Here is a 144,179-nt window from a genome sequence, read left to right as displayed (position 1 = left end):
GGCATGCAAGCTGACATAAGGACAGGACAACTGTGGCAGTATAAGAATGGCTACAACACATCAGTTCGGGGGTGGGGTGAGGGAAGATGAGGGTGGGGTGAATTGAGAGAGTAGCACTGAAACATACATTACCATCTATAACATAGATAGCTAATGGGAAGTTGCTGTATAACACAGGGAGCTCAACCTTATGCTCTGTGACAACCCAGAGAGGGCGGATGGGACTGGTGAGAGGGAGAATCGAGAGGGAGAAGATGTATGTATACTTATGGCTGATTCCCATTGTTGTGCAGCAGAAACCAACACAATATCGTACAGCAATTATTCTCCAATTAAAATTAAAAAAGGAGTGGCCACAGATCCTTTGACCCTCTTCCCATAGACACCAACTCTCAGCATCCCTTCTCCTTAAGTTTGGGTGGGCTATCTCTGCTTTGAGTCATAGGGTTTGGCAGAAGTGACTGCCAATTTCCAGACACAGTCCCTTAGAGCCTGGCAGCTTCCACCTCCCATCTCTTAGAGTATTTGATCTGGGGACAAGGTACTCTGACTACCTTGGGGCTACTGTGTTGTGACATAGCCCAGGCAGATGTATGGAGAGGAGCCAAGGTTCCCAGTCTCGACAGCCAGCCCCAACTTGCCAGCCATGTGAGTGAGCCACGTTGGAAGTTGATTTTCTTTCCTCACCTGTTACTGAGTGGAGCAGAGAAGAGCAAACCAGCCACCTCCAAATTCCTGATTCTCCAAATTAGGGACAAAATAAAATGCTTCTTTTGAGCTACTAAGTTTTGGGATAGTTTTGTTATGTGGCAATAGATAGCCAGAACTGTAGTAAAAACAGAAACTGAAGGAAAGATTTTTTTTTAAACAAAATTTTATTTTTAACATTTTATTGGAATATACTTGATTTACAATGTAGTGTTAGTTCCAGTGTACAGCAAAGTGAATCAGTTATACACACACATATGTCCACTCTCTTTTAGATTCTATTCCTATGTTGGTCATTACAGAGTGTTGAGTAGACTTCCCTGTGTTGTACAATGGGTTCTTATCAGTTATCTATTTTAAACATTTGGCCACCTGATTCAAAGAGCCGACTCATTGGGAAAGATCCTGATGCTGGGAGAGATTGAAGGCAAAAGGAAAAGGGGGTGGCAGAGGATGAGATGTTTAGATAGTTATTCTGTGGCCATTCTGTGAGATAGTTATAACAGAGAAAAGAGTCCTGACCATGAGATCCATGACCTGGACTTTTGGGGTCTTTAAAGTCATTGAAGATAAGTGGCAACTGAAGGAGAAGGAAAATAAAGAACGGAGTGATTATTGTTGGCTTTAGAGATGGTAGAGAGGCCTCTGTTACCCATTTCTGGGGTTTTATCTTCTTTATTTATTAGCTATTCTTTTTCTCTAGTTGTGGCAAACGGGGTCTACTCTCGTGTTGTGGGCCACGGGTGCTAGGGTGCTCAGGCCTCAGTAGTTGCAGCATGTGGCTTCAGTATTTACTGTTCCTGGGCTTCAGTGCACAGGCTCAAGAGTTGTGGTGCACAGGCTTAGTTGCTCCAAGGCACATGGAATCTTCGCAGAACAGGGATCGAACCCCTGTCTCCTGTATTGGCAGGAGGATTTTTTACTGCTGAGCCACCAGGAAAGCCTCATTTCTGGGGTTTTATTGCTGGGATCTTGTACTTTTGGAAAGAGGGCCCATATCAACGAACCATAGTTCAGTTAAACTAAACACAGTCTGATTGGCAGGCATAACTGTAAGGGTATTGACAATACCACCATTTTCTGAAACCCTGGCATGCAACTCTGGCATTATCTATGCAACCCCATGGCTTATGGCAGCTTGGTTGATTGACCCTGACTGCAGTAGGAACCTTGAGGCATCATGTTGCAAGAACAGGCTAAGTGTTGACTTGCCCTCCCTCCTCCCTCCACTGCCATCTTGCAGAACTTTCTGTTAAACAGAGCAGAGTTCATGGGTAGGAGCCAGGGATCTATTCAGTGACGCCAAAGTGCTGGGACCAGCAGATGAGAAACATGTTTGGAGAAGATAGGCTGTTACAGGCATTGCCTTTGCAAAGCCACTGGGCTGACAGCAGGCCAGGGCTTGTTCCTTGCCTGCTTCCTCCCCAGCAGCCCTCCTGGCATCAAGAAGAAGCTGAGCATCTCAGGAAGTACACTGGTTATCACAGACCAGCCTGCAGCACCAGGGTACTTTTTGCTATGATAGTTGCAAAGTGTTTCCTGTACAAAACACTGTGACATGGTCCCTGTCACTTAAAACTTGTAAGTGCTCTTTTTGGAGATGCTGGACTGAACAGGCAGAGAGACGCTGGTTTTGTCTGGGGATCTAGTTCCTGATATAGGTCACATGCATTTTTCTGGGTACTTTTCTTTTTCTTTTTTTAAAAATTATTTATGGCTGTGCTGGGTCTTCATTGTTGTGTGTGGGCTTTCCCTAGTTGCGGCGAGCGGGGGCTATTCTCTAGTTCTGTGAACAGACTTCTCATTGCAGTAGCTTCTCTGATTACAAAGCATGGGCTTTGCAATGAGGTTGGGCTCAGTATTTGTGTCCCACAGGCTTAGTTGCTTCATGGCATGTGAGATCTTCCTGGACAAGGGATCTAACCAGTGTTCCCTGCATTGCAAGGCAGATTCTTAACCACCCGATCAGCAGAGAAGCCCTATATTTCTTTTATTTATTTGTTTTTAGCCACGCTGAGTAGCATGTGGGATCTTAGTTCTCCGACCAGGGCTCGAACCCACACCCCTCTGCATTGGAAGCGTGCAGTCTTAATCACTGGTCCACCAGGGAAGTCCCTGGGTCAACATTTTTTTTAGGGGCTGACAGGGTTTTTGAATTGTGCACTTGGGCAGAAATGAGAAAGCGGAAGTCGCTCACACGTGTCCGACTCTTTTGTGACCCCATTCACTGTAGCCTGCCAGGCTCCTTGGTCTGTGGAATTCTCCAGATAAGAATACTAGAGTGGGTATCCATTCCCTTCTCCTAGGGATCTTCCTGATCCAGCAATTGAACCCAAGTGTCCTGCATTGCAGGCAGATTCTTTTCCATCTGAGCCACCAGGGGAGCCCTTGGGAATAAATGATAAGGATGTTATAAAGAAAAATGATGCTATGAATCTAAGATGTAAGGGACAAATTTATCTGATAACTGAAGTATTTCTTTCCAAATTTCAGGCTCCATACTGCTTCTCTCCTGGCTCATCCAGGATGCCTGGTGCAGTGGACACATAGCAACTCTTCCCTCTTCCCCTTCCCAGCTAGCCCAGATTTCCAATAGGAACTTAAGTGATCCCAGTTCTAAGCTGATTAAGAGAAACCAATTCTACCCTTCTCTGGGGTAGCTCAGATGGTAAAGAATCTGCTTGCAAAGTAGGAGATTTGGGTTCTATCCCTGGGTCAGGAAGGTTCCCTGGAGAAGAGAATGGCTATCCACTCCAGTATGATTGCCTGCAAAATCCCATGGGCAGAGAAACCTGGTGGGCTACAGTTCATAAGGTCACAAAGAGTCGGACACAACTGAGAGACTAACACACACCCTTCTCCCAGATGGACCTGTGAACAAGTATGGTCTAATCAAAGTGAACGTCAGGACTTTTGCCGGGAATTCTAGGGCAAAGAGTTTTCTGCTATGTGATTATCAGCACAGTGCAATGGGAACCAGGCAGGCCTGGGTATCCATCTGGGAGTTCTAAGCCTTTAACCAAGGATGCCACTAACAGCGCAGAGCCCAGGGAAGAAGCAGGTCCTTGAAATGTCATTGAGCTGCTGGAGGAAGCCTCCCTATGGACTTTCTGTCACCGGGACCTAGAAATTTCTTCTACTGTTTGAGTCACTTTTCCTGTTTCTTGCCACAGAAACCATCCTCAGTGGTACCCTTGGGATACCTGTCACTCGAGTCTTTGATATGAGCTTTTGTCTCTGATGTAGAGGGAGACAGAATTCTAGAATCCCTGGGCTGTTGGCTGCAGGAAGGAGGCAGCCCTGACCTATTTATCCCAACAATAGTCCTGGCAGAGGTGGACCAGTCCTTCCCAGAGGTGTTTGTGCTCATGCTCAGTCCCTCAGGCACGTCCAGCTCTTTGAGACTTCATGAACTGTAGCCCACCAGGCTCCTCTGTCCATGGGATTTCCCAGGCAAGAATACTGGAATGGGTTGCTACTTTCTTCTCCAGGGGATCTTCCCAACCCAAGGATCGAATCCACATCTCCTGCATTGCAGGTAGATTCTTTACAGACTGATCCACCTGGGAAGCCCTTTCAGAGGTGAGGGGAATCTAAATTCCTGGTCCCGAAGGAATTTACCAGCATCTCTGTGAATGCGGTCCATCCAGTGGGTCGAAAGGGCTAATTTCTCAAAGGGCTATATTCAACTCCTCTGGAAAAAGAAGCCTGAAAGTGAAAATGGTAGTTGCTCTTTGCGACCCCATGGACTATAGCCTGCCAGGCTCCAGGCAAGAATAATGGAGTGGGTTGCCATTCCCTTCTCCAGGACATCTTTCCGATCCAGGGATTGAACCCAGGTCTCCTGCACTGTAGGCAGATTCTTTTCCATCTGAGCCACCAGGGGAAGCCCTTAAAAAGAAGCCTAGATACTCTGTGCTGTACTTAGTCACTCAGTCATGCCTGACTCTTTGTGACCCCATTGACTGTAGCCTGCCAGGCTCCTTTGTCCACGGGGATTCTCCAGGCGAGAATACTGGAGTGGGTTGCTATGCCCTCCTCCAAGGGATCATCCTAACCCAGGGATGAAACCCATGTCTCCCATATTGCAGGCGGATTCTTTACCATTTGAGCCCCAGGGAAGCCCAGATACTCTGTAAATAATCATAATTGTCCTGTTCCCCCACTTTCTTCCCCCAGCCCCACCTAGGAATACAGCAGATCAAAGGGCTGCCTTCTCGTCCTGATTTTATCTTCTGTAGCTCCTTCCCTTTGGGTCTCAACAGATGATCCCAGGGTTGTGACTTCCAGATCCTATTAGGCGCCTTTCCTCTTATCAGTCTCAGACAGACCCATGCCTGCCTGTTCCACCCAGTGTGGGCCTCTTTGACATGACGGAGGAGGCGGGGTGCCTCCCATGCCCCGGATTCCACTTGGGTCTCTTTTGTTCCTTTCCATTCAATCACTCAATAAGATAAAGTATCCTAGGTGAAGAATAGAAAAGAAACTGAAAAAACAAGAGTGTAAACTGATTAAAGGTTCATTCAAAACTACAATAATGAAAACAGTTTGGGACTCTTTTTTATATAGTCTAAGTATAGACATCAAATAATTGGAACTGAATAGAAAGTTCTGAAATGTCACCAAGTGTATATGATATATAAGAATGTATTTTGTGGTCGAGATATAATTTCAAATCATTTCAGAGGAAGGATAAATCAGTGGTTGTCAATTTGGGGTGATTTTGTTTCCCATGGGATCCTGGGCAATGTCTAGAGGCATTTTTGGTTGTCACAATTAGTGTAATGCTACTAGAATTTGATAGTGATCAGAAATGTTGCTAAACATCCTGCGATGTACAAACAAAGAATTCAGTTCAGTTCAGTTCAGTTCAGTCGCTCAGTCGTGTCCGACTCTTTGCGACCCCATGAATTACAGCACGCCAGGCCTCCCTGTCCATCACCAACTCCCGGAGTTCACTCAAACTCATGTCCATCGAGTTGGTGATGCCATCCAGCCATCTCATTCTCTGTCGTCCCCGTCTCCTCCCACCCCCAATCCCTCCCAGCATCAGAGTCTTTTCCAGTGAGTCAACTCGTCGCATGAGGTGGCCAAAGTATTGCAGTTTCAGCTTCAGAATCAGTCCTTCCAATGAACACCCAGGATTGATCTCCTTTAGAATGGACTGGTTGGATCTCCTTGCAGTCCAAGGGACTCTCAAGAGTCTTCTCCAGCACCACAGTTCAAAAGCATCAATTCTTCGGCGATCAGCTTTCTTCACAGTCCAACTCTCACATCCATACATGACCACGGGAAAAACCATAGCCTTGACTAGATGGACCTTTGTTGGCAAAGTAATGTCTCTGTTTTTTAATATGCTATCTAGGTTGGTCATAACTTTCCTTCCAAGGAGCAAGCGTCTTTTAATTTCATGGCTGCAATCAGCATCCTCAGTGATTTTGGAGCCCCCAAAAATAAAGTCTGACACTGTTTCCACTGTTTTTCCATCTATTTCCCATGAAGTGATGGGACCAGATGCCATGATCTTTGTTTTCTGAATGTTGAGCTTTAAGCCAACTTTTTCACTCTCCTCTTTCACTTTCGTTGAGAGGCTTTTTAGTTCCTCTTCACTTTCTGCCATAAGGGTAGTGTCATCTGCATATCTGAGGTTATTGATATTTCTCCCAGCAATCTTGATTCCAGCTTGTGCTTCTTCCAGCCCAGCGTTCCTCATGGTGTACTCTGCATATAAGTTAAATAAGCAGGGTGACGAGATACAACCTTGACGTACTCCTTTTCCTATTTGGAACCAGTCTGTTGTTCCATGTCCAGTTCTAACTGTTGCCTCCTGACCTGCATACAGGTTTCTCAAGAGGTAGGTCAGGTGGTCTGGTATTCCCATCTCTTTCAGAATGTTCCACAGTTTATTGTGGTCCACACAGTCAAAGGCTTTGGCATAGTCAATGAAGCAGAAATAGATGTTTTTCTGGAACTCTCTTGCTTTCTCCATGATCCAGCGGATGTTGGCAATTTGATCTCTGGTGCCGCTGCCTTTTCTAAAACCTGCTTGAACATCTGGAAGTTCACGGTTCACATATTGCTGAAGCCTGGCTTGGAGAATTTTGAGCATGACTTTACTAACGTGTGAGATGAGTGCAATTATGCGATAGTTTGAGCATTCTTTGGCATTGCCTTTCTTTGGGATTGGAATGAAGACTGACCTTTTCCAGTCCCGTGGCCACTGCTGAGTTTTCCAAATTTGCTGGCATATTGAGTGTAGCACTTTCACAGCATCATCTTTCAGGATTTGAAATAGCTCAATTGGAATTCCATCACCTCCACTAGCTTTGTTCGTAGTGATGCTCTCTAAGGCCCACTTGACTTCACATTCCAAGAGATCTGGCTCCAGGTGAGTGATCACGCCATCGTGATTATCTTGGTCATGAAGATCAAAGAATTACAGGACCCCAAATATCAGAAGTGCCACTGGTGAGAAACCTTGGGATAAATGAGATATTTGGAAGAATCATTCAAGAGGAAAAAGAAAAATGAAATTAGATTCTGAATCATAACAAAATTAATTTCAAGTTAGGTAAAATATAAATTTTTACAAGTAAAATCTTTAACAAAATTTATAAGAAAACACAGAAAAAATTTTATCCTTATTGTGTAAAGACTTTTTTAAACCACACAAACAAACAAATCTGAAACAATAAAGGAAATACTGGTAGACTTAACCCTATAATCACAAAAAACACTATGAGACCATAAAGCCACTATAAAAAATACCAACTAAAGTTGCAACAAATGTGACAAAAATTAACACTTTTTCCCACACTTTTTTCTTCTTTTTTAGATTCTTTTCCATTATGTGTTTTAAAATTTAATTTTTATTCATATTAGAATATAGTTGATTTACAATATTGTGTTAGTTTCAGTTGTATAGCAAAGTGATTCAGTTACACATAAACATACATCCATTCTTTTTTGAATTCTTTTTCCATACAGGTTATTACAGAATATTGAGTAGAGTTCCCTGTGCTATACAGTAGGTCCTTGTTGATTATTCCCACACTTTTTATCAGCACTGGAAGAAATTAAACATCATTTTACAATGATTTTTCCCTCAACTTTATTGAGGTATGACTGAGAAAATAAATTGGACATATTTAAGGCTTACAGTGTGGTGTTTTGATATATGTATACCTTGTACGGGCTTCCCAGGTGGCTCAGTAGTAAAGAATTTGCTTGCCAATGCAAGAAATATAAGAGATACACTGGTTCAATCCCTGGGTCAGGAAGATTCCCTGGAGAAGGAAATGGCAACCTGCTCCAGTATTCTGTACTGGAAAATTCCCTGAACAGAGGAGCCTGGTGAGCTACTGTCTATGGGGTCACAAAGAGTTGGACATGACTTAGCGACTGAGCACACACACATACCTTGTGTAATGATTACTGCAGTCAAGCTAATTAACATATCCAACACCTTTGTGTGTGGAGGAGGTGGTGAGGGGAGAACCCTTAAGATCTACTCTCAGGAACTCCCTGGTAGTCCAGTGGTTAGGACTCTACGTTTTTACTGCCCAAGTTCACTTCCTATTTGGGAAATTAATATCCCACAAACTGTGGAGCATGGTCAAAACACACACAAAAAATTCTACTCTCAGCACATTTTAAGTATGTGATCTATTATTAATTATAGTTGTCTTGCTTTATATTAGCTCTCTAGAATTTATTCACCTTATAATTGAAAGTCTGTACCTTATGACCAACATCTTCCCATTTCCTTCACTCCCAAGTCCCTGGAAAACGTCATTTCTTGTTTTCCTAAGTTTGACTTTTCAAGATTTTACTTATAACTGATAGCATGCGATATTTGTCTTTCTATGTCTGGTTTATTTCACCTTGCATAACACCATCCAAATTCATCCATATGATCGCAAATTACAAGATTTCCTATTTTTTACAATTAACTTTTATTGGAGCATACTTGACTTAAAATGTTATGTTAGTTTCAAGTGTACAACAAAGTGAATCAGTTATACATATTCATATATCCACTCTTTTCTAGATTCTTTTCCCATATAGGTCAGTGAGTAAAGTTCCCTGTGCTATTCAGTAGGTCCTTATTAGTTCTCTGTTTTCTATATAGCAGTTCAGTTCAGTTCAGTCGCTCAGTCGTGTCCGATTCTTTGTGACCTCATGAACCGCAGCACACCAGGCCTCCCTGTCCATCACCAACTCCCAGAGTTTACACAAACTCATGTCCATTGAGTTGGTGATGCCATCCAACCATCTCATCCTCTGTCATCCCCTTCTCCTCCAGCCTCCAATCTTTCCTAACATTGGGGTCTTTTCAAATGAATCAGCTCTTCGCATCAGGTGGCCAAAGTATTGGAGTTTCAGCTTCAACGTCAGTCCTTCCAATGAATACCCAGGATTGATCTCCTTTAGGATGGACTGGTTGGATCTCCGTGCAGTCCAAGGGACTCTCAAGAGTCTTCTTCAACACTGCAATTCAAAAGAATCAGTTCTTTGGTGCTCAGCTTTCTTTATAGTTCAACTCTCACATCCATACATGACTATGGGAAAAACCATAGCCTTGACTAGACGGACCTTTGTTGACAAAGTAATGTCTCTGCTTTTTAATACGCTGTCTAGGTTGGTCATAACTTTCCTTCCAAGCAGTAAATGTCTTTTAATATCATGACTGCAGTCACTATCTTCAGTGATTTTTGGAGGCCCCAAAAATCAAGTCAGCCACTGTTTCCCCATCTATTTGCCATGAAATGATGGGACTGGATGCCATGATCTTAGTCTTCTGAGTGTTGAGTCTTAAGCCAACTTTTTCACTCTCCTCTTTCACTTTCATCAAGAGGCTCTCTAGTTCTTCTTCACTTTCTGCCATAGGGTGGTGTCATCTGCATATCTGAGGTTACTGATATTTCTCCCAGCAATCTTGATTCCAGCTTGTGCTTCTTCCAGCCCAGCATTTCTCATGATGTACTCTGCATATAAGTTAAATAAGCAGGGTGACAATATACAGCCTTGACGTACTCCTTTCCCTATTTGGAACCAGTCTGTTGTTCCATGTCCAGTTCTAACTGTTGCTTCCTGACCTGCATACAGGTTTCTCAAGAGGCAGGTCAGGTGTTCTGGTATTCCCATCTCTTTCAGAATTTTCCAGTTTATTGTGATCCACACAGTTGAAGGCTTTGGCATACTCAATAAAGCAGAAATAGATGTTTTTCTTGAACTCTCTTGCTTTTTTGATGATCCAGCAGATGTTGGCAATTTGATCTCTGGTGCCTCTGCCTTTTCTAAAGCCAGCTTGAACATCTGGAAATTCACAGTTCACGTATTGCTGAAGCCTGGCTTGGAGAATTTTAAGCATCACTTTACTAGCGTGTGAGATGAGTGCAAATGTGCAGTAGTTTGAGCATTCTTTGGCACTGCCTTTCTTTGGGATTGGAATGAAAACTGACCTTTTCCAGTCCTGTGGCCACTGCTGAGTTTTCCAAATTTGCTGGCATATTGAGTGCAGCACTTTCACAACATGATGTTTTAGGATTTGAAATAGCATAACTGAAATTCCATCACCTCCACTAGCTTTGTTCATAGTGATGCTCTCTATGGCCCACTTGACTTCACATTCCAGACTGTCTGGCTCTAGGTAAGTGATCACACCATCGTGATTAACTGGGTCATGAATATCTTTTTTGTACAGTTCTTCTGTGTATTCTTGCCACCTCTTCTTGATATCTTCTGCTTCTGTTAGGTCCATACCATTTCTGACCTTTATCAAGCCCATCTTTGCATGAAATGTTCCCTTGGTGTCTCTAATTTTCTTGAAGAGATTTCTAGTATTTCCCATTCTGTTGTTTTCCTCTATTTCTTTGTACTGATCACTGAGGAAGGCTTTCTTATCTCTCCTTGCTATTCTTTGGAACTCTGCATTCAGATGCTTATATCTTTCCTTTTCTCCTTTGCTTTTGGCCTCTCTTCTTTCCACAGCTATTTGTAAGGCCTCCTCAAATAGCCATTTTGCTTTTTTGCATTTCTTTTTTTGGGGGATGGTCTTGATCCCTGTCTCCTGTACAATGTCACGAACCTCCGTCCACATTTCATCAGGCACTCTATCAGATCTAGTCCCTTAAATCTCTTTCTCACTTCCAGTGTATAATCATAAAGGATTTGACTTAGGTCATACCTGAATGGTCTAGTGGTTTTCCCTACTTTCTTCCATTTAAGTCTGAATTTGGCAATAAGGAGTTCATGATCTGAGCCACAGTCAGTTCCTGGTCTTGTTTTTGCTAACTGTATACAGCTTCTCCATCTTTGGCTGCAAAGAATATAATCAATCTTGGTGTTGGCCATCTGGTGATGTCCATGTGTAGAGTCTTCTCTTATGTTGTTGAAATAGGGTGTTTCTTATGACCAGTGCGTTCTCTTAGCAAAACTCTATTAGCCTTTGACCTGCCTCATTCTGTACTCCAAGGCCAAATTTGCCTGTTACTCCAGGTGTTTCTTGACTTCCTACTTTTGCATTCCAGTCCCCTATAATGAAAAGCACATCTTTTTTGGGTGTTAGTTCTAAAAGGTCTTGTAGGTCTTCATAGAACCGTTCTTGTAGGTCCTCATAGAACCATTCAACTTCAGCTTCTTCAGTGTTACTGGTCAGGGCATAGACTTGGATTACCGTGATATTAAATGGTTTACCTTGGAAATGATCAGAGACCATTCTGTTGTTTTTGAGATTGCATCCAAGTACTGCATTTCGGACTATTTTGTTGACTATGATGGCTACTCCATTTCTTCTAAGGTATTCCTGCCCACAGTAGTAGATGTAATGGTCATCTGAGTTAGATTCACCCATTCAGTCCATCTTAGTTCGCTGATTCCTAAAATGTCAATGTTCACTCTTGCCATCTCCTGTTAGACCACTTCCAATTTGCTTTGATTCATGGACCTAACATTCCAGGTTCCTATGCAATATTGCTCTTTACAGCATCGGACCTTGCTTCTATCACCAGTCACGTCCACAAATGGGTGTTGTTTTTGCTTTGACTCCATCCCTTCATTCTTTCTGGAGTTATTTCTCCACTGATCTCTAGTAGCATACTGGGCACCTACTGACCTGGGGAGTTCATCTTTCAGTGTCCTATCTTTTTGCCTTTTCATACTGTTCATGGAGTTCTCAAGGCAGGAATACTGAAGTGGTTTGCTATTCCCTTCTCCAGTGGACCACATTCTGTCAGACCTCTCCACCATGACCTTTCGTCTTGGGTGGCCCCACATGGCATGGCTTAGTTCCATTGAGTTAGACAAGGCTGTGGTCAGTGTGATCAGATTGGCTAGTTGTCTGTGATTGTGGTTTCAGTCTGTCTGCCCTCTGATGCCCTCTCTCAGTGTCTACCGTCTTACTTGGGTTTCTCTTACCTTGGATTTGGGGTATCTCTTCACTGCTGCTCCAGCAAAGTGCAGCTGCTGCTCCTTACCTTGGTCATGGGGTATCTCCTCTTGGCCAGCTGCTCCTGACCTTGGACATGGGGTGTCTCCTCTAGGCCGCCACTCCTGACCTTGGACACTGGGTATCTCCTCTCAGCCACTGCTTCTGACCTATGTCGTGGGGTATCTCCTCTTGGCCGCCTCTCCTGATCTTGGATGTGGGGTAGTTCTCCATGCAGCCGCCGCTTGTGTATTGCCAATTCCAATCTCCCAATTTATCCCTCCCCCTACTTTTCCCCTTGGTACTTGGTAAGTTTGTTTTCTACATCTTGACTCTATTTCTGTTTTGTGAATAAGTTCATTTGCACCATTTTTCCAGATTCCACATATAAACTATATCATATGACATTTATTTTTCTCTACCTGACTTCCTTGACTCAGTATAACAAGGATTTCCTTCAAGGCTGAAAAACACTTTATCATATATGTATATTTACCCATTTTATTAATGTTGATAAAATATGTCACAATTTCTTTATCTGTTCATTCATGGACAGACACTTTTGTTGTTTCCAATATCCTGGCTATTGTGAATAATATTGTAATAAACATGGGAGTGCATATATTGCTTTAAGATACTGATTTAATTTCCTCTGGATATATACTAAGAAGTAGGATTACTGGATCATATGGCAGTTTAATTTTTAAATTTTTGAGGAACTTCCCTACTGTTTTCCATGGTGGCTCTACCAATTTACCTTCCCACCAAAAGTGTAGAAATGTTCTTGTTTCTTTAAAACCTCATCAACACTTATTATCTCTTGTCTTTTTGATAATAGCCATTTTAACAGATGTGAGATATCTCACTGTGGTTTTGATTTGCATTTCCCTGATGGTTAGGGACATTGAACAAGTTTTCATATACTTGTTGGTCATTCATAAGTCTTTAGAGAAACATCTATTCAGTTCCTTTGCCCATTAAAAAAGTTAATTTTATTTATTTTTGGTTGAGCTGGGTTTTCATTGCTTTGCTCAGGCTTTCTCTAGTTGTGGCGAGTGAGGGCTCCTTCTAGGTTTGGTGCACGGGCTTTAGTAGTTGCAGCACCCAAGCTCAGTAGTTGCGGCTCGTGGGCCCTAGAGTGTGGGACCAGTACTTGTGGCACACAGGTTTTGTTGCTCTGTGGCATGTGGAATCTTCTCAGACCAGGGATTGAACCCAACTCCCCTCATTGGTGGGCAGATTCCTATCCACTGCATCACCCTGGAAGTCTCCTTTGCCCATTTTAAAATTGTATTTAAAAATCCAATTTAATTGGATAAATTACTGTTTCCAGTTGAGTTGTATGATTTCTTTATACATTTTGGATATTAACCCCTTATCTGATACATGGTTTGCAAAGTTTTTCTCCCATTCTAGAGGTTGCCTTTTCATTTTGTTGTTTGCTTCCTTGCTGTGCAGAAACTTTTTAGTTTAATGTTATCTCTCTTGTTTATTTTTGTTTTTGTTGTAGGTGCTTTTGGTGTCATCAAATAAATCATTGCCAAGATGTGTGTGGGGGGACTCATTCCATATATTTTGTTCTAGAATGTTCATTGTAGCATTTTAAAAAGTCTTTATTGAATTTGTTACAATATTTCTTCTGTTGTTTATATTCTAGCTTGTTGGCCTGGAGGATGTGGGATCTTAGCTCCCCCACCAGGGAGCTAACCCAAAGCTCCTGCACTAGAAGGAGAAATCTCAACCACTGGATCACCAGGCAAGTCCCTGTAGTATTGTTATAATGGAGAAAAAGTTGAGGGAGCCTCAGTGCCCAATAATCAGGAATCTTTTCATTCAATGGAATACCATGTTGCCATTAAAGATAGTGTAATAATAGTGTAAAAGGATATTTCACTTGGAAAAATGTTTACTCTTTTATTCAGAGAGAAAATATTTAAAATGTTGTATTAGGGGACTTCCCTGGTGGTCCAGTGGCTAAGATTCTGCACTCCCAATGCACAGAGTGAGGTTCCATCCTTGGTCAGGGAACTAGATCCCACATCACAGCAACTAAGAGTTTGCTTGCCACAGCTATGAACTGGTGCAGCCAAATAAATATGTAAATATTAAAAAAAGTTGTAGTAGTATCACGTTTTTGTAAAAGAAAAAGTACATATATGTTTGTGCTCAGTCACTCAATCATGTCCAGTGCTTTGTGACTCCAGCCCACCAGACTCCTCTGTCCATGGGATTTCCCAGGCAAGAATACTGGAGTGAGTTGCCATTTCCTTCTCCAGGGGATCTTCCTGACCCAGGGGTCATACCTGTGTCTCTGGCATCTGCTGCATTGGCAAGTGGGTTCTTTACCACTAGTACCACCTGGGAAGCTGCTACATATATGTTTACATGAGTAGAGAAAAAGATATTTAAATAAAGACACTAAACAGTTGATGGGATCATTTGTGGTTGGGGGAATTGGGTGATGGGATTTTTTCTGTGTGTTTTCAAAAAATTGTAAAAATATCTGAATAATAAATGTTATTTCAAAACTTTCAAGCAACATGGTTGTAAAACACTGACCAGGGATGGACTGAGTGTGCTCCTAGGTGTCTGCAAGCTTGGCCTCTGGGATTAGGCAGCCCCTTCCCCTCCTTCTCTGTGGCCTCCATTTTCTCACCTCCTAAGTGTGGGTGGATGAGCTTAGAGTCTCAGATGTCTACGGTTTGCAGTTGCTGTTGCTGGCTGACAAGCCCTGTGAGGATTTGTGCCAAAGCGTTCACTCATTCTCGTTATCCATTAATAGCATGTGGGACACACATGTCTCTGACAGATAACTTTTTCAAATGACTTACATGTATGTCTATTCCCTCATTGGGCCTTTGCTCCAAAGTAAACATAAGGTAAAGGCTTCTGGTGTGTATGTGCTCAGTCGTGTCTGGTACTTTGTGACCCCGTGGACTGTAGCCCCCTGCCAAGGCTCCTCTATCCTTGGAATTTCCCAGGTAAGAATACTGGAGCAGGTTGCCATTTCCTTCTCCAGGGGATCTTCTCAACCCAGGGATTGAACCCTTGTCTCCTGTGTTGGCAGGCGGATTCTTTACCACTAGCGTCACTTGGGTGGCTCAGTGGTAAAGAATCTGCCTGCTAATGCAGGAGACAAGGGTTCAATCCCTGGGTTGGGAAGATCCCCTGGAGAAGGAAATGGCAACCCATTCCAATATTCTTGCCTGGAAAATTTCATAGACAGAGAAACCTGGCAGGCTACAGTCCGTGGGGTTGCACAAAAGTTAGACACGACTGAGTGACTAGACCACCACTACCACCAAACGTAAAGTAAAGAGGGGACAGGGCCCATTTTATGTTGGTGTTTTATTTTTTTTAAACATCTATTACATTTTATTTTTTTAATTTATTTTCATTTTATTTTGGGCCATGCTGTTTGGCATGTGGGATCTTAGTTCCCCAACCAGGAACTGAACCCACACCCCCTGCATTGGAAGCTGGAGTCTTAACCACTGACCACCAGAGAAGTCCCAGGGCCCATTTTAGAGCCCAGCAAGTTGAAGTCCAGGCAGACAAACATTACCTGTGTGTGGTGTTTGTTTTGTCCAGGGCCACTTGAATTGGCCTCTGCTAACCCCAGGGTCTTTGTCCGTACAGGGTACCCAGAGCTCCTGTTTGCTGCTGCTGCTAAGTCACTTCAGTCGTGTCCGACTCTGTGTGACCCCATAGACGGAAGCCCACCAGGCTCCCCCGTCCCTGGGATTCTCCAGGCAAGAACACTGGAGTGGGTTGCCATTTCCTTCTCCAATGTGTGAAAGTGAAAAGTGAAAGTGAAGTTGCTCAGTCGTGTCCAACCCTTAGCGACCCCACGGACTACAGCTTACCAGGCTCCTCCATCCATGGGATTTTCTAGGCAATAGTACTGGAGTGGCTTGCCATTGCCTTCTCCGGAGCTCCTGTTTATTTATGTATTATTTTTTTCAAGTGAAGTTGTTAACAGTTTTTCTTTTTTTGATTGATGTATCGTTGATTTACAACGTTGTGTTAATTACTGCTGTATGGCAAAGTGACTCAGTTATACATATATATACATTCTTTTTTATGTTCTTTTCCATTATGATTTATTACAGGATATTGAATATAGTTCCCTGTGCTCTGCAGTAGGACTTTGTCATTCATCCATTCTATATATACTACTTTGCATCTGCTAAATGCAAATTCCCAACCCATCTGTCTCCCACTTCCCCTCCTCCCCCTTGGCAACCACAAGTCTGTTCCCAGAGCTCCTTTATATTATTAGGTCACTGAAGAAAACCAGGCATGGACTGACACGGAGAAAGAATCTATGGGTGACAGAAACAAAAGCAGTTTCTGGGACAGAAAAGCCCCCCAAACTCCTGGGGAGAAGATTATCTTGCTGGTTGATCATCAGGGGTTATCTAATAATTTGCTCCAAGTCTCAGACTCTTTATCTGCTTTGGGTGGGTTGGGGAGGTTTGGATTCCATGGCCTTTTCAGCTGAAAAATTTCAAGACTGTTAGGTTTGATGGGGATTTTTCAAGTCCACAGTCTTTGAGGTGAGAAGACAGGGAGAAGAAGGGAAGAGAAGAAATAGGATGATGACTTTGTCAATCCAGACAGCTGTCTGCTGTGCCTTCTTGGTTTTCTAAACTAGCCCTCTCCAATAGAAGTATTATAATGCACACTCTATGTAATTGCAATCTTTCGTTTCTTTTTAAAAGTGTTGTCTGGAAACCCAGGCTTCAGAAGGGGTACCAGTATTTTTATTTATTATTATTATTTTGCAAATATTTATTTGGCTGTGCTGGGTCTTAGTTGCAGCATGCGGGATCTGGAATCTTCTGCTGTGGCAAGCGGGATCTAGTTCCCTGACCAGAGACTGAACCTGGGCACCCTGTGTTGGGAGAGCAGAGTCTTAGCTACTGGACCACCAGGGAAGTCCCAATTTTAATTTTTCTAGTAGCCACATTTTGAGAAGTAAAAAGAAATAGGTGAAATTAATTTTAATCATATAATTGATTTAGCCCAATATATCAAAAATATGGGGGCTTCCCAGGTGGCGGGCACAGTGGTAAAGAACCCACCCCACCTGCCTATGTAGGAGGTGAAGGAGACAAGGGTTCTATCCCTAGGTTAGGAAGATGCCTTGGAGTGAGAAATGGCCACTGACTCCAGTATTCTTGCCTGAGAAATCCCATGGACAGAGGAGCATGGTGGCCTACAGTCCATGGAGTCATGAGGAGTCAGACACGACTGAGAGGCTGAGCACACACATCAAAAATATTGTGTGATGAATATAAAAATCATTGAGAGATCTTATGTTTATTTTTTTATACGAAGTCTTTACTATCTGGTGTGCATTTTACACTTAGGAAGCATGTCTATTTGGACTAGCTACACTTCAAATTCTCAATAGCCACACGTGGCTAAGGGCTACCATATTGGACAGTGCAGCTTTAATCCCTATGAGGTAGGTAAGGCTTATTTCTCTCCTTATATAGATGGGAAAAGAGAGGCTTAGAGGATCTACAGTGCACATAGCAAAGCAGAGAAAGGGCCCCATGCCTTCTCTCTGCCCCTCAGCTGATTCTCCAATTCTACCCCACCCTCCTCCTCAACCTGAGGCACAGTCCATCCTCCTTGGAGCTCAAAGGCAAGTGGGGAGAGAGAACCAATTCACTTCTAGTGCAATGACGTGCCAGATAGTGCAGTGGGGTTCAGAGCAGGGAGAGGGCTGTGAGGCCTGGAGGAGGCAGGTCAAGTTATCTTTCACCAACCGAATGGCCTGGGTTGGGAGTCGTGGCTGGGTAGGTCTCCTTGATAAGCTGCCCAGACAAATAGATTCCCGGAGACCCATCTCAAGGACACATGGGCCAGTCTTCCATGACCTGTGACTTTCTTATCTGTACACAGAATTTCAAGTTTCATTGAGGCTTGGCCCTGCCAGAGAGGCTTAAAATGCCCAGTAGCAAGAAGAGAAGGCATCCATAAAAACAGCAATGATAATATGAACACTAATAGTGATGTGTGAAACCACCCAGGGAAAAGTGGTTCTGCCCTTGGCAGTGCAGTATTTCCCCCAGCATCCCTGGGAGGCACACGGTTCCCATATTGGAGGCCTTCCCCTCACTGTTCCCAGGTCCAGTGCTGACATTCAGGGAGACCACCCCCGTGCCAGGTTCCTACCGATCTGCTGGGGGAGGGGGGAGTCTCAGAATGTCGAGTGTAGCCAACCAAGAGACCGCTCCATGTGATCCATGAATTTAGGTGATTTTTTTCTACTGAAGACCCTATAATGAAAGCAACTACTTACCCAACACGAACTGTTTGCCTTACGGACAAAAGTGTAAGGGGACAGAGTAGAGTGTGGGTTACACAGGGAGGGACTGTGTGGCTGAGCCAAGGAGGGACAGGATTGAGAACAGATGTCCATCTACAGAAGAATGGATAAAGAAGATGTGGTATATATATACAAAGGCATAGTACTCAACCATAAAAAGGAATGAAACAGCATCATTTGTGGAGATGTGGATCATATAGGGTGAAGTATGTAAGAAAGAAAAAACAAATATCGTATATTAACACATATGTGTGGAAATTAGAAACATGGTAGAGATGATCTTATTTGCAAAGCAGAAATAGAAACACAGATGTAGAGAACAAATTTATGGATACCAAGGGGGAAAGGAGTGGGCTAGAGGAATCAGGAGATTGGGATTGACATATATACACTATTAACACTATGATAAAATAGATAACTAATGAGAACCTACTGTACTGTATAGCACCGGGAACTCTACTTAATGCACTGCAGTGATCTGAATGGGAAGGAAATCCAAAAGGTAGGAAATATATATAGATGTATGGCTGATTTATTTTTCTGTATAGTTGAAACTAACACATTGTAAAGCAACTATGCTTCAATAAAAATTAATTAGAAGAAATAAAACAATTTTAAAAAGATTCTTTCCCATATAGGCGATTAGAGTATCGAGCATACAGTTAAGTCCTTATTCAGTTCAGTTCCGTTCAGTCACTCAGTCGTGTCCGACTCTTTGCGACCCCATGAATCACAGCACGCCAGGCTTCCCTGTCCATCACCAACTCCCGGAGTTCACTCAAACTCATGACATTAGTTATCTATTTAATATATAGTAGTGTGGATATGTCAATCCCAATCTCGCAATTTGTCCACAGCCTCTACCCAATCCTCTGGTAACCATAAGTTTGTTTCCTACATCTGTGAGTTTACTTTTGTTTGGTAAAAATATGGAAAGCTTCACGAATTTGCATATCATCCTTGTGCAGGGTCCATGCTAATCTTCTCTGAATGGTTCCAATTTTAGTGTATGTACTGCTGAAGCGATCAATCTTTTTCGTTTAGAAGAGTCCCTTTAACATTTCTCTTAAAGATGGTTTGATGGTTTTACAGGCTCTAGCTGTCTGTAAAATTTTTGATCGCTTCATTGAATCTGAATCAAAGCCTTGCAGATAAAGTATTCTTGGTTGTAGTTTTTTCCCTTTCATCACATTAAATATATTATGCCATTCCCTTCTGGCCTGCAGACTTTCTGCTGAAAAGTCAGCTGACAGACTTTTTCCTTGTATGTCACTTGTTGCTTTTTCCTTCCTGCTTTAATATTCTCTTTATCTGTGTGTGTTGTTCAGTTGCTAAGTCGTGTCCGACTCTTTGCAACCCCATGGACTGCAGCACGCCAGGCTTCTCAGTCATTCACCATCTCCCGGAGTTTGCTCAAACTCATGTCCATCGAGCTGGTGATGCCATCCAACCATCTCATCCTCTGTCATCCTCTTCTCCTCCTGCTCTCAATCTTTCCTAGCATCAGAGGAAAGTGAGTTGGCTCTTCACATCAGGTGGGCAAAGTATTGGAGCTTCTGCTTCAGTGTCAGTCCATCCAATGAATATTCAGGGCTGATTTCCTCTAGGACTGACTGGTTCTTTACCTTTGTTGTTTGCCATTTTAATTATAATATGTCTTGGTGTTTTCCTCTTTGAGTTGATCCTATTTGGGAGTCTCTGTACTTCCTAGACCTGGATGTCTGTTTCCTTTCCCAGGTTAGGGAAGCTTTCAGCTATTATGTCCTCTAATATGTTCTCTGGCCCTTTGTCTCTCTTTTCTCCTCCTGGGACCCCCATAATGTAAATGTTAGTTGTTTGATTTTGTCTCAGAGGTCTCTTAAACTGTCCCCATTTTTTATATTATTTTTTTCTTTTTCTGTTCAGTTTGGTTGATTTCCACTACTCTGATTCTAGTTTGCTCATTTGTTCCTTTGTATCATTGAATCTACTGTTGATTCCTTCTAGTGTATTTTTCATTTCTGTTATTTATTTTTAAAAATAAATTAGTCATTTTTTGGCTGAGCTGGGTCTTTGCTGCTTTCGTGTGGGTTTTCTCTAGTTGCGGTGAGCAGGGGGCTACTTTTAATGCGGTTCGTGGACTTCTCACTGTGGATGCTTCTCTTGTTGCAGAGCACACGCTCTCGGCGGTAGGCTTCAGTAATTGCAGCACAGGGTCTTAGGTGCTCTGGGGTATGTGGAATATTCCCAGACCAGGGATCAAACCTGTGTCCCCTGCATTGGCAGGCAGATTTTTTTTTTTTTTTTTAATCACTGGACCATTAGGGAAGTCCGTCATTATCTTCTTGAGTCTGCTTTCCCCTTGATGTTGCTCGTCTATTTTCCCATAGAGGGATAACCAAATCTTGAAACTGAAATGGAGGCTGTGGCCAACTCACACACCTGGTGCTTTGCTGATGAAGATGTCCTGGGCTTGGGGTTGGCCAAGGCCCTGGGTGGGGCAGTTGGCCCTGCTCAGAGTGATGATCTATCTCATTCTCCTTTCCTGCAGGGAGAGTGGCGAGAAGAGAGTTACTCCAACTGCTCACTTTTGCCTGGCATCCGTTGGCACCAGGCCAAGGATGTGGATGGATAGATAGAGGCCTGGTTTGCTCTTCTCTGACACTTGGAAACTTGGCTTCCGATTAGTCATGGCCTGTATCCAAACAGGCAACAGCAGGTTCATCCTCTTCCGCTGTTCACTCATAAATACCATCCAACACACATACTAGAGTAAATATGACCCAGTGTATAAGACCCTCGCTCAAAACCCCCTACTCTGTTTTTTAAAAAATCAACTTTAGGGACTTACCTGTTGGTCCGTTGGTTAAAACTCTGAGCTCCCAATGCTGGGGGCCCAGGTTCAATCCCTGATTAAGGAACTAGATCCCACATACCACAACTAAAAATGATCCCATATGCCGCAACTAAGACCCAACACAGCCAAATAAATAAATATTTTTTAAAAATCAACTTTATTGAACCCAAACCCAAATCCTAAGCCTAACTTTGCATACAATAAACTGCACCCATTTTAAGTATACAGTAGGATGAGTTTTGGCAAATGTATACACCAGTGTGAATATCAGCATACTCAAGTAAGAGAATATTTCCATCACTCCCCGCCCCCCCCCTGCACCATCACCAAATTTCCTCTTGCCCATATGCCCACTTCTGTTTTGTGTCACCATAGTTTTGCCTTTTCTGGAATTTCATTTAAACTTCATCAAGCAGTGTGCACCCTTTTGTGTCTGACTTTTGCAGTAAGATAATGTCTGTGAGATTCTTGTACATTGCTGGGTGTATCAGTAATACTTTAATTTTTGTTGCTGAGTACTATTTCATTGTATGGGTATATCACAATTTTTAATTTCCTTCCTTTTGGCTTTGGTTTATTCAATGTCCCCTGCAGGTGACCCTCTGGGCCACTTCTGTGTATGAACTAAGTTTTTTTTTAATTAAAAAAATTTATGTATTCGACTGCACGGGGTCTCAGTTGCAGCATTCGGGGTCTTTAGTTGTGGCATTCGAACTCTTAATTGTGGCATGTGGAATCTAGTTCCCTGACCAGGGATGGAACCTGGCCCCCTTTATTGGGAACGCTGAGTCTTAGCCACTGGACCATCAGGGAACTCCCTGTATGTACTACACTTTTATCTCCCACCTCTTCCTGCTAACCTGGGCCCTTTCTCTCCATCCCTGTCCCCTCCTTTGCCTTAGGTTTGCTGCAGAGCAGAGCAACACTTGAGAGGCTTAAGACTGTGTTAAAATAACCATTTCCCACACAAGTAATATAAAGTAACATAAAGAGATGCCAAATTAAAAAGCTAAAAAAAAAAATGTGCAGTTTTTACAGCCTACCACATCAAGACTCTAGCAGACTACCCAGCCCTCACCACCTGCTTCTTCAGAAGGCTATGCTTTTTGCCAGACCTCATATTTTGCTTTATCTTTTCCCTTATGCAGACACTGCAATATATTGGAGGATATATCACATTTCTTTCTTAAGTAATTATTTTAAATGTTAAAAACATTAAAAATAATATATGAATATGGTTTTAAAAGATTCAAATAATACAGAAGAATGTCAAGTGACAAGAAAAAGTCTTCCTCCCTACATCATTCTCATTTCTCAGGGCAGCCAATGGGAACAGGTCGGTGAGAATCTCTGGCAACATTTACAGTGTCTGATGTGCGTGTTATATGTAACCCAAATAAAACTGGGCCTCCAATTTGCAGCAACATGGATGGACCTAGGGAGTGTCATACTGAGTGAAGTAAGTCAGAGAAGGAGAAATATCGTATGACATCACTTACATGTGGAATCTAAAAAGGAATGATACAAATGAGAGAGACTCACAGACTTAGCAAATGAACTCATGGTTGCCAGTGGGAAGGGATAGTTAAGGACTTTGGGAAGGTCATATACACACTGCTATATTTAAAATGGATAACGAACAAAAACCTATTGTATAGCAAATGGAACTCTGCTCAGTGTTATGAGCCAGCCTGGATGGGAGGTGAGTTTGGGAGAGAATGGATGCATGTATATGTATGGCTGAGTTCCTTCCCTGTTCACCTGAAACTATCACAACATTGTTAATCGGCTATACCTCAATACAAACTGTTTTTGGTGTTAAAAAATAAAAATTAAAAAAATTGGGCCTCCATGTTCTCGCCTTAAAACAGTGATATGTCCATAAGAAACACAAATCTGGCTTCACTTAGAAAAAATGTATTTATTTGGCTGTGCTGGGTCTTAGCTGTGGCATGCAGGATCTTTGAACTTCATTGTGGCATTCAGAGTCTTTAGCTGTGGCATGTGAACTTTCAGATGTGGCATGTGGGACCTAGAACCCCTACCAGGGATTGAACCCAGGCACCTAGCATTAAGAGGGGGGAGTCTTAGCCATTGGGTCACCAGAGAAGTCCTTGGTTTCACTTTTCAAAATTGTCTAGGTCTTTGCTAGGCTTTACTGAAGCTCTCTTGAGAGCACTACAGAGAGAGGCTCACAGCATCCACACAAGCATCTCAGTCAAGATTCTTAACTAGAAGCAACAGAAATTATTGTTTTCTATTTTACTAGACAATACTGGGGGCTCAGGTCATCTCTGGATAGCTCACAGCTGGGAGGCTCTGCAGGTTAGACCAATCCCCAGGTCATGTCCCAGAATTGCTCTGGTTATAATACCATGACAACGGACAAGGACTATGGCTGGCAATGTTGGCTATGGCTGACAACATCACCAATGCCCACTCTGGACTCTGTTGCAACTGCCACCCTGCAGAGTGAACGTCCTGCCACCCCAGCTGCCTAATGTTCCTAAGTTCTGATTCAAACTCTGGATGAGTCTGTCTGTCTGGTGGAGCCACGGGTTCATACCCTACCTACAAGATAAATTGGGAGAGTGAGCTTCTGGCCTCTCCTGCTTTTCTTATATAGAGGATTTTGCCTTCTATTTTTAAAAAATTTTATTTCTTTATTTATTTGACCTCACTGCAAAGTTTGTGGGATTTTATTTCCCTGACCAAGGGACTGAACACAGGCCCTCAGCAGAGAGCGCAGAGTTCTAACCACTGGACTGCCAGGGAATTCCTGGAATTCTGCCTTTTAAAGAGGGGGCTCTTGAGACTTCTCTGGTGGTCCAGTGGTTAAGACTCTGCACTCCCAATGAAGGGGGGCCTGGGTTTGACCCCTGGTCAGGGAACTAGATACCACATGCCGTAACTAGGACCCAGTGCAGCCAAATAAATAAATAAACAAATAAGCTTCCGTCTCATAGACAGAAGTTTAGATGCTGAATGGACCAAAGAAATGAACTTTGCCTTCTACAATAACACCCCGTGAAGGTGAAAGTGTTAGCCGCTCAGTCATGTCCCCATGGACTGTAGCCCACCAGGCTCCTCTGTCCATGGGATTCTCCAGGCAAGAATACTGGAGTGGGTAGCCATTCATTCCCTTCTCTAAGGGATCTTCCCGACTTGGGGATCAAACCCAGGTCTCTTGTACTGCAGGCAGATTCTTTACTGTCTGAACCACCAGGGAAGCCCCTCAGTACCACCCTGAGAAACTCCTTAAGAACAGGGTGCAGCATTATTGCAGGTAATCCAGACTATCTCCTTGACTCTCCAGCTTGTTCATCCCTCTTCTACTGCCTTTGTGGGGCTCTCTTCTTCTTTACAGTATACTGGGGAAGCTCCGAATGCTTATACTTTTATAGTTTTGTTCCTGCCACATACACATATGAGAGGAAACAATGTAGTGTACATTTTTTACACAAAGCAGTGTCATACTCTGTACAACATTTGCCACCTTGCTTCTAATAGCGTAACTTTAGATCATTCTGTTTCAATACAAATAGAGAACTACTTGTTGCTTTTTGGTGGCCAAATATTCAATGTGCTGTGCTTGGTTGCTCAGTCATGTCCAACTCTGCGACCTCATGGATTGTAGACCGCCAGGCTCCTCTGTCCATGGAATTCTCCAAGCAAAATACTGAAGTGGGTTGCCGTGCCCTTCTCCAGAAAATAGTCAACAAACCATGAGTAATTTCATATATTGTCTCCTCATGGACATTTAGTTGTTGTCAGTCTTTCAGAATTCAAATGATGTTGCAGCCTATGCTTGTCTATCACTCCCCTAGGTAAGGAGGGACATGGCTTGGTCCAGTTGGGCAAGAATTCTGGTGGCCTTTCACACCCTGGGGTGTGAAGTGATAGTGGGCTGGGTGGGTCTCCCAAGGGCTGCTTTCAGTGAGGGCGCCATATGCTTTGTGGGTGGATATGTGAGTGAGACTTGGCAGGAACTCTAGTGAGAAATGTCACAACCTAAACAGTAACTATATGCACAGAGCTTTCTCTGGTGGCTTAGTGGTAAAGAATCTGTCTGCCAATGTAGGAGACATGGGTTCCATCCCTCGGTCGGGAAGATCTCCTGGAGTAGGAAATGGCAACCCACTCTAGTATTCCTGTCTGGAAAATCTCATAAACAGAGGAGCCTGGAGGGCTACAGTCCATGGGGGTCACAAAGAGTCAGACTCAACTAAATAAACAACAGCAACAGAGCTTTGCATTTCTTATTCCATTGAAGCTACAAGACTTGATGAAACGGCCAAATTAGAGGAAGTGGTTAGGACTCATTTGGCAATTTGGCACAATACCGTTTGGGCATTTGGATAACGACCAAGCAATTCAAATTCTTAATAATTCTTAATTTTAGGGATAGATTTGGAGGCTGGTCCTTCCACTGTCAGACTGACATGAAGATTTTTGGTTGACCTCTCAGCATTCACTTCTTATTCTAGATGTGGCAGCCCCATCTCCTTCTAGGGAAATACACATCCAAGGTCAGGTGGCTTCAAGGAAAGCAATCATCACTAGCCAAAGTGTGAGGCCACATGACTCCATCTGGGCCAATGAGAGCTTCTCTCCTGGACTTTGCCTCCTGCATGAGGTGACAGTAGAACCAGAGAAATGTGGCTGGTGTTGACTCATGCTAGAAGGCACCCTGAGAGATGTCAGCTCAGTTCTGGCTTCCTGGGTCCCTTACTCTAACCTTTCTACTTTTGGCTTCTTCTGCTTCATTCTACCTTCTCATCAATGCCCTTTTCTGCTGAGGTTTCCAGGTTGGCTCTGTTGCTAGAGACCAGCAAGCCTGAATTTGATCGCTGGCCTCTGCAGGAAGGCTGCAACAGTGACCTCAGGAGCCCTTCCCCCTACTCCCCATGGTCTGTATCCACCCAGTTTCTCCTGCTTTGGTCCAGCCTGGTCCACACTCTACCTCTGTTGCCGGCTCCATCCCTCCATCATTCCAGCTTCTTCCTTCCTGCTGTGGACCTGCTTGACCCGTCCCATGCCTCCCTCACTCCTGCACCCAACATAGGGGCTATGGTCAGAGCCAGCCTTGACCATTTCCCCCCTTAACCTCTTGTGTCCAAGTCCACTTTTGCTCTCCTTCCAAAGCTTCAGTCTCTTGGCGCTCCCCCAGATATCAGACGCTGGGGCCATCTAACCCCCAGAGATAGGGCTCAGTTTTTCCCCGACGCTGTGGCTTTTCCCCTGGCCACCCTGGGGACAGATAGCAGGGTCCTCTGGTCTTGTTGCATGGGACAGAGGGCAGAGCTGAGAAGAAGGAAGGTGGAGAGAGAGTGAGTCATGGGGGGAGGCCTGTGAAAAGGAAATGAATGCATACATTTTGGTGAGCACCAGGATTCTGTGATTCAAGGGTCCCAGAAAGCTCTCCTTACTTTAGTACAGTTTTAGCAGCCTGAGTTAGTACAGAATCTTCATGCAAATGAAAACAGTAAAATTGAGAACCCGTTAAACTCTAGACACTGTTATTTGCATTGATTTATCAGTAAGATCAAAGCTGAAACTCCAATACTCTGGCCACCTCATGCGACGAGTTGACTCACTGGAAAAGACTCTGATGCTGAGAAAGGTTGGGGGCAGGAGGAGAAGGGGACAACAGAGAATGAGATGGCTGGATGGCATCACCGACTCGATGGACATGAGTTTGAGTGAACTCCGGGAGTTGGTGATGGACAGGGAGGCCTGGTCGCAAAGAGTCGGTCACGACTGAGTGACTGAACTGAACTGAACTGATCAGTAAGACCTAACAAAGAGCCAGCACAAAGAGGGATGAGACACAGATGTTTTATTTACTTTTTGTTTTATTTATTTTGGTTGTGCTGGGTAATGGTTGCTGTGTGCCGGCTTCTCACTGCAGTGGCTTCTCTTGTTGCAGAGATCAGGTTCTAGGGTGTGCAGACTTCAGTATCTGCAGCAAGTAGGCTCGGGCTTTGTATTCCCTTATAGGGATACGCCACATCTGGGAGGACTGGTTAAAGCCTGGCCTGGACAGGAAGAAGTGGGGGTGATTTAAAGGCACAGGAGGCAGAAGTGTTTGGGGAGATGGGGTGATGAGAGGGGAAGGTGAGTTGGGAGAGGGGAGGAAAGGGTGGAAGCCGGTTGCTGACAAGCTGTTCTCCGGGCTTGGACAATCTCCAGCTCCGTCTGCAGAATGGGTCCAGGCAGGCGAATGGAGCAAGGGCTGTGCAGGGTACCTTGGAAGAGAAGCCGGGTGAAGAGGCCAGAAGGGCAGCCCCTCACCCACCTCTCATCCCCAAAGGGTCCCGCCTTCCAGCCCAACCAGCGTCTCCCGGGAAACAGACAGCGAGCCCTGGGCAGACACTCTGGGTTTTCCTTCCTCCCTGTCTATCCTTCTGCATTACAGGGAGAGTAAAGACCGAGCCAACCTGCAGAGCATGAAGGCCAATCTGGCTGTAAAGTGTGTGCTGAGTCGCTAAGTCGTGTGGGACTCTTTGCCCACCAGGCTCCTCTGTCCATTGGATTTCCCAGGCGAGAATACTGGAGTGGGTTGCCATTTCCTTCTCCAGGGGATCTTCCTGACCCAGGGATTGAACTCGCAGCTCCTGCGTTGCAGGCGGATTCTTTACTGCTGAGCCACTGGGGAAGCCCAGGGACTTAAATAGATTCATCTGTTGATACACCTATCTAGGTATTTACACATCTTCATAGCAGCGTCATTCTAAGAGCCAAAAGGTGGAAACACCCAAATATCCATGAACAGATGAATGGATAAACAAAATGTGGCATATCCCTGTGTCGGAATGCTATTCATTCATACAAATGGGTGAAATTCCAGCATCTAATAAAAATGGATAGATATAACAAAACAAAAATGGATTCAGAGATACCAGATTTAGATAGAGAACAAACAAGCAGTTACTGGTGGGGAGTGGCAAAATAGGGGTAGGGAATTAAGAGGTACAAACTATCAAGTATGACATAAATAAGATACAAGGATGTTATGTATAGCACAGGGAATATAGCCAACATTTTATAATAACTTTAAATGGAGAATAATCTAGGAAAATATTGACTCATGATATTGTACTCCTGAAACTAGTATAATGCTGCAGATCCACTTTAGGGGAAAAAAGTGTTAACGGTATAAAGTCCTCAGGCTTGGTCATATAAATAAAGTTTTACAGTATAAAAAAAGCGATAAAATTCTGACACATGCTACAATGAGGATGAACCTTGAACAAATTATGAGAGAAATAAGCCAGACATAAAAGGACAAATATTGTATGTTTCCATTTACATGCAGTACACAGAATAGGCACATTTATAAAGACAGAAGATGGGAGTGTGGTTTCCAGGGGCTGAGGGCTGGAAGAGGTGAGGAGTTATTGTTTAATGGGTACAGGGTTTCATTTTGGGAAGATGAAGCATTCTGATAATAATGATAATCGCATAACACCGTGAATGTGTTTAATGCCACTGAACTGTACATTTAAAAGTGGAAATTTTGTATTATGTGTATTTTCCCATAATGAAAACAAAGTAATATGTGGAATATTGTTCAGCTGCTAAGTCATGTGCAACTCTTTGTGACCCCATGGATGGCAGCATGGTAGGCTTCCCTGTGCTTCACTATCTCCCAGAGTTTGCTCAAACTCATGTCCATCGAGTCGGTGATGCCATCCAACCATCTCATCCTCTGTCGTCCCCTTCTCCTCCTGCCTTCAATCTTTCCCAGAATCAGGGTCTTTTCCAATGAGTTAGCCCTTTGCATCAGGTGGCCGAAGTGTTGGGCTTCAGCTTCAGTGTCAGTCCTTTCAATGAATATTCAGAGTTGATTTCCTTTAGGACTGACTGGTTTGATCTTGCTGTCCAAGGGACTCTCGAGTCTAACACAATCTGTCCAGAAGACTAATGTTTTCTAATCAGTCTTCCCCATCTCTTCTCCTTGTCCCCATTCTTGGTATCACTCCTAACCCTAACTCATCATCGACAGATGCCACTGGATCCTTCCAGACATATTTTATAGACATGCTTGTCCTTAATCGTATTTCAACTTTAAACAAATAGAATTATGGTGTTTACTATGCTGCAACTTTTTTCACTTGCTAATATCACAACCATCTTTTTGATATTTTAGAAAATTATTTATTTACTCTTGGCTACATTGGGTCTCAGTTGCGATGCACAGGCTCTCTATTTGAGGCACAAGTGCTCAGTAGTTGTGGCCCATGGGCTTAGTTGTCCCACAGCACGAGGGATCTTAGTTCCCTGACCATGGATCAAACCCATGTCCCCTGTGTTGGAGGGTGGATTCTTAACCACTGGACCACGATGGAAGTCTCCCATCTTTTTATTTCTGTATAGACTTCATTCTGTAGAGGGTTGAATTCTGAGACACCTCATCATTTAACTAGTTTTCTGTTGGTGAACATTTATTTTGCCCTATAAACTATGCTGCATAAAAATCTTTTATGGCACATTAATCATCTTTTATGTACCTGTGGGAATATATCTGTTGAGTAAATTCCCAGAAAAGGGAATTCTAGGTCAAAGGACATGTGTGTTAAAAGTGTTTGTAGATATCACAAAACTATTGTGCAAAAAGCATTCACCTATTTACATTCCTACCTGTAGATTCACTGCTCCTCCCTTTGGCCCTTCCTCATTTCCTTCCCTGCCTTTCCCCTCTCTCCCACTCCCTCTTTCCTTTCTTCCAGCTAATGAACAGGCAAGCAAAAGCTTTACCTTTTCCACTGTAGCATGGCAAGAATAAAAATAAAATATATATTACAATTTCTCATAGCTTGTTGGTCTAGCTGGTTTTCCGGCATCCAACTCTTGGCTATATTCATCTTTTTGCTTTAATTCACATCATGTTACTACTGTAGGACTTAAGATATCTTGAAATGTTTGGGGCTTGTGCATTCCTTTTGTCTTGCTGAGGTAAGGTGTTGTTTTTTTTTTTATTGGAGTATAATTGTTTACAATGTTGTGTTAGTTTCTGCTGTACAGTAAAGTGAATCAGCTTTATGTATACATGACTGAGTGAGTGAAAGTCAGTCATGTCCAACTCTTTGTGACCCCATGGACTATACAATTCTTGGAATTCTCTAGGCCAGATTCCTGGAGTGGGTAGCCTTTCCCTTCTCCAGTGGATCTTCCCGACCCAGGGATTGAACCCAGGTCTCCCGCATTACGGACAAATTCTTTACTATACAAACCACCAGGGAAGCCCCTCTTTTTTGGATTTCCTTCCCATTTAGGTGACCAGAGAGCACTGAGTAGAGTTTCCTGTGGTCTACAGTAGATTCTCATAAATGTAAAGTTTAAAATACATCTTTCATTCTAAACAATGACTGTTTTGCTCAGGATGTAATTTATTTTTATTTTTGGCTGCGTTGGGTCTTCGTTGCTGTGCCCAGGCTTTCTCTAGTTGCAGCGAGTGGGAGCTACTCTCTTGTTGCAGTGCCGGGGCTCTAGGCACTCAGGCTCAGTAGCGCGGTTCTCTAGAGTGAGAGCGCTACAATGCTGGCTCAGTAGTTGTGGCCCATGGGATTACTTGCTCTGAGGCATGTGAGATCTTCCCAGATCAGGGATCAAACCCATGTCCCCTGCACTGGCAGGAGGATTCTTAACCATTGGACCACCAGGGAAGTTCACTCGGGGTATAATTTGTTTTTACTTATAATCACACCTTCTTTGTATGAAAATTGCCCTTTAAAACTATTTAAAATGGTTTTAAATTTAATTTTATGAATAAGTGATACATTTACATGGCTCATAATCCAAAAATATAAGTTGGTGTTAGAAGTCTGTCTTTGTTCCTTATTTTGCATCTGCTATTTCTACCATCTTTCCTATCCTCTGAAACCTTGTGTTTAGTTTCTTATATATCCTTCCAGTGTTTCTTTATGAAAATACAAGCAAATAAATATGGATTCTTATCCCTCTCTTTTTACACAGATTATAGTTTATTATTTCGGCAACATTTTTTCCTTGCTAGTTATTGGCATACCTTGGAGATCTTGCTTTATTAGTAAATGGAGAGTTTTCTCATTCGTTTTCATGGTTGTGTATACGTATATATGATGTTCTATTATGGAGGCACCTTATTTATTTAACTAGTCCTCTATTGATGAGTTTATCCGATTTAGACTGAGTGACTGAACTGAACTGATACACAGTGTGGCAGTGTGGTCCATGCCCTTGTCCAGGTGGTCATTTGGATGCCTACAGGTCAATCTTGAGTGTCAGAGTGGAACTGCTGGGTCAAAGGATTTCTCTTAAGTTTGGAGATGCTGCCATATTGCCTTCCCAGAGGGGTTGTACCAATTTACACCATTGTGAAGGATGTGTGAAGTTTCCTCTTTCCCCACAACCCCACCAACTGCGTGTATTATAAACTTGTTGGAGTTTTGCCAATCCAATAGGTGAAAATTGGTGTCTGTAGCTTTAATTTGCACTTCTCTTGTGAGTGAGTTTGATGATCTTTTAAATTTGATTTAAAAAATTTATTATTATTATTTACTGAAGTATAGTTGATTTGAATATTACATTGACAATCTTTTTTTTTTTACATTTGAAAGTCATTTGTATTTCTGTTCTTTGAATTATTTGCTCTTTTTTTAAAAAATTTATTTATTTTTTATTGGAGGCAAATTATTTTGCAATATTATATTGGTTGGTTTTGCCATACATTGACATGAATTCGCCCCGGGTGTACATGAGTTCCCCCTCCTGAACCCCCCTCCCACCTCCCTCCTCCCTTTATCCTCCCTTTGGGTCATCCCCGCATGCCAGCCCCGAGCATCCTATAACATGCATCGACCCTGAACTGGTGATTCGTTTCACATATGACAACATACATGTTTCAATGCCATTCTCCCACCCTCTTTGGGGTTATTGATAGTCTTCTAGAAGCTCCTTCTGTATTAGGGAGGTTTGACCTTTGTGTTATGAATTGCAAGCCTCCTTCCCTACAGTTTGCCATGTGTCTTTGGCTTCCTGCATGGTGTATTTCATTGTGGCTTTTTTTTAATTGTCATCGATTTAATTTAAAATTTTTTTAGAAATAATTTTAAACTTCAAGTTACAAAGATAATATGGAGACATTCTTATGCCTGTTTCCCAGCTTCTTCCAATACTGACTTCTTTCATAATCATTATATAATTACTGAACCCAGAAAATTTATATTGACCAACTACTGTTAACAAATCTATGGAGTTTATTCAGGCTTCCCTAGTTTCTCACCTAATGTTCTTGTTCTGTGGCTTTGTAGTGTATTTCTTTTTAGCACTGAATAATATTCCATTGTCTGGACAAAGGAAGAGACTGTTGATCTGTTCACATACTGAAGGACCTCTTGGTTGCTTCCAAATATTGGCAATTATAAAAAAAGCTGTAATACACATCCATGTGCAGGTTTCTGTGTGGACACAAATGTTCGGTTCATTTGGGCAAATACTAGGAAGCATGATTACTGGATTGCATGCTAAGTATGTTTAGTTTTACACAAAACTGACAAACTGTCTTCTGAAGTGGCTGTACCGTGTGGCATTCCCATCAGCAATGAATGAGAGTCCCCTCTGGTCCACAACCTTGCCAGGATTTGGTGGTATTAGTGTTTTGGATTTTGGTCATTCTATTTGGTGTGTAGTCCTATCTCTTTGTTTTATTTATTTATTATAATTTTTGGCTGCATCACATGGCTTGTGGGGTCTTAGTTCCCCAACCAGGGGTCAGACTTGGGCCCCCATCAGTGGAAGCTCAGAGTCCTAATCACTGGACTGCCATGGAAGTCCCTTTTCTTGTTGTTTTAATTTGCAATTCTTAATGACGTATGGGAATTGCAAATTAAAACAGCAACAACAAAAAAGGGACAGTTAGAACGGGACATGGACAGTTAGAACTGGACTTGGAACAATGGACTGGTTCAAAACTGGGAAAGGAGTACTTCAAGGCTGTGTATTATCACCCTGATTATTTAACTTCTATGCAGAGTACATCACTCTAAATGCCAGGCTGGAGGAAGCACAAGGTGGAATCAAGATTGATGGGAGAAATATCAATGACCTCAGATATACAGATGATAGCACCCTTATGGCGGAAAGCAAAGAGGAACTAAAGAAACGCTTGATGAAGGTGAAAGAGGAGAACGAAAAAGCTGGCTTAAAATGAAACACTGAAAAAAAAGGAAGATCATGGCATCTGATCCCATCACTTCATGGCAAATAGATGGGGAAACAAAGGAAACAGTGACAGACTTTATTTTCTTGGGCTCTGAAATCATTGTAGATGGTGACTGCAGCCATGGAATTAAAAGATGATTGATCCTTGGAAGAAAAGCTATGACAAACCTAGACAACATATTAAAAACTAGAGACATCACTTTGCCAAGAAAGGTCCATCCAGTCATGTGGACCGGACGTGACAGCTGGACTGTAAAGAAGGCTGAGCACCGAAGAATTGATGCTTTTGAACTGTGGTGTTGAAGAAGACTCTTGAGAGTCCCTTGGACTGCAAGGAGATCAAAGCAGTCAAGGAAATCAATCCTGAATATTCACTGGAGGGACTGATGCTGAGACTGAAGCTCCGATACTTTGGCTACATGATGTGAAGAGCTGACTCACTGGAAAAGACCCCGATGCTGGGAAAGATTGAGGGCAGGAGGAGGAGACAACTGGGGATGAGATGGTTGGATGGCATCACCGACTCGATGGACATGGGTTTGAGCAAGCTCCGGGAGACAGTGAAGGACAGAGAAGCCTGGTGTGCTGCGGTTCATGGGGTCGCAAAGAGTTGGATATGACTTTGCAACTGAACAACAACAACAAGAAGCTTGGTTTGGACTCCAAATTCCATGCCTTCTAGAAAGCCGGAGTACTCCCCAGGATCTCCATTTTTTCTCTGGAAATTGTATTCTCATATTATCTCTGATTTAAGCTACTGTTCCTATGGATGCTGCCCTGTTCCATGCTCCCAGATGGTAAATCTCAGCCCTTTAGGTATCTACAGAGGGACTAGCTTGCACCAAGCATGTGCGGTAGAGGGGGCTTTACAGGATTTTGAGCAGACATGGGGAAGGGGGGAGGACAGAGCATGGGTTAGGGCAGCCGGTGGCACACAGGCAGCTCCGTCGTTAGAGTGTCCTGACTTGGGAGCACCACTAGCTTCCTTCACACACTTTATTGCCTTCCTTATATCTCATTTTCTCCCCATCTCTCCAGCTCCCTCCTGGGAGCAAGACGCCTGACTCCTGCAAGAGAGTTATCCCCATCCTTCAACCTCACCTTGCTCCAAGGGACTTAACAGGCTGTCTATAACAGAGCATGACCTGCACAACTAGATTCGGGGGTCTGTTGCTATTTGCTTTTCTGGATTTTCCAGTGCTTTCTGGGAACTCTGCTTTCTAAAACTAAGGTATGGGAATTAGGGCATTTCCTGGTGTAGGAGAAATGAAGGAAGAACAGATGGGGAGTCCGTGTGACATGGGTGGGAGCAGATTGAGAAAGGACAATTTTAAGATTCTAATTAAAAAAAATCTGGAGGGACTTCCGTGGTGGTTCAGTGGTTAAGACTCTGTGCTGCCAATGCAGGGGGTATGATTCGATTCCTGGTAGGGGAACTAAGGTCCCCCACGCCATGCAACATAGCCAAAAGATTTTTTTTAAAGTTTGGAGAAGGGGAGGCAATATAAACATAAGGGAAAAAAATCAAATTGTAAATAAAAATATACAGTGAAGAGTCTCCCCTCTCCACCCTTAGTCCCTTAGTTCACTTTCTTAAAATAACCACTGCTACTGGCTTCTTAGTGACTTTTGGGAAATGTTTTATGCCTATATAAGCATAAATTGTATGTATTAAGTGTAAGTATGCTCCCTCTTCGGAGAAGGCAATGGCAAGCCACTCCAGTACTCTTGCCTAGAAAATCCCATGGATGGAGGAGCCTGGTAGGCTGCAGTCCGTGGGGTTGCTAGGGGTCAGACATGACTGAGTGACTTTGCTTTCACTTTTCCCTTTCACACATTGGAGAAGGAAATGGCAACCCACTCCAGTGTTCTTGCCTGGAGAATCCCAGGGACGGGGGAGCCTGGTGGGCTTCCGTCTATGGGGTCACACAGAGTCAGACACGACTGAAGTGACTTAGCAGCAGCAGCAGCAGCAGCATGCTCCCTCTTTAAAAAAGAAATAGTAGCCTGTTATACATAAGGCTTTTCTTTTAACTTTTGAAAATATAACAGTATATCTTTACTATTTTTAATGGAGCTGCTTATAAATATATTACATAAATACACACACATACAAGCACATATATATTTTCTTGTATTTGAAACCTAGGTGACCCCCTTAATGCACCACCGGTGATGCTTTCTAGGGCATGGGAGTTTCCACAGGGAGAGGGATTCTGGTTGTCAAACATTTCTTTTTTATTTTTGGCCGCATTGCCTGGCTTTCGGGGATCTTAGTTTTCTGACTGGGGGTTGAACCTGGGTCCCTGTCCTGGAAACATGGAGTCTTAATCACTGAACCACTGGGGAAATTCCCTGGCAAACATTCTGGAGGTCACATCCCAGGATGTGACGACAAGCTGGGAGCATTGTTTCTGAGAACTCAAAGCTGTGGTTGGCTATATAATTTTTATTTTTAAATTTTCTTGGCTGTGCCACACTGCACGATTTATGCTTTGGTCCATTGGCCATGAGGCATGTGGGTGCCTAGATCCCCGACTAGGGATTGAACCTGTGCCCCTTGCATTGGAAGTTCGAAGTCTTAACCACTGGACTGCCAGGGAAGTCCCTGGTCAGTTGTATTCTTGCTCCCAGTTATTTCTTGTCTCCTCTGTAGAGGGTTCTGCACACTTGGATGTGACCTGTGGTGTGTCTGCATGGGAGGAATATATTGGTACTTCTTCCTCTCACTGGCGCTGGATTGATTACATCACCTTCCTGGGCTATGGAACTGAGAGTGATGTTCACCATGTCTATGTCAAAGCCTTAAAAGCCAGGTGGGCTTCTGTTCTGCCTCTTTGTCCGTGACCATGAGAATGGAGTCAGGGGTGGTTCCTTCAGCCTGGGTCCTGGAACAAGATGGCATATGGAAGACAGCCACAGTTGAGCCACATTTGATAAGTAATTCGGGCGAGAGAGAAAGCTTCCTCATTGTAAGTCCCTAAAATTCTAGGATTGTTTGTTACAACAGCCTCACCTAGTGAAAGCTGACTTACGCCAGGGTTGTGCTTTGTTACAAAGTCCAGGTGATTGAGGAAATGATACCTGCTGACATTGGCCTCTGGGTTGGATCTGAGTCTACCACCAGTTAATAAAGGAGTTCTGGTCGTTATTACAAGAATCAAGACATGCCACAGGCACAATGATGGCTCTAACTTTGCTCATAGCAGTGCCAATGGCATCAAATGTTCAGAAAGCCCTTTGGTCATGTATAATGAGAGTCCTAAATAAATTTTACTTCTGGAAATCTAGCCCAAGAAAAAAGTTTGAGGTATACCCAGAGGTCCACTGTAAAGTTATTTGAAAAACTGAAAACAATGTAAATACCTCATCACAAGGGAAGAGTGTATACATTGTTCTAGATGATGGACACTCAGTTCAGTTCAGTTCAGTCGCTCAGTCGTGTCCGACTCTCCGCGACCCCATGAATCACAGCACGCCAGGCCTCCCTGTCCATCACCAACTCCCGGAGTACACTCAAACTCATGTCCACAGAATCGGTGATGCCATCCAGCCATCTCATTCTCCGTCGTCCCCTTCTCCTCCCGCCCCCAACCTTTCCCAGCATCAGAGTCTTTTCCAGTGAGTCAACTCGTCTCATGAGGTGGCCAAAGTATTGGAGTTTCAGCTTTAGCATCAGTCCCTCCAATGAACATCCAGGATTGATCTCCTTTAGAATGGACTGGTTGGATCTCCTTGCAGTATAAGGGACTCTCAAGAGTCTTCTCCAACACCACAGTTCAAAAGCATCGATTCTTCGGCGATCAGCTTTCTTCACAGTCCAACTCTCACATCCATACATGACCACGGGAAAAACCATTGCCTTGACTAGACGGACCTTGGTCGGCAAAGTAATGTCTCTGCTTTTCAATATACTATCAAGGTTGGTCATAACTTTCCTTCCAAGGAGCAAGCGTCACTATGCAGTCATTAAAGATAAAGTAGCTGTGGACTTCCCTGGTAGTCCAGTGGTTGGGACTTTGCCTTCCAATGCAGGGGGTGTGGGTTCAACCCCTGGTCAGGGAGCTAGGGTCCCACATACCTCAGGATCAAGGGACCACAGCATAAATCGGAAGCAGTCTCATAACAAAATCAATCAACACTTTAAAAATGGTCCACACACAAAAAAATCTAAAACTAAATCAAGTAGCTGAATATTTAATGAGACAGAGGAGATGTTTGTATTTTAGTACTGAGTGAAAGAAGCAAGATAGGAAACTATCGCTATGACAATTCTAACAAATTTAGAATCACACTGTTTATTTTTGTCTTTTTTTTTTCACTTACATTATGTGAATACATATTCCCCTCAAAAGTCAAACATGTAAATATTTCCATACCCATGAGGAAATAAGGAAAACAGTGGCTACCTCTGGGTAGCATTTTCTTGTCTGTTTTTTTCTGTATTTTCCAAACGTGCTCTGATGAATATGTGTTAGTTTTATAATCAGAAGTAAGTAACTGCTGTTTAAAAATAAGGATTATTCCAGTCACTTCTAGGGCTGTGCCTTTGCGCTGTGGCTGCCCAGGGGCCTTAATTGGGGCTCCTCATCTAAGAATAAGCCTGTGTGTTTAATTAGGTCACTCTCCTGCCGACCTAGAATCTTTGCACAGGGCTTAGCTTGTGCTGCCTGAACTCCTGGGATGCACCCTGCCTGAGCTTGGAGCCTCACAGCCAGGAGCTGGGCTGCTGCTTGCCTTTAGCTTAGTCTGAATTTGAGAAATGGATGATGCCTCTCTAACGTATCTGTCTTAAAAATTAACTGGGATCTAGTTGTTTTATTGAAGAGAAAATTAAGACTCATGAAGTAAGTGTCCTACCCATTTTTGAAAGAAAGTGAAAGTATGAAAGTGAAGTTGCTCAGTCGTGTCCGACTCTTTGCGACCCCATGAACTATACAGTCCATGGAATTCTTCAGGCCAGAATACTGGAGTGGGTAGCCTTTCCCTTCTCCAGGGGATCTTCCCAACCCAGGGATCAAACCCAGTTCTCCCACATTGCACGCGAATTCTTTACCGGCTGAGCCACAAGGGAAGCCTAACAGTTGACACATGGCTAGAGTCCAAGCCAATTCGTCCCTGGCTGGGCTCGAACCACGAACCTTTTGATTAACAGCTGAACGCGCTAACCGATTGCGCCACAGAGACTATCCATTTTTGGATGGATATAATCTTGGCTTCCCAGGTGGTTCAGTGGTAAAGAACCACTACCAAGCAGGAGATGCAGGTTTGATCCCTGGGTCAGGAAGATCCCCTGGAACAGGGCATGGCAACCCACTCCAGTATTCTTGCCTGGAGAATCCCATGGACAGAGGAGCCTGGTGGGCTACAGTCCATGAGGTCGCAAAGAGTTGGACACGACTGAAGTGACTTACTGCACCAGTATTCTTGCCTGGGAAATCCCGAGGAGCCTGGTGGGCTACAGTCCATGGGGTCAAAGAGAGTTGGACACAACTTAGTGACTGAAACAACAGTCTTGGCTGAGGATAACTGCTGTGCCTGGCAGCTATTGTTCATGGTCCCCTATGGCCTTCCAGGTCTGTCCTGGGTCACATACGTGGAGGCCCCGAGAGACTGGTGAGCAGATAGGGTACATTGAATGTGCCTAAGGGCCGGAAGTCCCTTAGAGAGGAGCTCAGTTCAGAGGAAAAGGAGCCCAGTGTGACCAGGCTGGTCCTAGAGGACCTCAGCTGTCAGTGGGCCAGACAGGGCTACTCCGCTCATATGGTGTCACTAAAGCCTTTATCCAGGTTTGGTCCTTGTGAGAGTGTGCCACGTGGTGTGTGGTGTGTGTGTACAGTGTGTGTGTGTGTATGTGTGTGGGTGTCCACAGTGTTGCCCAACAGCAGCTACAGTGGAGTTGGGGGCCAGACCTGGGCCAGACAGGGAGAAAGCAGCTGGAACTGGTAGTTTCATTGAATAAACCATTAATAATACAATGCCTTGACATACTCCTTTTTCTATTTGGAACCAGTCTGTTGTTCCATGCCCAGTTCTAACTATTGCTTCCTGACCTGCATACAGGTTTCTCAAGAGGCGGGTCAGGTGGTCTGGTATTCCCATCTCTTTCAGAATTTTCCACAATTTATTGTGATCCACACAAGCTGAAACTCTAATACTATGGCCACCTCATGTGATGAGTTGACTCACTGGAAAAGACTGTGATGCTGGGAAGGATTGGGGGCGGGAGGAGAAGGGGATGACAGAGAATGAAATGGCTGGATGGCATCACTGACTCGATGGACATGAGTTTAAGTGAACTCCGGGAGTTGGTGATGGACAGGGAGGCCTGGCGTGCTGTAATTCATGGGGTCGCAAAGAGTTGGACACGACTGAGCGACTGAACTGAACTGAACTGAATACAATGCCACCCACTTTGCAAATTAGTTTTTGTAGCTGTTTCACATCATGTCACTGTTTTACATTATGTCACTGTTTTGTTTTTTGTAAATTTTTGTCTGTACCACAGGGCATGTGAAATCTTGGGATCTTAGTTCCCCAACTGAGGATCAACCCCATGCCCCCTGCATTTAAAGCTCGGAGTCTCCCATGGACCACCAGGGAAGTCTCTACAATCATGTCACTATTGAGGGGCTCAGTTGTCCAGGGGGCACGTAATTCCCTCCCTTCTCAGACTCCATCAGCCTCCCTGGGATCTGCTTCAGCCCCAGATTGCAGGGCCTGGCCCTCTCCTATACTGCTTCTCATCTGAAACCTTCAAGTCCATCATCCTTAACATTTTTTCCTTGAGGTGTAATGTACAGACAGTAAAATACATGAGTTCTTTCTCTTTTTAAAATTTTTATTTATTTATTCCTGGTTGCTCTGGGTCTTCATTGCTGCACTCCGGCTTTCTTTAGTTTCTGCAATTGGGGCCCACTCTCAAGTTGCAGTGCAGGGCTTCCCTTTACACTGGCCTCTCCTGTTGCAGAGCACAGGCTCTAGGTGCACAGGCTCCAGTAGTTGTGGAGCATGGGCCTAGCTGCCCCAGGGCATATGGAATCCTCCTGGCCCAGGGATCGATCAGAACTGTGTCCCCTGCATTGGCAGGCAGATTTTTATCCAGTGCACCACCAGAGGAGTCCCAATACATGAGTTCTTATGCTTGATATTGTGTCTGTGAAATTCCCAAGTTATTGTGGGCAACACAGTTTATTCTCCTTCTAACCCCATTGGATGGATAAGTCACTGTTTATCTTTTCTGGTCTTGATGGGCATTCGTGTTGTTTCCAGTTTGGGGATTATTGTGAATAAAGATGCCACGAACATTCTTATACACGTCTTTCAGTGGATGCCATTGGAAATTTTTTTATTGGAGTATAATTGCTTTACCATGTTGTATTAGTTTCTACTATACAATGAAGTGAATCAGCTATTGCTGCTGCTCAGCCATTCATTTGTGTCTGACTCTTTGCGACCCCATGGACAACAGCATGCCAGGCTTCCCTGTCTCTCAGCTACATGTTTACATGTATCCACTTCCTCATGGACCTCCCTCCCACCCCCATCCCACCCCTCTAGGTCATCACAGAGCAGAGCTGAGCACTCTGTGCTATACAGCAACTTCCCACTGGCCATCTAGTTTACACATGGTAATGTCTATATGAGCTTCCCTGGTGGCTCAGATGGCAAAGAATCTGCCTGCAATGCAGGAGACCTGGGTTCAATCCCTTTGTTGGGAAGATCCACTGGAGGAGGGCATGACAACCCACTCCAGTATTCTTGCCTGGAGAATCCAATTGCCAGAGGAGCCTGGTGGGCTGCAGTCCATGGGGTTGCAAAGAGTCGAACACGACTGAGCGACTGAGCGTGCACGCAGCGTCGATGTGCAGATACTCATCTCCCAGTTCATCCCGTCTTCCCCTTGCCCATGTCCACGGATTTGTTCTCTACGTCTGTGTCACTACTCCTGCCCTGCAAACAAGTGCCTCTGTATCATTCTTCTAGATTCTGCACATTATGCGTTAATACATGATATTTGTTTCTCTTTTTCTGACTGACTTCACTCTGTATGACAGACTCTAGGTCCATCCACATCTCCACAAATGACCCACTTTCGTTCCTTTTAATGGCTGAGTGATATTCCATTGTACATATGTACCACATCTTCTTTATCCGTTCATCTGTCAACGGACACCTCGGTTGCTTCCATGTCCTGGCTGTTGTAAACAGTGCTGCAGTGTCTTTTAACTCACTTCCTGTCCTTCATCTTTGTCACTCATCGAGACCCCAGGGCCTGCAGCCCCACCATCAGTCTAATTCTGTAACCCAGTCTCATTGCTTTTTTGGCCAAAGTTCCTACAAAACGAGGTCTTCACCTGTGGCTCCCTCTTCCCTGAACTCTGCCCCCACTCAACTGCTACCACCTCTTGCCACTGACATCCCACAGAGTCCAAGTCTCCTGTCCTGTGACCTTGGGCCTTTTCTGACCCTGGTTTTTCTGTAGCGCTGTCACTGCTCATGGTTCCCTCTTTCCTCCTGGGGTTGCTGGGACAGCCCTTCTTCCTACTTCTTCCCTGCAAATCTGGCAGCTCCCTCTCAACTTCTTTTGCTGGGTCCTCTCCTGCCTCGGGCCCCACATGGTTGTTGTCAGGCCTCTGTGCTCAGCTTTCTTCTGCTCCTGCCTCTCCGAGGGGCCCTCCTGCCACTGGGTCTTCAGCTACCACAGTTGCTCAAGCAACATCCCTCAGCCTCAATCCCACATCCCCAGACCCAAAGGATTTCGAACTCATTTGGTGGCAGCCTTGACTGACCCGACCTGAGGTTGTTTATTGCCTTTGTGGACCTACTTCGTGTGGATGAATATTCATGGCTCGGCAGCAGGAAAGCTAATGTATTAGATTATGGGCTGTTGCCCCAGACCCCAGCAAGTGTGTGATCATGCATATATACAGTAAATCATGTGTTACCTCCTTAGACTCAGAACATACTGACTTCTGAGCTATATCAGGCCCCAAGGGTGTCAGGTCAGTGCTGGTGGAGCCCGAATGCTCTCTCTAGTTTGTGGATGAAGGCTTAGTCCTAACAAGCCCCTGCCCTTTCTGCTGATATTTCTGGTTTGGTGGTCATATACTCCCTGGCTTCTCAGTATCTCAGCCTCATTTCCCTCCAGGATCCCCTTTGGTTAATCAATCTCCAGGTCCTGATGAGCCCAGTGACTCCCTGGCCAGCCCCCCCTTATCCCCTCCCCACGAATCCAGGTGCTCACAGCTCCTGCCTGGGCCATGGGGGTCAGCTTGGCAGCTCCCCTCATTCTAGCCCGCCCAGCCTCCCCTGCTCTGACACCAGAGCAGCTTTGACACCTCATCCTGCTCAAAACGCTGCCAGGGCTCCCCACCACCTGCGGGGTCCAGGTCAAGCTCTCTTATTAGGGCACAGGAGCCTTCCTAATCTGGTCTTGCCCCTCCCCACCCCCTGTGGGCCCCGGGAACAGTTGTGGGTTCATGACCCTTCTTTCCCCCTTTTGCAGCTGCAGGTGCTCGGCCAGGAATTTTCCATGTGATCTCCAAGGAAGCTCCTGCTCACTTTTCAAGAGGCTGGTGAGCATCACCTTCTGGAGGTGCCCTTATCCCGACAGACGTGCTTTCCTGTCCCTCTGGATGGCTGTGTCTGGACATTATGGGCAGCACCCTGCTGCACTCAGGACATGGTTCAAGGTATTGGCTTGTGTGGGAGGTTGTGGGGGTGAATGTGGAGGGGTTGGGGGGATGGGGGTGGGGATGAGAGTGGAGGGAGTGGGGTGGATGGTACAGTCAGCACCAATGGGCTCATCCATTAATGCCCCAAGGGCAGGGTGCTCACAATATGCATAAAGGAAAAAAGAGAGGTTTTACTCAAAAAACAGAGAATCTTAATGTATGTATCATTTTCTGTTCTTTCTTCAGTTAGCATAAACATTTCTTGAAATTTCTATGTCATTTTATGCAGTAGAAATTTTATTATCGAAACAAAGATACCAAAGATAAGAAATTAAATATGGTCCTGCATTTTACCCAGACCCTCCCCTGGGTGATTCATATGCCTGTTAAGCCACTCTTCATTTGAATTGTTTTCTTCATCCTTTGTGTATGCGATTTGTTAATGGTTGACAAGCCTGTGCAAATGCAATTTGGGGTTCTGATTTTCTTTTCCCCATATGGGAAAAACATTTTCACATTTTCTGAGTTAATCTTCTTGACTACAGTTAGCAAGGTTTGTGTAATAATTTATAAATAACAGAGTCTCTCTTCTCTAGATGGACATTGAAGGGGCCTCTGATTTTTCATGAATTCTCTCTCTCTTTTTTTAAAATTGAGGTAGAGTTGCTTTATAATGTTATTTAGTTCCAGGTGTACAGCAAAGTAATTCTTTTTCAGTTTCTTTTCCCTGATAGGTTATTGCAAAATATTGAGTATAGTTCCCTGGGTTATACAGTAGGTCCTTATTGCTTATCTATTTTCTGTTTTATACATAGTAATGTGTGTATGGAGTTTCTCTGGTGATTTAGGTGGTAAAGAATCTGCCTGCAATGTGGGAGACCCCGGTTTGACCCCTGGGTTGGGGAGATCCCCTGGAGAAAGGCATGGTAACCCACTCCTGTGGGTTGCCTGGAAATTTTCCTTACCTGGAAAATTCCAGACAGAGAAGCCTGGTGGGCTACAGTCCATGGGGTCTCAAAGAGTTGGACATGACTGAGCAACTCACACACACACACCCACACACACACAGAGTGTGCATATGTTAATCTCAAACTCTTAATTTATCTGTCCCCCATCCGTGAATCCTCTTCTTGCATTTAGCTTTTTCTGTTTTCTGTATACTTTTAGGATGGATTCTCAGAACAGGATGGTTCCAAGGAAATGGACATTTTCATGACTATATCTGCAAAACCAAGTGGTTTTCTAAAGCAAGTCTCATTTCCCTGGGGGACTGGTTGATGACACAAAACACTGCGTGTGGGAGGGGTGGTCATTCTAGGAATGTGGCCCATGAGACAAGCCGACCTCCCATCCACTCAAGTCCTGCCTGATTCTATATGAGATGTGGGGCCTGGACAGGCTTCAGAAGGATTTACCAGATGATAAAATAATAAAACATTGGGATGTGACCCTTCGCTCCTACCCTCTGCTCATTTCTACCTTGGGCTGAACTCCTGACAGTTGCTGGGCATTTCTGTTCTTACCCCTGAAGTGCATCTGGCTAATGGATCAAGTGTAAGAGGGACCAATAGCCCCAGAAGGGAGGTGACTGTTTTCCTCCTTTGCCCCCACAAACTGCGATGAAGTGGTGACTGATTCCCAAGGGCAGGCTGAAGAGAACGCACAAGGAAAGGAAGTGAATCTCCCCCCACCCCCGCCTCCAAATCTTCCTACCAACCCACTGCTGGTGGGCTTCTCTGGTGGTCCAGTAACTAAGACTCCATCCGCACTCCCAATGTAGGGGGCCAGGGTTCGATCCCTGGTCCGGAGACTAGATCCCACATGCTGCAACTGAGAGTTTTAATGTCACAACTAAAGATCCTGAGTGCTGCAGTGGAGATCAAAGATTCCGTGTGCTGCAATTAAGACCTGGTGCAGCAGAATAAATAAATATAAAAAAAAAAAAAAAGACGGTGCTCATGTTGTCTGTGGTGGTGGCTGACCTTTTACAAGAAGGGGCAGAGAAAGGACAGGTGAAGCCTCCAAGGAGTGAGTGAGGTTCTAGAGCAAGTCCTTCACCCAGCCCAGCCTTCGTTTGTCTCTTTAGAAAAAGAGGATAATAATAATGGTAATAATATCTACATCACAGGGCTGAGGTGAGAAGCAAATGGGAAAATGAATTTGGGACACAGTCAGTTCTATACAGACACTGGATATTTCCAGAGGCATGAGACTCCCAAGGCCTGGGGTAGGGTGATCTCAACTTCCTCTTGCACTCATTACGTCTATTGTTGGCTGGATGTGTTGAATGACTTTTAAAAGCCGAGGTCCTGAAATTTTGTTATATGTTAGAGTCACCTTGGTGGCTCAAAAGGTAAAGAACCTGCCTACAATGCAGGAGACCTGAGTTCAATTCCTGGGTCGGGAAGATCTCCTGGAGAAGGAAATGGCCACCTACTCCATTATTCTTGCCTGGATGATCCCATGCACAGAGGAATCTGGAGGGCTACAGTCCTGGTGGGCTACTCTTTGGGGTTGCAAAGAGTCAGACATGACTGAGCAACTAACACACACAGAGTCACCCAGGTAGCAAAAATGCCCCATGGCTGAATCTTACCCTCGACCAGTTCCATGAGACTCTCAGAGAGGGAGGGGTCCCCCCACTAGGCTGTTACTCAGCACTGGCTTTGGCCATCCTTGGCTTCAATGTGCCCACCCGCCCTTGCCTGACTGCTTCCCATTCACCAGAGACTTCATTTTATTTATTTTTCTTTTGGCTGCTCTGGGTCTTGTTGCAGCACATGGGCTTCTCTGGTTGTGGCACGCAGGCTTAGTTGCCCTGCAGCAAGTGGGATCTTCGTTCTTTGATCAGGGATTGAACCCGTATCCCCTGCATTGGTAGGCAGATTCTCAACCACTGGACCACCAGGTAAGTCACATGTCAGAGGTTTTAAAACTCCCTTAGTCATTCCAACTTGCCAGCTAAGGCTCCACTCTTGTCACTGAAATATAGTGAGATGGGCATCATGCAACTATCTGAGCACTTGTGAGCAATGCAGACTCCTGGGACCTACCCCAGACCTACTGAGTCGGAAGTTGCATTTTATTTATTTATTTTAAAAATTTATTTATTTTGCTGCTGCTGCTAAGTCACTTCAGTCGTGTCCGACTCTGTGTGACCCCACAGACGGAAGCTTAATTGGAGGCTAATTACCTTATCATATTGTAGTGATTTTGCCATTGACATGAAGCAGTCATGGGTGTACGTGTGTTCCCCATCCTGAACCCCTGCTCCCCCCAGAAGTTGCATTTTCACTAGACTCCTGGGTGACTCACATGCATGTTGAAGTCTGAGAAGCACTGAACCAACTGGCTTCTGACTCCCGGCTGACCCTTCTCACGTGTCCTCCTCCACCCTGAGCCGCGGCGATCCACCCCTGGGTACACGGGACCAGCTCATTCTTCTCTTACACTCCTTCGCTCTCATCACCTCCCAGAGAAAGTCTCCACCTGTTAGTGTGGCCTGAAAAGCTGGCCACAGTGAGCCCCAGCTGACACCCCAACTCTGCACCTCAACCAAGCATGTCTGTGACTCCCACATGCTTACCAGGCTGCCGATCAGTACCCTTGGAGGCAGCACTTGTGTGGCTAACTCTTCCTCCAGCAAGCCTTCCCTGACCTCCCCTGGGTTCTCTGGACATGTTTAGTCACTAAGTTGTGTCCAATTCTTTTGTGACCCCATGGACTACAATCAGCTAGGCTCCTCTGTCCATGGAATTTCCCAGGAAAGAATATTGGAGTGGGTAGCTATTTCCATTTCCAGGGGATCTTCCTGACCCAGGGATCGAAACCAAGTCTCTGACATTGCAGTCAGATTCTTTACCACTGAGCCAGTATGTTTCTCATTTCACTGTTTTCTATTAATGAGTGATGTCTGTCTTCTTCCTTGGACTGTCAGCTACTTAAGGGCAGGTAACACTCTTCATAGTTTTTCTGAAATTTTTATTTCATTTCTGGCTGCACCGAGTCTTCATTGCTGTGCACGGGCTTTCTCTGGTTGCTGAGAGCAGGTCTAATCTCTCGTTGTGGTATGAGGGCTTCTCATTGCAGTGTCTTCTCTTGTTGCGATTCTCAGGCTCTAGGCCACAAGGGCTGCAGTAGTTACCTCGCTCAGGCTTAGTTGCTCTGTGGCATTTGGGATCTTCCTGGACCAGGCATTGAACTTGTGTTCCCTGCATTGGCAGGTGGATTCTTAAGCATTGGACCACCAAGGAAGCCCTCTTGATAGTTTTAAATCCAGCTTCTAGCAGAAGCTTAGCATGAAGTAGACACTTAATGAATGCACGGTGTCTGACTAGATCGATTCATGTGCAAGAAAATATGGCACGTAATACTGAAATGCACCATATCTCTGACTCTCTTGCAGCTTCCCTTTGCCCCGACCCTCTGTGCAAGCAAGCACTCATCCTGCCTAGCCCCCTTCTGTCTCTCCAGATCACAGCAAGAAGAGGTGTGGGTCTCTGTCAGGGGCAGAGCCTGCCCCTGCCTGTGGCTCTCAAGCCCCATGACCCAGCCTCAGGCATGTCTGGCAGGTCTCAGATGCCCTTCCAACATGCCCCAGGATGACACCACCCTTATGACCTAAAGCGAAGAGGAATTAAAGAGCCTCATCATGAAGGTGAAAGAGGAGAGTGAAAAAGCTGGCTTAAAACTCAACACTCAGAAAACTGAGATCAGGGCATCCCGTCCCATCACTTCATGGCGAATAGATGGGGAAACAAAGGAAACAGTGACAGACTATTTTCTTGCAGATGGTGTTTTGCAGACATGAAATTAAAAGATGCTTTCTTAGAAGAAAAGCTATGACAAACCTAAACAGCATATTAAAAAGCAGAGACATTACTTTGCCAACAAAGGTCCATCTAGTCAAAGCTATGGTTTTTCCAGTAGTCATGTATGAATGTAAGAGCTGGACCATAAAGAAGGCTGAGCACTGAGGAATCAATGCTTTTGAGCTGTGGTGTTGGAAAGACTCTTGAGAGTCCCTTGGACTGCAAGGAGATCAAAGCAGTCAATCCTAAAGGAAATCAACCCTGAATATTCATTGGAAGGACTGATGCTAAAGCTGAAACTCCAATACTTTGGCACCCTGATGCAAAGGACTGACTCACTGGGAAAGACCCTGATGCTGGGAAATATTGAAGGAAGGACGAGGGAATGACAGAGAATGAGTTGGTTGGATGGCATCACCGACTCGATGGACATGAGTCTGAGCAAGCCCCGGGAGTTGGTAATGGACAGGGAAGCCAGGGGTGCTGCAGTCTATGGGGTCATAAAGAGTTGGACGTGACTGAGCAACTGAACAACAAACCTGCCCCAGACCTGTCTTGGGGCCCTCCTGTAGCACCTCACCCTCTGCCCATCAGGATCACCAAGCCACATGGTTTATATTGAGTCCTGCCCCAAGGCCACAGGTGCGAGGCCTTGTGCCATGGCCACAGAAGCGGAACCCAGAACCAAGGTCACCTCTGAAGCTAAATGAACCCCTTTGTAACTCTTGCCAAAAGCCCCGACCATCACTAACAAGCTTTATGATGAAAATTAGGCAAAGCTGCCCACTCCAGTGATCACCCTGCATGCTAAGTTGCTTCATTCATGTCTGACTCTTTGCGACCTCATGGACTATAGCCCGCCTGGCTCTTCTGTCCCTCAGTCAAGAATACTGGAGTGGGTTATCCTAATCAATCACGTAATGTCAACCTTCTGCCAGGAATTTTCTTCTCTTGAGGCTATAAAAATTGGCAATTAACCCACAAAAACTGTACTCTTCCTGGTCTGTCAGGAAGTCGGCCTGCTGCACTCACAGTGCCCTGTTATCTCTGCTCTTTGTTCTTTTTAAACTCCTTCCCTTCCGAAATGCTCTTTGTCTGGAAACTCTTTTCCAACCTGGCTCAGAGTTTAGGGACAGGAGGGCACTATCTCCCAGGCTCTGGCTTCTTCTACCTCCTGCCAGCCTCAGATCTTGTGGGAACCCTGGGTCTGCAAGATTGCGTTAGGGGTAAATGAGGCCTCACCTCACTCCCTCAGGGGCCAGTTTTACCTAAAAGAGGGGCCCCAAACTGCTGTATGATGTCCTGAGGGGGAATGTTGATCCCTGGCCTCCCTACCCTCATCCTGTGCTCTTGTAGGAAGGTCAGGATGGCTGAGTGGCCAGTCAGTACGCACGCACACACTCACGCCCACTTTCACATCTGCACTCACACCCACACCACAAACTCCCAGCCACTTCCTTTATTTTGATGGTGAGAGAGACAGGATCTTACAAGTTTCTTAACCTCTTACCCCAAATCTCTCCCTCCATGGTCCCCCACCCATTTTGGGGACTGGCCTTTGCCCTGGGTGGGGCAGGTTTGGGGCAGAATTGTATGTGGGCCATGACTCAGCCCCAGGCCTTCTTGCAAGTGGAGTCATGTCCCTCCTTGTTCACCCTGGCGACGTGTCCTTTGGCTGTTGTGGCCATATCAGAGGGAAGGAGCCCCCTTGGGCCAGGCAAGGCTCCCATGGCCAATGGCCTGTAGGCAGTGCCCAGCCTCTACTGTCCTCGTGGGTCAATTTCCTTCCAGCCCCTCAGCACTGGGGACACTGTGGGCTACATGAAATCTCTTTCTCCTCTAAACTAATACAAATCCTACATTTCCAGAAGATCTCATTCAGGAAGCCCATCTGTTTAAAAAAAAAACCTTCCTGGGATTTCCCTGGTGGTCCAGTGGTTAAGATTACATGCTTCCAATGTAGGGGGAGCGGGTTCGATCCTTTCTCAGTGAACTAAGATCCCACGTGCTGCATAGTGCTGCCAAGAAAAACAAACAAACAAAAAGTCTTCCTGATGGCTCTTTCCTTTTGGCACGCCCACTGAAAATCCTGCTGTTGCCATGAGCTTCTGCCCTGCCTGGTGTTACTGGTATCGTGAAAACAAGTTGAACCCAGAGTCTCACTTCTGCTGAAATGTCCCCGATGCCAAGATCCTTATCTTTGACCTGGGTAGAAGAAGGCACGGAGAAGGCAATGGCAAGCCACTCCAGTACTCTTGCCTGGAAAATCCCATGGATGGAGGAGCCTGGTAGGCTGCAGTCCGTGGGGTCGCTAAGGGTCGGACACGACTGAGCGACTTCACTTTCACTTTTCACTTTCCACTTTCACACATTGGAGAAGGAAATGGCAACCCACTCCAGTGTTCTTGCCTGGAGAATCCCAGGGACGGGGGAGCCTGGTGGGCTTCCGTCTATGGGGTCACACAGAGTCGGACACGACTGAAGTGACTTAGCAGCAGCAGCAGCAGAAGAAGAAGAAGGCAAAAGTGGATGAGTTCCCACTCTGTGGGCACACAGTGTCTGATGAGGATAGGCAGCTGTCCTCTGAAGCCTGAGAGTCTGCCTGTATGTGTGCCAACACCTGCATGGTGAAAAGCTGTGGCAAAGATAGCTTTCACATCCAAGTGTGGCTCCACCCCTTCACATCACCTGCATCAACAAGATGTTGTTCTGTGCTGGAGCTCTTAGGCTCTGATAGGCTCCAGACAGGTATGCACGGTGCCTTTGGAAAGCCCCAGGACCCAGTGACCAGGGTCCACACTGGCCAAATTATAATGTCCATCTGCATCAAGCTGCAGAGCAAGGAGCATGTGATTGAGGCCCTGGTGTGTGCTAAGTTGCTCAGATGTGCCCGAATCTTTGTGACCCCGTGGACTGTAGCCTGCCAGGAAACTCTGTCCATGGGATTCTCTAGGCAAGAATACTGCAGTGGTTTGCCCTGTTCTCCACCAAGGGATCTTCCCCAGCCAGGGATCAAACCCATGTCTCCTGTGGCTTCTGCTTTGCAGGCAGATTCTTTGCCGCTGAGCTACCAGGGAAGCCGAGACCCTATTCGTGGCCAGATTCAAGTTCCCTGGCCACCAGAAGATCCATGTCTCCAAGAAGTGGGGGTTTACTGAGTTTATAAAAAAAAATCTATTTATTTATTTGCCTGCATTGGGCGGGTCTTAGTTGTGGCATACGAGATCTTTAGCTGCAGCATGTGAACTGTTAGTTGTGTTTAGTGGGATCTCAGTTCCCTGACCAGGGATTGAACCCAGGTCTCCTGCCTTGGGAGTGCCGAATCTTGGCCGCTGGACCATCGGAAAAGTCCCGGGACTTACTAAGTTTAATGTAGATGAATTTGAAAACATGGTGACAGAAAAGTGGCTCTCCCCAGATGACTGTGTGATCAAATACATCCCTAATCGTTGCCCCTGGGCAAATGGGGGGCCTTGTGCTCAGGAGAGCCTTGGCACTGTCCCCTCCTTATCACACTCACCAATAAATCCTACTTTCCTGTTAAAACAGAAAAAAAGGCCTTCCTGATGTATTGCTCCACTTCCCATCTCGATCCCTCCACATACCAGTCACCCCTGTGTGAAGAAGCCCGGTCTATGGGAAGTTTCTGGTGATTTTGAGAGGGTTTCTCCAAACTCAGGGGAACAAAACGTCCCTCAAACTCTGCACTGCGGTGGACCAACTGTGTGATCTGGAATAATGCCTCTGGTTGAAGGTGGAGGTGAAGTGTGAGTGGTGACTGGCCTACTCCACGCTCTGGGCACCCCAGATCTGGCCACCTTTCTGAGTGTCAGGTGGCCACGGGGAACAAGGCCATCATGTGCTGGGCCTGGACACCTTCCAACAGGCACAGCCTGGGTGTAAGAGTCAACAGGATTGCAGGCTGAATGGTCCTGTTTTACGCTGCCTCTGGGTGGATGGGAGGGGCCCAGCTGGGAGCTCAAAAGAAAGTGGGAGCAGAAGTGACCATTCTAGGTGGCAATGTGGGGGCCTTGGGCCTCTTTAATTAAAATATATATTTTTAAAATTTGGAAATAATTCCAAAAGTTTATGAAAAGTTGTAAAAATAAAACATAGTTCAAAGAACATCTTTATTTTTTTTTTTTTGCCGAGATTTACCTATTGTTGGGAATTCCCTGGCAGTCCAGTGGTGGTGGTGGTGTTTTTTATTCACTTCAACCATGTCTAACTTTTTGTGACCCCATGGACTGTAGCCTGCCAGGCTCCTCTGTCTGTGGAATTTTCCAGGCAAGGTTACTGGAGTGGGTAGCCATTTCCTTCTCCAGGGGATCTTACCGACCCAGGGATTGAATCTGAGTCTCCTGCATTTCCTGTATTGCAGGATTCTTTACTGCTAAGCCAGCAGGGAAGTCCCCAGTGGTTAGGACTCCACATTTTTCACTGTTGAGTCCCCAGGTTTAATACCTGGTGCAGGAACTAAAATTCCACAAGCTGTGTGCCTCCCCCACCACCGAAAATAAAAAAGATTTACCTATTGCTAACATTTTACTCCATTTGTTTTATTGTTTTATCATCTGTACCTGCCAGTATGTACACACACAGATGGACAGACACACACACACACGTATGTGTGTACATGCATAATTTTTTCCCTACAATCCGAAGGTAAATTACACAGGTCACGACCTTCACCCTGAATACTTCAATATTTTCCAAGAATATTTTTCTTGTGGTGTCAGCTTTACAAATTGACCTTGAGCCAGTGCTTTAAGCTGCCGTCGATCGTCTAGTCTTATACGTTGACCTTATTATGTCCTTGGGTTAAATCCCCGTCCCGGATTGAATATCTGAGAGTAGATACTGCAGTTAGTTGGCATGTCTCTTTAGCCTCCTCCTCTGAAACATTCCCTCTGCCTTTGTCTTCCATGCTGTTGAAAAGTCCAGGGTCTTTGTGAGGGCTCTAGGCAGAGGTGGGTGAAAATGAGCTAACATACCTCCTGCAGCCTCCGTACTCTTGCCTCGCCATCTAATTGTTGTTCATTTGGAATTACCAATGATGGGACTATTTCACTGAAGTATTTTCTTCCCCCCAGATAATTTCTATCCCTTTAACAGTGTCTAACTTCATCTGGTTTGGCCATTTTGGAGAGAATATTTTATGAAGTGTATCATAAACTTGTGTTCCTTTTTAAAAGAGGATATGCTATATCCTTTAAGTCTTTCTGGATGATCCATGTCAAAACTCTAAATGGAAATCATCGTGCTTTGTCGCAAAACCAGCAATTATGGACCTTGAATCCCAGGGACGGGGGAGCCTGGTGGGCTGCCGTCAGTGGGGTCACACAGAGTCGGACACGACTGAAGTGACTTAGCAGCAGCAGCAGCAGGGCCTGTTTGGGATTCCCTGGTGGCTCAGACAGTAAAAAATCCACCTGCAATGCGAGAGACTTGGGTTCGATCCCTGGGTTGGGAAAATCCCTTGGAAGAGGGCATAAGCCACTCCAGTATTCTTACCTGGGAACTCCCCATGGACAGAGAAGACTGGAGGTCTACAGTTCATGGAGTCGAAAAGAGTCAGACATGACTGAGGGACTAAGCACAGCACAGCACAGGGCCTGTTTACAACTCTGCACTAAATGATTACAATTACTCTGCTCTTGCGTACTCATTTTTGTCCTTTTTTTTCCCCTGATTCTGAGATTCTAGTCATCTGCCATTTCTTATAACTCCTGGTATACTTCTAGGGCTCCCCTGATGGTTCAGCGGGTGAAGAATCCACCTTCAGGGCAGGAGACACAGGAGATGTGGGTTTGATCCCTAGGTCAGGAAGATCCTCTGGAGAAGGAAGTAGCAACCCACTCCAGTGTTTTTGCCTGGAGAATTCCATGGACAGGGGAACCTGGCAGACTACAGTGCGTGGGGTTGCAGAGTCAGACACGACTGAGCAACTAGGCACACTTGTAGCAATTCTTTTTTTCTTTTTACAATTTTTATTTATTTATTTATTTGGCTGTGTTGGGTCTTGGTTGTGACATGCAGGATCTTAGTTGCATCATGTGGGATCTTTCTTTGTGCTCGGGCTCCAGAATGCATGACTCAGTAGTCTCAGTGTGTGGGCTCAGTTACTCCATGGCACGTGGGATCTTAGTTCCCTGGCCAGGTCACCTGCATCTCAAAGTGGATTTTTAACCCCTGAGCCACCAAGGAAGTCTCTAGAAATTACTTCTTTAAATGGCCTTGGGCTAGGAAGATTGATAACCCAATGTGCTAGAATTGTTTGTAAAGCAAGAATCCTAAGTGCTTTCTTTCTTTATTAGACACTTTTATTTATTTATTTTAAAATGTTTTAAAAACATAATTCACATTTTATTTAGGTTGAAATTAATTATGCAAAAGTTGATTTCCTTCACTAAAAGTAATCGCAATATTTTGTTTATTATTCCTAGGTAAACCACACGGAGAAGGCAATGGCAAGCCACTCCAGTCCTCTTGCCTAGAAAACCCCATGGATGGAGGAGCCTGGTGGGCTGCAGTCTGTGGGGTCGCTAAGGGTCGGACACGATGGAGCGACTTCACTTTCACTTTCACACATTGGAGAAGGAAATGGCAACCCACTCCAGTGTTCCTGCCTGAAGAATCCCAGGGATGGGGGAGCCTGGTGGGCTTCCGTCTATGGGGTCACACAGAGTCGGACACGACTGAAGTGACTTAGCAGCAGCAGCAGCAGCAGCAGGTAAACCACAAAACACTTATTTTTGTAGGTTTTCTAAATTTTGCTTGTAAATTAAGATGAGGCAGTAGACACGGTCATGTCTTCTTCCCAGGCAGTAGCTTGACTGTCATGCTGTATTCAGTAAGTGAAGTGATGGAAAATATCGAAGTTTATCATGAATTTTGGTTTGAGGAAGACACAAATGTGGCAAGCAAACTTGACATTCAGATGACACTCCAAGGGAAATTTTGCAGAGTTCAGCACAGTAACCTGAAATCTCAACTTGCCTTTGAGAGCTACGGTAAAGAAACTCTAAATGTTCTAACATTGGACCACATTACTCAGGAACAGAAAGATATATTCTCAGACAGTACTTCAAAGCTCTTAAAATGCTTAACTTTGCTATCCTCTGTCATGGGACAGTCTTTTATATTTAAAGCATATGAGTCTCCTGCCTTTGCAACCTCCATGTTTGTTGCACTCTGAGTTCTCTGCTACATTCTAGGTCGTTGTGGTCCTTGGATGCATAAATCCAAGAAGTGAAGATAGTATAATATAGATGAATTGTTCTTCCTTGATTATTCCTGCTTTCTCTCTTAAAAAACAGGGGCTTCCCTGATGGCTCAGCTGGTAAAGAATTAGTCTGCCAATGCAAAAGAGACGTGGGTTCGCTCCCTGAGTTGGGAAGATCCCCTGGAGGAGGACGTGGCTACCCACTCCAGTATTCTTGCCTGGGAAATCCCATGGACAGAGGAGCCTGGAGGGCTACAGTCCCTGGGGTCTCAAAGAGTCAGACACAACTGAGCACACATGAACTTGAAGAACAGAAGGGACATAGAGCAGTCCTGGCTGACTGCTCCCTCAGAGAAAGAGGAGATGGGGGCCCAGGGCAGGGCCAGCAGGGTTAGCAGTGTGGTCTGAAGGTCTGAGGGAGAGGGGAGCTGCTGGACACCACTGATAGCGGGCAGGTGACTGGAGAAGGAACCACTGCCTTCTCACTCCTGGTGCACTGGCCAGTGTGGATGGGGGAGAGCTAAGGGAGCCCAGAGGGGAGCCGCAGGCCCTGGAGCCGGACTGGCATCATCGGTGAGATGGATGCGGGGGTGAGGGGATCGTGATAAACACCCCATTTCCTGACACACCCCATATAACACAGCAGCCCCGGGACTGACTCCTTCAAATACACTGAGATGATGACACTCAAAACACAGGCAAGCCTCTGCTCTCACAAGGGAACATCCTCCTGTAGGTGGGCAGTGGCTGACCAAATGGAAAACTGACTGTGTACACTGAGTGGGGGGAGGGGCTCTCCCCCCTCCCCCACCCCAGACATGGTGCTTTGTGCTGCCCACCTGGGACAAATGCAACATCTCTCAGCTTGGACACAGAGACCTCGATCAGGAAAGTGACACCCCCATTGACCAGGGCACATCCTCACTCTTGGGGATGCCCCCAGAACACTCCCATGGTGAGAGGAGCCCTGCACACGCTGGCACACGTGCTGAGATACACACACGTGCTCAGACACACGCAGGCCTAGGGAAACCCTGGCCTTTGGAGTTTGGGCGCGTTGATCCTGACATCCTCCCCTTTCCAGGATTTTTGTCAACTACAGCCTGACGATGGGGAAAATTGGCTGCTTTGGCTTTGACATGGACTACATGCTGGTCGGTCTAGTCAAGGCTATGGTTTTTCCCGTGGTCATGTATGGATGTGAGAGTTGGACTGTGAAGAAAGCTGATCGCCGAAGAATTGATGCTTTTAAACTGTGGTGCTGGAGAAGACTCTTGAGAGTCCCTTGGACTGCAAGGAGGTCCAACCAGTCCATTCTAAAGGAGACCAATCCTGGGTGTTCATTGGAAGGACTGATGCTAAAGCTGAAACTGCAATACTTTGGCCACCTCATGAGAAGAGTTGACTCACTGGAAAAGACTCTGATGCTGGGAAAGGTTGGGGGAGAGACAGACGACAGAGAATGAGATGGCTGGATGGCATCACCGACTCTGTGGACATGAGTTTGAGTGAACTCCAGGAGTTGGTGATGGACAGGGAGGCCTGGCGTGCTGCGATTCATGGGGTCGCGGAGAGTCGGACACGACTGAGCGACTGAACTGAACTGAACTGAACTGAACATGCTGGCTGGTAGCAGAGAAGGGGAGGGGTGGGAGTGGAGGAGTGAGGAATTGGGGGCCAGGGGCGCCATCCGGGGAATGGGCACCAATGGGCCTGGGTCTGCTCGGCCCGCAGCTTACAAGTCCCCGGCTTATGAGAAGCTGGCCTTCGAGTTGCTGCTGGAGTGCTAGGTCTGCATCGGGTACCCGCACGAGATCCTGCGCTACACTTACGACCCCACCTTCCCCACCAGGTGAGCAGGGCCGGGGAGCGGGGGCCGGGGGCGGGGGCGGGATGCTGAGCCGAGTCCCGGCCTGGCACCCCATTCACAGCCTCTGTGCGCTCACCCAGGGGACTGGTATTCAACATGCTCTACGGAAACCTGCTGAAGGTGGATGCCCAGGGGAACATGCTGCTGGGCATCCACGGTTTCTCCTCCCTCTTGGAGTAAGGCACCGGCTCGGGGGCAAGGATGCTGCAGGAAAGACGGTGGGGGCTGGGGGATGGGTCAAGCACACAGCAGGGGCTCAGCAATGCCAGCTGGAGAAAGGGGGACAGGAGGATGGGGACAGGCGCGAAGGAGTGGCAGGGCCTGGCCGACCACTGGGGGGCGCTGTGGAGGGGCATCATGGCACAGTGCTCACTCCCTCCCCAGGGCGGAGGTCTGAAGCTTCTACCCCAGCAAGTTCATTCAGAGGGACGACCTGCAGCGGTTTCACATCCTCAACACGCTCTTCAACCTGCATGGTGAGGGCTGATGGGCTGAGGGCTGATGGTGAGGTGGTCCCGGCTCTGGCCTGGATCCTTGGGCCAGAGACTGACCGGCCTCCCCACCCCTAGAAACCTACCTCTGTGCCTGCCTGGTAGACTTCTTCTTTGGCTGCTCCCACTACCTCAAGTGCATTCTGTGCCACTTCTCTCCCCCAGCCGTGGGTGACCCAGCAGGATGCTGCTCCCCTTAGGGGCCAAGCCCTGAAGTGGGGGCCCCAGCAAGAGGCAGAGGCTCCTCCTGAGGGGTTCCAAGGGCTTCAAGAACTCAGTGGGAAGGTCATAGATGTGGGAGCCCCCAACTCTGTAACTGATACCCCCAAGGGGTGACCCTCAGTGCATGGTGACACCCCTCCCAAGAGGGCTGGGACATGAACCCAGTGTCCTGCTCACTGTGGATGGAAGGAGTCCCACTGGGAGGGCTCCAGGGTGGTGGTCACCTCAGGGGCCCTTATCAACCTCCTTCTTGGCTTGACTCAGCTGTGACATGGGCTATCAGCACGGGAACCTCTTCATGTCCTTCCAAAGCCTCTTCCAGGATGTGATGGATGCCATGGATTATGTCCACCATTCGGTGAGTGTCCCAGGATCCCAGGCCTCACCCAGGTCCCCAGACGCCATAAGGTTTCACTCTGCTTCCGCTTGAGGATGGTGGTCTGGGTTCCTCCATCTTGGATGCAGGCATGTGCACGCATGCCCGTGCACACACACACACACACACACATGAGCACGTGAACTCACAGCTCTGCTCCCTCCTGCAGGGCTGTCTCAAGGAGAAGACCTTGGAGGACTTAGAGAAATACCTGGAGAAGGATGTGAGTGGCCTTAGACTAGGGTCATGACTAAGCCTTGTCCCCCTTGTCCCCTCCTCCCCCAGGGCAGTGGGGCTGCTCCTCCTTTCCCTGGCTCCTTCTTCAAGATGTGGACAGAGCCCTGCACCCTGGCCTTGTTCCTTGCCTTCCTGCCTGACCTGGGGCCCCCTGCCCACCCATGGGACTGAAACCTGAGAACAGGCTCCAAGGGCAGCTCCGGGGAGGCTCCACTGCTGGAGGTGGCTCCTTTCTCTGCCCCAGGCACAAATCCCCGTCCTGCTGGACAAGATGAAGGAGGTCGGAAAAGTGTTCCTGGCCACCACCAGCAACTACAAATACACAGATGTGAGTATGTAATTGGAGGTGGGTGGAGAGGCGGGGCTTAGCCTCTGGGCCAGAAAACTTTCCTTTCTGGCTCTGGGGAAACTGAGGCCCTGCAGAAACATTGAGGGAGTGGAGAAGCAGTGGGGGTGAAACCCTCATTGCCTGGTTGGTATCTTGGGTTCCATTTCTTGGCCTTTCAAGGTCTCAGTGAAATGTTAGTCACTCAGTCGTGTCTGACTCTTTGTTACCCCGTGGACTGTAGCCAGGCTTCTGTGTCCATGGGATTCTCCAGGCAAGAACACTGGAGTGGGTTGCCATTTCCTTCTCTAGGGGATCTTCCTGACCCAGAGATCAACCCTGCCTCTCCTGCACTACAGGCCCATTCTTTACCCCCGAGCCACCAGGCAAGCCTAGGGTCTCTGTGAAATTATCCATTTCCCCTCCATCTTGCTCCTGTGGTCCCCGGTGTGTCCTGTGGGCTGAGGGCCTTGGCAGCCCCTGGTCCGACCCAGCTAGGTGCCCTAATTCCTGCCTTGCCCTTGCCAGGCCATCATGACCTACCTGTTAGGTGCTGGTGAGGTGAGTGCCATGGGCCTGGCTGGTGGAGGCTGTGTCTAGGGCAAGGAGGCTGGGCCACCTTGCTGCAGGTCCCTCCCATGTCCAGTTTTCTCCTCCAGGAGGAACCAAGGGTATGGGAGGAATTGTTTCACCTGAGTGGGCCTGTTGGAACCTCCCCAGTGGGTGCTGAAACTTCCCCAGTGGGTGGGAGACTGTTGACTTCAGTCAGGCTGTGAAAGGAGCCTGGAGAGGTGGGGAGACCTTGGAAAAGTGACTAGATATTTGGGGAGGGGCTGGATGGGGCGGGAGTGGGTGAGAAGTGGCTTTGGCAGGCCTGGGGGTGGGGAGTGTGACACAACCAGCTAATGGGTAAGCAGGGCTCCAGCTGGGGGGTGGGGTGGGGAGGAACCTGTGCTCTCGTCCTGTGTCCCTGGGTCTTTGACTCTGTGCTATGAGGGACTCCAGGGGCTGACACAGCCCACTCGACATCCAACGCTGGCCTCTGCTAATAGCTTTTGAGCACTTCCTGCCAGCGTGGCTGGGGACGCTGGGTGGTCAGAGGCCCTAGTTCCTGAGCCCTGGTATGTCCCATCTGGCTGAGAGGCCAGGGCTGAGATGGGGGAGCTGGCGAGTTTTCACTGGTCCAGAACCAGGCATCCCAGCCAGGTGTGGGTGGGGCAGCTGTGGGTGAGGACCTGGCTGAGAGCCTGAATCAGATTTTCCAGGATGAGTGCGTGTGTTTGGCACATGCCTTGCCATGTGCCCCGCCACGTCTCGTCCACCCACCTGCAGGCTGAGGCTGCAGCCAGACCCTGGAGGTCCTACTTTGATCTGATCGTGGTTGACACACAGAAGCCCCACTTGTTCGCGGAGGGCACAGCGCTGAGAGAGGTCAACACGGTAATGCAGGGATCGAGGCCTGTCCTCCGTGACCCATGAACCACACTGTGGGGAGGGAGCCTGCCTCTCAGGCTTGACCTGCCCTTGGTGGTGGCTGCTCTGCTGTCTATCTGTCCCTGGAGGGAGGATCCAGTGAGGGGACTCCTTCAGGGCCCTCTGTGGCCCCCTTCTCTCCTCACCCCTGCCAGTCCCAACCCCCCCCACCCTCTTTGACCAGGGCACCCCTCTGCCCCCTCCAGGACATGGGCAAATTCTGTGTTGGTACCTATACTGGCCCCCACCAGCACTGTGCTGTCTACTCTGGAGGTACCAGCTCCCCTTTCCCCCTCCCTCCCTCCTTCCCATTCCTCCTTAGCGACCCTCTTTCAACTAGAAACCCACGTCCTGGTCCTGCCCGCCAGGACAAGACTAGAAGCCCCTGTCCCCAGCCTGCTCACTTGGGCAGGAAGGACTGTGAGTGGGCCTGTCCTCCCCTGGTCTGGCAGGGTCATCGGACGTGGTGTGTGAGCTGCTCGGGGTGCGGGGAAGGACATCCTATACATCGGGGATTACATCTTTGTGGACATCCTCAAATCCAAGAAGCGGCAGGGCTGGCAGACTTGTCTGGTGGTTCCTGAGCTGTCCCGGGAGTTGGGCATCTGGGCCCAAGAGAAGGGTGAGTTGTAGGAGGCAGACCAGCAGGGGGCACTGGCCAGCGATGCTAAAGCCTGCACCATGGTCATCGTCCCCTCTCTCCTATGTGGGGTCAATTGTGACCGTGATCATACCGTCTGCTCTGCGGTTTATGAGAGTGGATCTATTTATTCATGAGAAAACAGAGACCCAGAGAGGTTAAGTGTCTTGCCCAAAGTCACACAGCCTGAAGGGCTAAAGCTGAGGCTCTCGTCCTGTCTCCTGACTCTGGAGCTCCGTGGTGCTTCCGTAGTCCCAGGTTTTCTTCCTCACCTGACTGCATCCTCCCTACTCAGCCTGAGAAATTTAGTGAGTGCAAGGCCCAGTCCTCCAGCTGAGAAGTCAGGAGTTCCTATGAACCAAACAATTTGGGCTTGTTCTAAGGGCTGGGTTTGAGTCACTGACGTCTGACCTTGGGCAGGTCATCTAACTCTCTGGCCAACTTCCTCATCTGTCCCACAGGGCTCTCCCTGCTCTGCCCTGGGCGGAGTCTCCCTCAGTGTAAGGAGAGGGGCAAAGATGTTATGCACACAGCTGGGCCCTGGGCAGGGGAGTGGGGTTAGACTCTGGTGATCTTTCTACCCTGACCTCTCTAGCTGACCTAGACCCAAGACAAAGTGGGCAGGGCTGTCAGGTCCCCTGTCACCTGTCTGCTTTTCAGAGTGAATGGAGATGCTGAAGAGGCTGGACACGCATCTAGCGGACCTGTACCAGTGAGAGCCCTGACCTGTGACCCCTACCCTGGGAGGGAAGCAGGATGGAGGGTGGTGGTCCACATCCATGCCTGGCAGCAGGGTCCATGCCAGGTTGCTCAGGAAATCATGATCTGTTTCAGACTGGGCTTCCCTACTAAACTGGACTCTGACCCCCTTGAGATGCTCACACTGACTGCTAGGCCCTTCCTCCTAAACCACTGACCCTCTCACATATGGGCACACACCCAGCTCAGTGCCCCCACTGGGTGCCCACAGAGTGTCTCCCACCGCATGCCATCTGGGGAGGTTGTACCTGGAGACTGTGGGGCCCCCAGCTTCTCTCCTCCTGGGTCCAGTGGCCATTTTTGCACCAGGCACACAGATGACAGCGGTCATGGCCTAAAACTCAACAACGTCCCAAGAGGGAGAGTCAGGCAAGAGCAGGGTGCTGAGGAGGAGGGGATGGGCCTGGCGGGGTGGAGGCTGAGGCGTGTGACTCCAGGTCGCCTGCCTGGATTAGCTCTGTCCCAGGTCTCCAGAGCCCAGTTATGACTCCCCCACTCTCCAGGAGTGCCACTGGGCCTTGTCAGCCTGTGCCCTCTGCTGGCCCTTGTGCTGAATGACAGCAGTGTGCTCTTGAAGGGTTGAGGTTCTTCCATCTCCACCATTAACCTTGAGAAGTGCCTGCCTCCTGGCTTGGGTCCTCATATGACCGACTGCCTGGCTAGTGTCTGGGGTCAGCCAGACAAAGGGCCTGAGAAGACAGGATTTAGGGTGGATGAGTTGGTGGGTCTGGGTAAGGAAAGGACACGTTCCCTAGTGTCATTCCTGACCAGTCACTAGAGGTGGAAGAGTCCCACAGGGGTTCAGGCCACTTGACATTCCCAGGCCCAGTGGGGACCAATAGTACAGGATCTTGGCTGAACCTCTTGTAGGGAATTCAGTGCTTTCATGCCATATGATCCTCCCACAGCCCCTTGAGGGGGACTGGACAGGGATTGTCACCCTTATTTTACAGATGGGGAAACTGAGGCACAGAGAGGGGAACAAGGATGTCCTTGGTCACTCTGGGAGTAATACTGGACCACTTTTCTTTTTTTGAAAAAAACTATTTGTTTTTGACCTGGGTTTTCACTGTTGTGCATGGACTTTCTCTAGTTGCGGCAAGTGGGCTTCTTACTCGGTGGCTTCTCTGGTCGCGGAGCACAGGCTCAGTAGTTGTGGTACACAGGCTTAGTTGTCCCTGAGGCATGTGGGATCTTCCTGGAGCAGGGACAGAGCCCGTGTCCCCTACACTGGCAGGCAGATTTTTAACGACTGAACTATGAGGGAATGGAATGCTTTTCTAGATTCTGAAAGCAGGGCCTGTAATGAGGTGGGGCCCTGCTAGGGGGGTGGGGCGGGAGCGGGGCTGGGTGTGTGGGTCTTACCAGAAAGTAAGTGATGCTGAGAGTGTAGAGCAGGCTGGTCGCTCTCCAGGGCCAGGCAGGAAAGCAGGGAGTGGGGCCTGGGGCCAAGCAGAGAGAGCCGCCCCACCTCCCAAAGCCCGGGCTGGCTGAGCGCCATGGCAGCTCCTTCCTTGTGGTGGGTGAGGGCCTCAATGTCCTTAGGGGACTATTTCCCGGGAGGGCAGGGCTGGGCCTGACCCTGGCAGACAGGCTTGCTTGTGGGTGATGTAGGTCCTGGGCGTGTGGGGGTTGGGGAATGGGATCTCGAATCAGTGAGCTGCCCCTCTGCCAGAGGGTCAGCCAGGAAGGAGCTGGACCTGTGCTACAATGTGATGGGCAGCCTGTTGCGGTGTGGCTTCCGCCAGACACTCTTCTCCAGCCAGCTGATGTGCAACGCTGACCTCTACACAGCCACCTGCCTCAATTTCCTGTACCAGCCACTCAGCTTGCTGTACCGGGCAGCCTGGGAGCTGGTGGGTCCCTAGCATCCCTGAACCTCCGTCCCAGAAGGACCCATGGGTGCTTGGCTCTGCCAAGAGCATTTGAGGTCACCAGACCCCCTTCTCCCATCTCCAGGCACAAATGGGCCAAACCCTTGCAGATAACTGTCTGTCTCATAAAGAATGCTCTGGAGGGGTTATGGTTCTACAGATAAGATGCCTCTGCTGGGAAGTTTTCCTCCTGCTCAGTTTTAACTACTGCTTTAAACTGAGACTGCATTATCTCCCTAGTACACATGATCCCGCTTTCAAGGAGGAAGGCTGTGGTCCCCCTATCCTCAGTAACCACAGTACACTGATCACAGGGAAAGTGGACCAAACAGCAGACTGCATAGTAAACACTCCAGCTGGTTTTCCTCTGGAAGACCTGGAACGCTTCTCAGTCAAGAGCAGGGCAGTGAAGGCGACAGTGATGCCACAGGGTTCATGGGGGCCATGAGACTGGCCAGTGCAGAGCTCCCCTGGGCATGCATGTCCCTTCTCCCAACGAGTGGTCATTATTTCCATCTTAGATGATGTACCATCTGCAGTCAAGGATCTAGACTTGAAGCTAGTACTCTGGGGCTCTGTGAACCCTATTTTTCTTGCCACTCTCAGCTGCCTTCCTGATAATTGAGAGCAGGAGAAACCATTTTATGTTTCTGGGCTGGGTGCTTTTTTTTTTAATTGATTCTGCTTAATGCTTAATATAACTCAGCAAAGTAGGTTTTCTTCTCATTTTACCACTGGTGAACTGGAAGTGCAGAGAACCTAAATTACTTAGGTTCAGACTGCTGCTAGGTACACTGCAGAGTCAGGATTTGAATCCAGGGCCACTTTGTCCCCTGCACCACGCTGCCACACTGAGCTCTCACTGTGCAGCCTCATCTCATCTCTGGGCTTTTAAATGAGGAGGCTGGAGGATTCCTGTAGGCAAAACAGGGGATCTGAGGCGTTATCATGCAGTTAGACACCATTGCTAAAGTAGAGACCAGACAGGTGAAGAAACAGCATCCGGAGCGCCCAGGTGAAAGAGCTAAAGAAACCTGAACTTACCCAGCAGTGCTGCCTGGGATTTTTGAGGAAGTGAAGTCCATCTGCTAGAAACTTCCTCCTCCTGCTGACCCGCTTGGGCTCCCTTTTCTGTAGCATCACTGGGCAGGAAGCTGGCAGCTATGGGCAGAGGATGGCGTTGGGGGATATTGATGTGTAACTGGGGACTCTGGAAGGCCTCAGCACCGATGGCGCTCCTCCACCTCCTATTGTTCCCTACAGATGCCCCATGAGACAGCAGTGGAGCAAGAAAGGGCCAGTCTGGTTCCCGCCTTCAGCTTCTCTTGCAGCCAGAGGGTGAGTTACTGGAAAGTGAGGGCTGCCAGCTGACTGGCCGGGGAGCTCAGAGACTTGGGGGCTCCTCTTGGGCTAGAGCGGGGGTCCCAGTGGAGCAGTATCAACCCGAGGGGTTATTTGGGAGGTCTGCGGGAGCTATTTTGTCTTCCAGTGCAATCATTCCTGAATATTCATGTAGGAATACATATTATTTTATTATACGTTGCTTTTCATTTCTCATTTGTTATAGTTATGATTTGATTGTTAAGATTATATAGACAATCATATTGTCTATGAATTTCAATTCAGAATCAAGAAGAGCAAATGAAAATATTTATTTTTTAATTGAAGTATGATTGATTTGCAATGTTGTGGTAGAAAATACTTGGTTTTAACACAAGGCAGGGGATCTGAGAGGACCAAGAACCACTGGCTTTCAGACTCACTGAGGTCCTGCTTGGCTGACTGAATTGGGGCCCATATCTCCCATCTCTTCTGGATCATTCCTCTGACAGATCCATCCTCATTCTGGGAGAGGTGACAGAACACAGACTCCCCGGCCAGGCTTCCTCAGCAGGCGACTTTTATGGACACAAAGGGGAGGGGCTCCTTCTTCGCCCCCTCTGTGCCTCTGCCCTCTGAGTGGAGACCCACGCTTTCCTGAGTGGCAGGCTCAGCTCCTCACCTAGTCATGCAGCCCCGAGCCCTGCAGGAGGGTTCCTGTTCCTACCCTGGCGTACCCAGGGCTTGATTTTCAAAATGCCCATCTTATTGGTTCCCTTTAGTGTGGTGGCTCCAGGCTCAGTGTACATTCTTTCCACCAGTGTTTTTCACCAGGTGCCTCCCATATGCCTGACAAAGTAGAAACTGAATTATAAGCCACTTTACTCCTGCCTAGGAGAAGCTCAAAATTCAAGTACATTGATAATATTAAATGGCAAGGACCTAACAGAAGCAAAAGAGATTAAGAAGAGGTGGTGAGAATACACAGAAGAACTGAAGGTCTTCATGACCCAGATAACCGTGATGGTGTGGTCACTCACCTAGAGCTAGACATCCTGGAGTGTGAAGTCAAGTGGGCCTTAGGAAGCATCACTACGAACAAAGCTGGTGGAGATAACGGAATTCCAGCTGAGCTATTTAAAATCTTAAACCAGTGGTTTGCAACTGTTTTTTCCCTCCCAACCCACCAGAGGACTAGACCCACTCCCCTCTGTAACTGTGGGTTCTCTGGGGAAGCGTTGGTTACTCTGCCCTCTCATCTCCATCCCAGCACTGACTAAGGCATTTGGACACATTTTCTACCCCTGGCTGGGAGTCACTTTGTGAACCTGGGAAGGCCCCATAACCAGCTTTCTTTGTTTCTTATAAGGCTGAGGGCAAAGAGAGAGAGGAAGACCAGGAGGGCTGCATGGAGGCAGACTGAATCCAGGACATGACTGGCATCACCATCCTCTTCTATGAGATAACAGGAAAAATATGAGAGAGAGAGAAAGCAACCATATTAAAATCTCCTAAATGTAACAGATCTGGAGCCCAGGAGCCCTTCTTTTAGGGAGGAGGAAGGGGTCTTGTTCTCCCTAGCTGCCGGGCCATTTGTGAGTACCAAGTGGAACTATTTAACCCAGTTCTCCTGAGTATATCCTTTCTCATCCATTTTTATTTCTATAAATTTCTTTTTAAAAGTAGTGTTTCTGTGCACTTTTGATTCTGTTACTAAACAACAGTGGCTATAGATGACTTCATTAACTGTTCTTTCCAGTCACTGTGAAAGACAGCGAGACGGTCTTTGAACTTCATGTACAGACATGCATTAAAATCCATAGAACGTCCTGCTTGTGATTTTAAAACCTGATTCTTCATTCTAGTTGGAGCTCCTCCATGGTGTTAAGCCCTCGCCCTTTACTGAATTTGAGTTCACTTTTCTTGTTAATGGTATCATCTGGAGGCTTTTTTGTTGCTCAGGCTCTCAGCTGTGTCTCTTTGCCACCCCATGGACTGCAGCATGTCCTTCACTCTATCTCCTGGAGTTTGCTCCAACTCATGCCACCCAAACATCTCGTTCTTCTCCTGCCCTCAGTGGAGGCTTAGAAGGACTATATCTCTATGTTTGAAGTGAAAGTATGTGATCCAGTTTACTTGTTTTATTTTCTGTGGGTGAATAGGGGAAACATTTGGAATATCTGAGGATAAATAAGGGACAACAGGCCCTGTGCTCAGAGTTCACATTTTTTGACATCTCCTGTGCATTTCAGAAGCTTCCAGACCTTTCATTCTTCTTCCTGTGTTGACTTTTGGGCCTCAGAGTCACCAGGGGCAAGTTTTCCAGGAAAGGACTAGGTACCGCTGACCTTGTGTCTTTATTTTTTAAAGAAACAGAAAGTATATTTTTAGCTGTTTTCTGTCTTTTAAAATATTTATTTGGCTGCACCTGGTCTTAGTTGAAGCATGCAAATTCTTAGTTATGGCATGTGGGATGGAACCCGGGCCTCCTGCATTGAGAGTGCAGTCTTAGCCATTGGGCTCCCAGACAAGCCCTGGCCTTGTGTCTTTAAACACTAGACTCTTATTAAAGGCCTAGAGGATAGTATTTTACCAGGAAAACTACTCAGACCCTAGGGTGCATGCTTTTCTTTGAAATCCAGTAGCATTACAAAAAGTATTTTGTTAATACTGCCCTCCTAGGGCAGAGAGAATGCAGAAATGGCCTGGGGGGTAAGTGGCCTGGCAGGAGATCCTTAAGGGGTCTGAGGAAGAGAAGAGGCAGAGGAAGGGGAAAGGGGCGGGGAGGGGGAGCACAGAACCACAGAAAGAAGAGGTGGTCAAGGCCCCTTCCTGTGCTTCTTCTGTCTCCCTCCTCTCCTCCCTCAGGTCTCAGGGGCCTCCCACCTCCCTGATCCTCTTTCTCAGGATCATCACGCTCTGACATTTGTGATGCTCTAACATGTGTCCCCCGGAGAAGGCAGTGGCACCCCACTCCAGTACTCTTGCCTGGAAAATCCCATGGACGGAGGAGCCTGGTAGGCTGCAGTCCATGGGGTCGCAAAGAGTTGGACACGACTGAGTGACTTCACTTTCACTTTTCACTTTCATGCATTGGAGAAGGAAATGGCAACCCACTCCAGTGTTCTTGCCTGGAGAATCCCAGGGACAGGGGAGCCTGGTGGGCTTCCATCTATGGAGTCGCACAGAATCGGATACAACTGAAGTGACTTAGCAGCAGCGTGTGTCCCCACTAGACTTGTGGCTCCATGGGGACAGGTCATTTGGGTCACCATTGTATCTCTGGTGTCCAGTGTCCTGTATGTTTTATTGCATGAGCCATGTAACCTGATTTATTATTACTCTGGGTTGGCGTGTAGAATTGCAGGGAAAAGAGTGGGGCTACAGGTATATCGTAAAGACCAGAGGAAGTGGGGAAAGGCTAGACAGCTTTGGATTAGAACTCTGCCTAACTCCTAGGAAGTCATCTGTATTTCTTTCTGGGGTTGTTCATTTGATGCAGTGTGTGTGTGTCTGTGTGTGTGTGTTTAAAAACAACATTATGTCGGGACTTCCCTGGTGGTCCAGTGGTTAAGACTCCACCTTTCAATGGAGTGCAGGTTCAATCCCTGTTGGGGAACTAAGATCCCACATGTCATGCGGCAACTAAGCCCATGTGCTAAAACTAGGATCGACATATATATGCTATCATGTGTAAATATTAATAGATAGCTAGTGGGAACCTGCTGTATAGCACAGGGAGCTCAGCTTGATGCTCTGTGATAACTCTGTGATGACCTAGAGGGGTGGGATTGGGGGGGGAGTATGAAGGAGGGAGGTCCCAGAAGAAGGGGATATATGTATATATATAGCTGATTCATGTTTTTGTACAGCAGAAACTAACAATATTGTAAAGCAGATATCAGTTCAATTCAGTTCAGTCACTCAGTCGTGTCTGACTCTTTGAGACCTCATGAACCGCAGCACGCCAGGCCTCCCTGTCCATCACCAACTCCCCGAGTTTACTCAAACTTATGTCCATTGAGTCAGTGATGCCATCCAGCCATCTCATCCTCTGTCGTCCCCTTCTCCTCCTGCCCCCAATCCCTTCCAGCATCAGGGTCTTTTCAAATGAGTCAGCTCTTCGCATCAGGTGGCCAAAGTATTGGAGTTTCAGCTTCAACATCAGTCTTTCCAATGAACACCCAGGACTGATCTCCTTTAGGATGGACTGGTTGGATCTCCTTTCAGTCCAAGGGACTCTCAAGAGTCTTCTCCAACACCACAGTTCAAAAGCATCAATTTTTCTGCACTCAGCTTTCTTTATAGTCCAACTCTCACATCCATACATGACTACTGGAAAAACCAAAGCTTTGACTAGACAGACTTTTGCTGACAAAGTAATGTCTCTGCTTTTTAATATGCTATCTAGGTGGTCATAGCTAAGGAGTAAGCATCTTTTAATTTCATGGCTGCAATCACCATCTGCAGTGATTTTGGAGCCCCCAAAATAAAGTCAGCCACTGTTTTCCCATCTATTTGCCATGAAGTGATGGGACTGGATGCCATGATCTTAGATTTCTTTTTTTTTTTTTTAGATTTCTGAATGTTGAGCTTTAAGCCAACTTTTTCACTCTCCTCTTTCACTTTCATCAAGAGGCTCTTTAGTTCTTCACTTTCTGCCATAAGGGTGGTGTCATCTGCATATCTGAGGTTATTGATATTTCTCCCGGCAATCTTGATTCCAGCTTGTGCTTCTTCCAGCCTGGCGTTCCTCATGATGTACTCTGCATAGAAGTTAAATGAGCAGGGTGACAATATACAGCCTTGACGTCCTCCTTTTCCTATTTGGAACCAGTCTGTTGTTCCATGTCCAGTTCTAACTGTTGCTTTCTGACCTACATACAGGTTTCTCAAGAGGCAGGTAGGGTGGTCTGGTATTCCCATCTCTTTCAGAATTTTCCATAGTTTATTGTGATCCTCACAGTCAAAGGTTTTGGCATAGTCAATAAAGCAGAAATAGATGTTTTTTTGGAATTCTCTTGCTTTTTCAATGATCCAACAGATGTTGGCAATTTGATCTCTGGTTCCTCTGCCTTTTCTAAAACCAACTTGAACATCTGCAAGTTCACGATTCACATATTGTTGAAGCCTGGCTTGGAGAATTGCGTGAGATGAGTGCAACTGTGTGGTAGTCTGAGCATTCTTTGGTATTGCCTTTCTTTGGGATTGGAATGAAAACTGACCTTTTCCAGTCCTGTGGCCACTGCTGAGTTTTCCAAATTTGCTGACATATTGAGTGCAGCACTTTCACAACATGATCTTTTAGGATATGAAAGAGCATAACTGAAATTCCATCACCTCCACTAGCTTTGTTCATAGTGATGCTTCCTAAGGCCCACTTGACTTCACATTCCAGGCTGCCTGACTCTAGGTGAGTGATCACACCATTGTGATTATCTGGGTCATGATCTTTTTTGTACAGTTCTTCTGTGTATTCTTGCCACCTCTTCTTAATATCTTCTGATTCTGTTAGGTCCATACCACTTCTGTCCTTTATTGAGCCCATCTTTGCATGAAATGTTCCCTTGGTATCTCTAATTTTCTTGAAGCGATCTCTAGTTTTTCCCATTCTATTGTTTTCCTCTATTTCTTTGCACTGATTGCTGAGGAAGGCTTTCTTATCTCTCCTTGCTATTTTTGGAACTCTTCATTCAAATGGGTATATCTTTCCTTTTCTCCTTTGCTTTTGGCTTCTCTTCTTTTCTCAGCTATTTATAAGGCCTCCTCAGACAGCCATTTTGCTTTTTTGCATTTTTCTTGGGGATGGCTTGATTCCTGTCTCCTGTACAATATCACAAACCTCTGTCCACAGTTCATCAGACACTCTAGCAGATCTAGTCCCTTAAATCTATTTCTCACTTCCACTGTATAGTCATAAGGGATTTGACTTAGGTCATACCTGAATGGTCTAGTGGTGTTCCCCACTTTCTTCAATTTAAGTTTGAATTTGGCAATAAGGAGTTCCTGATTTGAGCCACAGTCAATTCCTGGTCTTGTTTTTGCTGACTGTATAGAGCTTGTCCACCTTTGGCTGCAAAGAATATAATCAATCTGATTTCGGTGTTGGCCATCTGGTGATGTCCATGTGTAGAGTCTTCTCTTGTGTTGTTGGAATAGGGTGTTTGCTATGACCAGTGCATTCTCTTGGCAAAACTCGAAATTAAAAGACGCTTGCTCCTTGGAAGGAAAGTTATGACCAACCTTGATAGTATATTAAAAAGCAGAGACATTACTTTGCCAACCAAGGTCCGTCTAGTCAAGGCAATGGTTTTTCCCGTGGTCATGTATGGATGTGAGAGTTGGACTGTGAAGAAAGCTGATCGCCGAAGAATCGATGCTTTTGAACTGTGGTGTTGGAGAAGACTCTTGAGAGTCCCTTATACTGCAAGGAGATCCAACCAGTCCATTCTAAAGGAGATTAATCCTGGATGTTCATTGGAGGGACTGATGCTAAAGCTGAAACTGCAATACTTTGGCAACTTCATGCGACGAGTTGACTCACTGGAAAAGACTCTGATGCTGGGAAAGGTTGGGGGCGGGAGGAGAAGGGGACGACGGAGAATGAGATGGCTGGATGGCATCACCGACTCTGTGGACATGAGTTTGAGTGTACTCCGGGAGTTGGTGATGGACAGGGAGGCCTGGCGTGCTGTGATTCATGGGGTCGCGGAGAGTCGGACACGACTGAGCGACTGAACTGAACTGAACTGAACTATGCTGCTGCTGCTAAGTCACTTCAGTCGTGTCCGACTCCGTGTGACCCCATAGGCGGAAGCCTACCAGGCTCCCCCATCCCTGGGATTCTCCAGGCAAGAACACTGGAGTGGGTTGCCATTTCCTTCTCCAATGTGTGAAAGTGATAAGTGAAAGTGAAGTCGCTCAGTCGTGTCCGACCCTTAGTGACCCCATGGACTGCAGCCCACCAGGCTCCTCCATCCATGGGATCCTCTAGGCAATAGTACTGGAGTGGCTTGTCATTGCCTTCTCCGTTGCCTACTATACCCCAATTAAATAAAACAAACAAACAAAAAAGAGAATTGGTTGTCTCATATTGCAAAGTATGGGCTTGGCTGACTCCAGGCTTTAGCCCAGGGATCAAATGATGTCACTGAATGTCACCACACTTTCTCCAGCTCTCAGGCTTATTCCATTTTGGTGCCATTCTCAGGTAGGTTTTTTTCTCCATGGGTATAAGTAGATTTACAGATTCCCATCCTATCTCTTTGGCAACTCTACCAGGAAAAGTCTCACTGGTTTTGTGTGAGACACAACCCCATCCTCCAGTCAATGTCATTAGCCAAGAGATACTGGGTGCTGGTTGGCCTGACCTGGGTCATATGCTCTTGTGGGTAGAGTCCATTCCTCTTAAGCTAGACTGTGAGCAGGAAACAGGAAATTAGGTGCTCTTTTTTAAAGATAGTTATCTACTTTTATTTATTTGGTTGCTCCAGGTCTTAGTTGTGGTATGTAGGATCTAATTCCCTGACCAGGGATTGAACCCAGGACCTCTGTATTGGGAGTGTGCAGTCTTAACTGCTGGACTACCAGGGAAGTCCCTAGGGTGTTCTTATTAGAAGGACTGCATGCCCGGCAGGCACGATGGAGGTCTTTTATAGCAGGAGTAACTGGTACCTGCTGCTGCTGCTAAGTCACTTCAGTCGTGTCCGACTCTGTGCGACCCCATAGACGGAAGCCCACCAGGCTCCCCCTTCCCTGGGATTCTCCAGGCAAGAACACTGGAGTGGGTTGCCATTTCCTTCTCCAATGTGTGAAAGTGGAAAGTGAAAAGTGAAAGTGAAGTCACTCAGTCGTGTCCCCGACCCTTAGCGACCCTACGGACTGCAGCCTACCAGGCTCCTCCATCCATGGGATTTTCTAGGCAAGAGTACTGGAGTGGCTTGCCATTGCCTTCTCCGAACTGGTACCTAGTAAATAGTAATAACCGTCATACCTGCTCCCTTCCTTGTCTTCTGGTTCCCAGGCATTCTGCACCTGATGTCAGCACATAACCATCCCTGCTGCTGCTGCTGCTAAGTCACCTCAATAGTGTCCGACTCTGTGTGACCCCTTAGATGGAAGCCCACCAGGCTCCCCCGTCCCTGGGATTCTCCAGGCAAGAACACTGGAGTGGGTTGCTATTTCCTTCTCCAATGTGTGAAAGTGAAAAGTGAAAATGAAGTCGCTCAGTCGTGTCTGACCCTTAGCGACCCCACGGACTGCAGTCCACCAGGCTCCTCCATCCATGGGATTTTCTAGGCAAGAGTACTGGAGTGGCTTGCCATTGCCTTCTCCGTAACCATCCCTATTTATCTTCAATAATTATAGCGGAGATACGGGCTTTAAACAGAATGAAGTCTAATGTGTAGGGACAGCTTCTTAGGAGAGGGGAGTATGAGTATTGAAGATAACCATCCCTATTTATCTTCAATACTCATACTCCCCTCTCCTAAGAAGCTGTCCCTACACATTAGACTTCATTCTGTTTAAAACCCGTATCTCCGCTATAATTCCCTGTAAATCTTCCTGCCAAGCGATTAAAGGCCTGCCTTCTTTCCTTCCTGCCTGCTCTGGTTTCTAGGAAGAGTTATTTACTGAACAGGAGGGTTACTGAGAACCTACAAAGAGCTCCAGAATCAGGGTGTAGTTTTCTGCAGCTGCTGTACCATCCACTATCATTTCCACATCCTTTTAGATCTTGAAGATGCTACTTAGTCTAATCAGGCTGTTTGCTGCTGCTGCTGCTGCTAAGTCGCTTCAGTCATGTTCGACTCTGTGCGACCCCATAGACAGTAGCCCACCAGGCTCCCCCGTCCCTGGGATTCTCCAGGCAAGAACACTGGAGTGGGTTGCCATTTCCTTCTCCAATGCATGAAAGTGAAAAGTGAAAGTGAAGTCGCTCAGTCGTGTCCGACTCTTAGCAATCCCATGGACTGTAGCCTACCAGGCTCCTCCATCCATGGGGTTTTCCGGCAAGAGTACTGGAGTGGGGTGCCATTGCCTTCTCCATCAGGCTGTTTAAAACCTCTAATTTGTCAGTTTGAAAACTACACATTATTAGATGCCAATAATGCATCCTGCATTGTCAGAACCCAGAATGGTACTGAGACATCCTGCTAAGAACTGGCAATGGTGAAGTTGCTCTTTTGAGAACTAGGAGGGATGTGCTTGACTCTTGTCTGCTCATTTTGACTATTTGATTTCTCATTTTCAGCTTCTGTGCTTTCTAAGCATTATTTGGCTTCACAGATCAAGTGAGTCTATAAGGGGAGGAAAGGGCTGGCTGCATGGATTCCTGCATTTTTGTTGTGGTGACAGTATTTCTCATCGAGAGTTAGTCTATTAGCTTCAGGGTTTTATAGCTCAGTTTTATGAATCTTGTTATAAATCTTAGAGATGGCTCTGCTTGCCTCACAGTGGGAACATCCACATCCTGGGTGAGGCTGGGGGTCAGATCAAGGTGAGTTCTCCAGGGTAATAGGTGTTCCCTGTGAGGCCTATTGGTGTTTCCCAGTTGATGTTGTTCAGTCGCTAAGTTGTGTCTGACCGTTTGGGTCCCCATGGACTGTAGCCCGCCAGGCTTCATTGTCCATGGGATCTCCGAGGCAAGTATATTGGAGTGAGCTGCCATTTCCTCCTCCAGAGGATCTTCTTGACTCAGGGATCAAACCCAACTCTCCTACTTGTCAGGCAGATTCTTTACCACTGAGCTACCTGGGAAACCACTGTTTCCACAGACACACTCCTAATTCTCTAGGCCAAGCTACCATCACAGTTTTCTGTAATAAATAAGATAAATAAGCAGGAATGAACAAAGGTTAATTTTTTTAAGATAATATAAATATTAAGAAAACTGAAATCTAAAATACATCAACTAGGTCCTTCTATACATTGTATTTACACAGTGATTCTGATTGGGAAAGGCAAATGGGGAATCTCTGGGGCTTAGGTGGTCTTCTCAGGCCAGATGTCCCCTACAGAGCATAGAACTGAAGAGGCAAGGGTCCTCTCCCCACTGCTCTCTGCTACTCCCTTTTGCTTTTATCGGAAGCATTTCTGAATAATAAATGTAAACTAGGTTTGAATATAAAAAGCTTAATGACCACCTCAATTCAGGATTGTGTATCATTATAGGAAACCAGGCACAGAGAGGATAGGAATTACCCCTCATCTCCAGGGATCTGTGAGGGAAGTCAAAAATCACACAGAAAAGTCATTTGTGATCTCTGAGCCAAGGCACAGCTGGTGTAAACTCATCAGCTAAATGAGGGCATTTGACCAGATGGTGGGTTACATTCCATCTAAGTGGGGAAGGCCAGTGTCTACGCTCAGGTCTTTCAGGCTGCGAGGACCTGCCCTCTCTGCTAGGGTGGATGCAGGAAGGAAAGTTTATCGTATTGTGGATCTGATCTCCTGATTTAAAAAGTAACTATGGTGGGATTAAGGTAGGTCAATAAAATTCAAAATTTTTCTCTATTTGTGGGATAATTTTCAAAAGTTGGAAATTTATGTATGCTGCAAAACCGTGGCCAACTCCAGTCTTAAATAAACCAGACTTTCCTGCAGGGATATAAAATTTGAGAGTCAGTCCCGGTAAATTACTTTTCAAGTTCCAGGGGCCCATGGCCTGTATCCACAATGCCTCTCCATTGTACAGTTTCTCCCAGGTCACCTGGATAAGTGCGTTTCTTGTCTCATGGAGGCTCTGAAATGTCTCTTAAAAAAGAAAGCACTGAGAAATTATGATTCAGGGACTTGAAACCCTAATGTTACAGGCAAAGCTTAAAAAAGAAAGCACTGAGAAATTATGATTCAGGGACTTGAAACCCTAATGTTACAGGCAAAGCCTCGTTTTTGCGGAATATAAAGCACTCGGTTTCTTCCACTTCTAAGAGCTCGTTGAGAGAAGCCACCACGAGGTCGTGTTCCTGTAGCATTTCCGGGTAGCGTGACACGGCCCGTTCGATCCTGGCTGAACGCCTCACGGGTGTGATCAGCTTCATGTCCTGCACCTCTGGCATCCCATTAATCCTAAGAGAGCAAGAGGTGCATTCAAAACCTTGTAACTCCTTTCAAAATTCTACTTATTATTTTTTTCTTATTCTCTAATAAAACATGAGAGAATTTCAACGTTGGCTGATATAAGAGATGTGTCTAGGGTAGCTCTCACCCTAAGATGGATGTTCCCTGAATGTTAGAATGAACCGGGTGGACTCCACCATCTGTTCTCAGATGGTGTCAGCAGAGGGATTTCATTGAATGAAATGCTAAGTGTGGTTTTGTTTGAAGTCAACTACTTGGCAGCTGGTGTTTGTTTATTCCATAAACTTCCACAGAGTTGACATCCTTTGGGGAAATTGGGCCTAACACCAAAAAAGGCTGGACTAAAGAATTCAAAGACATTTTCTAGCTTCGACAGTAAATTATCCAAAAACATCTTTTAAGATGGTGGACCAAACCACAGATGGAGACTGGAGCAAATTGGGCATCTTCCTGGTAAGGGCTTTAATGCATTCCTATAATAGCCTGAAAGATAAGCTGCAGAGACTTTCCACGGAGTGAATCCTGGACACAGGATACAAAATCACAGATTACATTAGTCTTATAAAACTCATGGCCAGTCTGTTGAAAATGCTTCTAAAAATTCCCAAGCCAGTGAGAGGTGGATTTCATATCAGCAGCTTAACTTCATCCACCCATGAGTGGAGTATAGTGGGGAAATGACACATCTGAAAGAGGTGCTTAGAGTGGAAGAAGCCCAGCTGTGTTCCCCAGGAAAGTAAGACAAACAACTGTGGTCTTGGTGCTTTTGTTTGAAATTTTCCTTTTAAGAGCATGAACAATGACACTGATACCCTGACACAGTTCCTTAAATTACTATGGATTCTGTCTTAAAGTTCTGCTTGTTTCAAAACCAAACACTTGATACATGAGCAGCCTCTAACTAGTACAGTCCTGACTGCCCTCCTTATTCTTAAGGCTATTCCTGGCCCCTTTCTTCCCATAGCTCCAGAGGTTGCCCTTGCTTAGCAATTTGTCCAGCACCCCCACTCCTGACCCCCAGGAAAGGTGGATGGGATCTGCCATTGCAGGACAAATGAGGGGGAAGGGGGAGGACCGATTTCAGGAGGAAGGGGTGACTCCACTCCAACAGCCCTCCTGAGTCTGGCAGCTCCTTCCTCACAGGAAGGTCCGATCTTCTTGGAGGTGCAGTGGTGGGTGGGGTGATTATAGAGAAAAGACTGTCTGCCTGGCATGGGCTCCACCCCTCCCCTCCCCCTCTTTCTCCTAACACCAAAGGTTGGTTAGATCACCTAGTCCCCACATGAGGCAGGAAGTATTCATATCACTAATCTGCTGATATTCTGGATCTTCAGAGGAGAAGCTGACAATTGGACTTAATTTAGACCTGTGAACACAAAAGCTTTACAGTGTGCTTACCGAGGGATTGGGGCGATCTGTAATTTGATACCAGGATGACCATCCTGTTCTGACTTTGTTATTTGGGGTGTTACTGATATCTGTTCGCTCTCTTTTGGGGAAAGGCAAGATGCCCCAGATTCCGTCTTCTTGGCCAGCTCTTCTACTGATGTTATATTAGTTTCAGCAACGAAGGAGTTAGAGGGAATTCCTACGTATATAAGGTCAAAAGGAAAGACTTAGTAATTTAATACTGAAGCTAAAAAAATCAATACAGTGAAACAGGAATATCTCCGTGACTTCTTAGTGATCCTGATGGATTCCATATGCTAAATAAAGAGTAACTGATTTGGAGTGGGACTTACAACTAGTTTTTCCCACTAAGCCTTGTAGTAACACCCTGCTGCATTAAGCTTCCTCCTAACCAGTCCTCCACACAACCACTGGGCCTGTGAGAACGGATCCCTGCTACACTTTCAACATTCTGAATACATCCTCAGTCTCTTATTCACTCTTGAGGGAGCTTCCCTAGTGACTAACCATTGGTCTCTTACCCTCATTCCACAGTTTGGGTCAATTTTCCTAACTCATTAGGGTTAATCCACTTGACCTTCTGATCCCCTCCGACCCAGGGATGACCATATGGTTCTCACCTTGGACGTAGGTGTAAATGTCTTGTGTTAACACAATGTGCATCATAGCCTAACCACCACAGCAACAAAAATGAAGGGAAGGAAATTTGACTGAAACAGATAGATATACTGTGGGTGGAGGCTGAGACCCCAAGAGAGGCCAACAGGTGGAAAAGGCATGAATTCCTGTCTCTCTCTCTTTTTTAATCCTTTAAAGAACACTGCCATATATTATAACCAAATATCTGAGTTGTAGTATCGTTCTCAGTAAGAGTACCATTGATTATACATATACTACAATCTTATTCCTAAAAGTAATGGGTTAGTTGCCTGTAATTCCACATGGCTTGATTGTTCCCCAAAGTTCAATCTACTCTTAATGGAAAACGATTTGTCACCTTAAGACTCTTGAGAGTCCCTTATATTGCAAGGAGATCCAACCAGTCCATTCTAAAGGAGATCAATCCTGGATGTTCATTGGAGGGACTGATGCTAAAGCTGAAACTCCAATACTTTGGCCACCTCATGCGACGAGGTGACTTACTGGAAAAGACTCTGATGCTGGGAAAGGTTGGGGGCGGGAGGAGAAGGGGACGACGGAGAATGAGATGGCTGGATGGCATCACCGACTCTGTGGACATGAGTTTGAGTGAACTCCAGGAGTTGGTGATGGACAGGGAGGCCTGGCGTGCTGTGATTCATGGGGTCGCAGAGAGTCGGACACGACTGAGTGACTGAACTGAACTGACTGAAGATTATAAAAGTAATCCATTTTATTTTCTCAAGGTGTCTTCCCCCCAACCCTGTTCATATCACAAATATATATAATGTGCCACTCGCTTTATTTGGCACATTTTTCATAGAAGAGTTCTCTAAAGGTTTTGGCCAATGACAGCAATGGTGAACTGTGTGAAATGATTCCTGAGATGGCTGTGTTTTAAATGTAGAACATGAATTTGCATGTATCCGGGTTGGTGGGCATGTAACAATTAAACACGTAACTTAAACTGAAGCACCTCTCCTCTCTGGCTCAGTCTCTCCTGGTAAAGAGCCTCTTGTCTCTCTCCAGGGAAGCAAGTCACCCTGGTCTAGGATGCTCTGGTGGAAACCTTTGTTTGGTGTTGGAGCAGCATATTTACTTGTAATAATAGAAATCAGTCAGCTGATGATGAAAGCTGAAAGGTCCACACCAGGGAAACCAAGAAGCAAGAGGCATTTCAGGGAACTTAAAATTCTTCTTTCCCTATATGTGTTCCTCAGTGACCTTTACATGAGTAGTTAGAGGGAATGAATTCAAATACAAAATAGCAGTACCTTCTGTGGTTCTGTTTCGGTCTTGCAAAATATTAAGGACAACTTCCCGCAACTCTTGTATTGGCTAGAAGGAAGAAAACACACGAATGGTATATTAAAAACATTCACGGAAAAAATGATCCAAGGAATTTATGATGTTGTTTAACATCAAATAGACTTTTTATAACAAGAATATTTCCCCTTTTAATCTCTTGTCTAACTATAAGTAACATTTAAAAGGCTTCAGTTTTAGCTTTACAGGAAAAAATACAGGAAGATAAAAAATATTAGTTAAATGCTGGCACGCTTGACTTTAATGAAGAGATGAATTTATGGTAAGTTGTCTGTAATAGAATTTCTTTAAATCAAATTAGGTTTCTTATTGACTGACATGATCCCATCAAAGATGTATTCCCATATAAAGATGCTAATCCAAAGATATAGAACTAAGCTATATAGAAAATTTGATATATGTTTTCAGTGTTGTCTTAACTGAATTTTTGTTTTTATCATGAAAGTCATATATGTCAATACAGACAACTGAATAATAGGTCAAAGTTAAAAAGGAAAACTACCCATAATCCCATCATCTAAATATAACCTTTAGTTATTAGCATTTTAGACAATTTCCCCCCAGCTTTTCCTTTCATTCTTTTATTTGGTAACATAATATAAAAAACACTAAACTAAAAGCTATCACAGAAAAGTAATTTTCTGATAAAATTATCTGAAATTGTCTTCCTTTTTTCTCCCCCTTCCTTTTTAAAGTATGTAAACGATGCCATGAAACAGAACATCACAAACAAACTGTACTTTCTCATAGGAACACAGCATTTGGAGGCTGGTCTTCCTGACCTGGGACCCTGTATCAAATAAATAACAGATATAAACTGAAAATAGAGCATAAAAGCAAAGCTGTCTATACATTTTTACAAAAGCTAAAACACTTAAGCTAAATGCTTAAGGAAATGGGAATAAATGTACAGAATACATTGCAAAGCATCTTAATTATATAAAACACTCATTAAGTGTATATTTTCACAAGCTTCTAGTTAAAGATGATAGATTGAGTACACAAATATGCCTAATCCCTCTTGAAACTCTTCTGAAATGATTTTTAAAAGGGGTTAAAAGGAGGCAATAGCCACAGAAAATAGAAGAAATAGCAACAAGAATGTAGAAGGAAGAGGTAACCAGCTTGACCAACAGAGTCAAATTCTATGTTGGCAGTTTGGCTGAGAAAGAATCTGATTCACCCTCAAAGCCTCTGAAAGGTCAGGAATTGCTGGAGGGCTCTAGAGCATCTGTCAAAAAGCAGTCACACCTGGGAATTGCCTGGCAGTCCAGGGATTAGGACTTGGTGCTTTCACTGCCAGGCATGGATTCCATTCCTGGTCAGGGAAGATTCCGAAAGCTGGTGGTTTGGCCAATCAGTCAATAAAAACCATCAGACCTCCAAATCCACCCTGCATCCCTGAACTCCATGCAGACTGGTGGCTCTGTCCCGCCCACCTTCATCCCAACAGGGCACCAGGCACATACGCTCCAAGTCCCCAGGTGATATCATGCAAGACTGAGGGTGGGAGTGTCTGCTGAAAAAGGGGATAAATGAAAGCTTCCATGCTGAAGGTTGAGACTCCCAGCTCCCTTTTCACCGATAAGGGGAACTGGAAGCCCGGTTCCTGGTTCTCAGGAAGGAGGATAAATGAGCCTTCTTCAGAGAATGTGACCAGCCGTAGACGAAAGACCAGAAGATACTGATACTGGGGGTTCTTCAGTCAGCTGACTCACTCAGATCACTCTATCGTAAAGCCTCATCTGTGACCAGAGTTTTTTATAAGTTTTTAAAACCTAATTCATACATATACAAAGAGTCCAGTTTCACCAGCATCAGAGTAAAGCCTCTAATGAACAATAGAGAATACAACCAAACAAACACCCTACCCTTCCTTCAAAAAAAGGAGATGAGAGAAGAAAAAGCATTGGAGAAGAATCAAGCAGCACAGGAAGAAAAGGTAACTTGATAGTTCTGGTGAAAGGAGATCCCAGAATGACAACTGATAAAGATGGGGGTAAAGAATCATCAGATGGCCACTTACTGCAACCAGAGAAAGCCCGGCAGTGCAGCAGTGAAGACCGAGCATAGCTCCCCCCGACAAAAAAGAAGAATAACCCGAGGAAAGGAAATCAACAGAATGTAATGTTTTGAAAGTATTGAAAAATATAGATAATTATAGAAGAGTTTGCAAATACTAAGCAAAGGGAAAACAAGAAAATAATTTCAGGAAAATTAGAAAACCATACTTAAAAGGCAAAGTAACCATAGTATGAACTACGTGGATCAGTGTATACTTCTCACCTATTTATGACAAAGTGGGCACTGGACAGTGATCAGAATGTCTGTATGATTCTAATGGAAAGATGGAGGACAGTGACGTCTACAGGGGTGATGGGGTGTCTGTGTGTGTGTGCTGAGGATCTGTGCAGGGGTGTGTGAAAAAGAGGGTTCCTCATCCTGCAGAGTTGGAAGTCTACAAATCATGTCTAAAGAGAAAAATCAAGAAGTAGTAATATTAGCACTTTATCTGAAATTATCAAGGAAACAAAATACTCAGTTTGCTGTCAGTGGGAAATGGGAGGGGAGGGAAATAGGCCTTATGGTATAGGCTTTATCAAACTATTTATTTAAACTATGACCATGTAAAACTCTGATTTTGAATAATCATGGAGAAGGTATGGTAGAACATACAATGACATAGAAAGTGATATTATAGGGAAGAGAGTTTTAAAACTATTTGATGCAATCTTTGTTAAATTATATAGAGACAGTGGTTTTACTAGGTTTTAGAATTACAAGTTATTTCATGAAATGGCTCTGAATGATTGATCTGTGGATATGGATGTGTTGGGTTTAATATATTTTTTATGATGTGTTGGGTTTAATATATTTTTTAGGTTCTTTACGGTGAGGTATGACTTTCTTAGTATTGGATATTGATGTTATACTATAATTTTCTGTGCTATTGCTTTCCATAAGTGCACATTTCTACAATGAGTGTTAAGTGAGACATAGTCACTTGACAAGAAAGTCACTCTATTTGTTTACATGTGACACTATTTTCTAGAAAATAAATATTTTAATTAAAATGTTCACAAAGGACATATTGTACTTCATATTTTGCATATGACTTTATGAAATAAATTAGAACCTTTAACATTATATTATATAACTGCGATTTTGCAAACAACCAAGAACTCATATGAAAGAGGAGTTTTAAGAAGTCACCCACTCAAAACAGATACTTACTGTGGCCCCATTTCTAATGGCTTCTTCGTAGAGCCCAATAACATCAAAGGTGCCTTTGCTTGCCAACAACTTTGCTTTGCAGATCCAAAATTTAGCAAATTTTTCAGCCTCAGGAATACTGGACAAAATGGCAAATACTTCATTAGAAAGTACACCCTAGAAAAAAGAAAAATACCCAGAAGTGATTGTTACTGTCTTGCTGTTATTTTCACGTCTCCTAATACTTACCTTAGCAGGTATGCAGAAATCAGTCTGATAAGTGTTTTTTTTTTTAATTAAATTTTAAGAGTTAAGAGACCAAATAGAAAAATGTTTATCATAGCTCAAAGTAAGAAATTGTTCTACCTGTTTACGCAAAACCAAAACCAAACCAAACCCTAGAGTAATCAACCTTCCATGTATTTTTTACATAGTCATAATAATGTGAACACTGAAGTGACCAGAATTTCTGCTTAACTAACAGAAGCATAAGGATGCATAGGTGTGAACGGGTCATGAATGTACATGTGTATGTGCTGGGGATCCATGCAGGTATGTGTGTGTGTGTGTGTGTGTGTGTGTGTGTAAATCGCTCAGTCGTGTCCAACTCTTTGCAGGTATATATAAAGGTTAAACCACATACAAAGGAACTTTATAATGGCTTCATAGATTTGGACCCTTTCTGCCTTGTACCAAGAGCAGCGCAGTGACATGGACTAGAAGGAAAATGGGAGCTACTGTGCTCAGAAATCCAGGTAGTGGCACACTGAACCAAGTAGCACCTCCTACTCAGGAATTCCTGAGATGGGAAAGACACAGGGGTAAGTTCAGTCAAGAGTCACTAATGTCAGAGGAAACCAACACTATGAAAGAGGCATAAAACTCAACAAACAGAAGAATGAACACTGGTGCAAACAGCTGAGGGCACAAAGAGGAATAAATTTTAAGAGTGTTGTAGTCAATATCTTCAGAGTGATAAGAAAATACTGCCATCATAAAACTAGAATCAATGTTATGAAAAAGAATCAATAGATGGGCAGAACAGTGGCACTGCTGAAGAATAAATCAGTGAGCTGAAAATCCAGCTGTGAAATTCTTCCAGGACCCAGTGAAACAGAACAAAGAAATGAAGTATATAAAAGAGTTCTGGAGGACACATCTATACTCTGTATTGGATATATTTACTAGATACATCTATATTGGATACATTCCAATATCCATGTAATAGAATTTCTTCAATGACACAGAGAAAGAACAAAGCTGAACATGCATTGCAGTTATAGAAGAAAATTCCCAAGGACTGAACAGAGAAACAAGTGTTCATACTGTAAGGTACCCAGAGAGCTAAGCAAGATGGATGAAAAAAGACCCATACTTAGAAAACCAAGGATAAAAAGAAAATCTTAAATTCTTCCAGAGAGGGAAAAAAAAGCAAAAAACAAGACTACCTACAGAGGAATGAGAGATTGACATGAGACTTTAATAAATCAACAATTCCAGATGCAAGAAAGAAAATGAAACAGTAACTTTCAAATATTCCAGGAAAAACCATCTGAATTTAGAAATTTCCCCCAGTCAAACTATGAATCCAACATGAGGATGAAATGATGACATTTTTATAGACAATGTGACATTATGAAATCACAGTGCCAGTAAAAGACTTTGATATATTTTTTTCAGAGAGCGAAAAAAATATAAACGAACAAAAAAATAATTGTGCTATTTAAAATTTCTAAGTTTGATCTAATGGATATCCATGTAGAATTTTCTATTCAACAGAGAATACATATACTTTTCAAACACTTTTGGAACATTCACCAAGGCTGATCAGACATTAAGATCAGAAAGAAAATTTCAACAAATTCCATCAAGCAGAACACACATAGGCTACATTCTCAACCACAATGCAGTAAAATTAAAAATTGACAGGTAGCCAGAAAAACAAAAACAAACAAAAAAACCAGACACCAACAAAACCAACTACATATCTGGAAGTTAAAATATTCTTCTAAGGTAACTTCTGGGTTGAAGACCTCAAAATGGAAATATCAAACTATCAACAAATGAGAACGTGTCAGTTATTAAGCTTCAGTGTCTTAGCTCTAAACCCACATTTTATCCTCTGCTTTGTTGTGCAGAAGTCTGTAAGTCTTTTTGTTTTGGCAGCAGTTCCTTGATGGGCTCAGCCAGTGTATGGCAGTAGAGGAAGTCTGCAGGCTGGAGAAGCGAGGGGACTTTCTCTTTCTCGTTTGCTTTCATCACCCCAGTAACGTTCCTTCACTCTGGCAGCAGCAGTTGGTTCTAGCCTCTAACTTTTTTACCCTGGGATGCATGGATCCTGCCTCACTGTGCTCCTTCAGAAGCAAAAGCCCCAACTAGGTAGTTAGCTTCCTTTTCTCCAGGTCTGAATCCCAGCCCCGTGGGGCCCCTCCTGCAGCTCCTGTGGCGCCAGCATCCTTAGAGCTTAGAGTCCCATTTACACCAGTGTTTGTCTCTCCCAGCTTCTAGGTTCTGATGTCCCCAACCTCTCTGTGTTCCCCTAGACCCAGTGGATGCTGCTAGCTGCTTCCTGCAGTTATTGCCACTGTTACCTGAGATTCATTTCTGCTGCCAGTTCTGTGTGTGGCACCCCATCTCCTTTGATGATTCCTTTATCATTTCTGTGCACACAGGCTGACAAAGTATTTTACAGGCAGCATCTGTGCCTCTCTGTAATGTGTCCATAGAGTCAGAAGGGACTGGGCATTTTTGACCCCCAAGGGCAGCCATTAATCAATGACCATGGAATGACTAATGCCACAGTTTCCTTGCGCCGATCAGAGATCTCTGAGATGTGAGAGCTGCACTGTCTCTGAACTCCCAGGTGGGACTAAGCCGCAGCGACCCTCCATGAACCCTGCTTGAGACCACACCCTGCCTGCCCTCTTTCCCCTTCTGGTTCCACATCTTCAACTCCCCTCCCAGTTGTCCCCTGGAGCCTCTTCCTAGTAGACTACTTCCACACAAATTCTCCTCATAGGGTCTGCTTCCAGGGAACTCACATAAGACACTGTGAAAGTGATCTTCATATTACATTCTTTCTACTGAGATTGCTTGTGTTTCTGTTTTCCTGACTTGACTTAACTGATACGAAACACTACCTAGTCAAACCTGAAGGATAAGACCAAAGCCAAATTCGGAGGTGAGGCCTTGCCTTTTGACTATAGCTTCACCTCCAAATGTCAAATGTGAACTCTTTGGACCTTGATACACAAAGGAGGCAAAGTTCCTTTTGGATCATTCCAGATCCAGACTGCTTGGGTTAATTTCCCAACTTCTCTGGGCCTCAGCTTCATTTATAAAGTGAATATAGTAATAGTTGTTATGATAATTGTATGAGATAATATAAGTGAAGTGCTTAGAACAGTACCTGGCATACCAGGGGCCATTATTTAAGTATGTATCATTATTATTATTACTATCACTCCTCCCTATTAAAAGGAGTAGCTAAATTTCTGCTTAGGAGGTTGTCTCACCGAAACTATACTTAAGAAAAGTGTTTAAAAACCCTAAGACTTGGCAAAGCTTTGGAAGATTATCATTCTCACTCACCCTTTCAATGAGCTGCAGACATTCTGTCAGAGTGTTGTTAATTTTATTGGATAGTTCAAGTTGCGCTTTCTTTTCTTCCTCTTCTTTTTCCATACTCTTCCAGAATGAAATATTCATTTCCTCTATTATTTTTCTTTTTGTTTTAAGCTCCATAGGAGGCCGTTTATAGATTTTCCCCTTAGATTTCCGCCATTCTTCCAACTGTTTCCTGTTATACAATTAAAACAGGGAACGGGTTTAGGGTTTTTTTCTGGTACATGGTTAAGATTCTAAAGTACGACGAGCATAGATTAGCACTGCACACCTTCAACTGCAAAGTCGGGAGAATGTTTTAAAAACAATTTACTAATTGCTACGGAGGCACTGGTTGCTCCCACCCTTCAGAAGGTAGGTGCCAGGTGGAGTACTAGGATTACTACATGTGGTTAACATCTCCATCTTCAGATTCCTTAATTTCCTGATTGTTATTCAGTCACTAAGTCATGTCTGACTCTTTGTGACCCAGACTGCAGCATGCCAGGCTTCCTTGTCCTTCACTATCTCAATAATTCTCTGATTATTCTTCAATATTATTCCCTGAAAATTTTTATTTCACCTGTATGCTACTTCTGACAGTTACTTTCTTAAGACATCCCTCCGGATCCAGACCCTTCATCTTCGAGATCACTAACTCAGCACTCCATTTCTCCTCATAAGCTCTGTATCTGCTACTCAACCAGATGTACCAAACCTATATTCTGCCCTCAGTAGGGTCTTGGTCACTCAAAGCGACCCACTTGGCCCAGTTCCTTAACCCTCTCCTCATTGACACAGGACCCCTGCTTCCCCTAACAAGGGCAATAATTGCAGGGCTCTTTTCTTAGGTAGCTAGTCTCTGAGGGCACCAAGTCCTAGGCGTCACCCGCCCCATACTGTTCACACTCTGCACTCCTGCTTTGAGGCAGTCTACAGACCACTGCTGGGGGTGGCACCAAAACACGAGGACCCAAGCATCTGCATGTAGGCTCTTCAGCTTCTTTAAATCACAACTACACTTTTAGGACTCACAAATGTACATTTCAGCCCAGATCATTCTCTAGGGCCCCAAACTTTGTAAAACCCTCTGCCTAATTGATATCTGTTGTTTGATGTCTGGCAGGTATTTAGAATTTAATATCGTCCAAAACAAAGCTCTTGATTTTCATCTCTAAATCTTTTCCCAAAGAGCCTTCCCTACATTGGTAAATACTGTCCCAACTTGCCCAGCTGCCAAGGCCTAAATCTAGGAGTTGTCGTGAGTAGCCCTTTCCCTCCTCGCATCTGACACATCATCGTATAGTCAGTGCCACTTCTGTCTCCACTGCTACCATTCTTGGTCCAGGGCACCATCATCTTCTGCCTGGAATGCTGCAGCAAGCCTCCTAAGTCATCTCTTCTACTCTAATCCTTTTCAAATTTATCCTATGCACAGCTGCTGGTGATCTTTACAATGTAAACCAGAGTCACTGCCAGGAACTTCTCATGGCTCTTGGTATAAAATTCAAAATGTTCTCCACGGCCAGAGGCGCAGACCAACATGCCCCCTGCCTACTCCTCCAGACTCACGTCTCACACTCTCCTGCTCACTCTCTGCCATCCAGGAGTGCTTGCTTCCTTCCAGTCACCTGGCCCAAGCTCATTCCTGTCTCAGGGCCTTGTATTATCAGTCTTTGGTCCTCTACTCAAATGATACCTCCTTGAAGGGGTAATTTTTTGTAATTAATCTTATTTAATCAATATGTTGATTTTCTATTAATATATTCTGCACTGGAATGCAAGGTCGGTGAAGATGGAAACCTTGGATGGCCTAGTGCCTAGCATGGTGTTTGGAACACATTAAGTGTTTAATTGCTGTAAAATTCACCTTTTCTGGCACACAGTTCTGTGCGTGTCGACAAATGCATGAATATCATGTCACCATGACTACAATTCAGATAAAACACCCTTAAAGATTCCCTAATGTTTCTTGGTGGTCAGCCATGCCACCCACGTCCAGCTCCCAGCAATCACAGATCTGTTTGTTGTCCTTATCATTTTCCTTTTGCCAGAAAATCAACAATTAACACTCTTAGAATTTGCCTTTTCTAAAGTCAACTCATTCCCACGACTTGAAAGCCATAGATTTATTATTCTAGTACTTTAAATATACACACCAGAAAAAAACCGTTCCCTAAGAGTAGACTGCGACTGTGTGCACACCACTGTCTCTCTCGGCGCCGGACACACTGTAGGTGCTGAAGGGACACTCCAGGAATGAATGAAGATCTATTCCCTCTACAGACTCCTCCTTTTTTGGTCATCAACGCTGGCCAATTGTAATCAGACTATCCTATGATCCACTATAGGTTATGTGGTCTAGACTGTGAGCTCCAGGGTAGGGACCTGGCCTCCTTGTTCACCAGCTCCAGGTCTTTACATTCTGTTTTCTGTTAAGAGGACTTGTCTTTCTTCTGGGCACTGTCCTTTTCCCAGCCCATTTGTCACTGTTGAAAGTACCTCCCCTGACCATTCTATCTAAAAAAATCATCCTGGCCTCCCTCTCAATCACCTCACCCTGACTCAAGTTGTTTATTTTCTGTTTCTTCAGGGGGCAGCTTGTCAGCTGTGTTCAGGGCTGTATTAGAAAATAAGTCCTGCCCTCACTTCACTCTGCTACACCTTTTAGCTACCATCTTATTTTATGTGGTCCTTTCACCCTTGCCAGGAATCTCCTTATTTTCTACTCCAACCAAGTGTACCGAGGTGCTTCTCCTGGGATGTTCACCACATTGTGAGAATATATATGGTCCTGTGCAGAAAGTGTATGAAATCCTTTGGCTCAGTTTCAAGCATCACCTATGTTAATGCCTAAGGTCCTGATTTCTACCATCTGAACTCTATGTGAACTGCTTACTTCTCTCTGCTTCAGCTTACTTTCCAAAACTTGGCCTGCTCAGACTCATAGAAGTTTCCTGCTCCTTCTTCCCTGATAACTTTTCTGGCTTTATGCACTAGTTGGCTTGATGAAGGATTACCATCTCTGCACTTCCTATCTATGCAAGTTCACTACGCTGGCTCCTCCCACCCTACCTCTGTTCCGTCCCTGTGGGGCACTTACTGCATGAATAGTCTACCTCTGCAACCCCTACTTTTTGGCCAACTATTTTGCTTGAATTTCTTTTTTGAAAAAGAAAAAAAAAATTAAAAGGAAAATAAAAAATAAATCATTTCAAGCATACAGAAGATTACAGAGAACAATCTCCACCCAGCTCTATCAAGTCTTAATATTTGCTTTGAATTTTTAAGAGTTATAGCTAAAAATTACCCAGGAGCCATTATTTATGATCCATTTCCTGACTTTAGCACTCCTGATGGTCAGTTTGCCTAGCTATCTTAATTTGCAAAACTCTGGAATTAAAATGAAGTACCTTCGATCCTCTGCTGCAATCTTCTGACGTGGATTAGTCTGGGCCCCACCCAGGACTCCTCTTCCACTTACGGTTGGGCCACCAGCTTGAATCCGGGGAGCTGTCTTGTTTAGAAAACAGTTCGGCGGAGCAGCGCTTTTGAACTTGGAGTCCAGAGTCTGTGCTCTTTGTTGACAGCTGTTGTTGCATTTATTCCCAGTGGCTCCATTTGCTCTTATGCTAGGGGTGCCTGGAATGATGGAGTTAAAGCTGCCAACAGTCAAATTTGGCCTTTGGCTTATGGTTTTTGATTTCTGCAGTGCATATGATGTCCGAGGTCTACAACAAGCCTGAGTGGGTTTATGATCTTGCTTAATGTTTGGATGTCTGTGGTTACATCCTCCTTGAAGCACACTGGGGTGTGTACTGGGTTTGCTGTGTTTTACTTTCTGCTCAGTAACAGTGTATGACTGTAACTTAGTTTCATTTGGTCTTTCATACTTACCTCTATTAACCTTTATAGACATTATGTCCTTAACCACTGTTTTCTTTGTGGCTTGAGTCCTATTAAGTGTCTGGACAAAGTGAGAGGGAAGGGTTTTGGAGGGTTTTCCCCCTGGTCTTATAAGGTCTGCTCCTCTAGAGAGTTGCTGAGACTTCCCTGGTGGAACCCTGATTTGTGTTTCTTCAATAAATGGTTTAATAACTCTCTCTTTCGGAGCAGCACTGTTCACTGAGTTTTTGCCCAAAATTTCTTTAGTAGGAGCCAAACTGCTTTTGGTTTGATTAGTTTTGGGCTTATTTATGGTCCAGGATTCAGGATTTGGCCTCCTTTCAGAGTCTGGTAAGTCTTGGGGCAAGTTTTCTTTATTCATCTCTTTTAGACAGCCACCCAGGGATTCATTTTCAACATGGGTATTGTCCACAGGGTCTGTACCTTTAGCAGTTCTTTGATCTGTTACCTGCTGCTTTGTAGTTTTCAGTTTCTGTATATTAAGTGATCCCATGGTTTCTCTTGGCTGTTCTCCATCAGTGGATGATCCAAATCCATGCAGCTGTTGACTATTGCCAGGATGCTTACTGTTTGGGTTAGAAGAAACACTTTCTGAAATGAGCCTTTTGCCTAGTTTTGGTGGCTCCAACTTTGGCCTCTGGGACCTGGTGATATTGGCAGGTCTGGACTGCAGTTTAATGCTGATGGATCTTGTAGTTTTGACAGGCAAGGCAACATGGTTGGTAACATCCTTTTTGGGTCCAATACTCTAAAAAGACAAATAAAGGTAAAAACATTAGTCCATTGTTTTTAAAGTAAAAAAAAAAACAACAACAACTAATTATTTTGTTGATAACTTAAGAAAATTGATCTTGACAAAAAAAACAAAGATTCACTAATAGATGACTTTTATAACTTGAGTTCCTATTAGAAATATATTAGAATTAATAGAATTCTAATAGAATTCTGCAGAGATGCAGTGAACACACAGAAATTGCTTTTTAACAAAATAAACAAGTACTTGATGAGTGCTCACTATGTCCCAATGAAGTACTCTTCCTGGAATTCCGGACAGATACATACATAATAAACTTATGTTAGGGTACCTCCTGAGTTCCTCCTCATATTTTGGGTTTTTTTTTGTTTTGGTTGCATTGAGAGGCAAGTGGGATCTTAGTTCCCTGACTAGGGATCGAACCCGTGTACCCAGCAGTGGAAGTGCGGAGTCTTAACTACTGGATCACCAAGGACGTCCCTTCCTAGTACTTTCTATTTCTACACTAATTCTCTTAAAACAACACTGCCTTTGAAACGTCAGAGTGTCACTCAAGGAACACTGTCTCATCCTGGAGATTAGTGGTATGGAGTGGTGGGAGATACTGGCAGGCCTGAGATACTTTGAGACAGCTCTGAATAAGCATCAAACATCTCAGTAGAAAGTAAGTCATATCTGTGAAGTTAGGACACGGTTTTAAGGTTAGATTCTACATTATTCATAAGTAAATACTTCAGTCATGTGACTTAATTTTGGATAAGAAAGGGAGGACTAGGTAGCAGAAAACTGAAAACTAGGGAGGGGTGTTTAGAATTAATATGGTAAATAACAGGCCACTGAGGATTCTACAGAATCCACACTGAAAGCAATTACTTAGAAAGGAGAATTTGTCAGAGATTTATTGACTATCTAGGGAAAGATAGGGACACAGGGACTTCCCTGGTGGCTCAGATGGTAAAGCGTCTGCCTGCAATGCGGGAGACCCAGGTTTGATCCCTAGGTTGGGAAGATCCCCTGGAGAAGGAAATGGCAACCCACTCCAGTGGAAAATCCCATGGACAGAGGATCCTGGTAGGCTACAGTCCATGGGGTCTCTAAGAGTCGGCCATGACTGAGCAACTTCACTTCACTTCATTTCACTTAGGGAAAGATATGTCAGTGCTAGAGCTACTACTTTCTGAATTTGGTTTGGTAATATGATGAATAATTACTATGTAAGTTTCGTGAATGTATAACAGAACCACTGGCATTAAAGGCAAAGACTAATTTCTACTTACAGATTTAGAAGGTGGAGGATTTGGACAATTATTCTTGGCTTTTAGGTAAGGCCTAAAAAAGATGAAATAAGATTAATTCTTAGTACAGAATAATCAGCAAGGCTTGGGAGTACAGTGATTAAAGATATTAAAAATTATTATGGTTATAATTTTAAATCATTAGAATTTCTATGTGGTTAAAAAATTCAAAAATTATAATTAATAAAATGTATACTTATCAATCTTTCCTTAGTCCTATTATTCCACTCCTTGGTGAGCATGACCACTCTTACCTATTTTTTTTCTGTAATCCTTTCATAGATGTCCTATGCATAGATACAACATTCTAACAATATTAAAATGTTTTCTTCATATTTGCATAGTCCTACTCATTTAAACATCATTCCCTGAACACTGCAATGTGCAAGGCACTAGAGATTCAATGCCAAATAAGATAAGTGCTTCTTTAAAAAGTGTGTTTGTTTTCCATGAGTCTGTTTTGTAAATAAATTTATTTGTATTAAATCAGCTATACTTCAACTTAAAATAAAAAAACACTTGCTTGTTTTTTAAGTGTCTTCAACTAGTTAATTTTTAGGTGAGGAGAGCTATATAAAAAAAAAAACAGAGGTACACATGAAAACTAGCTAGTGAGACAGAAAACTCAGGAAAAAAAAAGAAAAGTAGAGGAGAATTTAGATTCAAACTTCACGGATCATAAACTGCCAAACAGGAACTTTGATCAAGACTTGATGTTTGTTTCTCTGGTCTTGGATGCACATCCCAGGAGGGCAGGGACTGTTTTGTTTTGGTAAGCACCTTATCTCTAGAACCAAGAGTGATTGATACATTATAGGTATTAAGTAAACTGTTGAATAAATGAATTAAGTTAATTTATTTAATCAAGGAAATCGAGTCAAGTAAAAACTCAAAGTAAAAGAAGGCAAGAATATACAATGGAGAAAAGACAGCCTCTTTAATAAGTGGTACTGGGAAAACTGGACAACTACATGTAAAAGAATGAAATTAGAACACTTCCTAACACTACACACAAAGATAAACTCAAAGGGACTTCCTTGGCGGTCCATCAGTTACAACTCTGTGCTTCTAATGCAGGGGGCATGAGTACAATTTCAGGCTAGGGAACTAAGATTCCATATGCCATATAGCTCAGCCAAAAAAAAGAAAAAAAAAAAAAACTCAAATTGGATTAAAGATCTAAATTTCAGGCCAGAAACTAATAAACTCTTAGAGGAAAATACAGGCAGAATACTCTTTGACATAAATTTCAACAGGATCCTTTTTGACCCACTTCCTGAAGTAATGGAAATAAAAATAAACAAATGGGACCTAACTAAACTTAAAAGCTCTGGCACTGCAAGGTTAACTACAAACAAGATGAAAAACTCAAAGTTAAAAGAAGCTAAAACACAGGCTGAAAGCTAACTTTGTAAAAATTCATTTTCAACTAAAAATTTAGCAACACGTTGGGGAGAAAAACATATCAGTGCTAAGGTAAGCGTGGTGACACCATTGAGATGACAAGATGTTGACAAAAGAGAAAAGTGAGGTCATCATGTTCTGTTCACCTCCACAGTTAGTGCTAAGAGGAAGACCCAAGCACGCTCTCAGGCTAGAGGATGGGGATGTGCAATTTACAGAGGATGGATTATATAACTGGCTTTCATTTTAGAAAGAAGCACCAGGACTAGGACCATCCCTCTCCCAGCAAACAAAGCAGGATGGGAGAAGCTTCCAGCATTGTAGGTGCTACTGTAGACCCTTCTCTCTCACCTTGGGAGACTCACAATAATAATGCTTTAATCTTCGCCAACATTTTTATCATGCCTGCACCAAAATGCCCTTTTTGAATAATCCTAGGATCCTAATGCAGTCTGAGCAGACTGCAAACCAAAGGGCTATGTTTGGCAGAGCTTTAAATTGCCATTAGCAACCAGAGCAACAGAACTTGCATAACTGTGGGAAATAGACTCACTTGGTGTTTTGGCACTTCAGTTTTCCCTTGGCTGCTAGGTACTCCTGCAGCTTTCTCTGCCGCTCTTCTGCAAAACAGGCAAGCAAACAACAGAATTTTAGCTCAAGATTTTAACAAGCTCACTTATATTCTAAAAGAAGGCACTTTTCTGTATTGATTTTGGCGTTGGACCATAATGTTTTAAAGTCCCTAGCCCTACAGACTTGCCTCCAGGTTCACATCAACATTGACAATAAAATTTATGTCTCATTCTATGCTAAGCTCTTTATACTTACATTACTTCCTTTAATCTGCACAAAAATCCTATAAGGTATTTTACAGTCTGAAATTTAAACATGGATAAATGTTATAAAAGGAATTTCCTGGTGGCTCAAGCAATAAAGAATCTGCCTGCCAATGCAGGGGATCCTGGTTTGATCCCTGGGTCAGGAGGATCCCCTGGAGAAGGAAATGGCAACCCACTCCAGTATTCTTGCCTGGGAAATCCTATGGACAGAGGAGCCTGGTGGGCTACAGTCCATGGGGTCGCAATAGTTGGACATGACTTATCAATTAAACAACAACAAAATGGTATACAAAGCCAGATTTTGAAACCAGGTTTATTCAACCCAGAGGCCTTGCTCATAGCCACTGTTCTCAGCTACAACCTATCAAGCTTTGCATGAAGAAATGCTATTACTGGCCCACATGAGCTGGTGAGCTCAGGGCTTGTTTTATTAATCCCTTCTGACAGGAATGATGATTATTGCCCACAAATCCTTTCTGTTGGAACTAAGGACAAAATAAGCCAGGCTGGAGGTTTATGGCAAACATCTATCCATATAGTGACTTTCTTTCTAAGCAAGCCATCTGTGAGGGGATGAAAAGTCAGTATTTCTCTCTTCGAAAAGTTTCAATCTGGTAGTGGTGATAAAAGCGTGTCAAAGAAAGAACTATGGGAGTCCAGAGGCAGGAACTGAGTAAGGGGAGCGGGCAACTGGAAAAGACTAAAATTAAAAGATGGTCGCAGTGCTGGAAAAGACCCTTGAGAGTCTCTTGGACATCAAGGAGGTCAAACCAGTCAATTCTAAGGGAAATCAACCCTGAATAATCACTGGAAGGACTGATGCTGAAGTCAAAGCTCCAATACTCTGGTCACCTGATGTGAAGAACCAACTCATTGGAAAAGACCCTGATGCTGGGAAACATTGAAGGCAGGAGGAGAAGGGGACCACAGAGGACGAGATGGTTGGATGGCAACACTGACTCAATAAACATGAGTTTGAGCAAACTCCTGGAGACAGTGAAGGACAGGGGGCAGTGCTGCAGTCCATGGGGTCGCAAAGGGTCAGATATGCCTTATCGACCAAACAAAAACAACAGCTATAGGGGGTGCAAAACAACTCAACCTCATGTAAACTGAGTTGCCCTGTGTTTTGATATCTGGTTCTGATCCTTCCCCAGGAGACAGCTGTGTCGAGAGGGCTGATGGAGCTGAGAGATGTGGCTGGAATCCCAGTTCTATGATGTCTAGACCGCAAACCTTGCTGTTGCTGAGTGGGTAAAATGGGGCAGAAATGTCCATTTTTAAGGGCTGTTGTACAAAATGCCTAGGACGATGCCTGGGCCCTGGGGGACAGTCAACAGGTATTATTGCAGAAATTAACAAAACACTGTGCATTTTGGAGCAGGTGACAGGTATCTGAGCAGGAATATTTAAAAAGTCAACAAAGGGCTCCAGACACATTTAGGAAAGTCAGGGAGCCCAGGACCCTCAGCACTGATGCAGATTTAACCCATCAGCCTCCAGGGAGCGTGTGTTGCAAGAAGACCTCAGCGTCTGGGTGAGACCCGCCTTGACAGCTGTCACAGCCAGCTCGGGCGGGCGGCGTAGCCCCGAGGGCCACACCCCGGCTCCGCCTGAAGCCAAATCTGGGCCGCGGGAGCGCTTGGTTTTCCACTGGTTGTGCGATCTTGGGCAAGGACCCTCGGTTCTTTACCCAAACGAGGTGACAATGACAGCTTTTTGCAGAGCGGCTGCGGGACTCTTTGGGAAGGTGCCTGGGAGGCGTGGCCCCGCGCACAGCCTCCCAGCCCCGCAGCCCCGTTTTCTCACTGAGGCCTGGAGCGTGGGCTTGCGTCAGCCCCCGCAGAACCAAAGACGCCCACGGGGAGACAGAGGCAGGCAGACAAGTGATCGGGTCATTTCCGCTTACTCGGGGTCCTCCCTTCGTCCCTGCCTGTAAGACACAGCTGCTGGAGGTCATACTCACCCGCAGCGGCGGAGAGTCCAGGCCGCACCATGATTCTCAAACGACAGTTTTTCTTCAAAGGCCGCGCCTGGAGAGAAAGTCGGAGCGCCGCGCTTGCGTCCGCTCTCATTGGCTCCCGTGGGTTTGAAACCTGCCAATCAGAAACAGGGGAGGGCGGGCCCAAAGGAAATAGACGCATTTCGATTGGCTCTACCCTTCAAGCCCCACCCTGGGGTCATTTGATTGGAAGCACTTACAGGGAAAGGGCCGTTGGCATAGAAGACGGCTGGTTGGGCGGGAGGCAGAACCCTCCCCACCCCTTTAAGGATGCGGTGTCTGGGTTGCTGGGCTTTCAGTTACGATAAAGGTAGCCAGGACTGGCGACGGGGGTGCTGCACCCGGACCCCACAGACAAAGCCCCTCCTCCGCCCTTTCAGATCCTAAGTGTCATATAAATATAGTATAAAACCAAAATGATGAATCTGGCAGCTCCTCACGAGTATACTTCCTACTTTTTATGGGTCTCTGAAGTTGCTGCTGCTAAGTCACTTCAGTCGTGTCCGACTCTGTGCGACCCCATAGACGGAAGCCCACCAGGCTCCCCCGTCCCTGGGATTCTCCAGGCAAGAACACTGGAGTGGGTTGCCATTTCCTTCTCCAATGTGTGAAAGTGAAAAGTGAAAGTGAAGTCGCTCAGTCGTGTCCGACCCTTAGCGACCCCACGGACTGCAGCCCACCAGGCTCCATCCATGGGATTTTCTAGGCAATAGTACTGGTGGCTTGCCATTGCCTTCTCCGTCTGTGAAGTTAAATGATCTTAATTTTTAGTACAGCAGTTCCTGGGTGCTCAGTCGCTTAAGTCGTGTCTGACTCTTTGCGACCCTATGTGCTGTAGCCCGCCAGGCTTCACTGTCCTTGAGATTCTGTAGGCAAGAATACTGGAGTGGGTTGCCATTTCCTCCTCTAGGGGATCTTCCCCACCCAGAGATCAAACCCGCGTCTCTTAGTCTCCTGCTTGGCAGAATTCTTTGCTATTAGTGCCACCTGGGAAGTCACTGCAGGGTGACTCCTTTTTGTTTTTCATTATGGTAAGATACACAAAGCAAAGCTTACCATTTAAGTCATTTTTAAGTGTACAATTCAGTGTCATTAAATACATTTACAATGTTGTACAATTATCACCACTGTAAAAAATTAATAAATAAGAACCCCCAATAGATTAGGGAGACCAGAAAGGGGGAGATCTCATACCCTGTGACCATAAGTAAGTAAGTGAAAGTTGTTCAGTCATGTCTGACTCTTTGCGACCCCACGGACTGCAGCCTGCCAAGTTTCTCTGTCCATGGAATTCTCCAGGAAAGAATACTGTGAACATAGCAAGCCCAATAATAAGAAGAAAGACTCCTTCCCTGACGAAGACTTGCCAGTGAAAAGCCAGGGACTCAGTCTATTACAATCCCCTTCCCCCAACTTTATTCTCCCCTCTATAAAAGCATTTTTGTTCACTTGAATGTGGTGACTTGCTGTGGTTGCAGACCTCAAATTGCAATTTATGTAATCCTTTATACTGAAGTTCTTTCAAAGTTTAATTAACAAATTATCAACTGCAGGCAGTATTTTCCCCACATTAGTTTCTGCAATTTAAAAGAAACTAGTGTTAAAACTTCTCTTAAAAAAAAAAAAGACTTATTTCCTTCTGAATGAAGTTAGCGTTCTTTCAGTAAGGAAGAAGGGGAGATGGTGATTGTGTGGATGACAGTGTTCATCATATTCTCTCTCTGATGTCGCTTTTAAGATTTTACCTACTATAAACCTACTGACATCTTCCAAATCTTTATCTAGTTCTAACTTCTCTTGAGTTCCAGACACATCATCATCTGCTCATTGTACCTGGGTGTCCTGCCAGTAGCTAAAATCACGTGTCTAAAATGGTACTCATTATGTTTTATCCTGGAGCTTAGAACTCCATGCGTGCTCAGTTGCTCATGTCCAACTCTTTGTGACCCCAGGAACTGCAGCCTGCCAGGCTCCTCTCTCCATGGGATTCTCTAGGCAAGAATACTGGAGTGGGTTTCCATTTCTTCCTCCTGGGGATATTCCCCATCCAGGGATCGAATTCATGTGTCCTGCATCTCCTGGATTGGCAGGCAGATTCTTTACCACTCAGCCACCTGGGAAGTACTTCCATCAAAAGTACTGGTTAAGACACCACTGCTCACCCACTACACTCAGTGTCCACAACCCTGAATCAGGCCACCGCCGACCCATGCCTCTGTCAGAGACTCCTGGATACACATCAAGCAAGTCTGGGTCAGTCTCTTGTGGGGTCACTGCTCCTTTCTCCTGGGTCCTGGTGCGCACAAGGTTCTGTTTGTGCCCTCCAAGAGTCTGTTTCCCCAATCCAGTGTAAGTTCTGGTGTCTCTATGGTGGGGTTAACAGCGACCTCATCCAAGAGGGCTTATGCCATACCCAGGTCTGCTTTGCCCAGAGCCCCTGCCCCTGCGGCAGTCCACTTCTGACCAGCACCTCTGCAGGAGACGCTCAAATGCCATCTGTCTCAGTCTCTGTGGGGTCTCTGGGTCCTGGTGCACACAGGGTTTTTTTGAGCCTCTGAGTATCTCTGGTGGGTGTGGGATTTGATTCTAAATGTGATTTCGCCCTTCCTACCATCTTGCTGGGGCTTCTTTGCAGTTGGATGTGGGGTATCTCCTCAAAGTCACTCCAGCGCTGGGCAGCCACCACTCCAGTGTAGTGGTGTGTGCATGGGATCTTTTGAAGGAGGTCGCCATTATCTTCATTACCTCCACCATAGTTTGGCCCCAGGTAAATAACAGGAAGGGAACACAGCCCCACCCATCAACAGAAAATTGAATTAAAGATTTACTGAGCATGGCCCTCCCCATCAGAAAAAGACCCAGTTTCTCCCTCAGTCAGTCTCCGCAATCAGGAAGCTTCCATAAGCCTTTTACCCTTCTCCATCAGAGGGCAGACAGACTGAAAACCACTATCACAGAAAACTAGCCAATCTAATCACATGGACCATATCCTTGTCTAACTCAATGAAACTATAAGCCATGCCATGTAGGGCTACCCAAGATGGACGGGTCATGGTGGAGAGTTCTGACAAAACGTGGTCCACTGGAGAAGGGAATGGCAAATCACTGAACTATTCTTGCCTTGAGAACCCCATGAACAGTATGAAAAGGCAAAAAGATAGGACACTGAAAGATAAACTCCCCAGGTTGATAGGTGCCCAATATGCTACTGGAGATCAGTGTAGAAACAACCCCAGAAAGAATGAAGAGATGGAGCCAAAGCAACAACAACACCCAGCTGTGGATGTGACTGGTGATGGAAGTAAAGTCCAATGCTGTAAAGAGCAATATTGCATAGGAACCTGGAATGTTAGGTCCATGAATCAAGGCAAATTGGAAGTGGTCAAACAGGAGATGGCAAGAGTGAAAGGCAACATATCAGGAATCAGCGAACTAAGATGGACTGGAATGGATGAATTTAACTCAGATGACCATTATATCTACTACTGTAGGCAAGAATCCCTTAGAAGAAATGGAGTAGCCATCATAGTCAACAAAAGGGTCTGAAATGCAGTACTTGGATGCAATCTCAAAAACAACAGAATGATCTCTGTTTGTTTCCAAGGCAAACCATTCAGTATCACATAATCCTAGCCTATGCCAGAACCACTAATGCTGAAGAACCTGAAATTGAATGCTTCTATGAAGACCTATAAGACCTTATAGAACTAATACCGCCAAAAGATGTCCTTTTCATTATAGGGGACTGGAATGCAAAAGTAGGAAGTCAAGAAACACCTGGAGTAACAGGCAAATTTGGCCTTGGAGTACAGAATGAAGCAGGGCAAAGTCTAATAGTTTTGCTAAAAGAACGCACTGGTCATAGCAAACACCCTCTCCAACAACACAAGAAAAGACTCTACTCATGGACATCATCAGATGGTCAATACTGAAATCAGATTGATTATATTCTTTGCAGCCAAAGATGGAGAAGCTCTATACAATCAGCAAAAACAAGACCGGGAACTGACTGTGGCTCAGATCATGAACTCCTTATTGCCAAATTCAGATTTAAATTGAAGAAAGTAGGGAAAACCACTAGGCCATTCAGATATGACCTAAATCAAGTCCCTTACAATTATACGGTGGAAGTGAGAAAGAGATTTAAGGGATTAGATTTGATAGACAGAGTGCCTGAAGAACTATGGACAGAGGTTTGTGACACTGTACAGGAGGCAGTGATTAAGACCCAAGAAAAAGAAATGCAAAAAAGCAAAAAATGGCTGTCTGAGGAGGCCTTACAAATAGCTGTGAAAAGAAGAGAAATGTAAGGCAAAGGAGAAAAAGAAAGATATACCCATTTGAATGCAGAGTTCCAAAGAATAGCAAGGAGAGATAAGAAAGCATTCAATGCAAAGAAATAGAGGAAAACAATAGAATGGGAAAGACTAGAGATCTCTTCAAGAAAATTAGAGATACCAAGGGAACATTTCAGGCAAAGATGGGCATAATAAAGGACAGAAATGGTATAGACCTAACAGAAGCAGAAGATATTAAGAAGAGGTGGCAAGAATACACAGAAGAACCATACAAAAAAGACACTCATGACCCAGATAATCACAATGGTGTGATCACTCACCTAGAGCCAGACATCCTGGAATGAGAAGTCAAATGGGCCTTAGGAAGCATCACTATGAAGAAAGCTAGTGAAGGTGATGGAATTCCAGTTGAGCTATTTCAAATACTAAAAGATCACGTTATGAAAGTGCTGCACTCAATATGTCAGTAAATTTGGAAAACACAGCAGTGATCACAGGACTGGAAAATGTCAATTTTCATTCCAATCCCAAAGAAATGCAATGCCAAAGAATGCTCAAACTACCACACAATTGCACTCATCTCACACGTTAGCAAAGTAGTGCTCAAAATTCTCCATGCCAGGCTTCAACAGTATGTAAACCGTGAACTTTCAGATGTTCAAGCTGGTTTTAGAAAAGGCAGAGGAACCAGAGATCAAATGGCCAACATCTCTTGGATCATCAAAAAAAGCAAGAGTGTTCTAGAAAAACATCTACTTCTGCTTTCTTGACTATGCCAAAGCCTTTGACTGTGTGTATCACAAAACTGTGGAAAATTCTTAAAGAGATGGGAATACCACACCACCTGACCTGACTCCTGAGAAACCTGTATGCAGGTTAGGAAGCAACAGTTAGAACTGGATATGGAACAGACTGGTTCCAAATCAGGAAAGGAGTACGTCAAGGCTGTATATTGTCGCCCTGTTTATTTAACTTGTATGCAGAGTACATCATGAGAAACACTGGGCTGGATGAAGCACAAACTGGAATCAAGATTGCCGGGAGAAATATCAATAACCTCAGATATGCAGAAAGCCATATGCCATATGCTTTATGGCAGAAAGCGAAGAACTAAAGAGCCTCTTAATGAAAGTGAAAGAGGAAAGTGAAAAAGTTGGCTTAAAACTCAACACTCAGATGACTAAGATCACGGCATCTGGTCCCATCACTTCATGGGAAATAGATGGAGAAACAGTGGAAACAGTAGCTGACTTTATTTTTCTGGGCTCCAAAATCACTGCAGATGGTGACTGCAGCCATGAAATTAAAAGACGCTTACTCCTTGGAAGGAAAGTTATGACCAACCTAGACAGCATATTAAAAAGCAGAGACATTACTTTGCCAGCAAAGGTTCATCTAGTCAAAGCTTTGGTTTTTCCAAAAGAAAAACTATAAAGAAAGCTGAACGACGAAGAACTGATGTTTTTGAACTGGGTTGCTGGAGAAGACTCTTGAGAGTCCCTTGGACTGCAAGGAGATCCAATCAGTCCATCCTAAAGGAAATCAGTCCTGAATATTCATTGAAAGGACGGATGCTGAAGCTGAAACTCCAACACTTTGGCCTCCTGATGCAAAGAGCTGACTCATTTGAAAAGACCCTGATTCCGGGAAAGATTGAAGGCAGGAGGAGAAGGGGATGACAGAGGATGAGATGGTTGGATGGTATCACCAATTTGATGAACATGAGTTTGAACAAGCTCCGGGAGTTCATGATGGACAGGGAGGCCTGGCGTGCTACAGTCCATGGGGTCGCAGAGTCGGACACAACTGAGCGACTGAACTGAACTGAGGTCACCCACTCTCCAATAGCAGGAAACTGCAAATCATCTTGAACTACTCCTTCCCCTTTAATTCCCACATCTAATTCCAAGATCTCTTGATTTCAACCTTTTCCAACTCAATATACTTTGTATGCATGCTTTCCCAAAGGATTCATTAGTTTTTAATGTGGTTCTGAATGTGTGAATTTGTATGAACACATGAACACACATGCTGTATTTAATACAAGTTTTAAATGAACTAGGGAATATTATCATTCCTAATGCCATTTATGCATACTGATAAGCTAATAAAGAGGAGAGAAAAAGCATAAAATCTGGGTTTAGTTTTGTAAAGTAACACTAATTATAGTTATTTTTATGAACTCTTACCGTCTGTTCCTAATTATAGCATGAAGTAAAATAATGGTTAAGATGTGCCAGATTTATTTTTTTAAGCTTTATTCAAATATGATTGATAGTAATGTGTCAATTGTCATTGTTGTTGGTAATGTAACACTATGATTGGATCACAACGTTTAGAACCTAGAAGGAACATTGCTTATGTTCCAGAAAAGAAAGTTTAGATAACGGTTATTTCATGGTTGCCAAAGTTAAGTTCATCCCATTTTAGCTAGTAGGATTTGATAGCAGATGAAGCTGAATAACACAAGAATGCCAAATCAAGTTAAAAGGCAGAGGTGAAAGATTTTGACCAATTACCATCTCAGACAAACAAGGTATTTAATATAAATTTATTATCACAATCACAGGGCTCCCAGGTACTGGAATACAGAAGTTTATGACAATGGAAAAGGCACAACTTGAACCAAAGTGCGTTAATACCTCAAACTCACTCAGCCTGGAAAACACTGTCTACTCTTATTGAAGATACCTGGTCATACTTAGAGATTGCAAGGAATTGCCATAAATATAATATGTTAGAAATAATAATAATATCTTAGAAATAATGTTTATAAATATATATGCATATATAAATAATAACTTAAAATAACATTTCATGTTTTGCAGTCTTCTTGAGGCTCAGCTTCAAGAAAAATTTTAGTTAAATGAACTCATTGGCATAAAATACTGTTGAGGTAGGAGGGCTATAGTCATCATTACCTTGATTTTGAAGATGGTCAAACTGAGACCCCAGAAACTTACAGTATTTGATAAAGGGCCCATCAGTGGCTTAAAAGTAGAAGCTGAGCAGTTGGAATGAAATTGTGTGTCCATGGCTTATTCCAATTGCTGTCATGGGTATTAGTATTCTTATGCCTTAGTTTACTCATCTATAATATGGAAAGAATCTTTTGGAGCCGCAGATAGTAGCCTCAGTCCTCCCAAGATTATTATGCAGAATAATAATTAAATTGATTGGTAGTTTGCAAAGTATAGGGTGTTCTTTGAATAACAAGCAACATTATATGTTAGTGTTGGTTCTACTGGACTTTGCATTCTCTCTTACAAAGAGAGTAAACATTCATTTAGAATTACAAAGGCTCAGCACATGCTCAGCGAGTGACTAACAGTGAAGGATGCGACTCCTTCATGTACATAGTACATACGGATGGTCACCACTTTACCAGTAAGCAGAGTGCACAATCATGGCTATTTTTCCAGAATCTGAAGGTCAGTGATCGAGGGCGGCCCGCTGGCCATGTGCACCAGTGTTTCTTGCTTTGTCGCAATAAATAACTTTGGATGGGCGACTGATTCGAAGTAGTCCATAGAGCCATGCTTTTCCCAGAAGAAGAGGAGATTGGTCTCATCTTTGATGATTTTGGGTGTCTCAGGCATCTCCTAGGATACAGAGAACAAAGATCTGTTAGAGAACAAGAAGATGCTAAAAAAAGAAGTGACCTCAATCCTTTGGCATTTGGCCTTCGTGAGAAACACAGCACTTTAGGGCTATGACTACATAACATGATGATACGAGTTCTTCATTTGTTCATTCCAAAAGCGTTCATTACATGCCTATTAGATGTATGGCCTCATCTATTCATAATAATTAATTTCCTTAGTTAAGTGGAGAGAAATCCAATTTCATCATGAAGATTGCCAAGTACACTAGTGTCTTGTTGTATCCTGGCAGGTAGGGTGAAACATTGCCTCCAACACAGGCATAAAGCATTCTGCATCAAATCTGAGCACTAATGACCCTAAGACGTGAAAACCTTTTGACCTCTAAGTGTTCAAAGCATACTTTGGGAAAATAATTTAGAATCCAGACACGTTTATCTCTGTATTTAAGTTAACAATTGAAGGTAAAAAAAACCCTACCCCAACACACACAACTTCCCAGGCATATCAGCAGTTGAGTCCTTTCAAGACAATTTTTTGACAGTTGTAATCTCTTTAGATCATACTCCTCTTGTGAGTATGAGAAAAGTCTAAAAGTGCTTTCATGGAAAAACAAAATTCAAATTCTAACTTGAGATGCTTCTCTGTTGTTTTAATCTAAAGGAACTAAACATCCTTTCGTGGTTTCCCTGGGGTTTTCAATGTCAACAAGGATTTTTATTTACCAAACCTATTTTTCTCCTGTTTTCCCCCCTGCCCCCATCTCAGTAAATGGAATTTCCCCTCTTCCTCCTGTTGGTTCAGTCTCCAAAATATAACCAGATTCTGTCTCCTTCTTTCCACTTGTCTCACAATTCTCCTCACTCACCCCAACTGTTATTACAGCATCCTAATTGGACTCTATTGCCTCCTTTCTGTTCTGTTCTCCAAGTTAGAAAAAACACGCAAAAACAGGACACTTTTCAGTTTGAATTCCTTTCCTCTACTTATCTTTCCTCTTTCACAGGGTACCCTAGCTTCCAGATCCTTGGGTGTCCCTTCTGATCTTTAAAACTTGCCTGTAACCTCTTGAAGGTCTAGGGCTAGGTGTACTCAGACTCCTCTATTAGGAATGCTCGCCACATCACCCCTTTGATGGTATACTCCTTTCTACTGACAGCTCTCATCTCGCAGGGAGCTCTGTCTAAACAGTACAGTCTTATTTTCTCTATCTCAGCACACTGTTCATTGGCTTTATAGCATATTGCCCTTTTTGCTGGTCATTTGGCTCATCTACCATCTGTGTCCCTCGGAAAATTGAGTTCTATAAGACTTTGGCTCACTGTCTACTGAGCTGTTGACACTCTGCTTGAAAAACAAAAGGCTCTCAATAAACAAGGTTTGTTGAATGAATTCATGAATGAAGCTACTGCCCTACTCTGTAGACATCACTTTCATCTCACTTGATCCAGGAAGAGAAACACATGCACCCACATAAATCCTAGCTGGGGAGGGACTGGGTGGTGGATTATACATTTAGTGAATAAGAGTCACCTACTAGTCAGTGGAGAAACATTTGGCTGCAGTGGGCATGTGTTTATGTCTTTATGTTCAGACGGGAAGGTGGTAGTGGAGATGAGGCTGGGATGACACAGGAAACTGGCACCAATGAAGACAGGGAGGAGGTGGAGTCAGAAGGCCAGGGTTTGGGGCTTGGCTCGCAGCTTTTTGCTTTGTACCCTTCAGCAGGTGATTCATCCTCCCTGATCTCAGTGGCTTACTGAGTTTCTTAGAGGCAGGCTCCATTGTCCTAACGCCTACTGTCACGTAGGTCAGGTAAGTGTCAGTAAAGCTCAAAGAGGGATGGAATAAACAGATGCCCAGGAATGGGAGGTGAATAAGGGTCAGGCAGGGAAAAGAGCAAGAAGAAGGCAATTTTCCTTTAATGTACTTTGCCACTGCCATCTTGCTCCATCTTGCTGTCTCACAGATCCTGCCTAGAACTGCCTCTGGGGATAGTGGGTCAGAAGTAGGATGGGAAGGTAGGTGGGCAGGTGAAACTGTGGTAAGAAGGAAAGAACTGGGTCATACCGCTAGGGGTGCCTGCCTCTTGGGATAATCTACAAATGCATGGGCTGTAAATGAAGGTAAATTGGAGACTGGGAACAACTGACCTTTAGCAAGACAGGTTCGTCTTCGTTTTGAGCACTCACAAACAGTTGAGTTTTTGAGATTCTTAGAGTCACAGGAAGCTGAGAATCCTCTTCTGATATATAAGCAACTATGTCAAATTTCACTGGCAAAGAGAAAAGCCAAAAAAGAAAGTAAACCCATTGTATTTGTATAAAATCAAGTGTTTATGAAGATGCTGTGTGTGTGTGTGTGTGTGTAGTTATGTCCCTAACTATGATGTAAGTACCTGAAGCTCAGAAATGGAATTTATATTGATACATCTCTGTATACCTCACAATGTCTGCCATATTTACTAGGCAAGTAAATACTTAATGACTTTAGAATTTTCTATGTTGAACGAATGCTTGTGGGTGGAGTATTATTGAATCTCTTATAATTATATTAATGGGATAAGACCCTGGAATTTGTGAAGTCATGAGTAAAATGGGGAGATTTAGGGGAGTTGATGCATTCATATGTTGCTAAGAATAGTGAAAAGCAGTTCAGTTTTCCTTAGAGAACAATGCTTAACAAAAGCTGTAAAACTGTTTATGCCTAGAAATCCAGCATTTTGGAATATGCTCCAAAAAAATACCCTCATAGGAAAATAAGTAATTTATACAAAGACATGTGCAACTGAATTATTTAGAGGAAACCCTGGACACGTGCATAGCAGCATGACTGAATATCTTAGCGCCATTAAAAAAGGCAAATAACATACACTCTGTTCATATATGGGAAAATTGTGTGAAATAATAGAACACAAAATAATTTGTGAATGTCATAGAGTAGAAAGCAAGTTAGCTGAAATATATCCAATCAGAAACAGCCCTGCTTGTTAGCACAGAGTAACCTCTTTTGATCTCTGGAAATCATTTTGTTTACTGATGACATGTTCTTAAGCTAAAAATATGTGCAACATGGAAGCTGGCTTGGTGTAACAAAATTTCTTGGATCCTAAATTTCATTCTTCAGAACACATGAAAATCTTACTGGTTTTTTTTTTCCCTTTAAAATTATTGGGTGCTTTGCCTCACAATTATTTTATCAAAGATAAGGATTCTTTCTAGTTTGGTGTTATTAGGAAGTTTGATCAGCAAGCTCCTCATTGGCTTCTGAGTAAATCTGGGTAAGTCATTATATATTTCTGAGACTCAGTTTCGTCACCTTTAAAATCTGAGGATAAGAGTTTCTCAGAGAACCAAGGGAGATAATACCTCAGAAAGCTTTTAACTGCACTTAGTGCTTTCAGAGCTGGGACACTTGTTAAAGCTTTCAGATTTGGCTGAAGTTTCTGGCCTAACCCAGAAGTTTTTTTTTTTTTTAAACCAGGGGTGATGTGCTTCATGTGCAAAGTCAGGAATCTAGAGAGGTTTATTCTTTAAAAGCAGAAAGCTTAAAATAAAAAGGTGAGGAGAGGGCTTCCCTGGTAGCTCAATGGTAAAAGAATCCACCTGTGATGTGAATGCAAGAGACAAGGGTGCGATCCCTGGTCCAGGAAGATCTCACATGTGGTGGACAACTAATTAGCCACTGCTTGAAGAATCGATGCTTTTGAACTGTGGTGCTGGAGAAGACTCTTGAGAGTCCCTTGGACTGCAAGGAGATCCAACCAGTCCATTCTAAAGGAGATCAACCCTGGGTGTTCATTGGAAGGACTGATGCTAAAGCTGAAACTCCAATACTTTGGCCACCTCATGTGACGAGTTGACTCACTGGAAAAGACTCTGATGCTGGGAGGGATTGGGGGCAGGAGGAGAAGGGGACGACAGAGAATGAGATGGCTGGATGGCATCACCAACTCGATGGACGTGAGTTTGAGTGAACACCAGGAGTTGATGGACAGGGAGGCCTGGCGTGCTGTGATTCATGGGGTCGCAAAGAGTCGGTCACGACTGAGCGACTGAACTGAACTGAGAGCCTGGGAACCACAACTTTTGAACCCTTGTGCTGCAACTGCTGAAGACTGAGGCCCCCATAGCCCCATGCTCTCCAACAAGAGAAGTTACCATAATGAGAAGCCAGAGCACTGCAACTAGAGAGTAGGCCCTGCTCCCCGCAACTAGAGAAAAGCTCTTGCAGCAATGAAGACCCAGCACAGCCAAAAATAATTAAATCATTTTTTTTTAAAAGATGGGGAGATGACAGAATTGTCCATTTACCTGCCTCCTCCAGATTATTTAATGTAGCAGCCGTGAGGTATGGACCTGAGATATCTCGAATTATACTTTGATTGAGGGCGTCGGTCAGGATGCATTCCTGGTGGATGACTCTCATAAAGTTGTATTGCACGTTACTCTGGAAGCTGTAATGTGCTGATCTGGGCTTGATGATTTCTAAAACCATTATCACAAACTCAGATTAATGTCCAAGTACAAACACGGATGATGTATCTGCTCTAATACAAGCATACAAAGTAGTCATTGAAGGCACCTGAAGAATATCCCAAGGGAGGTGATGAAATTGACACAGAAGTGAAATTACCCCATCAGCGGAATTGATTCCAGGATTACCCCTGTAGTTACTTCTCTCTAAAAACTGATTCTTCAGGCAATGTTTTTTTTTTTTTTTAAAGAGATCACATGTACAACTTTTTTGATTGTTTGGAGGTTTGGAAGTAACTGGGAAGACTCCTCGTATTCTCCAATTACATTTTCAAATGAATGCACCCTGAGAAAAGAATCCACTAAAAATTTTATACGTCACTGAGGTGCCAGTATAAATGTCTGCCATCTTTTTGCTTTAAAAAAGGTTTTTTTTTCTTTCTATCTACCAGCTTTCTGAACGGTGGTATGTTTCAAAGCTTTACAAATCTTCATGGCTCTGAATAATTTTATTTCCAGGAGTCTTTTATCACAGAGGAAATAAATGATGATAGAAATCAAGATTTATTGATATAGGCAGTCATTGTCACATTACATATATTGGTGAAAAACTGGTGCTCTAAAATGTCCTTTATGTATTGATAAGTGAAAAAAGCTGCATTAAATTGCACATAGTCAGTCCTAGGAATGGTCATCACATTTGTTACTCTGTGTGTGTGTACACAGAAAAGACTGTAAGGAAAGTAACGTAGTGCTGGCAGTGGTAAACTCTGAGAGGTAGTATGAGTAATTTTAATTTTTTTTCTTGTATTTTCTAATTTTCCAGGTGAACATGTGTGATCAACTGTTACTTCAAAAATATTAGATTTATAGTTCATGAAGAGGCTTGTACAGTAAAGGCATGGGAGAAAACTCATGACATCTATAGTCAGGTAGAACTGATATGATTTGATGCTCTACCCTTACACACTGTGAGATTTTTGGGCAGGTCACTATCTCACTGAGCTTAGTTTCCTCACATATAAAATGAGAATGCAGGGTTGTTGTGAATGTTAGAGATAATGCAGTCATTCATAAATTAGTAGTGTTTGGAGTATTAGCAAAAGTAATAATAATAATAGCGAACATTTATTAGGTATTTTCTATGTGCCAGGCATTATTTTAGTTCAGAAGCTAGCAAGTGTTAACTCATTTAGTCTTCACAACAATTAGGGGCTTGGATTAACTCCATTTACAGTAGAGGAGACCGAAGCAGAGAAAGGTTAAGTAATTTGCCCAAAACATAACTAGTATGTGGAACAGCATAGCTTGTAAGTGGTTATTCACTAACAGTATATAATTACTTTCTGCCAATAGGCTAGAAGTCACATGACTTAATCATATGGCCACCAAGTAAGCCTGTGAGCACATATGCTGATAAGCTCAAGCACCTACTGCTCTCTTCCCTTTGCAGAAGGATAAAAATTAATTTTCATTTCTTATAATTATCAGACAAATGGGTGGTTGCCCTCTTGTTACTCTGATTTTAGGTTTTATTTTCCCCTGTACTCTGCTGTCTGCATTTTCTTGAAAACAGAAAACAAGGATATTATTGTGTTTGACCCCTTACCTTCCTCTGTATTATTGGCAATGGCTTCCAGGTCGTCATCGGTGATGAACTGATTTAAACTCAACCGTCTCTTCTTCAAAATCTTCCCACTGGCTGCCACCATCACCACATTCTCCTTGAAGCTAAACTTGGATGTCTTAGAGGTTTCCGAGGTATCCAGGGACATAAACTTATTCACATGGTCCTCACGAAGTGGCTCATAGCTTGCATCATAGAAGGACTTCTGCAGTGAAGGAAACTAGAAACTGAGAGGCTGTCCACGGCCAGTGAACAAGCCTCCTTTACAGTAGGAGTTTTATTCAACAGTCTGAGAGAGAAGAATGGCCATTTTGGCCTTGGTGACCCACATTTCATCGGTCTTTCCCTCCCCCTCCTCCCCTTCCCCCTTTCCTCCCACCTCTCCTTTTAGGATTTCCCTCAAAGGATGTGATCTTGGCAAGGTTTTTTGTCATCCCTCTTCAGACTCAAAAATGAGATCTCGTCTTGGACTGCAAGGAGATCCAACCAGTCCGTTCTAAAGGAGATCAATCCTGGGTGTTCATTGGAAGGACTGCTGCTAAAGCTGAAACTCCAATACTTTGGCCACCTCATGCGACGAGTTGACTCAGTGGAAAAGACTCTGATGCTGGGAGGGATTGGGGGTGGGAGGAGACGGGGATGACAGAGAATGGGATGGCTGGATGGCATCACCGACTCAATGGACATGAGTTTGAGTGAACTCTGGGAGTTGGTGATGGACAGGGAGGCCTGGCGTGCTGTGATTCATGGGGTCACAAAGAGTCGGACACGATTGAGCGACTGAACTGAACTGAACTGAACACTTAGTGATTAAGTCAGAGAAAGACAAATACTGTATGATATCACTTACATGTAAAATCTAAAAATCTAAAAAATAATACATGGCTTCCCTGTGGCTTACTGGTAAAGAATCCCCCTAACAAGGCAGTTTGGGAAGCTCTCACTTCCTATGGAGCAATTAAACCCCTACACCACAACTGTTGAGCCTGTGCTCTAGTGCCCGGGAACCACAACTACTGAGCTCACACGCCGCAGCTATTGAAGCCCATGCGCCCTAGAGCCCATGCTCTGCAGCAGGAGAAGCCACCCCACTGAGAAGCCCGAGGACCGCAACAGGGAGTCGCCACCGCTCGCCACAACTAGAAAAAAGCCCACACAGCACTGACCCAGAACAGTCAAGCATAAATAAATTATTAAAAAAAAACTGGAAAAAAAATACAAATGAATGTATACACAGATCAGCAATAGACTCACAGACATAGAAAACAAACTTAATGGTTACCAAAGGGGAGAGGGAAGGTGAGGAGGGATGAATTAGGGATAGGAGATTAGTAAATTCAAACTACTATACATAAAATAGATAAGCAACAAAGATTTACTATATAGCACAGGAAATTATATTCAGTATCTTGTAATAACCTATATTAGAAAATCATCAGAAAAAAAGTATCACTGTGCTCTACCTGAAGCTAACACAGTATTGTAAATCAACTACATTTCAGTATAAAAAGACAGATGTGATGCGACAGGTTTTCAAGTGATGCTAGTGAGTGACTTAGCCTTCCAGTTAGTTCCTCCCAGAAGGTTAAACATCTACTTGACAAGGCTCAAGTATTTTAGGAATACTCCTCTAGATACAGCTTTTAGAGTCACTATCAAAGACACACAAAGCAGGACCTATACTGTCTATTTGTGGTCTCTTAGCGAAATAACACAGCATCTGAATGACTGCAGATTTTTTACTTTCAGTTGGCCTGATTCGTCCACCTCAGCTTCATGGACTATTAGATCCAGAAAGCTATCTCTGATCTCTGGAGCTGATGTTAGAGAGGATAGCCACAACATATCATTTAAGACCCCTGGGGAAGTAGCCTAAGGGGACTGGCCCGGGAGGGCATAAGTAACTTTCTGATGGAAGAATGAAATCCAGGAGATTTCATTCTTGGAGTTTCAGGTTCGTTCTGCTCTGTTCTGGGAAAATCCACTGAGATGAAGGGTGCCATGAGCTGTTAGTCTAGAGAGGGAGCTGTCCTCACTTATCATGAAGAAGTGAATATCTCTGGACTTCGAGTGAAGGAAAACAAACGCATCTAAGATTCACGCTGTTGCTGTTCTAGTAGACAAAATACTGTGTAAGGATAGCAATCTCTAAGAATTACAGTCATTTGCTTACCTGATTCAGAGAGAGGTGGTCAATTTCAGAACTGGAGTCTTCATTTTCACTATTAAACAAGATGATGAGAATTTAATTCTGTTTGTTATATCACTATATTCACTGGGCAACATATTTTAATAACCAAACTAGCTTTGGGTAACACACATACATAGCTATTACTGTCATCTCTGAAAATTAAGGGCTTATATGCATACACATCTCTACAGTAATTTGTACCTGATAATCTGAAATTAGTAATCATCAAGCCAGGCCTTGAACTTTACTTGTACTCTATCGATAAAAATGAGGCTTGGCCAATTTACTGTATAGCACAGGAACTGTAACCTATAATGGAATAGAATCTGAAATACATACATACGTATATAACTGAGTCACTTTGCTGTACACCTGAAACTAACACAACTTTGTAAGTCAGCTATACCTCAATAAAATTTTTTTTAAATTAGTTCCCCCCTCACCAAAACAAACAAATAAATGAGGCTTGGCTAACGGATTGAAGAGTAGTAACTGAATTTCAGGGAGAAAATTTAAACTTAAGAGAGAAATCCTTTTGAAGCACTTCATCTAAATTTGAATCAAATAGGTTATTTGTTACACTTTGCTTTCATGTATTCGCTAAAACAGGTTTAATCATTTATACTTTGCAAAACATGCAGGCAACATTTCCATCGTCTACTTTGTGTTAGTGTGTAGGTAACGTGGAACACTGCATCTGTTTAAGGTGTTCTACAATTTAAACTTTTTATTTATTATCTTTCTCTTGCGTCTGAATGAGACTGACTGCGTAGGTTTTACATGCTCAAATTGCTGTGAAGGCATTTCCTATTCCAGATTGAGATCAAGAAGTTTTCCTAAGAAAGATTTCTCTTTCTGACAATCTATTACTGTAGCAGGGCATGTGAATTTGACTGAAGCTGGTCTAAGTAGATGTTGAGAACTGCCCGGAGTCAGGAGACCTTAAAAGTAATCTTTCTAAAATGGCCATCTCCCTGTCAAAAATTTCACCTTGGTTTACCTGCTAGATGCTTAATTTCCCTGAGTCTTCTCTGAATCTGCCCTGACTTCAGAGGTAGAACACATCTCTACAGCCTCTGCTGGTCTTGCCCCATGCTAGTTACTGTAATCCTAGCTGAATTCTTTCTTTCTTTTTTAAAAATATTTATTTTACTTACTTAAGCCAGGTCTTAGTTGCGGCATGTGGGATCTAGTTCCCTGACCAGGGATGGAACCCTGGGTCCCCTGCATTGGGAGGACAGAGTCTTAGCCACTGGACTCCCTGGCAAATCCCTTCTAGCTGGATTCTAATGTGCCTTGCTTCTCCCATTAAGTCATAAGAGAAAGAATCTCTTTCCTACCTGTAACAGTTCTTCAGGTCTTCAAAGAGGTCAGGGACTTTGGCCATCTTCACTTCTGCAACAGAAAACATCAGTCTGGCCAGTGTGTGAACAAGACACCTGCAAGGGGAACCACCTCCCTTCTGCGCTTCTAAGACACTTAATGAATGACTGAGCTCACACCCAGCATTCTTCTTTTCACTTCCTTTGAATGATCTGCATATGTATTTACCTCCTCTGCTAGACTGTAAACTTCTGTTAGAATCTCGGTATCTCTTAGGCACCCAACCCAATGCATTGCATTTGGTAGTCATTTGATGAAAATTTGAATAAGTAAAAAACCAAAACCAAAAAACCCCAACAAGCATGAAATATTTAATTTATACAGTTGCAAGAGAAAGAAAGAGTTAGAAATTCCCAGTTTTCTCTGAATAGTTTTTGATAGCAGAGACTACCCCCAAAGGCTTGGCTGTAATCTCATGCTCTCATAGGAAACCAGTCGCTCAATTTCCCACCAGCAGAGAGAGAATCATTTTCTGAAATCTCGCAATGATTCTAATTCACCCGCCAAACCAGAGAGGGACGGCAAAGGAAGGAAGAGGCTTAAGCTTCAGATAAGGTAATTTGAGAGATCACAGCCAAAGAGGAAAAGCAAAAAATATTTTAAGAGCCAAAGATGTGATAAGGACGATACCTTTGCTGAACCGAGCTAGCAACAATGAGATGACTGGCTCCCTGGTCTTCGCGTGGAGGCTTGAAGTGAGCCAGGCTACTTCGCCTTTTGTCTTGCTCCGGAGTGGGCGTGGCCACGATTGCGTCACTGGGAATTTACAAGAATTCTGTTTTGTATGTAAGTTCATTCAACCTATACCGGTCCAAATAATGACAAATTATATACTTGAATATAGTGTTTCCAGGAAAAATTCTTAGAGATTTCAGGAGTTTCTGACTTGATTCATTTATTTATTGCTTTTGCTGTTAACAATTTTAAACGTGTGGTCTTAGAAAAAGGGAAAAAGAGCAGGAAATTTAAGTTTATAAAAGTATTTGGTGGGGGAGGGAGGGAAAACTCCCCAAAAGCTTGTGTTTCGGCTTACTTTGTTTGTTGCACTCCAGGGCTGAGTATGAATTGATGGAATACTTGACAGCCCCGGGCAGCTAAGGAGTGGCTCTTGAGGGAAGCTGATCCATCTTTTCTGAAGAGGGAAGTTTGCTTGAGTAGCCATAAATCACTCTTGAGTGTGGGAAGACAAGCTCCCAGTTTGGACAGGGTAGAAGACAGAAAATCGACAGTCAACCACAAAAGTCAATCCTTATACTCCTCTGAATACTGTCAATCTCTTTCAGACAGAAGTGACTGAGCTTTATGAGAAAACTCTATGCCCTGGCTCATGTCACAGCAAAGTTACCTTCTACCAGAGCCCAGAGAGAAGTCTAGTCTCCTCTAGGTTAAACCCAAGGTATATTAGGATAGCTGGAGACTCAGGGAGTAGCTGGATTCAAGAATGGAGATTGGGTGAACTTCCCTGGTGGTCCACTGGTTAAGACTCCATGCTTCCACAGCAGGGGGCATGGGTTTGATCCCTGGTTGGGGAACTAACATCATGCATGCCATATGGCATGGCCAAAAAAATGATTGGGAGAAAGGAAGGAGGGACTCTTATACACGAAACTGATTCAGTGTTGCCTGGCTGTTATGATCAAAGACATTTTCAGTATCCCGAAGATGGTCCAGTTCAGGTGGCAGAACACCAGACTCAGCAGATAAATGTTTCCGTTTTCCTGGCTGGAGTTTAAGGCATATAATTTTAAATAAAGGAAATGGATGGGGAGAGTCAAGGAGGAATTTTTAAAAAAAGTAAAGAGAGAAAGGGAAGGCACCATAGTGCAACATGTTATTGAAAAGCAAAAAAGCTCAGAACCAGAAGTAAAGTGTGAGTAAGGTATGCTGTTTGGTTTTGTTACTTGTAAATGATGAGACTGGTTTTGTGATCATTAAGGTCTGTCCTAGGTGTAAAGTCTCTGATTTCTGATACTATAGCCCAGTTCAGTTCCTCCTGGTCATAGACCTGGTGTTATAATAATTATAAACAAGAGCCACCGAAATAAATGGTATTTTGGATGCTGTGCTGTGCTTAGTTGCTCGGTTGTGTCTGACTATTTGTGACCCCATGGAATGTAGCCCACCAGGCTACTCTGTCCATGAGGATTCTCCAGGCAAAAATACTGGAGTGGGTTGCCACGCCCTCCTCCAGGGAAACTTTCCAGCCCAGGGATTGAACCCAGGTCTTTTGAGTTGCAGGTGGATTCTTTACTATCTGAGTCACCAGGGAAGCCAATCCTGGATGCAGGCAATGTAAATGTAGGACCAGACTCGGGTCCAGCTTGGGGATCTCAGGATGGATCCTTCTGTAGACAGTGATGGCGGCTAATTCTCTACATCTGTGCTTCCCTTTAGGCTCCCTGGTAGCTCAATGGTGAAGAAGACGTGGGCTCGATCCCTGGTCGGAAAGATCCCCTGGAGAAGGAACTTGCAACCCACTTCAGTATTCTTGCCTGGGAAGTCTCATGGACAGCACAGCCTGGCGGGCTACAGTCCATGGGGTCGCTGAGAGGCGGACATGACCGAGCACACACGCACGCACATGCCTCCCTTCAGGCAACACAGAAATATTAACCCCGATCACCCCCTCTTGCCTCCTACAGATCTTGTGAGAACTATTACTAAGAAACAATTGCAAAGCACATTGTGAGTGTGGGCTGCTATGGAGATGCGACTAAACAAAAATAATAACAGCGCTAATGATGGCTTCTGTTCCTTGGGAACCTGTAGAGTCATCACTGTATCACTTTAGTTCACTGAAGAAAATCTCATTCTTATGAAAATAATAATTGGAAACTTCGATAGGGAGGACATTTTCAGGCAAAGGCCTCCACTGAAACCCTGAAGATACCCAGTTCCTGGGAGGAATACATACCACCTCTTTGGTAATCCAGGAAAATACCCTTGGTTGTACCGGCAGTGGCAACGCCCATCCTGGCCGATGTCATATCTCTGTTGTAGAAAATTCCTCAGACGTGGTTGTTGAATTTCTCAAGGAGGGGTTAAACGTTTTTTTTCTGGTCAGCCAATTCGGGTTGGAGTCTTTTTCCAGCATGTGACTTTCCTTGAAACCAGTTTTCAAAGAAAGAACAAAAACGTGGGTGAGGTTTAGAGAGTGAGAGGTCCTTGCTCTGTTTTGGGGAACCTGCTTTTCTGTGAATGTGAACAAGACTTGACTTGTGAGTACGTCTCAGCATCAGAACCCCTCTTTCTCAGAAACAGAGAGAGAAACCTATGGAACCCCAAGACGGTTTGGAGGTTGTCCTGTGACTGGGACTTTGTGGTTTCATGTTATACCCACTTCTTGATTCTGAGGAGACCTCAACAATCCTTTTTCAGTCCTGTTTACCTACATCATTAAAAAATTTTATGGCTCACTTCTTCTGTGGCAGGTATTTTGCTGGGCATCGGTAGTTTTTCTTTCATGATTCACAAAATTAGGTACGTGGGATAGATGATGTAGTGTTTTGGTTGGTGAGTGGATACACTTTACGAGCTTGAAGGCTGTGGGTCCAGAAAGTCACGGTGATGCTTTCCATTTGGAAACTGCATTATGTAGTTCACAAAAAGCTCTCACCCTGGCAGTCTCGCTGACTCCCTGCTTTACCTGTGAGAGATATGGATCACCACGCCCTCTTACAGCTGAGGTCTCTTGAAGAGGTCAAGTGACCGACCTCCAGTCACAAAACTGGCAGAGGCAGCACTCGAACCCAAGTTTCTGATTTCAAGCCCAAGCTTCTCTTCCCACTGCATATAGATAGATGCTTATGTTGTATCGCCACCAATGCCAAGTGACAGGGCTGAAATAGATTGTTCTTAAAGGTCTTTCCTGCTTTAAACAGCCTATCATTCAGTGATTCTGGGGTTCTTTGTAAAAAAAAAAAAGATAAATGAGGAAATGTTTGAAATAGCTTCCTTTTCTTCTCTGGTGAAATCTCACTTTTTTCTTTGAAATACAAGAAAGGGGTGAAGGTGATAGAGTGTACTCGAGTACATAGTCCTGGTAGATTCTGGCTGGAGACGTTAGTGATGCTCTTGCCTTTGTACCATGAAGATGGGAAGCATCTATATGCATCTTGGGGACCAACTTTAAAATCGTTGCAAATAGTGGGGTGTAACAGGGTGTCTGAACAAAGAGAGAAATGTTACTCCTCTCTGTGAATTATAGGGGAATGCAGTGATTTCTTTTTAAGAGATGGAAAGCCTCTTCAGAGAAATAAAGTGTGCAGAAACCATCACATGCAGAGATTTTTGTTTTAACTGATACCCTATGTAGTTGTAATCTGGTTTTTAAAATTTAAATTTATTTTTAATTGGAGGATAATAGCTTTACAGTATTGTGTTGGTTTCTACCATATATCAACATGAATCAGCCCTAGGTATACACATATTCCCTCCCTCTTGAGCCTCCCTCCCACTTCCGACTCCTATAATCTGCTTTTAAATTCCAGTTAGCTGGAAAAAGGAAAGGATCTAACCTTGTCTTTGATGTTCTGGGTGTTATGCTACACTATCTCCTTTAATCCTCTAATCACGCCTGTGGTATGAGGTCAGTACCCTTATCACATTTACAGAACAGGAAGTCAAGGTCCAGAGACAAAGCAGTCTATCTAAGGCTTCGAGGTTACCAAATTGCTGAAACAGGATTCAGAGTCCAGAGCTGAGTTTCACTCAATCATGAGGGACTCTTTCTCTTAGTGTGACCTCTTCCTTTCCTTTGCCCTTGTTGATGTCTACTTTTTTCTGCTTTGTCTTGTTAGTCTATCAAAGGACCTAGAAAGATATGTTGGAGAAGGATGCACTGCAGACACTCTAAATTAAACTCTTACTTGATCAAAGAGGAAGTCACTCAGAGGGAAAGTATCAAGGTCCCAAGGTCACACGGAGAGTGCATTATGAGAGTGGGAAGGAAAAATGAAAACTGTTTCTTGATTTCTAGTTCAAAATATTCTATTACCTAGTGCTACTGACTCTTTTAAATTTTATTCTTGGTTGCATTGGGTCTTTGTTGCCGCCTGCGTGTGGGCTTTCTCTAGTTGCAGGGAGCGGGGACTTTTCTTGTGGAGCACAGGTTCTAGGCATTCGGGTTTCAGTAGTTGTGGCATGTGGGCTCATTAGTTGTGTCTTGCTGGCTCCAGAGTGCGGGCTCGGTAGTTGTTGCACACAGGCTTAGTTGCTCTGAGGCATGTGGAATCTTTCCTGGCTAGAGATCCAACCCATGTCCCCTGCATTAGCAGGCGGACTCTTATCCACTGTGCCGCTAAGGAGGTCTGACTCTGGCTCTACGATAAAGAAAGTTTAGGTTAAGAAAAAAATCTCTTTATGGTGTCTCACCAGTATGTGAAAAAGGAATTAACAAAATGAGATTCCATTCAATGAGCAAAACTATCTGTGTTTTCTATTCTCCTGGAAGCTGGCAGTAAAGGCATTCATTGATAATCCCCTAAATATGTACAAACTGAGATAAAAGTGTTGTGAGAGCATCGAACAGAAGAGCTAGTCTGAGACTGGGAGTGGGTAGTTCAATGGGGGAGGGAAAAGGGAACATTCCAGTCAGAGCAAAGGCCGTGGGAGTCAAATGATGAAATGAAAGTAGGGCATTGAGGCTGGAGCCTAGAATTGATGGGTGGAAGGGACCTAAGAAGGTGGTAAGATTAGAGGGGAAGGAAAGTAAGAACCAGTCAGACAGGGCCTTGTGTCGGCCCCACTAAGCTCCTTACCTTGGGTAAACTTTGAGCAAAAAACTAAGATCATGGCATCCGATCCCATCACTTCATGGTACCTAGATGGGGAAACAATGGAAACAGTGACAGACTTTATTTTCTTGGGCTCCAAAATCACTGCAGATGGTGACTGCAGCCATGAAATTAAAAGACACTTACTTTTTGGAAGCAAAGTTATGACCAACCTAGACAGCATGTGAAAAAGCAGAGACATTACTTTGTCTTCAAAGCTATGGTTTTTCCAGTAGTCATGTATGGATCTGAGAGTTGGGCCATAAAGAAAGCTGAGTGCTGAAGAACTGATGCTTTTGAACTGTGGTATTGGAGAAGACTCTTGAGAGTCCCTTGTATTGCAAGGAGATCCAACCAGTCAATCCTAAAAGAAATCAATCCTGAATATTAATTGGAAGGACTGATGCTGAAACTGAAGCTCCAATACTTTGGCCACTTAATGCAAAGACCCTGATTCAGGGATCGATTGAAGACAGGAGGAGAAGGGGGCAACAGAGGATGAGATGGTTGGATGGCATCACTGACTCGATGGACATGAGTTTGAGCAAGCTCTGGGAGTTGGTGAAGGACACGGAAGCCTGGTGTGTTGCAGTCCATAGGGTCGGACACAATTGAGCGGCTGAACCGAACTGAACTGAAACTTTAGGCAGGTGCTCTGAGAACTCAGAGAGCAGAGGGGTGGCTGTGACTTTCTCCAGATGGAGAAATTCAAGTTGGCAGAGTCAGGAAGGGACAGTTTCATGATCAGTTAGCAAATCCTTATTTAGCTGTGATCTCCTCACTTTGCATAAAACTTATTTGTTCCCTAATGTATGTGCTTTCTTGTTTCTAAATTCCCTTTCCTTCTTCTCTTGGGGTGGTGGTAAATAGGGCTGTGTCCCCTCTTTGCCTTCTCTCTCGACTCTGTGTTCCTTTTTCTGTCTTTCACAGACAAGCTATAAAAATCAGAGCTCATCAGAAAGCTTCCTGTGTGGCAAGAGACATGTTTGGGCCTGTTTCTCATTTTCTTCTTTCTGGCTAATTGTGACCGCTTAGTTAGAACTGCATTTTTAAGTAATTTCATTTTCTTTTGAGTCATTTTTTCATAGGAGTCATGTTTATCTCTGGTGTGAACTTGTTTTTCAGTTAAAAAAAGCTTGTATTACTTTTATGGGTTCTAAAACATGCAGATTAAATATTGCCAGGGAAATTTTAAAAAATGAAGACAATATACTCCCTCTTAAATTGAGAAATTAGAAATATTCATTATTACTATTTTGGTGCATTTCCTTTCAGTCTTTCTGTTTTTCAAACCATGAATCTATTTGTTTCACACAAATGAGATACTCCAGCACTTCTTTATTTGCTTTCCTGGGATTTAGGGAGTATATATTTGGTAGACCATGTTCATCAAATATTTGTCTCATTTCTGGGGATAATTAATAAGTGTCTGTCTTTATTTCCTGGTCTCCCTTGCAGTTAGATTAGGTACGCGGTTTGTCCAGCCAGTGCCCTGTGAGCAGGAAGTGAGACGGGACTTGTCACATCTCTAGGCTGATGCAATCAAGGGCCAGTGTTTGCCACCGTCATTGCCAAGTTCCCCTGATGCAGCAACTTCGAAGGTCATGTGTTCCAGAGGGTGTGGTCACACAAATGCATGAGGTGTGGGCAGAAAAAGCATGAGATTAGAACAATCTGCATTAGTGTTAACCTTACTGAGATTTTAGGATTTATTTGTTACCCAGGTATAACCTAACCTATTCTGACTACTACTATGTATGACCATCCTTCCTTTCTCTATCACAAATTCCAAGGTGACATATCCGTTCCGTTCCGTCGCTCAGTCGTGTCCGACTCTTTGCAACCCCGTGGACTGTAGCCTACCAGGCTTCTCCATCCATGGGATTCTCCAGGCAAGAATACCGGAGTGGGTTACCGTTTCCTTCTTCAGGGGATCTTCCCGACCCAGGGATCGAACCCGGGTCTCCTGCATTGGAGGCAGATGCTTTAACCTCTGAGCCACCAGGGAAGCCCCAAGGTGGCATATACTTTTCCTCAAAACTCCTCTTTCACACAGTCTATTCCTCCTTGGACAAAAGTGTGTCTAACTTAGAATTCTTCTGGTCACATTCTTCAACCTCTGGGAGATGACTATTCCACTAAGGTCAATCAAGAATATAACCAGATGTTTTCATTTTGGCTGAGTTTCAATTTCAGATATGAAGATCAATTAACTGTGAAAGCAAAACAGCCAATGATAAAGTTGAGTTAACATCACGAAATCGAAACACACAATAATTACATTAAAACTCTAACCTCTATATGACACTTTACAGTTTTTCAAAACATATTTTCATCAACAAAACTTTTGAGTTGGCCCAAAAGTTTGTTTGGGTGTTTCTGTACCATGCTATGGAAAAAACCTGAATAAACTTTTGGGCCAACTCAGTATAAGCACTGAACACAGCTTATTATGCATGCAAATGTTAAATCGCAAAGGTTCCATGCCCAGCACATGATTCTCTCCTCCCTCCCTTTGGTATGAACTCCTGGAAGCTGGAGAGAATGCTCCTCTGATAAGAGCAATTGTGGCCCAGGGAGTGGAGTGGCAGGTGTGGCAGACAGGGCAGTGGGAGAGGCAAGAGATCTTGGATCTGATTCTGACCCTAACCAGTTGTGTGACCTTTGGCAATTACCACACATTCCCCAGGCTTTCCTTATCTATAAAAGGAGGAAGTTGCACTAAATGACTGTACGAACTTCTAGCCCAGATTGTCCGTTCCACATTTCTTGACTTCCCTGAACATGACCATGGCATCTCTGTGCGCTTGAAATGTTACGTTCCATTGTGTAGAGCCCACACTGGACTCATTCCGCACTATGCTTTGGTCAAATCTTTCTCAGTCACACAAATGGCTGAATCACAAAGAGATATATATTTTTTTCATGACTCCAATGGCAAATTTGATTTGTCACTCTGAATATAAATAGAAATAAGTTCCTTTTCTAGGACAGAAGTATATAACAGTTGCTGATAAATTGGAAGGAAATGGCAATTGTACTCCATCTGTTCAGTGATGATGACTCAAGTTTGTTTTCTAGAAAGTTCGATATACATAGATGACCGTCTGAGTCCTTATTACTCTCAAGAAAAGGAAGTTTAGGCTTCTGAGCCTGAAAGGCTGGACAATTGTTGGAGTATTTTGAAAAAAGATAAAAGAACATCTCAGAAAAAATATGATCTTAATTTCCTCCTTTCTGTACTCTTCCATCCAGGGGGTCTTCCATCCAGTGCTATCCCCAGTAGACCACTATATTCTCTGCAGGGTTGCTCAAAGCACTATGACTCCCTTGGGAGAGAAGGGGCAGCCTAAGAGAGCCTGGACTCAGCAGGAGGACTTGGAGGCAGAGGGGAGCAGGTGATTCTATAGAGCACACTTCCATGAAACCTTCCTGGAGCCCTCTTGACAACCTGCTTCACAGATCCATCCCGTGTAAGGCATTGTATTGGAAGCCACATGAAAGAGGTGAAAAAGAACTCCATTGGCCCTTAACAGACTTGGAAATTGTGGGCAAGACCTGTGCAGATGCTGACAGGAGAAGCAGAATAAAAGAAGCGCTCTAATAAGACAGAAGCAGATAGATGGGAAGGGAGTTACTGCAGCTCAGTTGGTAAAGAATCTGCCTGCAATTCAGGTGACCCAGGTTTGATTCCTGGGTTGGGAAGATCTGCTGGAGAAGGGATAGGCTGCCTACTCCAGTATTCTTGGGCTTTCCTTGTGGCTCAGCTGGTAAAGAATCCGCCTGCAATCCAGGACACCTGGGTTTGATCCCTGGGTTGGGAAGATCCCCTGGAGAAGGGAAAGACTAACCACTCCAGTATTCAGGCCTGGAGAATTCCAGGCCAGAAGTCCATGGCCATGGACTATATAGTCCATGGAGTCACAAAGAGTCGGACATGACTGAACGACTTTCATTTTCAGGACCTCTGAGGGCTGCATTTTAGCTGTGTCTCAAATAATTAGATCTAGATAGTGAAGAATGGACAGTAGAGGCTGAGGAAAGAATGGAAGTAAAAGCATAAAGGCATTTCATATCTGTCGCCCCTACTATGTGAGTGCTCAATTGTGTCTGACTCTTTGTGACCCTATGGACTGTAGCTGCCAGGTTCCTCTGTCCATGGGATTCTTTTGGCAAGAATACTGGAGTGGGTTGCCATTTCCTCCTCCAGGGGATCTTCCTAACCCAGGGGTCGAACCTGCTAGTTTCATCCTGCATTTGTCTCTTGCGTTGGCAGACAAGTTCTTAACCACTAGTGCCACTTGGGAAGTCCACTGTAGCCTGGGCAAATTCCTTAACTTTTACAGCTTTAGTTGCTTTATCTGTAAAACTGGGCTAGTAATTTTTTTAGGCCACAGCCTTGTCTAACTCAATGAAACTAAGCCATGCAGTGTGGGGCCACCCAAGACGGGCGGGTCATGGTGGAGAGGTCTGACAGAATGTGGTCCACTGGAGAAGGGAATGGCAAACCACTTCAGTATACTTGCCTTGAGAACCCCATGAACAGTATCAAAAGGCAAAGTGATAGGATACCGAATGAGGAATTCCCCAGGTTGTTAGGTGCCCCGTATGTTACTGGAGATCAGTGGAGAAATAACTCCAGAAAGAATGAAGTCAAAGCAAAAACAATACCCAGTTGTGGATGTGACTGGTGATAGAAGCAAGGTCCGATGCTGTAAAGAGCAATATTGCAAAGGAACCTGGAGTGTTAGGTCCATTAATCAAGGCAAATTGGAAGTGGTCAAGCAGGAGATGGCAAGAGTGAAGGTTGACATTCTAGGAATCAGCGAACTAAAATGGACCTGAAAGGGTGAATTTAACTCAGATGACCATTATATTTACTACTGTGGGCAGGAGTCCCTTAGAAGAAATGGAGTAGCCATCATGGTCAACAAAAGAGTCTGAAATGCAGTACTTGGATGCAATCTCAAAAATGACAGAATGATGTCTGTTCGTTTCCAAGGCAAACCATTCAATATTACAGTAATCCAAGACTATGCCCCAACCAGTAACGCTGAAGAAGCCGAAGTTGAACAGTTCTATGAAGACCTATAAGACCTTTTAGAACTAACACCCAAAAAAGATGTTCTTTTCATTATAGGGGACTGGAATGCAAAAGTAGGAAGTCAAGAAACACCTGGAGTAACAGGCAAATTCGGCCTTGGAGCATGGAATGAAGCAGGGCAAATGCTAATAGAGTTTTGCCAAGAGAATGCACTGGTCATAGCAAACACCCTCTTCCAACAACACAAGAGAAGACTCTACACATGGACATCACCAGATGGTCAACACCGAAATCAGATTGATTATATTCTTTGCAGCCAAAGATGGAGAAACTCTATACAGTTAGCAAAAATAAGACCAGGAGCTGACTGTGGCTCAGATCATGAACTCCTTATTGCCAAATTCAGACTTAAATGGAAGAAAGTAGGGAAAACCACTAGACCATTTAGGTATGACCTAAATCAAATCCCTTATGATTATACAGTGGAAGTGAGAAATAGATTTAAGGGACTAGATCTGATAGATAGAATGCCTGATGAACTATGGACGGAGGTTCGTGACATTGTACAGGAGACAGGGACCAAGACCATCCCCATGGAAAAGAAATGCAAAAAAGCAAAATGGCTGTCTGAGGAGGCCTTACAAATAGCTGTGAAAAGAAGAGAAGCAAAAAGCAAAGGAGAAAAGGAAAGATATAAGCATCTGAATGCAGAGTTCCAAAGAATAGCAAGGAGAGATAAGAAAGCCTTCCTCAGCGATCAATGCAAAGAAATAGAGGAAAACAGTAGAATAGAAAAGATAAGAGATCTCTTCAAGCAAATTAGAGATACCAAGGGAACATTTCAGGAAAAGATGGGCTCAATAAAGGACAGAAATGGTATGGACCTAACAGAAGCAGAAGATATTAAGAAGAGGTGGCAAGAATACACAGAAGAACTGAACAAAAAGATCTTCACGACCAAGATAATCACGATGGTGTGATCACTGACCTAGAGCCAGACATCTTGGAATGTGAAGTCAAGTGGGCCTTAGAAAGCATCACTAGGAACAAAGCTAGTGGAGCTGATGGAATTTCAGTTGAGCTATTTCAAATCCTGAAAGATGATGCTGTGAAAGTGTGCACTCAATATTGGAAATTTGGAAAACTCAGCAGTGGCCACAGGACTGGAAAAGGTCAGTCTTCATTCCAATCCCGAAGAAAGGCAATGTCAAAGAATGCTCAAACTACCGCACAATTGCACTCATCTCACACGTTAGTAAAGTCATGCTCAAAATTCTCCAAGCCAGGCTTCAGCAATACGTGAACCATGAACTTCCAGATGTTCAAGCTGGTTTTAGAAAAGGCAGAGGCATCAGAGATCCAATTGCCAACATCCGCTGGATCATGGAAAAAGCAAGAGAGTTCCAGAAAAACATCTATTTCTGCTTCATTGACTATGCCAAAGCCTTTGACTGTGTGGATCACAACAAACTGGAAAATTCTGAAAGATATGGGAATCCCAGACCACCTGACCTGCCTCTTGAGAAACCTGTGTGCAGGTCAGGAAGCAACAGTTAGAACTGGACATGGAACAACAGGCTGGTTCCAAATAGGAAAAGGAGTACGTCAAGGTTGTATATTGTCACCCTGCTTATTTAACTTATATGCAGAGTACATCATGAGGAACGCTGGGCTGGAAGAAGCACAAGCTGGAATCAAGATTGCCGGGAGAAATATCAATAACCTCAGATATGCAGATGACACCACCCTTATGGCAGAAAGTGAAGAGGAACACAAAAGCCTCTTGATGTAAGTGAAAGAGGAGAGTGAAAAGGTTGGCTTGAAGCTCAACATTCAGAAAACTAAGATCATGGCATCTGGTCTCATCACTTCATGGGAAATAGATGGGGAAACAGTGGAAACAGAGACAGACTTTATTTTTGGGGGCTCCAAAATCACTGCAGATGCTGATTGCAGCCATGAAATTAAAAGACGCTCACTCCTTGGAAGGAAAGTTATGACCAACCTAGATAGCATATTAAAAAGCAGAGACATTACTTTGCTAACCAAGGTCTGTGTAGTCAAGGCTATGGTTCTTCCAGTGGTCATGTATGGATGTGAGAGTTGGACTGTGAAGAAAGCTGATCGCCGAAGAATTGATGCTTTTGAACTGTGGTGTTGGAGAAGACTCTTGAGAGTCCCTTGGACTTCAAGGAGATCCAACCAGTCCATTCTAAAGGAGACCAATCCTGGGTGTTCATTGGAAGGACTAATGCTAAAGCTGAAACTCCAATACTTTGGCCAGCTCGTGCGAAGAGTTGACTCACTGGATAAGACTCTGATGCTGGGAGGGATTGGGGGCGGGAGGAGAAGGGGACGACAGAGAATGAGATGGCTGGATGGCATCACCGACTTGATGAACATGAGTTTGAGTGAACTCCGGGAGTTGGTGATGGACAGGGAGGCCTGGCGTGCTGTGATTCATGGGGTTGCAAAGAATCGGACACGACTGAGCGACTGAACTGAACTGAACTGAAAGCGAATCAACTCTGCTTACACAAATATCCCCTCCACTTTGGACTTCCTTCCTATTTGGAGTTCCTTGTGCTCTTCAGTAAGTTCCTCCCACCCCCAGAGCATCAGTTTACTACTAGCTTCCTTTTCCTTCTCCCCAAATGTCCCACATTCTCCCATCTTTCCCATCTTTGCTCAAGCTATTCCTGCTTTGGGATTTATTCTGCCTCTTCTATCCATGGAATTAGGACCTTTCTTTCCTAGCCCTGTTCCCTCCTGGACACAGAATGGAAAGCATAGATTTGCTGCACGGAATGTCAAACGTGGCTGGTAAAGATCAGGTTACAGTCAAAGGAATTCTAAGTTGAATGCAAGCTTGTCTAGAGTGGGTATAGTAGGCTGGAGTAATTATTAAATATTATCAGTTCATTCATTCATAGAAGATGGGGATCTTTGATCTGGGAACCTGTTTGAAGCCAGAGAGTGATTAAGAGAAACATGGTTCTGGGAATTCCCGAGCGATCCAGTGGTTAGGACTCTGAACTTTCCCTGCCAACAGTGTATGTTCAATTCCTGGTCAGGTAACTGAGATGCTACAAGCTGCATGGCACAGCCAAACCCCTCCCCTCCCCCTGTCCCACCCCCAAAAAACAACCTCAAGGATCATTTCTGCTAGCTGGAATCCATATCGTGCACACGTGATCACAACTATGGTGGTTATTAAGAAAGCTGTCGTGTGGGATGCTATAGAGATATATGTGGGGTGGGGGAGGGGAAAACTGAATCTATTCTTAAAGGGAAGCAATGTAATGAATAGAAAGAGGAGGATTTATCCCGATGAATGTGCAGGTAGATGTAGGGAAAGCGATTCACATCTTGGGCAATGAGAACAGCATGCATGCTGGCCCCAAATCTAGAAGGACAATGGTGTATTAGAGAAACTGAAAAAAAAGGGCCAAAGCCAAAAGAGGAGGGGACTTTAGTGGCCTGACATGAGGGTGAAGGGGTTGGCAGGGCCAGGTCACGACTGGCAGCCTTGTAAACACATTAAGGACATCGGATTTATACTGAAGGCAGTATTGAGATGTTTTGAGCAGGTAAAATCAAGTTTGTATTTTTAAAAGATCTGTATTGTGTTTAAACTGGAGAAAGCAAATGAAGGGAGAAAGCTACTGAATCCTCCCAGGAAGAGATGAGGATGGCTCTGACGTGGGTCCTGGCAGTGGAGGTGGAGAGAAAAGGTGTATTTGGGTTATTAGAAGGTAGAACCTACAAGACTTGGTGATTAGACGGGGGATGTGAGGAAGATAGATGGCTCCAAGAAAACTACCCCCTCGGATGGCTGATGTATTTTATTAACAGTTATCCCTATTGTGGAAGGAGCAGTGAGGAATAACTACAGCACTGTGTTCTAAGATAAATGGTAAGGGACTTGCAGAAGAGGCTGTGGAGTGGGAGGAGCCTGTGACTGAAGCCAGTGGGAGTAGGGGGCATGTGTTTACAGCTCAGAAAGAGCTGATGGGCTGGAGATGGTGATGTGGAATCCTCAGCAGTGCAAGTCTTGAGAAAGGGTGAGAGGCTCTGAGAGGTGCAGCTGCTGGTCGGAGGGCAGGTGCCCGGGAAACGGTGGAAAGAGTAAATGGGAAGCCAAGGAAGTAGGGAAAGCATAGAGTGCGTGAGTCCCTGGGAGTCAAAGGAGCTGCCAGCTCTGGTCCGTCCACAGGGCACAGTGCAGCTGAAGCCATCGGTTCACCTGTGGTGTTACTCATTGCTCCTTCTAGCTTGTTCTGACCTGTTCCAGCCCTTTCATTTCAGTCACCACATGCCCTATTCTGCCCCCAGCCTTTTCATGGCTTAGAGGAAAGCAATCTGATAAAATCTTCCATGCAAAATTTCCAGGACCAAATACAGTGCACCTTGCAGATACTGATGTCTCTTAAAAGAAGAACTTGGAGAAAGCAAGGTCTTAGGCTGGGCCTGAGAACTGTGCTTTGTGAGGGCTACTGACCCACTGCTGTGCAGTGCTGTGCTCAGTCATGTGTGACTCTTTGTGACCCGGTAGACTATAGCCTGCCAGGCTCCTCTATCCATGGAATTTTTCAGGCAAGAATACCAGGGTGGGTTACCATTTTCTCCTCAAGGGAATCTACCCCACCAGGGATGGAATTTGCATCTCCTGCATTGGCAGGTGGATTCTTTACCACCATGCCAACTAGGAAGCCTTACTAACCCGCTGAGAAAAGTAAATACATGAGCATTAAGGTACAATGTAATTTAAAATTTTAGAAATTAACATTGGGCACCGTGATGCTTTATTCAATACTTGGATAAACAATCCTTAAATCCAGATGAGACTGAAGGTAAAAGAGGAGAGAAATAACGAAATGTTGAAGAGATCAACTGACAACTTGTGTCAGAGGAAGGAGAAAAGATTGAAGAGGTGGGTGGGGTTCCCAAATTGTGGTTGGCATTGGCAAGTATAATATCTGAACTTTCATTTATGACCAGGGAGGAACCCCTGGAGTGTTTGGAGCAGAGCAATGCTGTATTGGGGAAAATTCTGCCAGTGATTAGCACAGGAAGTGAGTGAGGCTGGAAGCTCAGTCTGCTCCTCCAGGTGAAAAGTGACCAAAGGATGGGCAGAGGGAAGTCGTGATGGGACCAGATGGAGAAAATGGATCAAAGTGGCCCAAGTGGGGAAGGAGGAATGGACCTGATAGGTCCTGGGTGTTTGCGAGAGAAGGAGGACTCTACGGTGACATCAATCTGGACAATAGAATTGGAGAAGTCTGGAGGAGGAAATGGTTTGAGGAGGAAATGGTTTGGGGAGGAAAACGATGATTGACGCTCTAGACAGTTTGAGTCACATGGGGTGGGCTTCACCCATAGAAAGCATTTCCCATATTTCCCCATTTTACTTAGTTCTGCTTTGTCTGTGATCCCGGGAATTCCTATAAAACGGAACCAGTGGCCTTTCCTTGCAGAGTTTGGAAAGAAGGAATTCCTAGAAACACAGTGAAAAAATAGGAAGTGACGTGTTCTCTGTCTCACAGGGTGAGGGAGGAGACAGGATCTCTGAGTCTCAGTCTAAAATTGCCTGAAATGTGGCCTGAAAGGTGGTGGACTCCACGTCACAGCCAAACTTCCAGTGTTTAAAAGCAGTGGGGGAGTGCTTATGTTAATGAATGAACGCTGTTCAGGAAGGAATCATCCATTGAAAAAATGAAAAGGTTGCCTTCTCCATGCCAAAAGGTGCTAGTCTCTCAGACTATATCAGACTATGTGACCCCATGGACCATAGCCCACAAGGCTCCTCTGTCCATGGGATTCTCCAGGCAAGAATGCTGGAGTGGATTGCCATTCTTTTCTCCAGGGGATCTTCCTGACCCAGGGATTGAATCCGGGTCTCCTGCATTGGCAGGCACATTCTTTACTGTCTGAGCCACCAGGAAAACCTCCAAATTCAAATTCAATTCCAAATAAATGAAAGGCATAGACATAAAAAAAAGAAATCATAAAATTATGAGAAGAAAGTAAAGGCAGATATTTACATAATTCTGGGTATTGGTTGTGGCATGTAGGGTCTTTAGATGGGGCTAGTGAACTCTTAACTGTGGTATGTGGAGTCTAGTTCCCTCACCAGTGATCGAACCCAGGCTCCCTACATTGGGAGCACAGAGTCTTAGCCACTGGACCACCAGGAAGACCCTATTATTACTTTTTAAAACTTCTTTATAAAATAATAATGTAAACTCATTGATTCCATTGAAGCAAATATGTATTTTCCCTTTTGGTCTGCATTTCAGTTCCTGAGCAGTATTTATGATCCCATGTTATAAAAACAAATAAGACTGGCTGGATATATACCAGTATATCACAAACAGAAATATTTTGAATTTTGGATTACAGATATTTAAAATTTTCTTCTTTGTGCTTTTCTTTATTTAAAATATTTCAACCACAAACATATATTACTTTTGTTATACTAAGAAAAACATTTAAAAATATTTAAAAACATTTAAAAAAAGTCTTCCCCAATTGCTTATGAAAATTTTACAAAGAATTCTTCCTCTGGCCTTCAGCTCTTGGGGTTTTTCTCTTCTGAAGTGGGTGGGTATGCCTCTTTTCATTGGATATGTTGGTAGTTTTTTTGGGAGCAGATCATTGTATAAAAGTCCCTCCAACTACTCCTCTCCAGTTGGCCTGGGCCCATGTTTAGCCTTACTTGATATTCTGGGAAATCTTCCTTCTCAGCCCCCATCACTATAATTGAGCCAGGCCCTAGAACTCATTACTTCATTTCCATCCACTTGCATTGTCTTAATGCAACCTCTTAATGTCTAATTTGGCATTTCCTGTCTCAGTTCTTGAGTTTCATTAAACAGAGACCTTAGTAAACTCCTAGTATGTGAGCGAACATACCTTCTACTTAGAATCTTGGAATTGTTTTCCTAGTCCAACTCTTCCTCATGGTAGAAGTAAGTACCTTCACCTGCATTTCTTGCAAAGACTAGGCTGATTTTAGAGAAGGGGGTACTTGTAGCTTTGTGAAGCATGCTTCCGTGGTGGCTCAGTGGTAAAGAATCTGCCTGCAATTCAGGAGATGCAGGTTCAATCCCTGGGTTGGGACGATCCCCTGGAGGAGGAAATGGCAACCCACTCCAATATTCTTGTCTGGGAAATCCTATGGACAGAGGAGCCTGGAGGGCTACAGTCCATGGGGTTGCAAAAGAATCAGACAGGACTTAGCAACTAAAACAACAAACAACGACAAACTGTGAAGCAGCCCACTCTGCAACTGGACAGCTCTGCTAGTAGAATGTGCTTTTGGTGAATGAACTGAAGCCTGTAAGGCACCTCTGTGAGTCCCAGCTGTTGATCCAAGGTATATCCGAAAAGATGCACGCAAGTTATGACACCACAGCAGAGCTCTTGAGGATCAAGGTGATGACGTTGATCATATGAACCTATTCCCCCCACCCCCCGCCCCCTGCGACGAGTTTTCTCTGAGTTCTCTTTGCTTAGCTTGTCTCTCAGACCCCTCACTGAGCTGGTTTCTCTCCTCAGGGAAGACTCAGCTTGTCTGTGGCCCTCCTGAAATATGGTGGACTCCTGAGTTCTGTAGGTGTGAAGGACAGTATGGGCTGGACTTTCTGCTGCTCATGCTCTGCTCTGTCCAATGGAGCTGAGGTGAACCACATTCTTCTTCTTTTATTTTAATTACAATTTAAAATTTTTTGACTTTTTATATTTACTGAAGTATCATTAATCTATAATTTTGTGTTAGTTTCAAGAGTACAGCAAAGTTGTTCAGTTATGCATCCATCATTTTTCAGATTCTTTTCCCTTATAGGTTATTAAAAGTATTGCATATACAGCCAGTAAAAACAATGAAATAAAGCCATTTGCAGCAGCATGGATGGACCTAGAGATTGTTGTACTGAGGGAAGTCAGTCAGACAGAGAAGGACAAATATCGTATGACATCCCTTACATATGGAATCTAAAAGAAACGATACAAATGAACTGACTTACAGAACAGAAAGAGACTTGCAGACATAGAGAATGAATTCATGGTTGCTGAGGGGAGGGGGTGGGGTGGGGAAAGGGATAGTTAGGGATTTGGGGATGGACATGTACACACTGCTATATTTAAAGTGGATAACCACCAACAAGGACCTACTGTATAGTACAGGGAACTCTGCTCAATGTTATCCGGCAGCCTGGATGGGAGAAGAGTCTGGGGGAGAATGGATTCATGTGTATGTATGGTTGAGTCTCTTCACTGTTCACCTGAAGTTATCACAATATTGTTAATGGGCTATGCTGCTGCTAAGTCACTTCAGTCGTGTCCAACTCTGTGCGACCCCACAGACGGCAGCCCACCAGGCTCCCCCGTCCCTGGGATTCTCCAGGCAAGAACACTGGAGTGGGTTGCCATTTCCTTCTCCAGTGCATGAAAGGGAAAAGTGAAAGTGAAGTCGCTCAGTCGTGTCTGACCCTCAGCGATCCCAAGGACTGCAGCCTACCAGGCTCCTCCATCCATGGGATTTTCCAGGCAAGAGTACTGGAGTGGGGTGCCATTGCCTTCTCCCAAGACAAAAAAAATATTGAGTATAGTTCCCTGTGCTTTACAGTAGGTCCTTATTTTATATATGTTATGCTGTGCTTAGTTGCTCAGTTGTGTCTGACTCTTTGCCACCCCATGGATTGCAGCATGCCAGGCTCCTCTACATGGGAATTCTCCAAGCAAGAATATTGGAAAGGGTTGCCCTGCCCTCTTCCAAGGGATCTTCCCAACCCAGGGATCGAACCCAGGTCTCCCATATTGCAGGCAGGTTCTTTACTGTCTGAGCCACCAGGGAAGCCCAAGAATACTGGAATGGGTAGCCTACCCCTTCTCCAGGGAATCTTCATGACCCAGGAATTGAACCAGTGTCTTCTGCATTGCAGGTGGATTCTTTACCAGCTGAACTACCAGAAAAGCCCCTATTTTATGTATGGTAGTGTGTATATGTTAATCCCAAACTTCTGATTTATTTCTCTTTCCACCATTCCCTTTGGGTAACCATCAGTTTATTTTCTATGTCTGGGGTTCTATTTCTGTGTTGCATATAAATTCATTTGTAACACATTCTTCTTTTTTTAAATCCTCAGCAACTTTGTCTCTAGGCCTGGCTGAACTATTTGTGTTAAGGACTGGGTTGAGAATGATTGAGGAGATTATTGTGAAACTACAACTCTATTCAGCTTTGGGGGACAGATTTCACATAGGCAAGGGTCCTGAGTGATTAATGCATCTGTGGAGAGCTAGTTCCTTCACTTCTCGCTGCAGGAAGGAGAACCTGGGCTTTGGAGTCTGACAGACTGGTGTTTTCTAGCATCTGAAATGGGGTACCTCTCCTTATAAGGTAGTTGTGGAAATCAAACAAAAGGTGAGTTTCCTGGTAAAATAATAAATACTCAAAAATATTCAGATTCTCTGCTTTTGCATCTGATGCAGTCCTTAAAATATCTGGAAATTTGCATCTCTCATAGAAATGAAATTTCTGTAATATGATAGAGGAAAACTTTATTCACTGATAAAATTTTGACCAACCATAAACTTATGCAAATCAATTATCCTAAAGTTTCCCATTTTACAGATAAGAAAACTGAGCCCCTGGGAAGTTGAGTGAGTTGCCCATGGCTACTTAACTAATATTTTACTAGCTGTTCTGTCTTCTGTGCATCTTTGTCTCTGTGTCTGTGCCTTTGGTAGGCACAGTTTAACCCATAGGACTACCAGTTAGCAACTGATTCCATTTACTGGAAGAAAATTGATCAATCAAGTAACAAGTATTTCCTCTAGGCCTGGCATTGTTCTTGGTGCCAAAGAAGATACTGGTGTAACTCTAGTCTCTTTAGACCTCACATCACACCTACAAGAATGCCTGCAATGAAAAAAACTGACCATACCAAGTGTTGATGAATATGTAGAGGAATAGGACTTTCATACTGTACTGGTGAGAACGAAAAATGATACAGCCACTTTGGGAAACAAGGTGACCGTTTATTCATTTAAACATTTATTTACCATATGACTCAGACCTCCCACTTAGGTTTTTATTTATCTAAGGGAAATGAAAACATATGTTTATACAAAAGCACATACAAGAGTATTTATAGCAACTTTGTCATTATTTGAAAATGGCAGGGACTTCCCTGGTGGTCCAGTGGCTAAGACTCCACACTCCCAGTGCTGGGGGCCCGGTTCAGTACGTGATTGGGGAATTAGATCCCACATCCTGCAACTAAGATTTGACATGCTGCAACTAAAAATCCCTCGTGCCACAAATAAAACGTGAAGCAAGCAAATAAGTAAATAAAGATAAATATTTTAAAAATGGCAACAACCCAGTGTCATCAATAAATGAATGGATAAACAAACTACGGTACATCCACACACAGTGGAAAACTGTTCAGCCACCAAAAGGGATAAACTGATGACATACACATCAATCTGGATGAATCTCAGAATAGTTAGGCTGAAAGAAGCCAAACGTGGAAGAGTACATGCTGTACGATTTAATTTATAGAGGGTTCTAGAAAATGCAAACTGACTTATGGGGCAGTAAGCATCAGTACAGAGAAGGCAATGGCAAGCCACTCCAGTACTCTTGCCTGGAAAATCCCATGGATGGAGGAGCCTGGTGGGCTGCAGTCCGTGGGGTCGCTGAGGGTCGGACACAACTGAGTGACTTCACTTTCACTTTTCACTTTCACACATTGGAGAAGGAAATGGCAACCCACTCCAATGTTCTTGCCTGGAGAATCCCAGGGACGGGGGAGCCTGGTGGGCTTCTGTCTATGGGGTCGCACAGAGTTGGACACGACTGAAGTGACTTAGCAGCAGTAGCAGCAGCAGCAGCAAGCATTAGTAGTTGTCTGGTGTTGGGGGCTGGTTGGGGGTGGGGGGTACATAGAGGCATGAAGAAACTTTGGGGGTTAATGGAAATGTTCATTATCTTGATTGTGGGGATAGTTTCACTGGCGTATGACTTTGTCAAAATGATCAGACTGCACTCTTTCAGTGTGTGCATTTTTTTAAACTGGTCAGTTGCATCTCAATAAAGCTGTTAAAAGACTAAACATAAAAAGACAAAACAAAGGTACTCTGGGTCTCATAATTGTTTGGGTGTAAAGAAACTGCAAAAACAAATAAGGACCTACTGTATAGCACAGGGAACTCTATTCAATACTCTGTAGTGGCCTATATGGGAAAAGAATCTTAAAAATGGGGACTTCCCTGGCAGTCCAGTTGTTAAGAATCTGTGCTTCCCATGCAGGGGGCAGGGGTTTGATCACAGGTCAGGAAACTAAGGTTCTGCATGCCGCACGGTGTGGCCAAAAACCAAAATAAAAATGGAAAAGAATCTAAAAAATGAGTGCATGCATGCATGCGTGCTCAGTCGTGTCCAACTCTTTGTGACCCCATGGACTGCAGCCTGCCAGGCTCCTCTGTCCATGGAATTTTCCAGGCAAGAATACTGGAGTGGATTGCCATGTATATGTATAACTGACTCACTATTCAATAAATTTGAAACTAACACAACATTGTAAGTCTACATGCTAATAAAAATAATAATAAAAAAAAGAAGTAGAAACTGCAAAAGCATAATTCCAGTTTCCCTGACTGCTGTTTCCTTCTGGCCAAGAACTCAGAGTCTGCTCCTGTGTCTCACCCGTCTTATCTTAGAGTCAGAGATAGTTTTGACACTATCTCATATGTAAATCGGCCTGGGAATTATAGTCTCCATGTGGCACTGACCCTGCTCTTGTTGGGAGTGGTTTGTGATGCTTCTTGAAGGCATGGTGCTGGCCCTGTTGCCGGGTATCAGCAGAGAAAGCTGATGCACAGGCCAGAGGCACGGTCCCTCCAGGAGGGGCTGCCCTCTGAGGACCTGCCTGTGGACAGGCATCAAGGCTATTCTGCATCAGGACACAAGAGAGCAGATCACGTCCCTACCGCCTGCCTCTGTGTCTTGTGTACATTTTTACTCCCACGTCTCACGGAGTCTCTGATGAAATAACTCTCCCAAGCCCCTGCTTGTGGTTTCCGTGCCTGAACAGAAGCACCTACTAAAGAACAATGCCACAATGTTTCCTCACCGCAGATTCCTGGGCAGATTCTCCTGCCCCCGCATTCAAATCAGCTTATGCCAATGAGTGACTTCCTGCTGCTTGCCCCACCCGCTCATCTGACCTGCCTGGACCTGCTGTCTCCAAGTACTGGCTTGACCTAGGTTTCCACCCGGCCCTCCCATCACTCAGGGCAGGCTCGGTCTGGTTGGCAAACTCCAGACATGGAAAACTTTCCCTACTCCCCACTGCCTCTTCCTAGGCTCCAAATCAGGGAGGAAGGTAGGATAGAGGAGGAAGGGCAAGGAGGAAAACGTGAAGGAACCGACATGCCTCCTTGTCCCAAAGCCATGGGCCAGGCTGAGTAGGATCCATGAGAAACTTTGAATTAGATGTGAGATTGGTATTTTTGCTTCCTCTCCTCCCCTGCCAGTTTTCACCACGAAAATCCTTAAACATCCAGACAAGTTTGAAAAGTAGCACAAGTTCTTCCTGTAGCACAGGTGGTCCAGTGGTTAAGAATCTGCTTGCCAATGCAGGGGACACAGGTTCCATCCCTAGTTCGGGAAGAGTCCATGTGCTGTGGCACAGCTAGGACCGTGTGCCACAGCTACTGAGCCCGGACACCCTAGACCCCATGCTCTGCAACAAGAGAAGCCACCACAATGAGAAGCCCGGGCACTGCAAGGAAGCAACTAAACCCACTCGCTGCAGCTAGAGAAAGCCCACATGCAGCAACAAAGACCCAGTGGAACCAAAAATAAAAATAAATAAATTTAAGAAATTACTGTTTGTAATACTTCTCCTACCTTCAGATATACTTGGTGTTCCCTAGTTCAAAGACACTTTATTTTACAGCCTTTACAGAATCAATTTGTTGTCTTGTATTAGCATGGGAGGGGCTTCCCTGGTGGCTCAGAGGTTAAAGGGTCTGCCTCCAATGCGGGAGACCCGGGTTCGATCCCTGGGTCGGGAAGATCCCCTGGAGAAGGAAATGGTAACCCACTCCAGTATTCTTGCCTGGAGAATCCCTTGGACGGAGAAGCCTGGTAGGCTACAGTCCACGGGGGTCGCAAACAGTCGGACATGACTGAGCGACTGAACGGAACGGAGCAGATTAGCATGGGAAAAGTGATCTGTAGATCTACTTATTAATTTTTTCTCCTGTTAATGTCATTTTAATTATTGTTTGTTGTTGTTGTTTAGTCACTAAGTCAAGTCTGATTCCTTGCTTCCCCAAGGACTGTAGCCCACCAGATTCCTCTGTCCATGGGATTTCCCAGGCACGAATACTAGAGTGGGTTGCCATTTCCTTCTCCACTTTAATTATTATCCAGATGTTAAATGACTATCATGTTGCTCTTCAAAAACACTGAACTAGGCAGCAACAAATGAAAGTTCCCTCACAGCCCTATCAGTACTTCTAAAAAAACCAACTTTACTGAGGTAAAATCAACATATGATAAATTGCACATGTTTAAATTGTGCAATTCATATGTTTTGATGTACCCATGCAAAACCATCACCACAATCAAGACAGTGAAGGCATTCCTCACTTCGTAAGTTCCTGCAAGCCTCTTGGTAATTCCTTCTCCCCTCTTTCATTTCCAGCAAACACTGATCTGTTTTCTGTCACTGTGACTTAGTTTACATTTTCCAGAGTTTTATGAAAACAGAATTGCACAAGATGTACTTTTCTTTGGTCTCTTTATCAGCTTTTAAGCAATCTTCCATATTTTACCCTCTACTCCCTCTTTCAGAGATACTAGATGTTGGCTGGTTCTCAGTTTTCCCACTGCTCACTTAAGATCAGCTTCCACTTGTCCAACTACTGCTTTCCAGCTTTTGATTTTTTTTCCCCCTTGAGAAACTCCTGTGTGAGGCTGGGAACTCTTGCATCTCTGTTGTGAATGTGAATTCAGCACAGAGCATGCTAGGGAGCTGTCTGGTCTTCACCCTCTCCCATTGTTGCGTCTCCTTTTCTGTTCTCTTCATCCTTGAGGGTTTGTGCCTTTAAAGACCCCTTTAATGTTATTTTAGTGGGTTTGGGAACAGAAATAGCAGTAGTGAAAGAGTTCATATCTGCCATCTTTATCTGGGATCTGAGACTGTTCAAATATGAAGATTATTCAAGAGAAAGTTCTGCACTGGCTGGAGGCATCAGAGGGCTCTGACAGCATGTTTTAAGCAGTTGCTGCAGGAAAACAGATGGAAAGATACACTGCATTCTTGGTTTAGAAGAACCAATATTGTTAAGATGACCCTATCACCCAAGGCACTCTACAGATACACTGCAATTCCTATCAAATTACCAATGGCATTTTTCATAGAACTGGAACAAATCATTTTAAAATTTGTATGGAAACACAAAAGATCCCGAATAACCAAAACAATCTTGAGAAAGAAGAACAGGGTTGGAGGAATCACTTTGCCTGACAATACCACAAAGTTACAGTAATCAAAACAGTATGGTACTGGTACAAAAACAGACATATAGATCAATGGAACAGGAATAAAACCCAGAAAAAAATCCATGCACTTATGTCAGCTAATCTATGACAAGGCTTCCCAAGTGGCTTAGTGTTAAAGAATCTGTCTGCCTATGCAAGAGACACAGAAGATGCAGGTTTGATCTCTGAGTTGGGAAGATCACCTGGAGGAAGAAATGGCAACCCACTCCAGTATTATTGCCTGGAGAATCCCATTGACTAAGGAGCCTCGTGGGCTACAGTCCATGGGGTTACAGAGTCGGACGTGACTGAACACAACAACACAACACAACATACACACAACAATTTATGACAAAGGAGGCAAGAATATATAATGGAGAAGATAGTCTCTTCAATAAGTGGTGCTGAAAAAACCGGACAATTACATGTAAAGGAATGAAATTTGAACATTGTCTAACACCGTACACAAAAACAAGCTGAAAACAAAATCATTTCATGTTGCCATTCGCGCTGTTCAGATTTCCCAATGTATTGGTTATGTTTGTTGTTCAGTAAAAGCTCATTTCTCCTCCTTCCTTCTCTCTCTCCCTTCATCCCTCCTTTTCTTCTGTTACTTCACCAGCTGATTTGGGGAAACTTCCTAGGAGGAGAGCGTGCCTGCCGTGAGTAAGGGTAAATGAAGATAAATGAGATGCTGCAGCTTAGTTTAGGATGGTGTGAAGGTCAAGAGAGGCACCTCAAGAGTCAGTTAAGGGTGAGTCTTCCTGCCAGGAAAAGAAGAGGGAGAAAGGGAGGGGAGTGAAGATAAGCCTCTGAGTAAGGGGATTCTGAGCTTCCCTGGTGGCTCAGATGGTAAAGAACCTGCCTACAATGCAGGTTCAATCCCTGGGTGGGAAAGTCCCCTGGAGAAGGGCATGACACTCCACTCCAGTATTCTTGCCTGGAGAATTCCATGGACAGAGGAACCTGGTGGGCTACATACAATCCATGGGGTTGCAAGAGTCAGACATGACTGAGTGACTTAACATTTCATTTCTAAGGGGTCCCAGGGCCTGAGGCCAGGAAGAGACTTAGTTTTTACTTTTTGGGCTATGCCACATGACATGTTGGATCTTAGTTCCCTGAGCAGGGATTGAACCTATGCCTCCTGCAGTGGAAGCATGGAGTCTTCACCACTGAATCATCAGGGAAGTCCCAGGAAGACATTTAAAAGCCCAGAGTTTCCGAGGTGGCAGGAACTCAGCTGATGAGGAGCAGCCTGAAGGCCTGGACTTTTTGGTGACCAGGTAGAAAGTTCCTTCCTCATACAGAAAGACCAAGTGGCTGATGAGTGGGTGGGTGTGGAGGGACAGGTTTGGGAAATAGGTTCAGGTAGAGACTACAGAGTTCTTATAGATGAGTTTTTGTTATCCTAATCTTAGAAAATGGAATCTAAGTCTTCCTGAGAGTGGAGGGTGGCTAGGAGGAGGAAGGGTCTTTGGGGTTTAGGTCCTGAGAAACTGGGGAGCCCCTGCCCAGGTGTCTCTCAGGGGCTCTGCTGGGGTCACACCAAAGTTAAGAGGCTCTTAGACCTGCTAGATAGTATCGGCTGAGAGAATCTTATTATAGCATTTACTTCCTTTTCTTTCGATGAAAGTTTAAAGGTCACCGTTTGCTCTTGCAAAGGAAGTTCCACAAATATTCCATGTGCAGCCTCAGAAATAAATAGCACGACATCAAGTTCATTACAAACTCCCTGTTCTGGGGGAATTCCCAAGGAAGTGGAGACAGAGTTCTGGGAGAGACAAGATGAATTCAGAGTGATTACTCAGTAGCTGCAGCAGGGACCAGAATTTCCCTGCACGTTTCTCAGGTTCTCATTTGCCAACTCAGCCTAGAAGTATTTCTGTTGATGAAAAATAAAAAAAATAGCTGTGGGCGAAATAATTTATTTTTCAGGCATGGGCTCCACCTCTGCTTGGCTTGAAGGCCTGATTCCCCTTTGTCTGGAATGGCAGAGGAAGAAGGCCCTAGTGTCATTATTGAGGAAAGGGAAATGGGTGGGTATCCAGGCCTGAGTTCCATCCACTTGTAACAGTAAGCAGAGCTGAGTGTCAGCTGTGTAGACATTCTACAGGTTGTATTTGAATCTCCATGAGACACTTCCGAGGCATTGGCGAGGACTGTGAATGGTTCTGGGACATCCCTCCCCTCTTTGGGGACAGATAACACAAAGCTCACTTTCTATGGATGGAGGGTGGGTGGTTAAATGTAAGTAATGCAACTGTACTGCAGGCCAGAGAGTTACATGCCAGAGTGTCATATGTCATTCATCATTTGTGAATAGCTGCAGTATCAGGTTCAAGGTTAAGGCCCTCCTACCAGCTCTGGCAAAACAAAATTTCCCTATTAGGCTGAGATACTTCTGAATAGAGAAGCATTTGGAGGGTTGAGGGACTAATGTGTTATTTCCAGATGCTTTGCTTTAAAAATGTAGATTTCTTGGACTTCCCTCATGGCTCAGTGGATAAGAATCTGTCTGCCAATTCAGGGGACACAGGTTCTATCCCTGGTCCAGGAAGATTCCACATGCCTCAGAGTAAGTAAGCCCATGCGCCACAACAACTGAGCCTGCACTCTAGAGCCCACAAGCCACGACTATTGAAGTCCGTGTGCTGCAGCTACTGAAGCCAGAGGGGCCTGAGCCTGTGCTCTGCAACAAGAGAACCCACTGCAACGAGAAGCCCCCGCACTGCAATGAAGAGTAACCCTTCAAGATGCTTGAAGAAGTGTTAGTCAGTTGGCAAGAGATCAGGTGAATATGGCAGATGAGGCAAAACTTCACAGCCCATTGTGTTCAACATTTGTTGTGCCACATGCAGTTGGGCATCGTCGTGGAGAAGAATTGGGGTCATATAGTTGATCAATGCTGGCTGCAGGCATTATAGTTTTCAGGGCATCTTATCATTCACTGAGCATACTTCTTTAGTGTAATGGTTTTGCCGGGATTCAGAAAGTTGTAGTGGATCAGATAGACAACAGACCACCAAACAGTGACCATGACCTTTCTTTTTTTGGTTCAAGTTTGGCTTTGGGAAAGTGCTTTGGAGCTTCTTCTCGGTCCAACCACTGAGCTGGTCATCACCAGTTGTGCAAAATCCACTTTTAATTGCACATCACAATCCAACTGAGAAATGGTTCTTTGTTGTGTAGAGTAAGAGAAGACAATGCTTTAAAATGACGATTTTTTCGATTTTTGGTCAGCTCATGAGGCACCCACTTACTGAGCTTTTTCACCTTTCCAATTTGCTGCAGATGCCCAATGACCACAGAATGGTCGACATTTTTCTTTGGCAACTTCTCATGTGGTTATAAGAAGATCAGCTTCAGTGATTGCTCTCAATTGGTCATTGTCAACTTCTGATGGCTGGTCACCATGGTCCTCATCTTCAAGGCTCTCATTCCGTTTGAAAAACTTCTTGAACCACCACTGCACTGTATGTTAGCAGTTCCTGGACCAAATGTGTTGTGTATGTTGCCAGATATCTTTGCTGCTTTATGATCCATTTTGAACTTGAATAAAAAAGAATCCCTCAAATTTGCTTTTTGTCTGACATCATTTCTATAGTCTAAAACAAATATAAAATAAACAGCAAGTAATAAGTTGTTAGCAAAAAATAAAAGCAAGAAATGAGCATTAAAATGATGTATAACATAACCACATTTATTTAAGAATGTGTTCCAATAGTAAAGAGCAAATTTCAACAATGCAAAACCGCAATTACTTTTGCACCAAACTAATAGTAGGGTAAAGGGGAGATGGCTGAACAGAGGGAGAAATGCTTCCACATTTGTCCACCCCCATGCCCAACTGATAATAGTCACTTTGTACTTTATTGAAACAACAAAGACAGTAGGACAGGAACTCTCTTATTGTCCACCTGAAACACTGAGTTCACCTGTCTCTGCTTCTCACTGGAAGGACTGATGCTAAAGCTGAAACTCCAATGCTTTGGCCACCTCATGCGAAGAGTGGACTCACTGGAAAAGACCCTGATGCTGGGAAGGATTGGGGGCAGGAGGAGAAGGGGATGACAGAGAATGAGATGGCTGGATGGCATCACCGACTCGATGGACATGAGTTTGAGTGAACTCTGGGAGTTGGTGATGGACAGGGAGGCCTGGCGTGCTGTGATTCATGGGGTCGCAAAGAGTCAGACACGACTGAGTGATTGAACTGAACTGAACTGAAGTGTCCTTAGGGACAATGGTCATCTTGAACTCTGGCTTCTACATCTCCCCTCATGCCCCAGCCCATGGTCTGTTCAGGACCCTTTTCTCAGCTACATCATCCGTTCCTCCCTCTTTCCCAGGTCTCTGCCTAAGTTCTGACCTTGTGAATAAGTCCTCTTGGACCCCACGTCCCTCTTCGGCCACCGCCTCCCTTCTTTGTGTTCCTTCCTGGAGGGTTGTAATTCTGCCCTTCCTTCATTCTACTCCAGCGTGATTTCTGTGGCCACCACTCCCCTGATGCCAAAGCCAATCCTTGACCACCCTCTTGTAGCTGGCTCTCTGTCCTCATCTGCCCCAACCTATCAGCAGCACTGGACACAGGTGGCCACTCCCTTGTTTTTGAAGTGCTCCCTTGCTTTGGTTTGTGTGACACTTAATTTTCCTGGTTTCCCTCTTACTTTTCCTCTGCCCCTGGTTGCACTTTTCAATCACCTTTGCTGGCTCTTCCTCTCCTACCGCTTAATATTGGCATGTCCCAGGCTCAGCCTTGTGTCTGTCTTCTTCTCGGAAGGTCTAATTTAGTCCCATGCTTCATTTACCCTCTGTCCACTCCTAAGTTTATATCTCCAGCCTGTGTTTATTTTCTCTGAGCTTCAGACTTGTACATCTAACCAACTCTTTGCCATCATCACTAGAGTATCTAATTGATATCTCAAAC

At 44.5% G+C, this 144,179-nt stretch overlaps 3 protein-coding genes, 1 non-coding gene and 1 pseudogene across 4 annotated transcripts; 2 read left to right on the top strand and 3 right to left on the bottom strand.

Moving 5' to 3' along the window:
• Positions 1-19,402: 19,402 nt before the first annotated feature.
• LOC129540174 (U6 spliceosomal RNA) lies at positions 19,403-19,509 on the bottom strand. The gene has a single exon (XR_008682625.2). It is a non-coding gene; the product is annotated as a U6 spliceosomal RNA (small nuclear RNA).
• A 30,598-nt stretch (positions 19,510-50,107) lies between these two features.
• On the top strand, positions 50,108-50,864 carry LOC129540044 (large ribosomal subunit protein uL16-like; annotated as a pseudogene).
• An 881-nt stretch (positions 50,865-51,745) lies between these two features.
• Positions 51,746-134,108, top strand: NT5DC4 (5'-nucleotidase domain containing 4). Its single transcript, XM_088841787.1, is given in 18 exon segments — positions 51,746-51,774; positions 56,317-56,390; positions 56,967-57,084; positions 57,183-57,278; positions 57,469-57,578; positions 57,672-57,729; positions 58,080-58,173; positions 58,361-58,414; positions 58,673-58,756; positions 60,086-60,214; positions 60,433-60,499; positions 60,679-60,717; positions 60,720-60,848; positions 61,527-61,578; positions 63,349-63,481; positions 64,763-64,837; positions 132,247-132,369; positions 134,014-134,108. Coding segments are annotated over 18 exon segments (1,539 nt in total). The 3' UTR covers positions 134,089-134,108.
• CKAP2L (cytoskeleton associated protein 2L) lies at positions 75,344-96,786 on the bottom strand. The gene is made up of 9 exons (XM_055400711.2): positions 96,257-96,786; positions 94,005-94,071; positions 92,030-92,081; positions 89,506-90,746; positions 86,081-86,288; positions 82,511-82,666; positions 79,225-79,288; positions 77,300-77,489; positions 75,344-75,889 (listed from the first exon to the last, which is right to left on the bottom strand). Exons 1-9 carry the CDS (start codon positions 96,432-96,434, stop codon positions 75,664-75,666), a joined length of 2,382 nt encoding a protein of 793 aa, XP_055256686.2. The 5' UTR covers positions 96,435-96,786; the 3' UTR covers positions 75,344-75,663.
• IL1A (interleukin 1 alpha) lies at positions 103,125-114,582 on the bottom strand. Its single transcript, XM_055400715.2, has 7 exons — positions 114,499-114,582; positions 113,826-113,880; positions 112,468-112,516; positions 110,277-110,499; positions 108,506-108,679; positions 106,346-106,467; positions 103,125-104,192 (listed from the first exon to the last, which is right to left on the bottom strand). The coding sequence occupies exons 2-7, from the start codon at positions 113,870-113,872 to the stop codon at positions 104,001-104,003; spliced, it is 807 nt and encodes a 268-aa protein (XP_055256690.1). The 5' UTR covers positions 113,873-113,880; positions 114,499-114,582; the 3' UTR covers positions 103,125-104,000.
• Positions 134,109-144,179: the final 10,071 nt, after the last annotated feature.

Source organism: Moschus berezovskii, chromosome 11 (genome assembly GCF_049115385.1).
Source record: "Moschus berezovskii isolate FMDL1 chromosome 11, NW_MosBer_1.0, whole genome shotgun sequence".
In the NCBI taxonomy this organism is placed as follows: Eukaryota; Metazoa; Chordata; class Mammalia; order Artiodactyla; family Moschidae; genus Moschus; species Moschus berezovskii.
Note: the sequence above shows the minus strand (reverse complement) of the source record. Positions and strands in the feature narration are given on the sequence as shown.

Excerpts from the sequence above, each read along its gene's own strand:
- CKAP2L (XM_055400711.2), bottom strand. The coding sequence starts at position 96,434 with ATGCGTCTATTTCCTTTGGGCCCGCCCTCCCCTGTTTCTGATTGGCAG. Across the intron at positions 92,082-94,004 it reads CTGAAGTGCCAAAACACCAA|GCCTTACCTAAAAGCCAAGA; the intron begins GTGAGTCTATTT and ends CATCTTTTTTAG. Across the intron at positions 77,490-79,224 it reads CCGAAACAGAACCACAGAAG|GAATTCCCTCTAACTCCTTC; the intron begins GTACTGCTATTT and ends TTATATACGTAG.
- IL1A (XM_055400715.2), bottom strand. The coding sequence starts at position 113,872 with ATGGCCAAAGTCCCTGACCTCTTTGAAGACCTGAAGAACTGTTACAG. Across the intron at positions 112,517-113,825 it reads GACCTGAAGAACTGTTACAG|TGAAAATGAAGACTCCAGTT; the intron begins GTAGGAAAGAGA and ends CTTGTTTAATAG. Across the intron at positions 108,680-110,276 it reads TGCCAATAATACAGAGGAAG|AAATCATCAAGCCCAGATCA; the intron begins GTAAGGGGTCAA and ends TAATGGTTTTAG.